The 127356-nt window shown below is 43.3% G+C and overlaps 8 protein-coding genes across 11 annotated transcripts; 5 read left to right on the top strand and 3 right to left on the bottom strand.

The window, feature by feature from the left end:
• Positions 1-6782: 6782 nt before the first annotated feature.
• LOC139215087 (gasdermin-E-like) lies at positions 6783-109819 on the top strand. The gene is made up of 11 exons (XM_070845922.1): positions 6783-6922; positions 8176-8414; positions 8510-8702; positions 9039-9216; positions 9488-9608; positions 9966-10088; positions 11029-11150; positions 11249-11429; positions 11533-11603; positions 11753-11991; positions 109808-109819. The coding sequence occupies exons 2-10, from the start codon at positions 8204-8206 to the stop codon at positions 11981-11983; spliced, it is 1431 nt and encodes a 476-aa protein (XP_070702023.1). The 5' UTR covers positions 6783-6922; positions 8176-8203; the 3' UTR covers positions 11984-11991; positions 109808-109819.
• Positions 13330-16961, top strand: LOC139215853 (uncharacterized). The gene is made up of 7 exons (XM_070846886.1): positions 13330-13431; positions 14830-15382; positions 15700-15859; positions 15987-16092; positions 16202-16440; positions 16549-16707; positions 16835-16961. Exons 1-7 carry the CDS (start codon positions 13330-13332, stop codon positions 16959-16961), a joined length of 1446 nt encoding a protein of 481 aa, XP_070702987.1.
• LOC139215270 (oxysterol-binding protein-related protein 3-like) lies at positions 17295-29508 on the bottom strand. Of its 2 annotated transcripts, XM_070846182.1 has the most exons (21): positions 29280-29507; positions 28689-28805; positions 27821-27874; positions 27614-27727; positions 27361-27513; positions 27126-27216; positions 26832-26935; positions 26489-26578; positions 26207-26366; positions 25946-26070; positions 25739-25870; positions 24482-24575; positions 23375-23610; positions 22735-22872; positions 22113-22176; positions 21528-21606; positions 21213-21357; positions 20510-20654; positions 20266-20392; positions 18746-18868; positions 17295-18097 (listed from the first exon to the last, which is right to left on the bottom strand). In XM_070846182.1, exons 1-21 carry the CDS (start codon positions 29340-29342, stop codon positions 18001-18003), a joined length of 2451 nt encoding a protein of 816 aa, XP_070702283.1. In that variant the 5' UTR covers positions 29343-29507; the 3' UTR covers positions 17295-18000. The 2 variants fall into 2 exon arrangements, with proteins under 2 accessions (XP_070702283.1, XP_070702282.1); XM_070846181.1 differs by having other exon boundaries at positions 25739-26070; positions 29280-29508.
• tril (TLR4 interactor with leucine-rich repeats) lies at positions 45064-47999 on the top strand. Its single transcript, XM_070846968.1, has one exon. It carries the CDS (start codon positions 45064-45066, stop codon positions 47560-47562), a length of 2499 nt encoding a protein of 832 aa, XP_070703069.1. The 3' UTR covers positions 47563-47999.
• On the bottom strand, positions 50530-65678 carry LOC139215086 (cyclic AMP-responsive element-binding protein 5-like). Of its 2 annotated transcripts, none has more exons than XM_070845920.1 (11): positions 65603-65678; positions 63085-63151; positions 62419-62512; positions 60476-60585; positions 59825-60063; positions 56287-56413; positions 55900-55971; positions 52202-52573; positions 51816-52082; positions 51624-51732; positions 50530-50768 (listed from the first exon to the last, which is right to left on the bottom strand). In XM_070845920.1, the coding sequence occupies exons 2-11, from the start codon at positions 63136-63138 to the stop codon at positions 50632-50634; spliced, it is 1581 nt and encodes a 526-aa protein (XP_070702021.1). In that variant the 5' UTR covers positions 63139-63151; positions 65603-65678; the 3' UTR covers positions 50530-50631. The 2 variants fall into 2 exon arrangements, with proteins under 2 accessions (XP_070702021.1, XP_070702022.1); XM_070845921.1 differs by having other exon boundaries at positions 65607-65668.
• Positions 70358-82248, top strand: jazf1a (JAZF zinc finger 1a). The gene is made up of 5 exons (XM_070847002.1): positions 70358-70608; positions 77424-77496; positions 78756-78952; positions 80245-80414; positions 81944-82248. The coding sequence occupies exons 1-5, from the start codon at positions 70494-70496 to the stop codon at positions 82118-82120; spliced, it is 732 nt and encodes a 243-aa protein (XP_070703103.1). The 5' UTR covers positions 70358-70493; the 3' UTR covers positions 82121-82248.
• On the bottom strand, positions 84910-104997 carry tax1bp1a (Tax1 (human T-cell leukemia virus type I) binding protein 1a). Of its 2 annotated transcripts, none has more exons than XM_070845917.1 (17): positions 104905-104997; positions 102882-103096; positions 99567-99669; positions 98677-98867; positions 98132-98290; positions 95137-95285; positions 94521-94611; positions 94241-94426; positions 93873-94124; positions 93556-93747; positions 93387-93459; positions 92262-92785; positions 90018-90104; positions 88872-89058; positions 88546-88754; positions 87168-87250; positions 84910-86545 (listed from the first exon to the last, which is right to left on the bottom strand). In XM_070845917.1, the coding sequence occupies exons 2-17, from the start codon at positions 103068-103070 to the stop codon at positions 86335-86337; spliced, it is 2886 nt and encodes a 961-aa protein (XP_070702018.1). In that variant the 5' UTR covers positions 103071-103096; positions 104905-104997; the 3' UTR covers positions 84910-86334. The 2 variants fall into 2 exon arrangements, with proteins under 2 accessions (XP_070702018.1, XP_070702020.1); XM_070845919.1 differs by having other exon boundaries at positions 98132-98287.
• hibadha (3-hydroxyisobutyrate dehydrogenase a) lies at positions 105525-125779 on the top strand. The gene is made up of 8 exons (XM_070845930.1): positions 105525-105610; positions 107956-108116; positions 108404-108513; positions 108644-108765; positions 118337-118470; positions 119167-119243; positions 123504-123660; positions 124271-125779. Exons 1-8 carry the CDS (start codon positions 105541-105543, stop codon positions 124427-124429), a joined length of 990 nt encoding a protein of 329 aa, XP_070702031.1. The 5' UTR covers positions 105525-105540; the 3' UTR covers positions 124430-125779.
• The last annotated feature ends 1577 nt before the right edge of the window (positions 125780-127356 follow it).

Raw genomic sequence — 127356 nt, 5'->3', positions numbered from 1 at the left:
ACTCCTGTCCACACTGTAATTCTACCACGATCACTCCTGTCCACACTGTAATTCTACCACGATCACTCCTGTCCACACTGTAATTCTACCACGATCACTCCTGTCCACACTGTAATTCTACCACGATCACTCCTGTCCACACTGAATGTACAACACCCTTAACATGAACGTAATAAGTTTGTATATGTGAGTGTCACGTGTTTCCTTTGAGGGTTAAAGATGGAGAATTCCTGTCTTCACGACAGTTGTCCTGTTTGTTTTTATTCAAAGTGTTTTACTTGTTGTTTACGGTGCTGCTGAGCTGTACGGACTCACACTGAGAGGTGTTTCTACTGCCATAAGTCTGTCTAAGTACTTACTGTCTAAGTCTAACATCCAGTCTTATCTTACTGATATAACTTTAGCCGAGTTTAAGTTCAAATAAAATGCCTGGCGTTGGTAAGATGGCGGTAAGATGAAACGCCACAATGGCTCGTAACCGAAACGTAACACCCCGGTGTAATGTTAATTAATATGAACCAAAGTTAGGGTTGCTAAATTTAAGCTAAGCTATATTAGTCTGTACTTGTCGTTACCTCCTTTAGGCTGCTGCTGAGCAGAAGAGCGGTTGTAGTTGTTGTTATATCCTCCTCCTCCTCCTCCTCCTCCACCACCACCACCTCCTCCTCCACCTCCTCCTCTGCTGCTTCCTCCTCTCGGGTGCTCATTCCAACACTTATCGCCGTATCGACACCGGCCCTGGAGAAAGAAACTGCACACTGTCATGTCCACACCGTCTCGGTTGTGTTGCTCCGCCGCGCTCCTGGATATCACTGTTTTCGTGCGACGATGAGAGATGAACTACTGTCGCAGGAGATCTACGTCATCGCTCACTAACAGCGACCCCTCGTGGTAGCAGCTGGTCTGCTTCAGAAAACACACAACGAGCGTTCAATTTCCTCAATCAGTCAGTCAAAAAGTTTTACTGTTAATCCATAATCTGTTTGAAACGTTCATAAAGCAAACATAAAGCATAATTAATCACCAGGTGATGTCTTTTAACCAACTTCATTCCTACTCATCGCCACATACTCCATACTTATTTTTGGCACTTATCTCATTATAAAAAACTAAGAACACACACCAGGGGGGTCATTCTCCACTACAAGTCCATACTGCATGTATTACCTTGGTTCATTCTTAAAAATAGCTGGGTGTACATATTTACTGTACTGTATTTACATGACCTGTATTCAGAATACAAACGGCTCCCATAAGGTTGAAGCTACTGTGTTCCAATTAAATATGGAAAAAGATATCTGAATAGGTGTAAAAACAGGATGATGATGGGAAATGAGGGCCTGTGTCGCATGTATTTGAACGCACGTTTGAGCTATGCACTTTATGTCCTTTACTACACTATAATTTTATGTTTTTCTTTTTTTATGTGGCAGTCAAATTTCCCTCAGAAAAAATACAGTGATCTTCAACCTCGAGATGGAATTCACTGCTTGAAAAATATAAAACTCAAAACTGATATAACATTGAAATCATTGATCTATAGCTATAACTACGATACTGCAAGATGATGCATGTTTTTTTGACAAGCAGTTTAAATTTAGTTCTTGTGTGACATATAAGAAATTGTAATGGTGGTAATGCCATAATTTTAAGCACAAGAGAAGAAAAACTAGGGAGGAGATTTTCATGATGCTGCAATTCATGCTTACGATGATGGTGGAGGTGATGTACATTATACTAGCACTTATGTTTTGATGGATTTGCTATATAATCCAAAATAAGTCTAATACCACTCCTTTTTCAGTAAGGAATTTGCCTACAGCAAATGTTTGACGTCAGCTGCACAAGAAAAATATGACAAAAATACGCTTAGAATTGAGGTCCGCTGCTCACAACTCAACCAAAACACAAGAGATGTCAAACAGTCAAAGAATTTTATTCAGGATGGGCCAAAATCAGATTTGTCTCAAACAGCCTCTTCTCCTGGAACACGAGGGTTGTGGACAGGTAGTAATCTAGTGTTTTGCCACAAACAAACATGTTGTATCTGGTGTGCGTGATTGAATATTGCAGGTCCAGTGCTCTGCCATCTTAAAACACAGTTTAGTGTTATTTTTGTCCTTTATAAATGCTTACTAAAAAAAAAAAAAGTACATTATCTTACTTTGGAGACAACACTCCCCAGGATGTAGAATCCTGATGCCAGGGATATAAAACTGTGTTGCAGACCCATCTGGACACATTTAGGTTTTCTTTTTCTCGCACGAAGGCCCTAAAAAACAAACAAAAAAAAGCCCAACATTATTTCTTTATGTATGTTATTTGCACATCAGAAACTATTTAACATACTTCACAGATGAAACACAAGAATAAATCCTGAATTTGCTTACCTTGTCGAATCCCTACAGTGCGTCAGTTGTTTGGATGTGGCTCCAAATGGATCTGCAAATATAGCCCGTCCTTCCTTTGGATATATGGCCTTTTATATTTATATATACTTTAATGTACAAGATTCTCAGGGTTGTAAATATAGTTGCATATATTGCATTGATGCAAAATGTACTTGCTACTAGGGTCCAATGCTGGTCCTTGCAGACAGCCCCAATTAAACCATCCCACTCCATTACGTCAAGCTACAAGTGATGACTTTAGTTTAAAGATGGCATAATTGGCAACTATTATCCGTACCTACCTTGCACATGTTTGCCACTGCCCATTTTGTGAAATAATCAACCGTTGTATACACAAATGTATTGATTACCACCCTCAGTCACAGTGAGCTTCGTCAAGTCCATTCCCACAAGTTCATACCTGAAAAAGTTGAACAGAAAGTAGCTGGTATGCGAGCACATGTAGCTGCAGAGACATTTGGTTGCACAATAAACTCACCTCTATTGGGTTGTACTGGCTCTTTTCTTTTGCCTAGCAATCTGGACATTGAGCAACCTGAAACCAAATAATATTCAAATTAATGTCTATCATAGACCTTGTAACAAAGGTAATGAAACATGTAACCAATCAAAATGAGAATGAAACAATGTAACCAGATATCACATTTTATACTCTGTTTTAAATATATAATTTTGTTTTTTAAAAATGTACTGAGGAGGAATTGGAGCTTAATGGTGTCAACAGGAGGTGCTATAGGATAAATAAAAATAATAACTGCCCAGTGGATTCCCCGGGTATGTCAAAGTGATCAGGTCAAATTAAGGCCAGAGGGGTGAACTCCTCCTTGTAAACTGTGGTATACTCTAATTGGCTGGGTGCAGATGCAACAGGCAGATGAGCTCATTCTGCTGATTTTGGGTTATCAAAAAAGGGACCCTTGCATTGTGTGTCAGAACTGTTCAGGATTTGCTCTTGTTCAGGTCTCGGGCTTTGTTGTCGACAATAAACCTCTACTGTGCTGAACTCTGAAGTCTCCCGGTGCCTATTTTTTGAAGACTGACTCTTTGGTTTTTGACACTTTGAAAAACTTTGAACCTGGAAATCTCTGGCCCACGTTTGGGGTTTCCCTCCCACAACACACGTTCACTCGGTTTTAGTGCAGAGCTTGTTGTGGAACAACACACACATGGCGTGACTAATGACTAACAACAAGAAGTAATGACGAGGTGAGAGAGCTTAAAGGTGGTGACTACATTATATGAAGACTTGTTACCAGTGTTCATTAAAATCACCAGCATTCATGATATTAGTCAGCAAAACATGATTTACTGTCATATTGCTGGCCCTTTCTTCCATTTTAAACCACTACCTGCTTTTTTCATCTCAGTAATGACTTTACAGCCTGAGGAATCGTCCCATGGGGATAAATAAAGTTTTTTTAACTGAACTGAATTATACAGTTCAGTTATATACAGCGGATAGCAGCAGCCTGTGGTATACAGGCTGGTAGGATCAGAGGTAGCAGGGAACCTGCCGCAGATGGCAATTCAAAATAGTGAACATCTGCTGAGTTACATTGCTGAGTGACTGTCGGAAAGCACCTTAACTCCGCTCAGTATCAGCCTGTTAAACCTCTATTCTCTCTCCTCCTGCCTCAGTGATCACCTGCACTGTACAACAACAGATGTTCTATTTGAGCGAGTGCCGGCCTCTAGTTTATAGGTTATACATACTACAGGTGAGGAATGAAACGATTTGCTGTGTTGTCAGTAATTTTTTTGTAAACCAGTAAGCCCAGAGTAGAAAATCTGTGACGGTATACCACAACCTCAGATGTTTGTGTATTTTGGGGAAGCTCTGTGAGTCATTGAGCTGCTACAGTCTGCTGCAACTAGCAGGACCAGCTGTGGTCTAATAGCAGATAAAACCAACAGTCTTCAGCTGTAAGGACTGTCAGAATAATAATAGGGAGACCTCAGAAGCTGTATGACACTGAAGCAAACTCTGTAGCTGATCAATACTCAGCCATAGTAGCCATTTATGATCCAAACATCTTCATAGCCTTACCCAGTGGTCAACCTCAGCGTGCTGCACACAGACTGCCATCTAAATCTGCTGGACCTGCAGTGACCTGAGTTCAGCAATTAACAAGAAATTGACAACTCGGACGGTGTGGAGAACAAGCATGAGTCTTTCTCTAACTTTACAACACTTCCTAATGAGCTCTAATAAATGAGGGATATGCTGATATATCACGTTTTCTCACGATACAGCCTCCCTGATCAGCTCAAAATCACATTTTAGCCAACACTGTACTACATTTTCAATATTAGCGTTAGGTTAATACAACTACTATGCTAATTTAAACGGCCATGTAATGTTTTCAGCTAATGTAACAGTGAAAAAGTAAAGTATAACCTAACAAAGCATCATTTGAACCATTTACTTTAGCTTTGTCTTTTCCAGAGTCAGCAGAAGGTCAAGTGTCACTGGTGTCCTCTGTCAGCCACCTCATGTTAACAGTAACATTACATCACTTTGTTATGCTGACTGTAGCTCAGTGTCAGAGTTACACTTCGGTTGTTATCTGCAAACTCAGCCGGTGAAAAGAGCAGAAAATACGGTTTAAGTAAGGTTAATGTTAGTTAAGGCTAACTAGCTGTTAACACTACATCACCAGTTTCTCTGTCTGCTGTCTGTCTGTTTAGCTACTGTTAGTTTAAGGTAATCTGTACAGTCAGATGTTACTTACCAGCTGATGTTGATGTTACTGTCAGCTCCATGACCAGCCGTCCATCTGTCTGCCAACCTAACGCTGCCTCTGTCAATAGAAGTGACTACATTTGAAAATGCTTTAATGAAAATAATGATAGAAATAATATACTTAGGTGTTTGTTTGTTGTCGGTTATTCAGCGTCACTTCTTTTCTTTAACCTTCACTTCCACCAAAACTGTTTAATTTAATTTAAAAACATCTGCCTTCACATTGGTCAGGTTTATTACTGTTAATGGATTTACAGTAGAGATGAATTACAGTAGTCACCCAATGTTTAGCTAGAAACTTTTGCTGTGTTCAGTAGCATACTGTAAATATGTCTCACAGTATCTAACCGTACATATTACAGTAAAATCCTGTTCAAATTGAAGAAATCATTTACGGTGTGGATGAGGAACAGCCAAACTCTGCTACCAAGGTGAGGCTGTGGAAGACGGTTGCATGTCAAAGGTCAGACACCATGACAAGACTGAGCACAGCAACAAGACACAGGGTAGTTATACTGCATCAGCAAGGTCTCTCCCAGGCCATGCACTAAGACAGAGGAAGTGGGGTGTAGAAAAATCAGGAACTATATTCTGCGTTAAGAAGAACAAGGAGTCCTGGAAGTGATGGTGTTGCCCACACAGAGCCCTGATCTCAACATCATCCAGTCTGTCAGGGATCACATGAAGAGACAGGAGGATCTGAAGCAGCTGACATCCACAGAAGATCTGTGTAACCTCGTTGCATCAGTGAAGCCATAACGAGCGTTGAAATGAAATGCACAGTTTGCGGATATATTTTGACTTATGTATTGCGACATTGTGACTTTTGCAGAAGTAAAACCCCCTGAACGCTTCTCCCACCACTGATGCCAGTGGCCACAGGGCCCTGACCAGCCTGTCAGTCTTGAACGAGCCACTAAAACCACATAGTGTTTGTGCATCTTGGTGCATCCGTACTTCAGGGGACAGTGGACCATTATCTCTACATCTGAGTGACTACTCCCTCTTAGCGTGTACAAAGTTACTACTTATCACTACTGGCAAGCATGTCACAAACCAAAATACAGTAGCCCACCCCCACCCACCCCACTCCCCCACCCACACACACACACTCCTTTCATCTCTTAACATGAAATCTGAAACCCCATCAACTACATTTCCACTCCACTCTGACACCCATTACAAACTCACTTTTCCCTGTACGGTTTCACAAAGCTGCATAGGTGGCCTGAGATAGGATGTGGTGCAGCTGGAGCTAAGATGTCATAGCAACCACGCCTGCTTGCCTACTTATGAACCACAGATCACAGAGATCAGCAGCAAAAAAGGGGTATAAATGAGTCAATATGGCATGAGCTGTAAGCACCCTTAATTTACCATCACAGGCCAAATCAATCAGGCAAGTCTGCTCATGTCCTGAAACACACACACACACACACACACACACACACAGAAACACAGAGAAACACAGGAATACCAGAGTTCATGTGATTATAATTAACTCCTCAGTGAAAGGAGGAGGAGCTGCGACCAGCTGCACAGTCGACCCTTTTCTCAGCATTGAGCCACAGATCCCTCATCTCTTTCTCTCACTCTCTCTCCCTCACACAGCCTCATCGTTACATCCGCGGGACTAGTTTAGTGCGCGTTTGGACAACTTGTTTTCCACCACGCATGGAAACACCTTTGACTCTCCAGGATCGACAGCCAGACGAGCCGGAGCACAACACGCCCTGAATTTACAACTTATTATAAAAACTGATTGGAGGTAAGCAACAACTTTATTTATAAGTGAGTAAAAAAAAAGAGCCGGTGAACTCTCCGGTCAGTCTGGTCTCCATTAGAAAACCGTCGTGGTCGGTTTGTCTTGTTTTTTTCCCCGATCAGGACTTTATCTCTTTGATCAAATTATTAAACGGATTTAATAATCCGAGTCATGCCTCCTTAAGCCTGACCTCACTAAACTAGCACGCGCAGCAGCCACTTGAGTCCGGTTACATTCCTGCAGTGGGCTGCCGGGAAATACACACGCACGTGCGAGTGTGTGTTTGTATTGGCAGATGTCTTCATGGAAAATTGTTGTCTCTTATACTTTTATTTTATTTTATGTGTGTCTACTTTATACTACAGTTCAAGTGGGTAACATTTTTCTAAAAAAAAAATGGAATTTGTGGATAATGCGTGTTGTTTGATTTATGGTTTACTGAAGATATTTACCTTTACATCACAGCTCTACATGTGCTCACACTGAGCCCCATGTCACTACTAACCACATGAACTACATGTTAAGTCAGAAGTGTCCCCACATGTTCAAGGGTGCCTTGTTTCTCTGGTTCTGGTCACACGAAACATGAAATATTTAGGAGCAGCACATTCAAGCTTTTGGGACTTAGAGACAGGTCCACACTGACGTTAGGACAACTCTTACATAATTCAGACCAAATGACTCAACACACTGAAATCATGTCACGGTGAGTTTGTGGCGTTCGTGGGTAGGAGGTGGCGCTTACGATTTCATTCAGTCTGAGCTCTCTCCCTCTTTATGTTTATTTCCCCTGACCAGCTTCTTTCTGTCCCCCGGCCAACGTTGCATTCTTTTGTTTTAATGTTCCTCAAAACCACAGAGACACAGCTCCAACTTTCTTCTGCTCTCTCTCTCTCTGCACAAATCCCCCTCACGCCTGATTACTTAAAATATTTAAGCTATGAAAGCTGAGCCAGTGGAATTAACAGGCCGAGGTGTGGTGTGTTTGGAGCCACATTAATTTGTTAACGTGCAGGGGACTTCCCTCCTGGCTTGTGAGAGAGTCCCACACACCCACATAAGGTCTGCTCGGCTGTAATGGGGCTTCTCAAACTTGTGTATACTTTAACTGGAGGGGAAAACTGGGGGGAGCACAAACTGGAAATCACCCCTGGTAGTTTAGTAGTAAAGTAAAGTAAGAGCACATCTTTGCTCTCAGTGCCTTCAAGTGGGCAAAATGAGGCCAGGCTGAACCCTTAAAAGTCTCTCTGTTTCAGCTGTCTGCAGTCCTCTTCTGCTGAGACCATGTTTTCCAAAGCCACTGCCAACTTCGTCCGCCAGATTGACCCCGAAGGAAGCCTCATCCATGTGTCCAGAGTCAATGACTCACAAAAACTGGTTCCCATGGCGCTGGTTGTCAAACGCATTCGCAGCTGGTTCTGGCAGAAGACCAAGTACCAACCGACAGATTTCACCCTCGGCGACTTGTTGCAGGACGGCAAGGTGCTCAGCCCTGGTATGTAGGCGTGCACACACAGGCTGTTTGTCCACCCAAGTAGAATTCCCACACACGTCCATATTTGTGTATGCTAACACCACACGTTCTCTCAGGAGTGTCCGAGACAGAATTCCTCACCTACGAGGGAACGTTTGGAGATGAACTCTCTGGGGCGCTGGACACAGAGGCTGGCCCTATCAAAGTCAGTCTGCAGGGGCACGGCTCTTCCAAGCTCCAGTCGTGTTTTGGGAAACTGAAGAAAGAGGAACTGGATGTGAAGAAGCTGCTACGTGACTCCAGCAACAGGTGTTAAATAATTACTTTTTTATACTGTTTGCACGCTGCAACTAGTCAGCAGATCATTAGTGATGAGGTGAACAGTGCAGTTAGAGATCAGACATTTGACACCTCAGAGCAAAGACTCAACCACTGCCACAGAGATCAGTAGTGTCATCTTACTTAAATATACTGCACTCGATCTATTGCCGTGTCTTGTGATTCAGTATCTAGTTCTAACACCATCCTTTTCACGTGGCTGGTGATGACAACCTGAATGCTACACACACACACACACACACACACACACACACACACGCACTACATTGCCATTGTAGATTAAAAACCAGTTTCTCTCTGTATCAGGCCGGTGGACATGCAGCACGTGCTGGTGCAGCAGCTGGAGAAGCGAGCGGAGGTGCTGGCAGTCGTGAAGGAGAGGATCCTCACCACCAACTCCTGTTCCATCACCCAGACGAAGAAGGAGCAGTGCAGCTTTCACGGGGTGCTCAAGCTAGCGGGCATGCTGAGGAGCTCTGTTCAGGTGGGCCTCAGAGTGTGTGTTCCTGTCGCATATTAGTTTGCTACATTGGGATATTTGCCAGTGATCCATTTACGTGTGATGGGCATTTCTGGTAAAATCAATCAACAATTAACTGGTTTGCTATGGGAATTTCTAAGGTTAACATTTTAACCAGATGTGGTTATTATTATTATCAATAATGTTATTAGTGTCACATTCTGGGGGAAATGTTTGTTTACCTTCAGGTGAAATTGTTGCTTTAACCAGATTTTACATTTTTGCGTATTCTCAGGTGTGTGTGAAAGACAGTACCGACATTGAAGTGGACAGTGACGTCTCCTTGGAGATCCCCTCTGGTACAGTCATCGCGTACAGCATCTTGGAGCTGGAGATAAAAAAAAACGGACATTATGGTGAGTGAGTGTGTGTGTGTGTGTGTATGTGTGATTACAGACAATGGAGGTTGATGCATGGTGAAAACAAATGTCTTGAGAGGAATGAAGTATGAATCACAACTCCATTTCAGTTATTGTCACTGACAACAAATGCAACAAAAACAGTGTCATGTTCAAGTTTTGCATTTTGATTATTGTGCAACGAAAAACTTAGTAGTAAGCAAATGGTCTGATGAAATAGGCTGATGTTCAGTGATGTGCTTTGATTGTGTTTTTACTAATATACTTGTGCACCTGTGGGTGTGTGAATGTTGCTGTACCCACATTCCCCCCTGTGTGTGTTTATGTACTATATGTCATTGTGTCTATTTTCAGATATATGCCTACAACCAGGCACAGTAGGAGGAATTGAGTCAGACATGCCCGTACTGCCCAGGCCATCCCATGAATCTTTGAATGTGGTGGATGGCAAGTGCAATTTGAGTTCACTGCAAAACGGTTTGTGTCCATTTATTCATACATTTGCTCATTAATGGGAAGAACGTGCATGTACACTCCCCATTTTTGTTGTTGTTTTTTGTGAGGAAGTTAAATACAATTGTGAAATGATGTAACTGAAGTAGGTTCCCACTTTCTTTCACATGCAGATGGCATTGTAGATTCAGTTAGGCGTCGCATCCACTGTTATTTGTTCTGAAATCAGTTGAAAAAACTGGAACTAAAACCAACAACGTAACACGTAAAACATGGAATAGTTGCAACTGTGACGAGACTAAGGCATACGGCTTAGTAGGACATATTAATCTGTTATTAACAGTAATAGAATATATCACATTATGATGAATTTTCAGCTGTATAACATATCAGTCGTTCCCAACTGGAAGTACAAAGAAGAACAAAGTAGATCTAAATGTATTTCTAAGGTATTTTAAAATTAGTTTGTCGATCTAGATTTAGATCTGTGTCAAAAACAAGGTGAAAAAAAATCATACTGACTTTTGGAGAATAACTAAATCCTGGGAAAAGTAGATACAGGAATAGAATTGTGCAAACTATCAAGTCAGGTTGGTCCATTTAAAGTTATTATTTTACTGTAGCACCAACTACACCTGTTTACCTAATGCATAGGTCATTCGTAGCCATCAGATTTTGCAAGAATTGACAGGGTTGATGTATGTGTGTCATTAAAATGTGGTTTTAACTGCATGATGTGGTCAAGAATTACAGCAGAAGGTTGAGTTTACAAGAATCTGGTGACTATTTGTAAAAAAAACAGTCTGGAATATCAAAAACCAAATGGTTATACAAAGAATCATTTGTCAGAATTGGACAGATATGTGTTGATGTATTACAGTTTGTCTCACAGTTGAGGAAAGTAGCTGTGTGTCGACGTAGTTTCAGTTTAAAATCTGACACAGGATCTGCTGGTCTTTTACAGGATCCCAGGAGATGGACCTGTCTCCTTTAGCGCAGCTCCCCCAGCCAACTCGATGTGACTTGTTCAAGAGACTCCAAGAGACCCTGAGGGACAGACCTGCTCTGTCATGTCTACAGTATGTGGTGAGTGACACAGCGATAAGATAAACATACCTAAAACCACCGGTTTTGTCACATATGGCAGTCATTTTCTATTTCCTCCATCCCCCCCTCTCTGTTAGCTGGAGGAGTTGTGTAGCGGTGAAACGCCCACCATGCATGAGGAGCTGTCGGAGAGTCAGACACAGTCAGTGTCAGCCATACTGGACCGACTTGTGACTGCAGACGGTCACAATGAGAGCAGCCAGTGTGGTATGACTGCTAACCTGAATGCAGCCCACCTGCTGGTCAGTGCCCTGGAAGGTGAGAGTGAACTCCAGACTGAAGAGGGCCGCGAACCTTTTCTGCTAAACAAGGTAGAAGTCAAGAAATATTTTGCCACAGTTTAATCTTGTTGTTTTTCTAGAGTTGCCTGATGAAACTCTGAGCCTCTTGAGTGACAGCCGTCCTGATTCTCTGGAGGCCTTTGACACACTGGTGAGTTGACTCGTTTCATTTACTACACATCTTTATGCTAAGCTACTGTAAGATACTGTAGTCTGTCCTTTAAGAAAAGTAATCACTAAAGAGCTATTTATCAATCCATCCGTCCGTCTGTTTATCCTTCTATTGATCCGTCTCACCAGATGTGCATGTTAAAGGAGAGCGGGGCCCCTGTCTCCATCCAGTGTTCTCCGCTCCTGCAGGACAACCAGGTCTTCCAACTGGCAGAGCAGCTGCTCAGATCCATCAGTGTGACGCTGAGGAGAGACGCCGACAGGCTGTGGATGGAGGCAGGAAATACAGCAGGAGTTGTCCTGTTGGTCCTCTGTCTCAGCACACATGGATTGTCCCTGCTGTGCAAAGGGCTGAAGTAGTAGTAGTAGTAGTAGTACTGGTGTCTGCATGTGTGGCTTTTTCACCCTTTTTTTTTTTTTATTGGTCCATTTCTTTCTTTATTGTAAAATGTATTGGAACTAAGCTTATGATAGTTTATAGCATAAAGTCTTTATATTGTTGGATTATTATTGATTGTTTACTATTCGTTACAGTATATAACATATTTTACTGATATTGTATTGTTTTTGCTACATATATTTTATTACTTAGCAAACACTTCGTATTTTTATATAAAAAGGAAATATATATATATATATTATATATTATAATATGTGATGAATTCTTATATGTTGGTGCGGCTTTGACATGGTTCATAGATGTGTCTCACTCTTTAATGGGTTGTAAACCTTCAAGAAGTTTGGTATTTGATCAGGCACCTTACATAAATCTGTGAAGTTATTATTGTTTTGTAGAAATCCAATTCCGTTTTTATTTCTTTTCATTAATTTACATACTTCATACAAGGGGAACGACTGGACTAGCTAAAGAAGTATGTACCTGTACTGTGGAACAGGGGATTCCTCGTTTTTCAGTGAACAGCAAAATTTGATGCATGTTAATGATACACAAATCTACATTTATACACTTTATATGTATGCTATTAGTTAGAGTTATTTTTCCAATAAGACCACATTTTATTGCTGCTGTTGCTAGTAATCAAAAGATTTGCTACCAAACTATTTTATTTTTTATTTATCAAGACTTTATATTTAACATTCACTTAAATATTGGCATTGATTACCAAAAAGCTGTATTGTGTTAAATGCAGTATTGATTTTTGAGCTATAAAGTTTTATGAAGCTGTTTTTACAATGGCCTTACCGCCACTTTCCATTTATTGTCAGTTAAAATTGTAATTTATTGTTGTTTGGCAAATATATATTATGTAAATGTAAATCTTTATACTATTTGAATACATCCTGAAAAACATTTGTATTCCATTCTCTGTCTGTGTCTTTGCTCTATCATAGTGCATTTTATCTTACAGAAATTACAAATAAAGATTTGTATGTTGCATGAGAAATTGTATTCATCTTGGAAATATTTAAGTCGAAAGGTTTATTTTTCAGTGTTTAGAAGCGGACCACTGCAACTTCTATTTTTCATTGAAGATGAATTTTAAGATTTATATCTGACTATTACTGACTGAGATACCTGACTGGGTTTATTGGACCAGCATGTAGTTTGGGTGGGATATTGCAGTGCCTTCTGTTAAAACTATGATTTCCGTAGACGATATGTTACATTTACAAAATGCCTATGATTACAAAATATGAATAAAAGCTAATGTTGTAAACCTTCTGTCAGAGTGGCCTAATCTTACATGAGGCTGCCTGGAGAGCTGTGGGAGACAGAGCCAGGCTGCCTAGAGGACACCAAGAGCGCACAGAGCAGGTCCACAGCCCCACCTGGGACTCTGCTGGAGGTTGCCTAAGGGGCTGTGGGAGAGAGCCAGGCCGCCCAGGGGTCACCCAAAGCCCTCACCTTTGTCTTTTGGAGCCTCAGATCGTGACCTCCTCAGGATCATGACTCTATGGAAAAAGGAAGTTCAAACTGAATTTAGTGGTGATTTGATGTGTTCAATTATTTGTCCTAATATAGTAAAGTACCTCCTTTTCAAAACTAGGAAGTAAGACAGAATTTTCTGCCTTTCAGTAAAAAGTAATTGCTGCCATTTGGCAATACCGTGCAATAGAGTTTAAATCATGACAACGTCCATTTCTCCCTCACAGGCGTTCACTGATGACTGATTAGACCTTTTCTTAGTGCAGTGTGCGTGTGTTCACTGGCCATGACAGGCACATGGCCGAATTGGCTCAACCTACATCAATGACTATTATTATTAGCGTATGCACTCAGGTAACTGTATTTGGTGCGCTTTGGCATTATTACACCTTATCGTGTAGCCATGTCTTGTAGTTTATAGATTTAAATATCTTTTATCATAATTTTGTGTTTAATCAACTCAACTCAATTCAACTTACAGGAAACCTGAGGGTCAGGCAGAATATTTCCACCATAGAGGTTATGGTCTCTTGGCCCAGTCAGACACTGTTATGTACTGTACAGTCTGTTGGGTACTCTGAACTTATTGGGAACTTTGACATAATGTTGTATAAATGTTTAAAAAAGCTTTCTCTCTGGGGCCTTAACAGGTTAGTCAGGACGTGTCAGCCAGGAGGTAGATTAAAAAATGAAATAAAATAAAAAACCAAATGACTATATTTGAATATATGTTTAGTCATTAGAATGTTGCATGGTTGCACTGTGACATCACGCTCTCGTATGACATCAGAGCATGTTCTTATGTAACGGGCAGAACCCAGTGAGACAAACCCTGATCCAAAAACACTACCACAGTTTTGTTCCTATGATTTTCAGCGTTGATCATTCGGAGTAGTTGAATCTTGAGTCTCATGGCTACTCGCAAAGCATTTAACACCATCATGCAGCAGTGGAAGCAGTGGAACTGTACTGATGAAAGTACTGTAAGTAACCAACTACATCAGCTGAACATTTTCAAAGCATGTAACACAAAGAAAGAAAGAAAGTACCAATAATAATCAGATTTTCAAACCCTCATGCTTAAAACAAAGTTTATATATCAGGATTTATGTGTGTGTGTATTTTACTCAGTTAGTTAGTTTTAACCAATAGTGCAGTCCCTGCATTACAATGCAAAGTGCTGTAGTAGAGTATAATAGAGTATGGTAAAGTAATACAGTATATACTATAATATAATATAATATAATATAATGTAATGTAATGTACTGTAATTATTCCCAACACATATATACATACATACTACATATTTTTTCTGCAGTCACGAGGGAGCCACAGCAAAGACAGCTGTCAGGCCAGGATCCTGGAGATTGAGGAGGCTGAAAGGGCTGAGAGAGCTGCACTGATTCAGCGTACAGAGAGGCTGTGCTCTTCACAGAATGACCGCAGCAACGCTGTTCTGGAGAGACTTGGCTTCTCCGTCCAGCACGATGCCCTTGCCTCACCTCAACCCCCAGCTTCTAAAAGGGGCCCTGAATCTTCTCTGTGCAGAGCAAGAATCGGGCCTCATTTACCTCCTATGAAAGTGGAGGACAACAACAGTGGCCAAACTGAGCTCTTCCATGACAAGAAGCTGTATCTGGGCAGTCAGATGGCAGTGTTTGCCTGTAAAGTGGCGAAGCTGACAGCCAAAAACAGGAGCCCAAGTCCCACTGTCTCCATGGTCTCCGTGGACAGCCTCAGCTCTGTGGACACACACACTCCCAATGAGCTACGGACCATTCCACAAATCAACAGTTTCAGCCCTACACCTCCTCCAATGGCAGCAACCAGGAGACCATCTCGCCTCCCGGTGATGTATGGTGGTGGAAAATGTAAGTTAATACTTTTAAGTGATTATGACTTTCTTTAAGAGAACTTGAGTGTAATTGAAAGTAAATTTGAGTAATCACGGCTATGTTGCTGTTCTGAACAGACAAGGTTGTAGCTGATGGAATCAGGCTCCAGTCATTTCATAATAAGGTTGACCGAGGCATGGAAAGATTGGAGGCTGTTCAATATCCTTCACCTCAAGCTCCAGCAGCACCCAGGTGGACCTCAGGAGCGACACCCATAGTCCCAAAACCTCCATCAACAGTTGCCAAGCCCAACAAAACAGCACCTCATCATGGGACAACCCTCCGTCCTCCAGCCGGTCGCCCACCAGCCGGTCGCCCACCAGCCGGCCGTGCACCAGCCGTCCACCCTTCAAAGGCAAAGGACAGTGGAGGAAGTCGGGAGGTCCTCAAACCTTTGGGCAACACTTTGGAGAGCCTGTCCCTCTGCTTCAGGCAGTTAAGCTCTGATGACTGGTAAGACACCAACACTGCACAACTGTGCAGAAAGGTTTTAAACAGTATAGCCAGCAGGGAAGCAACAGTGTGTTGCTCCTAAATAAATGATTAACATACTTCAATCATGTTTGTCATCTAATAATAGGGAGAAGAAAATGGATGGATTAAAATCTGTTCGAGCTCTGGCACAGCAGCATCAAGAAGTACTGCTGAGCAAACTGCATGAGGTCTGCCTGGTCCTCACAGAGCAGGTATTGTAGTCATTTTGCTCTATGTAATTCTGTTGTGCTCATATCTTACTTGCATGTACCTGTACTGTGTATGCAGAGGTGCAGACAGATGTTCTTTGTTACTATGCAGGTGGCAAATCCGCGCTCTGTTGTGGCCTGTGAAGCAATGGACACCGTCGGAGAGCTCCACACTCACTTTGGGAGGACTATGGACCCTGAGGTGGAGAGGACAGGCCGCGCCCTGCTGCTGAAGATGGCGCAGACCACCAGCCCCTTCATTCACCAGCAGGCCAACCTTGCCCTGGATGCCCTGGTGGAAGGCTGCAGCCCTGGTAGAGTTATGAGCGCTCTATTCAACGCAGGTCTGAGGTAAGAAAAGAGAATTAGATCAGAACTTTGCAGGAAGTGTAACAGCAGCACCATTTGAAGTAAATGAAGCATTTGTCTACCATTTCTGCTGTCTTTGTCTTTCCTCAGCCACCGTTGTGCTGTAGTGAGGGGAAGCACAGCACAGCACCTCCACCAGCTGGCAGCCATCATTGGAGAGGATCGGATCTTGTCGGCAGGGAAAATCTTTGCAGAGCGATTCCTTATTGCCGCAAGCAAGATGTCTCTAGATGCTGCACCAGAAGTCAGGTGGGTTACAGGGTTTTGTAGTTCATGTGAAAAATACTGTTTGTTCAGTCATAGTCAGAGCTGTATAACCTTCTGGGCATTACGCTTATACACTAACATGCTAAATGAGAAATGCATTTCTGCGCAGGCGCTATGGACAGGAGATGCTCCGGGGACTTTCGCGCCAGAGCGAATTCATGGACCTGTGGAATAAGATCATTCCAGTGAAGGACCGACACCCCTTGGACAAGATCTTGAGGAAGATGCGGCAGTAGGAGCAGTGGTGTTGAACATGAGTAAAAAAAAAAAAAAGAAATATGGAAAGAAAAAAAAGAAAAAATATTCAGTTGATGCTTGTGTTCTTATTTAATTGTGTATGAGTAATATCTCCTCCTGTTGCTTTGCTGGTTTTCTGTGTTGCTTTTACTTAAATCACATTCCTGATGCCATTAATATTAGAGCAACTTTCACTTGTAATTACCTCCAACGAGGGACACTTTTTGATGATCATTACCTTAGGCAAGATTTACTGATTTCTGGCAGAGCATGAGATCACCCATATCCCTCACACATACAAAAATAAGGTATGACACGACATAACTTGTCCATCCATTGTACAGTTTATTATCTTCGTTGAACAGGGAGTGTTATTGCTGTTTTCCTCATTGATGAACATTAGTCACAGTCCTATGACTGATTAGAACAAGGCAGTGGAAAAGGCTGAAGTCTGTCTTTTATAATTAGAACCTCTGGTCAGCCAGTGGATGAAGTAATGAAACAATCCTTGGGTCACGATGCCGATTGGATGGAGGAATACTTGAGCAGGTTTTGACCTTTTGAATAAGTTCAGCTCCTGACCTGATCCTTTTCTCTCCAGTGAAGTCCACATATCATACTGACACCATCCAAACAGGTTCTGTCAATAATCATCTTTTTGCATAACTGCTACAGCAGTTGATTGAGTGAGGCACTGCAATAAAAGGCACTTTGGTAAACGCTGAGACACAACAGAGCATAATGATATGAATCTTTAGTCCACACTGACAATGTGTAAATTACAGTTATGACAATGAGAGGAGAAAAGTACCCTTCAAAGAGAAATGTAATAAACAACAGAAAAAAAACATCTTTTAGTTCTACAGGCTCTGTTCAGTCCTGAAAGAGGAAGCAGGAAGTCCATATAGGTTTGGGTTACTGTGACATGAAGCCATTCATGCTAACAAGGGCAGGACACTTGGAGGCTCGTTTCAGTTCAGTTTTATACTTCTCTCTTCGTGATAACTTGTAGTGGAGAGCTTTGGTTAAATCCAGAGGTCACCACAACACGGGGAAGTCCATTTTGCTGAAGCCAGGCTCTCTTCGTAGCTCCCAGTAAGTGTTGTTGCTCACCCATGTGTCATTGTTAGACTTCCTGCCAACACAACACAAGAAATCCATTTTTATGACAGACACATCTTGAATGATTCATCATAGGTTAAGTTATATGATTTATTAAAGGGATACTTTATAAAGATGTTTAACTTTGCTGGCTCTATGGCTGTTGTTCGATTAAATAACAGACTTAACAATACAATCATTACTGTTATTTTACTGTTAAGAAAGTTATCCAATGGAACAACATCCACCGAGCTTGTAATTGTCCGCTGGGTGATGCGAAACATCATTGTTCATTTGCATATAAAACCACACTGTAATGGGTAAAAGTTTCCTTTTAACTTTAATCTTCCAAAAATCAATAAGTTTTTGTGCCTTTTTCATATTGAGACAGTGCATGTGAGAGAAGCTCAGAACTTTGTGCTTAACAATGACACACCAAACAGGAATTACTTTTTTTGTCACGATGAGCCCAACAACCCCAGTTTGTTCATCACAAGTCTACAGACTGTGACGGTCACAGACATTTTGCACCACATGAGACACATGGGCTGTCATGGAGGTGATCTCTTAATTATGTGTGACAGGCCAATTACATGGAAAAATGCATGCAAACATGTCTTTCACGTCTGATTGCTAACAAAGACACACACACGGGCACATAAACAAGAAAAGAGCAGCATACTTGAAAAAACGTGGCTGGTGTGTCATGTTGTTGTCCTGCAGCACTTTCCTCCTCTCCCTCTGGAGCTGCTCTATCCTCTGCTTCTGCTCCTCAGCTCCTTCTGTGTTCCCCTCCTCCAACAGCCTGGACAAAGGAGGCCAAGAGAGTGAGTCAGGATGGGAAACAGCAGAAAATTGGCCGTACTGGAACTCCACCACCATTTGTCTGACGGTTTCCCAGCAAAAACAAGGAAACTTTGGCTTTCCCCCTCTCTGGGTACAAGTAAGCTGTCATTATCCAAACATAGCTACTAAACGTTCCTACATAACACTTGAGTATATCTGAGCACCAGAGATAACACATCACCTAATAACCTACCACTTTACAAATTATTCCAACACAGCTCTAGTTGCTGCAGATAGGCCTTTTTCACTTGTCATAGTGGGAAAAACACTGGTGTTACTGGTTAGCTCCTTTTTCTAAGAAATATGGAACCAGAGGACTTAATCACAGGAATTAAACCAGGAACTGAAAGTCCCTTTTTAGCATTCCTGCTGGTATTTCCACCACATCTGAAGAACCATGAAGAATATGCAAATTAGCCGTATGGTTGATAAGAAAAAAAAAAAAGGACAACAGCATTTTGAATGCACTTTTCACACATGGGGAAACAACAGAGTGATCCTTTTGTTGTTTGTAATAACTGTTGTGTGACAGTCTGAATTAGATGTAATGAATCAGCCAAGAATTAAATTTAGCTCCTGTTTCTGTCAAACTGCAGATTTAGTTCCTTAGTCCACTGGCAAAGTTACTGAGGTGGAAACGCCCTGAATGTCTCTGTGTTATTCATGTGTCCCAGTGAGCCATGGCAGTGTGACAGTGAGCCAGCGTGCACATTACAAGGTCCCTCAAACCAAAGCAGATGAATGGAATTCAGCCATCGTTCAGATTATTATTCACAGTTGTGGTTCTCCTACTGTGGCAGTCAAAATGCCTCATGTGAAAAAGGCATAGAGCTTTCACATTGTTAAAACATTTTTTAGTGACATTACACCAAGAGTAATGCTGCTGAAGACTTCTCTATGACACTTTTTCTTTCTAAACAGAGAACTGTCACTTAATTTGGGCATGCTGCCGTCGCATAACCTTTTCTCATTGTACTTCTATCTAATACAGAAAACAACTTATTTGTAGAACAAAGGGGTTTCAAATTTTACTGAAATAAAATGAGTGGACAAAGATTCCTCTGAATCGAAATGCCCATAGTCTGTTGCCATGGTTACATTCATATTTCAGACGTTTACTGTTTCACACCACATGGGCTCGACCAGACTTGGCTCACTAAATCAAAATTTGGGCCAAATGGTCGGATTTGGCAGCTTTAAACCCATTTAGACTGTGAACGGATCTGCCATTAGAGCAGAATGTATGGTTAAACACAGAAGGAGGTAATAAAGTGTGAAGCCTGAAACATGGATAGAGATTACATCTGAGGACAGATTCATAGAAATCGGTATTACAGACAGACAGAGAGTGCCAACCTCTGGTCCGGCCTGAAGCGTGTATCTGTGGGGGGCAGCAGAGGTCTCAGGGTGGAGTCCAGCTCATTCAGCTCTACCGCAAACTGGGTGAAGCCATAGTACTGCTCTTGGTCCTCTGGCATGGGGGCTATACACAAGCACACACGGACGAACAGCTGTTATGTGAGGCTCCGTTTGGTTGTTTGATTGATGCGCAGTTGTGTAAAATCATTATAACTGATGTTTCCAGGGACAAATAACTCACTTGCTCTCCAGATACACGTGGCAGAGGGTGGGTCACCTTGGAAAATGGACTCGTGCCATTTTCCAAATATGGAGTGCACAACCTTTCCATTTGAATCTGTAATCACGCCCTCTATCTCGTTCACTGTGGAGCTCCATGATTTTGCCTAGAAAAAAAAGATTGTGTTAGATGGAAAAAAAAAAAGCAGACATCTTATTTATTTATTACTCAGATTATACATATTGTATGATTAACATTATACAGGTCTGAATTCATGATGCCTGAATTTTTTATGGCAATGTTTTCAAAATTCAGTTCCTATTTTTATCCAGAAGGTGATGCTGTTTGCCTTGATAGTAATGATTGTGCAGCATAATCATAGTGAGCATGTCTGTGTGAGTAGGCAGGACTGGATTAAAGAAAACTGTTAAGATGAGGTGCTAAATGCCAGCAAGCCGTACTGATAACAGATTGCTGACAGAGGTTCATGTGAATGTGACAGCCCATTATATACAAACGGGTATTTCAGAACAATTAGGTACAGTTTATCTCCACAGTGGAACTACACAAGAAAGGAGCAGAAGGTGCAAATCACATCCCACAGAGACTAAAGGATTTTATCTGCATGTTTGAGCCATGAAAAACACGTTTAACCAAACCAAAAACAGTCGGAGCTTAGACACTCGCAACAAAGACAGTGATTTAAACATCTGTGTTTGCCAACCTTGACAAATGTAATTTTACACTGGCAGGCATCGCTGTTGATGTTTTTGATGGCCATCTCCCCGTAGTGTTCGATCCAGCGCTGGCCGCTCAGGATGTTATGGATGCAGGACGTCACTTTGTTCCACTCGTAGTGGTCCCCAAACCTGGAGAAATCACGCACAAACTGTACTTAATATGTCAAAAAATGCATGTCGTTCCATCCCTTGTACTTACACTTGGAGCCTATACTGTGCACAATGATGTGGACACTCATATCAAACGTAGTACAAACACACCCACCCACACACAATAAGTAAAGGAGTAAGGGACTTACGCAGGTAGTGTGACATGTGTCGTTCCCATGGGAACAATTTCCATGGATTTGCCCCAGAATTTATTTTTCCATCGGACATCTAAAAGAAGATTACAAAAAAAAAAATAGATGAGCGCCTGTGATAACTGCCATATTATCTTAATTTTAGACGTCATCTGGTCTCCTCAGTGAACAGCAGTGTCTTTTTACAATCAGCTGCTCTATTCATGAGCACAGAGGGACATTAACTGTCTGACTATTAATGGATGTTCAGTTGTTTGTGAACAACATACCAGAGTTTAAAGTATTTGACTTCACAAATGAGGTCCCATTATTAGAATCTGCACAATAATTTGTTCCAGTAAGTAGCTTAATCATCCTGTCATGGAAAGTTAGATTGATCACCAAGGCCACTTGAGGTTAAATCAGGTGATGTAATCCTCTACACAACACCAGTTTTCACCTTAAATATAACCTACATGTAATGTAACAAGCACAGGGAAACAAAGGTGAGGCACCGCTGATGCAATCTGCAAATAAGCGCAGACAAACAGAGGGGAAATGGGATGTTTATTCCAAACATGCTCTCTCCTGCTCCGTGCTCACCTTGCCAAAAGGTGAAGTTCCTTGAATCAGTGTGACATGCTGACACAGGCGGGTGGTGACTCACCTGGGAGAAGGAGAGACGTAGAGGAGAGAGGGAGAGAAGAGAGACGCAAGAAGAGATAAGAGCACTTTATCAAACGCTTTACCACAGTTGATGCACTTGCTCAGGAAGGTGTATGACGAATCAGTCAAAACGTGATGGGAAAGGAGATAACTGTTTGCCACCTGTAAACCATTACGACATTTATCTTGAAAGATCAGTATGATCACTGTAAACAAAGAAAAACACAGCAGAGAAGACTGGCAGGCCAGTGCACGACTTCAGCACTCTACATTGTTTGCTACTGGGTTTGATTTTGTAAAGAGTCTCGTGTATTGGTTTAAAGCGCTGCTCTTCCAGTACACCTTCATCGACACCTATAGACTGACACATGATATGTACGAAATATTTAAACAATTAAAACATTTAACTTAATTACATTGAGTACAATACACCTTTCAATAGCAAGAATTTTTTTGTGTTTTAAGTTCTTCTTAAGTAAAATGAAAAGTAGCGTATCCTGTGAAGGAAATGTATAAACATGCTATGAATCATGTGCGTTTTAAAGCATGTGACCCATACCTGTTCAGCTATAAACCTGAAGTTTTTATCCGGTCTGTCGCACTCGTACGTCTCTCCCAGGACAGGGTTGAAGGGTTTACTTCCTGCTCGGTGGTAGCTGGAAGCGTATGCGGTTATTGCAAACGTAGCGACATACACCTGTAGGATGAATTACATTTGTCACATCAAGTGTGTATTCGCCGTGTTTGTTTAAATGAGGCGATGAACAGGACTGTGTGTACTTGTATGCATGTGTGATACCCCTCTGGGTTTCAGATTGTTTATAGGTTTAGTAGTACTGAGTAGTACTGTGTGTTGCATATTGTACATTTTTTACTATGTAAATACTCTGGTGACAGAAGGCTTCCAAACAGGCTCAGGAAGAAAAAAAGAAAAGAAAAAAGCAGATGAAAGCTCCTTCATTCTTCTATAAAAATGAAATATTTATTGAAGCCTCTAACAGAAGCTCTCACAGACCAAAAGGAAAAGTGCCGAGCTCAAAGCACATTTTGTATCTATATTTTGCTACATCTTTTCATCTGTTTGTGCTCTTTAGTGAAGCATGTAACTTCCACTTGTCTTTTTCTTATTATACAGTAAATGCATGTGCCAGTGTTTGGCACATCAAGTATTATATCAAGTGTGTTTTCTTTCCACTCACCATGCGCTGGTAAGGGTCATGGGTCTGGCTAGCGGTGTCCAGCAGCTCGCTGTACTCCAGCTCCTCACAGAGCCTCTGCAGGGTGTTGAGAGGCTCATTGAGCTGTACTGGCATGGCCACCTTGGACAGGTCCTTGCCGATGTTGTTCCTCAGGATGTTCCACAGGCTCACGCTGCTGGTGGGGCTGGGGGAGGGCAGAGTGGAGCGCCGACGAGCAAGGGTCACCACGCTGCTGACTAGAAGGGTGAGACAGGGGGATATCTTGAAGAACAGCGATGATGAAACTTGTTTCACCCAACGTGAACAAGCTGTAGTGAGTAGTAGTAATGAGTATTAGAGTATTAATGTGTCCCATCATGATCTAAATGCTGTTTGAGAGGCTTTTCCTAGCAGCAAATAAGACAATTCTACAAGAAACTGTGAAACAGTTTGACTGAGTGCTGTGTTTGTTTGGAACGGCAATGGTTGAAATAAAATATACAAGGCTAAAAAAACGGACACAAATGTTGGCTTTTTATCAGCTTCCAAAGATATTCAGACTGGCATAAGCCTTCAAAAACTAATTGAAGACATTGTCAAGACAAACACTAAACAACAAATATCATTTTTCAGATTAAACAAATATCATGCTATTAAAACCAAATGAATGCAGAAAAAAAACACAATATTCCTATTTGCAACTGAACAAATTAAATCCCTATTTTCCTTCCTTGGTCTGTTAAAAGGCAAATGTTTATGCAGTGAAAATATAAAACTAACACCATCTGCAGCAGTGAATTAATGATGCCAGCACACAGATGCTTTGTCAAATACTGAATGATAACACTGAGTTTATAAACGTGTCTGGAAGTTGAAAGTGGTCATGTCCAACACATTTTGTAAGCAAATGAGTCATTCCTATGATTCCAGACATTTATTTGATGCCAACACTCTCTGTTAAATACACAGAGGCACACAGAGGCTTAGTCAAACTCAGGAGCACTAAGATAGACAAGCTTTTTGACAGAATAAGGTCTCTGTGCACCGTCTGTTTTTCTCTCAGTTGGAGAGAGTTTATAAGTCCTCACACATACATACAGATGCACGACTTGTTACTGTATCATGTACCAGAGTTGTGTCTCTCACTGCCTCCCTCATTGCTGTAGGTATCCATGGAGACGCTGTCACTGACATCACTGATGTACGAGTCATCGTCAGACACCTGGAGACAGAAAAATCAATGTTGAAAGGTCAGCGAGCGACCGGAACGCTGAATCAAAGGACCATTTTATTGCTAAATTTTAAGGCCCTAAATGGGCCCTGTTCCTAAGTATCTGTCTGAGCTACTCGCTCCATATGTGCCCTCTCGTACACTTAGATCAGAAGACGGAGCCCTGCTAGTTATTCCAAGGTCACAGTTGGTGAAAAAAGGGGATCGTGCTTTTGTTATCACAGCCTCCACACTGTGGAACTCTCTACCCACTGAGCTCGGACACATCAAACACATCTGGCTTATTTTAAAACTCATCTTAAAACTTCTCTTTTGTGAAAGCTTTTGGTAATGTTTGATATGTTTATTGTCCCTATTTATCTCATTCTTATTCTATTCTATGTGTTTTCATCCTTTGTTTTATTTTAACTTTAACCGTCTTGTCTGGTTTTACTTGTTCTATAAAGCACTTTGTGCTGCTGTTAAGAAAAGTGTTATATGAATAAAGTTTATTATTGTTTTCATCATCATCATTATTATCATTATTATTATTAAAAACTCATCATCAGATGAGGAAAATGTGCCAAGCATAAAGTATTTTATAAACAAAACAAATGTTTTCTGTGTCTTCTTTAACTTAGCATTATGAAGTAAATGTTGACTGCACAGTGTAATGACCACAGAATAATGACACTATCTGCGGTGAGATTGGTTCCCTCATTTTCACTGTGCAATTCTGTCTGTCACTGGACGCGATCTCCCGGGAAAATAAAGGCTCAATTAACAGCACAAAGGAAGTGCGTCAGCCAATGCACAGCCGGATGGCATTCTTAAATAAGTAAATAAATAACACAAGCTGCCTACTTATTAACACACCCCGATGTTTTACTGTCTTTATCATAGCACTGAAATCAGGGTTTGATGATTTTCTTGCTCGGTCCTTCTTAAAATTAGCAGTAGTCAGAGTTACTATATTCCGGTATGACCAAGGTGTTGATAAGCAGACAGATGGCTAAATATTTGAAGATGCCAATCCGGTTGTCTTTGCAACAGTGACGCAATAATACCATTTAAAACTGAAACTTCCACATTAATAGATGAATGCATTTAGTATTAAACGTGGAGATGAGGAGAGGGAGAAGGTGGAGAGGAAAAGGTGGTAGATAGTGTCTCACCTCATTCTCAGAGGAGGAAGAGGAGAGGAGGTACTCCTGAGCATCAAAAAACTCTGATATCGACTCCGGGATAGACGCTTTGCTCTCATTGGACACCTGGTGGACCAAGGAGTGGGAGCCACCTGGACATTCCTGAGGATAAGGAGGAGTCAGTTGAGTGAAACTGGACTTGTGGTGACAGGTGGTGGACATTTTTGAGGCACTCACTGAGCCATAGGCGCTCTTCAATCCAATGACCTGTGCTGGCTGTGGGGCCTGCATGTCGATGGTGTGCCTCAGTCTGTCTCTTTCTGCTACTAACGAACTAAAGGCTGATTTCAGCGTGGTGTGGACTGGAGAGAAGCAAATGCCGGAGACAGAAAAAAAAGAGAGAAACAACAGGTGCAGAGTTGTCATGGAAACTATCTTACCATATAGAAGCAAACAGTCGCGAAAAATCATCTTTTTCTATCTAACCAGCAGACTCACTGTTGTTGGCCAGCCTACAGAAGTCCTCCTGTAGACGGGACACATCTGTAGGTGAGTCTGGGGATTCAGGACAGACCTCCTGCGTGTTTGACTCAGTGGTGGAGAGATTGGGGTTGGAAGCGTGGAGACGAGGGGACTGGGAAGAGATACAACTTGGGACCTGGTGGACAAAAACAGACAATGGTCAAAAACTGTAAGTGGTTACTTTCTGTGCATTCTCCAACCTGAATTAACAATTTTCCCATAATTATCAGCAGCAAAAAAGAAAAACTGTGCGTGTACCTGTAGTGTAGCTTTGGTTTCTTTGCCATTGTTTTTGGATCGCCATCTCCTGGGCCTCTTCTCTTTTTTGGGGATGTCATAAGTAGATGCCTGTGGTACCACAAAAAACACAGACATATTAAGGGAGTAGTGAACGAAATTACTCCCAGCTCTGACCTCATCAACTCAAAGAGAGGACAGTTAAGTTAATATCATTATTTTACTTCTTACTCACAGGGAACATCAGCCCTTTTTTGTTTGTAAGGGCATTTCCATTGGATATTCTTGCAAACAGCTTTACAAAAAGACAAAAGAACACCTCTATATTTTTCATGGCTGAGTTCATCAGCGTGCCTGTCCTTACTTGTAGTGCACTAATGGCTGGGGCTGAGTATGTGCGATGGAGGACCTCCATGCTCTTCAGCAGCAGGTTGAGTTCGAGCAGGTACGATTCACATTCCTCCAGGTCTGAGTGACGGAAAGATTGTTGTTAGATTAAAATGTTGGTGCATGCAGGCACAGTGATGAGATAAAACACAACATGAAAGATTTACTGAAGTGAGACACGCTTGAGGACTATGTTGACAAGGCAGGGCGACACAGAGGGCAGGAGACAATTGGTAAGCAGAAAAAAAAAATAGACAAAACAACCGCCAACCTTTGCAGCACTTGTCCATGTCCCCTGAAGACTGGAGCCAGGAACTGACCTTAGCCTGGTGGACCGATGCCTGTTTGGTAAGAGTAGCCCTCTGTTTAAGAGGGAGAGAAAGATAAGGAGATGGTGAAGTATATGCAGCCTCACGTAACTACATCCCTACTGCATCAAAATTAAGGGAAACAACAAAGGGGATTTTTCAAAATGTTTCCTACAAACGAGCACTGGATCAACTCACTTTTCTTAAGGAGTCATTGAGTGATGGGGAGGATGAAGCGCGGGGGTAGAAGAGGTGCCTCTCATGGGGATACATGGCTATCTCATTCTGCCGAAACACACGGTGATGACGCATCTTTGACACCCACTCCTCAAACAGCTCCGGAGACTTCACCTGGGTGGCACAGAGTCAAATTAGGAGCTGCTGTGAATGCGGTGAATGAGAGTGAAAGTGTTTGGCCTGGATGCATATACATCCGAGTGTCAGGATTTACCTTTAGGTGATAGATGTTATCTTCAGTGTCCAGGTCGATGCACATGGCTTTCTTCTTGATTGACATGACAGAGAGGCCAACGTCGATGCAGCCATGAAGCTTCCCCTTCTTCAGCTGTGAAACAAGACACTTCGTTAACATGTGTCCGTGTGTGCACAAGAATGCGCAAGAATGACAGACAGATGGCGCCGTTGAGGCAATACCTACATCTGTTCCACGCTTTGCATACTTCAGGATGCCTTTCTCCAACACAAAGTATCTCTAAGTGGGAAGAAATCACACTCAGTCAATATGTACACAAAAGAACAAATCTGTTTTCAGTTCACCCTCGAATCATAGGTTTATTGCACTCTTTGGCTATACATTAGTTAAACACACCACTAAAAAGGGTATGCAGATGTTATGTGGTTTTGCACCAGTAAATCCACTTTTCCTTGACCCTTCCATTCAAATTTCACAACAGCAGCAGTGAAATAAGTGATCAGCAGTATGGATATGCTCACTTTAGTTTTACAATAAGAGAATAATACACTGCTGAAGCACATTTGCGTCACTCAGGACTTTCCTGTCGGTTAAAACGTTGCCTTTTAAAGGTGAATTTCAATCATGTTGCAAGGCAGAACTTTCCAGGTATGCTTGAGCACACTCGTGGAGAGAAGAGGGGGAGGAAGATGAGTCAGGGTTACAGTATAATCAGCTGGGAATAAAAAGAATGGAAAGAAGGAAATACTATAATGGCGAGGAGGAGGAAATGTGGAAATAGCTTGAGGTATTAAAAGATAGCAGGTCAGGACTCGGAATTTAGGGAGGACAAAAAGCATGGGTTCAATCCCGCCATCATCAGGAAAGAAGGTCTGCTTTCCCCCAGGGTTTAAAACCACCACAAATGCAAACAAAGACTTTACAACCTCAAAATATGAATAAACTGCTGTGGCTCCTTATGACACGGCTTGTATCAAAGGCAGTCTCGTTCGAGTGAAAATACGTCTTTGGTTCAATTAAAGACAGCAGCAGTGTTCTATAGTAAGTAGAGTTACAATGTGTGCTGCTGTGTGGGGCTTAAAAAAGGGCTCACCTTATGCCATCCCTTCATGGGCCACTTCCTCCGCTTGAGCAGGAAGCCCTCCTGTCTGTCAGGCTCCTGCATGCTGGCAGGAACCCCCCTGAGGCCCTCCACAATCTCCCAGCTGTCCTGGAGGGAGACACAGAAGCAATACTGTATGAGTTAGACAGATGAGAGAATTTCTTCCCCTTGAATTAACAGAGGTCTTAACATGTAAACAGCATACATATCATCACCATCATCTTTGTGCAAGATTGCTGTGACTGCATTACCATTTATTGTAAAATATAAATAATACTTAAAATATTTGTTACAGGTCAGTTAACAACCCTTATTAGCTGAATCAATTTCAACAGTTTGATCTAGACACAGATGCACACACACAATAATAATAATATTTGACCTGCTTCACAGCCATGGGGATACCATGGTGCATTTAAATTCAGCAAGTCTGATGTCGGCTGATATTAACTGAGGAGAAAAACAAATACTGAAATGCAAACAGTGGCTGCAAGCACTTTCTGTTCACATAGCAAAAGCTCACACTAATCCACTACTGTAGGCTAAAATACTACACACAAACACACACATACACCCACGTACCTGGTTACTGTCATGCTTAGAGGAGCCGCTGCTGTCACTGTGAGTAGGCGACGGCGACGTCATCTTTTTGCGACTTGACTTTTTTCTGCCACACCGTCGTGTCGTTTCTGTGGAAACCGCAGCGGCAGAGATCACAACAGAGCTGCCAGGAGCATCACTCTGACCTTTGAAGGCCACGCCACAACAGTCAGCACTGCGAGAAAGGTTAAAGCGAACTGGAGTCAGAGCAGCAAAGGGGCTGCGCTTATTTTAAACAGAGCAGCAGAGCAACACGCAGGACCAGATGGATAAAAACAGGGAGGAATCACTTACTCACTGCGTGTCTGACTAACAGTCAACGGCCTAATTGAGGATATGAAATCCCCAAAAGTTTTCAGGAAGACAAAAAAATCCAAAATAAAAACGCATGAGAGGCTAATAAGCCTTGAACACAGGTTCTTACACACACACACACACACACACACACACACACACAGTTCAGGGTTCAACTTGCACCATGTCAATTCAGACGTGTCCACTAATAAACAAGCATGTGAGCATCAGGAAAAAACTCCCAGGGGAACGTACAGAGCATCATACAAACAAATCGATCATTGAACAATAACAGCAGTAGTAAAGGTTAAGGCTCCAGAGAATACTTCTGTTTATTCAGCCAGACTCAACAACCACAGAGTGAATGTGAAACTGGCGAAAATACTAAATCGTCCACTGCAGAAGATAAAAAATGAGCCCCAAATGAGGCAATAAATGGAGCTTTTCAGTAGTTCAGGCATGTAGGCAAAACCTGTTTCTAATGCTTAACAGCTCATGTACATTTATAAAAGGTGCTCACACCATCTGCATGCTGCAAAACTGAAAACTAGATCGTTGCTGCTTCACCACTGGCTTTTTTCAGCCCATTTAACCTCCTACGCTTCCCCCTGCCTCCGCCCCCGGTATCAGCATTTAAGACTTGCATGTGGATTTTGAAGGTTTCTTACATGTGTTGATCAAATGTCGTGTATCTGAAGCTACAATTAAAGGTTAAAAAAGTGAGGTCGACGTGATCATTTGTTGACTTTCGTGATCATAATGTGTTTAAGTGTGATTTCAATTTAATTGCGATGAAAACTATCATAATTACTTTTACATTGAACATTTGAAGATGTCTCCACATAATTACAGTGATGTACTGTCCATGTTTTTGTAAGGGGTGCGCAGGGAACACCACATTCTCGCTGTTGCTAATTACATGCCCCAACCCGGCTGTGTATGTTTTACTGCCACTCCCTGCGTGCGCTCTCACTGCCAAAGACTAAACCTCAGGTGTGTTTGCATGGACGTGCACTGCTCATGTCAGCAGGACACATCCCTGTCTGGTGGACTGGCACAGTGAGGGTTTGCCAGAGTGCTGTGTGTGTACTCACATGCAAATTTGTGTAAACTCTTGGACTTTAAGCGCACTGCTAACTACATGTTCTGCAGACGATCTGCTGATCTGAGTGTGTGCTTGTGTATTCTGTAGTTCCCCAAGGCCTCGCTTACAGTCAGTACCATGCCCAGGACATGAGTCATCAACAGGAAAGAATGTGCTCCGTGCTTCGATACCCTCCGACACACCATAACACAGAGCTAGCTACAGTCAACACGCGGCTAAAGGCAGGCTGAAGCACCCAGGCGGCCCACTAACTTCACGGCTCTGGAGCAAAAGGACAGACAGCATATTTGAGTAGGCATTAAATAATAAACTTGGGGTGTTCAAAATTAGCTCGTCAAGCTGTTGTGTTCGCACTTTTCAGGTTGTGGCATGCCTGGCATCTTCAGCTGCATCTGAAGCTTTAGATATGTATCAAGCCATTACAAGTAACTCCTGTATATTTACATCTGTGTAAATACCTCTGTATGTACACGTTAAACAACAAAAAGGTGTGTCCAACCAGTCAACATTATGTATTGGCATGCGGTGCAGGAGCTCAGGGCCTCCCTGGTAAATTTCCAACTCTGACTGAATTCTTGGAAGAATACAGTCATAATACACAATAAGTGGCAAGTAAGGGGAGAATCATCAAGCACTATTTTCACACCCTATTCCTCAGCCGTTTCCCTTTCACACAACTCAGCAGCAAAGTTTTGCAACAAATCATACCCTTTGAGCAAAAACCACAAAAATTTCACTGCATCTGTACACAGATTTTGTTCAAAGTGTCACCACTGCTCGACACTTCCTCACTTTGCTGGCTTAAAAGCTTGTGCGAAAGCTGTGTATTACTCTTAAGTGCAGACTGCCATAGATGAACTGTAAAATCTGTAAATGAAGCTGGGAGATGTCAGTCCCTGCACATCCCACTGAGTGCCCTACTTACCCAGTCTGAGTGATTACTGTAGTATTGTACACCACCGAGCCTCCTGCACTGTAAGACTAGAAGTGCTGGGGTTCTGCCTTCAGTCTTACGCAATGGGAGTCAATCATTAATGGTAAAACAGGTTGTAAATGATCTGTTAAGATGGAAAGGGGTCATTCTCCCGGCAAGAGCCGATGACACAGAGTCACAAGACCCAAATGAGGGAACAAAAGGTTTATAGGTGTGTGTTTCTTTCTTTTTTTTAACATGTGTCAGCATTCATGAGATCAGCTGATGTGAGGACGGAAGAGATAGAGATGCAAATGGTAAATTAATTGCTTTTGACTGCATGTATGACAGTGTGACGACAGCAAGGGCCACCAAAAGGTAACATTTTGCTTAACTTAAGTGCTGTGTGATCTAACAACCAACTCATGAATAGTAAATTAATGCAACTTGGGTATGATCTTCTTTCTTTCTTTCTTTCCCTCGAGCATGTTTTCTTTTTCACTGCATTGAAGGAAAGGATATATTTAACATTAAAATGAGAGCATGTATCTCTTCTAAACTTTACTCTGGGACTTTAAACCAGTTTCTAGGGTGAGCACAGACCTCCTTAATGCCAGAGGACAAAAGCAGAGGTGCAAATACGCACAAGAGCCAGAATTACACTTCTTCTCCTGGTGTCCCAGTCCCAGCTTAGCCTCCTAAAATGGCCCCCACATTAATCACTTGTGTTCCCTCAAAGCTTTCACTTGGAAAACTTTGAGAACAGAAAGAAACTTTGCATCGTTCAGGTATGCTACTTATACAGGTGTCGTTACACTAAAACTCCAACAACTAAGCCCATGATTACATCCTTTTTGAGAAGAGTTGTGGATAAATCAAAGCCTCATCTGTTGTTCACCAGTGTCCATGACAGGATGTTAAGACAACAAGCCTGAGGAATTGTCAGGCTGGAGTTTCCAGTCCTGGCATGACAAACATCCAGACATTCACTGAGCAACCAATCCATCTGCTTTCAGCCTATGTACATTCATGCAACAGCAGGACTGCCATCAACCTGACAGTCCGCATAGTTTTATATCCTCCCCATTACTGGCTCACTGGGACTGCAATAAGGTCTTCACAGATGGCCCATCTGTGACTCTACCTCCAATAAAGCGCCAGAATCGACCAGTAAAGCTTCTGCACAGAATTATCAAGTTAAGGCTGTGCATCATCCACTGATTATCAAACTGATTTCTGGCATTAGATGCTTTAAATAGACTCACATCTGGCAATATTATCTGGCTACTTCATACATCAACGCCCAACTGTTATAAAAAAAAAAAAACAGATGTATGACGACATATGGTTTTATATTGGTTGGTAGCAGTAGCACTTAGCTTATCTGACCTCTGACCTCATGTCTGACTGAGTGTTTTTAACTTTTCATCTGGAAGTAATACAGTGCCTCTGTTTCCTGTATGCAGGAAGAGCCAAACTAATGTGGGCATCAGCAAGATGATCAAAGAGATACAAACAGCCCCAATGTGCCATTCAGGAGTCAGTTACTTTCATGTGCACTCACAGAGAGACAGAAGGAGAACGAGCATGCCTTGACCAGACTCTTGACCGATGCATTTTTGAAACGGCGCATCACAAAAGATGTCATTCTGTCTCTTTCCTGCTGAGACGAGGGACACTTTGTGTTAGTGCTCAATCACAGGTTGCCATGGATACAAAAAAACCCAGAAAGAAAGGCAAGAATATATTTGTTTGTTTGTTCCTTATGGAAAATCTGAGGGCATAAAACATGGGGCTATATATAGAACCTGTGCCGTTACCAGCAGAAACGTGATTTCACATGAGTGTCGGGGGCTGGAAGTAGGGCACAATATCCCTCCACCTTATAAAACCGACTGAGATCACAGGCGGGCTATTCTCAGAGTGGCCACTTGGTGTATTAGTCAAGACAGGAGTGCTCTGTATTTACCAGCTTTTAAGTGGGTGTTGCGTAGAGGAGAGAGTGACACAGAGATAATTCAGTGAGTCAAGTCGGCCACGTTGGATGTTTACGCCCAGAAATATTGCAGCAGGAATAAACATTTTGGCTGGGCTGTAATCAGCTGACTGATAGACTCTATTGATTCCTGTGACGCCATCCTCCGCTGGCTTGGTATCACAAGAGTGGAGGGCTAGGAGCTCGAGGGCACTTCAGCAGGGCAGATACGTGCCAACTTGTGGGTTTGAACACGGGCTGTTTGGTTGCGGAGCAGCCTCTTATTACTCTGCCTTGTGCTAAAAAAATGACAGACACATCAGAAATTTCAAGAGCCCTCTGTGACGTCTTCCTGTGTCCTATTTTGTCCGACACAGTCCAAAGTTATTCCGTTTTGAATGAGAAAAGCAGCAAATCCTCCCACTGAAGGAGTTGGACCTGAAGAATTTTTGCTTAAAAAAAAAAAAAAAAGACGCCTAATAAATCAGTTGCTGACTAATTTTCCAACGTATTGCTTAATCAACGAGCTCTAAATCCGGATTAGACAGAAAACAACTGTCAGTAGTTTATATAAAGGCTTTTTTGGTGAGTACTGAACCCATTTTGCATGCCTCTCCTTTATTATTTTCTGTAATGTAAGAATCTGCACATATTCAGTAACATCAATACTGCTAATTATCATCCTTGGTTTAGTTTACAAAAAAACTTTAGGGCTACAGTTTTGTTTACTCCAGCTTGAGCGCTGGACTCACAATCTGTGCCCACGGGCATTCTGTGAACGGCACAGTGATAGCGATAGCATTACCACTCATGCATAAAATGATCTTGTCTGGACTGGTGCTATGGCCAAATATTGATTTACAGAACAATAAAAACAAAGTCCCTCAAGCATCACGAACGGCTCATGACCATCACATGTATTAATGGTGTGTGGGGATACAACTAAAGAGTGAACAATGTCCATCACAACTTCCCAGAATCCAAAGTGGCATTTTATGGCATCTTATTCTATTTAACCAATAGTCTATTAACATAGGATATTCAATGTGCTATTATCAAAGTTAAAAAAAAGAGAGCAAATTTTCATATTTGAGAAGCTGGAGCCACTGAATGGCATTTTTGCTGAAGAAAAGACTACTCACTTATTATCAGAATTGTTGCCTAGTAAGTTCCTGTTAATCAAGTAATGAATTAATCATCTCAGCTCTAATGGTGTGTGCAGCATCCAGGAAAACACACTGTCCTCTGTACAGCACAGGTTGTATCTTATACACAAACCACTGTTGCTAACCACACAGCAACTTTGAATGACTGTCTCCCATCAGACCAGACTCCTCAGAAAAATGTCACAATTTAATACAAACAGACTGAATAAAAGGGCAGAATAATGGTTTGCTTATGCTGGGGGATTATGACAGCACAGCTGCTAATTCGGATTGGTTAAACTAAATAATCATTAGTGGGGACAAACTCCACGGGGAGAAACCACAGGTGTCCCGTTTGGATTCAGAGCCCTGCTCAGTTCGTGTTTCCAGCACAGCAATTCAAACTTGTCAGCGCACACAAAATGCCCCATATATCCCATGTAGTCGTAAACCCAGCGCCCGGGGGGAAAAAACAGCAAACACACACACCAACACAAACTCTTAACATGGAGGTTTTTCTCACAGTAATTCGGCACCAAATGTCACGACTAAAGTCCATTAATAATTCTATCGAAAGCGATATTTCACTTCACTGCTCAGCTGGAGAAGCCGAGACAGCAGCGCTGTCTGTCAGCCAGCCGCTCAATTCACACGGAAGCTGGACAGCAGCGGCGAAAACACACACATAATTACACATAATTACACATAACACGAGTTATGAGCAGTAACGACGGGGGAAATACTCACGGTCCTGCGGTGGAAGCTACAGCATCCTAAAACGGCACAGAGACACGGTACCTGGTGTGAAGGATCGTCGCTTCAATGCCTGAGCTCGGTGGGGGAGGAGGAGCGGCGGGGGTGACAGACGCTGCGCTCAGCCAATCACACACGAGGACGACGTGGAGGGGGCGGGGCAGGCGCGTTGGGCGGAAACGTTTTTGAACGGGCCACGGAGTGACGTAGGCAAAAAAAATGTCAAAGAGGGAAAAATACAATCAAGGTAAGAGTTTGTCACCTCATCAGGTGAGCTCCACGTGTCAGAGTGACGTGAAATCTTGTTAATATATGATGTAGTGTGCTGCTATGTGCTAATGTATCCTTGTATGTGTCTGATTGCTGACAACCAATATGTGTTTCCTAGTAAATCAACATTAACTTTCATGTTGATTGCGCCTTGAAGTCAAAGTTAACTTCAGGCTCCTTGATTCTTATAATTAAAATTACAGCTATCAACAACAAGGCCACTTTTAATCAACATCTCTGACAGCAGCACTTAACTGTGTACCATCGTAGCCCATAAAAAACCTTTAAAGCAGAGTTTAGGTCAGAGGTCACATAGTCAAGCCCCATCATGTAACAAGTTCCCAAACCTAGAAGTAGGTCTACAACAAAGTAGAAATGCAACTAATGATTATTTTCACTACGGAGCAAATATTTTACCTGCTATACGTTAAAGAATGAGGTGAAAATGGTCATTATGATTTCCTAAAAGGGATTATTAAATTGATTGTTTCATCTACAGAAGCTGAATATATTCAATTTATTACCATTAAAGACAAAGAGAAGCAGTTCATTCTCTGGTACAAGAGAATGTTTTATGTAGTTGCTTGAAAAATGACTCAAACAATTATCAATATGAGCCCCTTTTCCAACGCAGGAACTTTTCTCATTTACCTGGGATTTTGAAAAACCTTGGCGCCTTTCCATCGAAATTACCCGGGGAAAAAACGTTCCCTCAACCCCAAACTTTCCCCGAAAAAGTACCTAGTAGGGGGGAAGAACTTTTCAGATTAACCAGAATTCTTGAGGGGCAGGGCTGTGTGCTGAAGAACGCTCACTTCGTTTGTGTTTTGATCATTTGGAAAATGGAGCAGAAGAAGAGAAGCTACGAAAAGTGGATGGACGACGAGGTCCAGGCTCTTTTGAGCGTATTTGCCGAGGAAGAAATTCAGCAGGACTTCGAGTCGGCAACTTGAAACGACCAAGTCTATATTCTGGCACTCCCCCATACGTCATCAGCCTGATTTGAATAAATGTTTGAGGTGTGGTGGAAATGCAAACCACAGATTACCAGGAATTCTTTTCCTCAGGTAAATAAATTCCTGGTAATAAAAAGTTCCTGGAAGTGTTGGTGAAAAAGGGGCTATTGTTGCTGATTATCTTTCTGTCAACCAGCTGATTGTTTCACCTCTACAATACATTACCTCAACATTATTAGCTGTTTTGGATTACAGGAAACAGTCATAAATAAGAGCCACAAGGTGTGGAGATACAGTGTGGGCTAATAACCTGTCTGATCCACTGACAGATTGTTTGGTGCTTTTCCACAGACATTCTGGTTGCAAAAGATGGCTTTACACACAAGTGCTGACTGTTTGCTCAAACGATGAGTAAGCGAGAGAAGTTGTGTGATTGCACCCAGACGGAACGAGTGAGTGGGTGAACGAATGAGCATGTGTTTGTGTGTTTCTACTTAAAGTCCGTCTTTCTCTGGTAATGCTCCTCCTTGGAGAAAGGGCTGTTCCGTCAAATCACCTTTGTTGTCCTTGTTGCTCCCCGAACCACCTTCATGCCTGGGATTTGTTTACTCAACAAAACAAATTTCCTCCTTTGCATGGGCACGGGGCCGTCACTTCCTGCCTTGGCTCATTTCTATGGCAACAGAGGGAAGGGAAAACATAAAATAGGGAAAAAAAAACGTCCTTGAAAGGGAGAGTTAGAATTGGGTGTGACCAGAAACTTAGAATGGACACAGCTAATGGCAGTGTATGGAGTTTAAAGGAATGTCGGCCTATTATGTCGGGGCCGACTGTGGGAAAATGGACATTGATTGCTGACATGCTGCGGTGTGATGCTGATAACACGCAGGAAGCGATTGTTATCCGTGTTTGCATCACAGATCTCTTCATTGTTAAACCCAGGTGGATTCCCTTGTACTTACCTAAGCAGCACACAATCGTAGCCCGAAGGGAACACACCCCGGCATACCTGACGAGAAACAGACTCTGAAACACGCCTGTCTGCACACACACACACACACACACACACACAGTGAGACAGCAAACCTGAAAAAATGCACCAGACATACACTGACGATGACTTCTGAGCATTTTCTACAATTTAAACAACACAATTTAAACTTTTTGCTATTCAAAAAAAGGAATCATGAAAAAGAGACAATGACACTCATGAGATAATATAATGGAAGCTGATACATAACAAGTATCTGTAGTGAGAGTGTGTGTGCCAACATTGCTATTTATATCCCCTATCACTTCTCTGTCACCTATAGCAGACACACACACACACACACACACACACACACACACACACACACACACACAGTCCAAGCAGATTATGTACGGCAGTGTCATCTATAGGTCAGATATGGTTACTGCACACTGAGCAGCTTCTACTCATGCAGGTATCTGTATTGCATGTTAACCCACCAGAGGGCCTGAGGCATGGGCTGTACAAGCCCTCCATTCTTCCCACTGTGTGTGTGTGTGTATTGTGGAAGCATTAGTTAGTGATCAGTAGTTTATTTAATTTGATGAGGCACAATTTTATTTAGTGAAATGCACCATGTAAGGACAATAGTTGTTTTTTTTTTTATCATTCTCATGACTGTACAGTAAATATGAAGCTACAGACAGCAGCAGGTTAGCTTAGTTTATCCTAAAAGACAGGAAACAGCTATTTAATACAAAGGTAGAAGAAGAATTGTGTATTAATCCTCTTGTGGAAATACAATTTTGTCAAAAACTCTGAAGACATACATATCATCACATCATCTTTGTCTGATCCCTATAAGAACAAGTGTTAAAGTGACCCGTTATGGCCAGGTGTCAGTTTTTGTGTGGATTAAACAAACTAAATATAGCATGTGAATTAGTGAGCTATTAGAAATGCTGGTAGGCGGATTTGGTACCTTTGGACAGAGCAGAATAGCTGTTCCCACACCTTTCTCCTCCTGTTTGTCGAATGCCGGACTATTCCTTTAACACTAGATTTTAACTCCTCCAAGATTAGGTAACAATGTAGATACTGTCTCATCATGTTACAATGCAGTTGTGCATGTGCATTAAAAAACAAAACTGCAGTTCATTCCACTGTCACACCCTCACTGAACTGTTGCCTCCTCGTGCTGTAATGTTCCAGGTCCACAGAGGGCGATGTTGCACAGAAGCAACACAATGTGGGGACTTGGGCTCGACAGCTGCAGCTCAGATGTCTCAGCTCTTTAAATTACTGACTGGGGACTTTGTTTTAATGACTCATAAAGCCAACATTTTTGTGCGCTCTTGTTTGTGACTTGTTTTGCATTGTGTTAGCATTAGTGATGCGTGTGCATGCGAGTGGTTTTGTACTTGCTTTCATGTCCTGGTGCGCTCGTGCAGCCCTGCACAGCCTACCACAGTTCTCAGGGTGTCTGAGTGCCTCAGTATGAGTGTTATCTTCTGTGCAGCTCACTGATCTTAAGAACTCAAGGCATTACGTCCTCTTGGTGTCATTATGTGATTGAGGCTGATTATGTGCATGTGGACAGTTTCTATCAAAGTTGCTAGATCAAAGGGTTGTCCTTCCAGTACACACACACACACACACACACACACACACTCTATTCTTTACACTACCCTCCTTATTCCTCCCCCTTATCTCCCCCTCCACTCTCTCCACCCTTTCAACAGGGCAACAGCATGCTCTCTAATATTTTCCAGATGTCAAGTACCTCCCTTCCTTCTTTTTCCTGCTCCATTCCCTCCATTCTTCACTCTCACAGGGTCTCTCCCCCCCTCTCTCTCTCTTCTCCTCCTCCCCAGGCTCGTTCGACATATTGGTCTCAACGACAAAACATGACCCTCGGGAGGTCAGGCAGGAGAGGCTGGGGCTCTCCCAAAGCAGAAAGGAATGCCGGAGCAAATGCATTTTACACATTGCATGATGTACGAGTGTTGTTGCAATCAGCTGCTTGATCCACGCTGCCAGCTGTTTGTGCCATGCTCCTTTTCCTAGATTTTGATGAGATTTTTTGGCACAGAGTGATGATTAGTAGAGACGTATCTTTCAGTCGCAGCAAAGGTACTCTGTCTCTTCCAACTCTTTCCCTCCATCTTGCCCTCATTTTCTCCTTCCTGCAATGGGAACCAACTGTGGGAGTTGAGCAGGGGAGCAGCGGGAATGTGGAGGGCCACAAGCATGGGGCCCAGGTGTTTCCTCCACTCTTCTTCTAGCGTTTATATTCATTTAAGTACAGCCTAAAATGTGGCTGCATCTTCTGTGTAACACACACACTGAACAGATCTCTGGTCACAGCGACATTTCAGCAGAGCCGCAGACACATGTTAAACAGAGTTAAACAGAGTCTCTTTCACAGTCTCCTTCTAAGTGCATAAACACACTCACTCATCCACTCACAAACATACAATCACACACACACTGTGTGTGAGTATGGACTAGATGTATGATTCCCAGCTCGAGCTAAAGCACTTAATGATCCCAGCAGCTGTTGCTCATGTAAACTCTCCTCACACACACACACAAACACAGACACACACACACACACTATCCCGACTATCCCGACTCCTTCCCTTCTTTATCCTTGCACATTGAACTAAAGAATACTTCAAAAAGTGGACTTCACACATAGAAACGCATGCATGCTCCTAAATAATCAAGTGCACACACACACACACGCATGCACAAATGGACCCACGCACGCTTTCCGACGCCGCCACACACAGGGGACAATCTGTTATTTGTTTGAACAAATATCAGATTAGAGCCCAGTTGGAGGGCTAATCTGAGGAACAAAGCCGCCGTTCATCTTCACTGTGGCTCACGCTTTACACTGATTACTGTGATAAGCCCCAGATATGTGCTAGTTTCATGCAGTGTCATGTTACCAGGATGTGTCCCATACGGACTGTCTCTCCGATGCACGTTAGGCCCACGGGGAGAAGTGAGCCGCAGAGATCCCTGCATTTTGAGATACAATGGGATGCACATGTTTCCACAAGCCTGCCTTCCTGTAAGTTTGTGACTCTGTGTGAGGCTCATTAGTCGCTCACACTGTCAGTCCCGCTGAGCGTGTATATGTGTGTCTGCACGTGTGGTACAGTCTACATGATAAATGAACACTTCAAATAGTATCACCTACTGAGTTTAATGTGATTTTGTAATCCTGTGTGTATACATGTACTAGTATATGATACTTTATCTGTCACAGCTTGGTAAGATGCAGCATTTGACCTCTTTTTTACATAAATAGACTTTCTGGAGCAACAATTCAGCTGAAGTTGGTGAGTTCAGAGTGTGGCACTTTGAAATGTATTTATTTCACTGAAGATCTGGATTAAACAATGTTTGACTGAATACCAGCTGTGGAAAAATACACATCCTTCGTTTGACTATTTGAGAAATACGCTTTTTTGCTTTCTTTCAGTTGGATGAGAGGATTGATAGCGCTCTCATTTCTGTAAGGTAAATATGAAACTACAGCCAAGAGATGATTAGCTTAGCTTAGCATAAAGACTGGAAATAATGGGAAACTGCTAGTCTGGCATGTAGCCTGGAATTTATGTGCTGGTAGGCAGATTTTGGTAACTTCAGACAGACTAGCCGTTTCCCCGATTCCAGTGTTTGTGCTAAGCTAAACTAGCAGGCTGCTGACAGTAACTTCATCTTTACCATTAAGCAATGGGAGTCTATCAGTCTTGAATGTGTTTGAAATGTGTTATCGCCCAAACAATCTCCCCAATCTACTCTAACTGTTTGGCCATATCACACTGTTGTCACCAGCAGATGAAATGTGTCAGTCAGTTCTGGGCACCTCTAGGACTTCCTGAACTTTGAAGCCATCGAGGTTAAGCTACTTTTTTCATTCAAGCTTTTGAGGACACTAAAGTGGATACATTTACACACTCAAGTAAAATGGCAAACAGTAATTGTGGTGCACTATTTAGTGAACAGGGAGTGATTTGGGACTCCTGGAGTGTTCTGAGCAATAATGAAACATAATGGAGCCCTTGTTAATGTTGTGAATTGCACCTGTACTTTTCTGATGGTGACAAGGGGAGATCCCTGCTATGAAAATACTATTAGGGAGAATAAAAAGCGCAATAAAAACGCTTGGGAACTGTAGTGGGGTAAAAATAAAAGAAGACATAAAACCTACTAAATGTGTTCAGTTACTTTCCAGCTCGGCTGAGGATACAGATTGTGTTCTATAAACCATGTCTAATGTTTCTCACTGGTGATCATAAAAACTGACTTGGTTCCTCCCTCCACACACACACACACACACACACACACTTGCTCATCCCCTCTGTCTCTCCTCCTCACTCATAGAAAAGCTGTTTGAGCACCTGAAGACTGTGCAGGAGAAATGTAACACTCTTGGGCGACCTACATACGCTGCAGCATCAGCTCAGTTACAAGCACACACAGACTCACCTGCACTGACCTGGATATTCTTTTTTTTTTTTTCATGCAGACACACTTTCGCATACACACACACTCACACACAAAATTTGTAAGCCCTGTGATACAGGCGCGCTCAGGTGCAGGCGGGTATACAAGTCCCTCTCTCTCTCTCTCTCTCCCACTTTTGGAATTAGGTTTCTCTCCCACATACACTCTCTCTCTCTCTCTCTCTCTCCACTGAGAGACTGAAATGTCATATGGCTGCTTGATTGGCCAGTAAGAGGCCCGCTGGGAAGAGAGAGAGGTGATGACAGGATGGTCTGGTGAAACCAGTATGCAGCTTTTATTGTGTGCAGGCACAGTGGCAGACAGCTCCATACGGGGTCCTCAATGCTGCCTATTGTGGCAGCTTCTTTGTGAATCTGGGTCAACTCCAGAACACTTTTCCCCTCTCAACAGTCTCTGTCTACATCAGTCGAACACTGTGCTCTCTCCCTCCCTCCTCCTACCCCTCCCCTCCTAGCTCTCACTTTCCTCAGATTCTTTTATCTTCTCTTACCCTGTTTCCATCTTTCATTCTATCTGTCCATCTCATTTACACTCTGAGCTGCTCTGGCGATGAATCCTTCTGAAGCCAGTCAACACCGATGAAATCTTTTGTGTATTCCTTTCGACTCTGACACAGACCAGGCGACTGCCATAAAACAATCGGCCTGGTCCCGCTGTGTCTGAGGCCAAATCTCTGAGTGTTCTCTCAATGTGTGTGTTCCTCTGAGAGAGGGGAAGAGAGACTAGAACGGGACAGGGGGTGGGTGAGCAGGGATGCACACTATGGCGAAAAAGGCCAGACAGGAAATGACCTCCCAGAGAGAGGGGGCTTCCCCAAGGGTTGTATTTCTCTCTGTCTCTCATACACAGACGCTCACTCGCACACACAGAGCTGTAACATCCGACTATGATGTCTGCCAACAGATATGCATGAGAATGAGGCCGGTCTGGGAGGGTTTGAGGCTTTTGCTCTTTGCTCAAATGCAAGGGACTACAACAGTCATCAATTAACTTGGCTCTGGAAACCATTGCATCACTTACTTCTCAAGGGAAGTTGCATATGTGTGTGTGTGTGTGTGTGTGTGTGTGTGTGTGTGTGTGCGCCTGAATGTGTGCGTGTGACTTTGTGTGCATGAGTGAATTACGACTCTCATTCTACCAGTGGTTGACAAATCTTTATATGTGGACTTTAAAATTGCGTGTTGCAGTTGAGAGTGCGTGAAAACTAGTCTGCCAGTAGCTAAAACTAATGGATAAGCACTTTATATATTTGCTAAAAATATGAATTAATGCTTGAAATGTGCCACTCTAAGCAGTATGGATACAAACTTGGCAATCTAAACAGTGGCTTTGCCTGAAAACACGCACTAATCACATCCACGTTTTATATCATTTGTGTCATGCAGCTAAATGTGATGGCAAACATGAGGAGTGGTGTCCATAAAGGGGTACTTGAGTTCATCTGTGGAGGTACATCAGACAAAAAAAAAAAACCATTGGTAACCAGTGATCTAGCCTGTGTGCATGGCAGTGGGTAAGCGCTCTACCTCATGTGCCATAAATGTGCAGATGTCTTGGCAGTAACAATGCATGCTTTTCAGGCGGGACTGGAACATGGACCTCACTGCAGAAAATCATCCCTCATTCTGCAAAATTCTGCACAAAGTGGACACACGCTCCACCCCTCCCCTGCATTTATTTCCCCACTTTCAAGTCTGAGATCTTTAACTCAAGAGTTGGCACCTCTCTCCGTCAGTATTAACACACACTTCACAACCCGAATTCCTCATCTGAAAATGTGAACCATCTGTGCTCCTCATGGCCTCATAATGAGAGAATGGTAAATTACAGTTAAGCTGCATGATGATGGTGTTCCTACTGTACAGCACGCAGACGAGGGGGCTGCTGATGTGTTGATTGTAGTTTATACTTAGTCACTTTGTGTCTGCAGTGTTCGGCTTGAATGTCCTCCGGCTAGCAGAGCACATGGCTGTTTAACTAGACTGCAGCTGTTTTGCGAACGATCATTTTTCATAGTTTATCCAAAGCAATGCATTTACGGGTTTTGTTAAACTTGTTTTATGAGTGAATCTGGTCTGCTCTGTCTGCCGCCTGCTGCGACGGAATCCAAGATTTCTGGGTTCTCTTGGGATTCCGTGGGAAGGAGATCTTCCTGTCTGCTTTGTCCATACCAGGGATCCGATCCAGATCTCAGACCCCCGGTGGCTGCGGGGGCGCGCAGCAAACTCGGTCAAAGAGTTTCTCAATCTCCCTCTCCCTCCCTCTTCACGGCACAGACTCGCAGACTCGTGTGTGTGTGTGTGTGTGTGTGTGTGTGTGTGTGTTTGATTACCTGCGTGGACGCGCAGAGCTCTGGATCTCGTGCGTCAAGACTTGTGCACATCTGTTTTTGGCAGGGTCACAGAGTTACGGGGGAGGGACTACTTCAGTATATGTGTGTTTGTGTGTGTGTGTGTGTGTGTGTGTGTGTGTGTGTGTGTGTGTGTGTGTGTGTGAGCACGCTCTGCGCCTGAACTCTGCACTTTTTTTTTCTTTTTGCGGAACTCTGTAATTCGCAGCAGATGACCACTTGGGGGGATGGAGGCTTTACTGGGGAGGTGAGCGTCTCTTCAGACCGCATCAGAGCGCACTGCACAAATTAATTTGCTCTATAGATGATGCTGCTAAGTAATGGAGCTGTGTGCTTGATGTATACAGCACTTTTCTCTGCACCTTTCAGAGCAACAAGTGGATTATGGACGAGTGGATCTCCAGCGTGAGAGAGGAGAGGGGCGACTGCACCTGAACTACTCAAAGCGAATGCCGCATCAGCCCCTGGCTGTGCCAGCCGCGCTGTGGGAATGGATACCGCCAATTTCCTCGTGGGCATGTGCTTTTTCTTGCTGTCGCTCAATGGCTTCATCTCTTCCTCACCGGCGACAAGCTTTTGTCCAGACCGCTGTGACTGTCAGCACCCGCAGCACCTCATGTGCACCAACCGCGGGTTGCGCAGCGTGCCAAAGCCCGCCGCGCGGGTGTCCGAAGAGGTGCTGATCTTCAGCCTCGGGGGCAACTTCATTGGTAACATCTCTGCCTTCGACTTCACACGGTACAGTAACCTCGCGAGGTTGAATTTGCAGTACAATCAAATCCAAACCATTCACCCAAAGGCATTTGAGAAACTCTCCAAGTTAGAAGAGCTGTACTTAGGACATAATCTTTTATCAAATATACCCGCTGGGACTTTACAGCCCCTGAAGAAATTAACTATTCTCTATGGAAACAATAATGACATTAAGAAAATCACACCGGAGCTCTTTGCCAACTTGGACAATCTCGTTAAACTGCGTCTAGACGGCAACTCAATAGAAGCTCTGCAGGACTCTGTTTTTAAGAGTTTGACCAGCCTGCATTATCTCCACCTGGAATCCAACAAACTGCAGCACATTCACAGAAACGCTTTCTCTAAACTCACCAACCTGCGCTTTCTGAACCTGGCCCACAACAAGCAGTCAGCCGTGCGCAATGCCCTCACTTTCTCCCAACTCAGAGCTCTGACAACTTTGCTCCTGTCTGAAAATGAAATTCAGTACGTGGGAAACCACGTCTTCCAAAATCTGAAAAAGCTCTCCAAGCTCTCCCTGAGCAATAACAGGATCTCTCGCCTGGACAGGGGGGCTCTGAGGGGGCTGTCGAGCCTCCGGGAGCTTCTGATTGACGGCAACGAGCTGGAGGAAATCCCCGCCGGTCTCCTCGACTCTCTGGAGCGCATCGAGGAGCTGGACTTCAGCCGCAACCGGATTTCCAACGTGGATTCAATGGCTTTTTCGCAACTTAAACATCTGAGGGTGCTGAAGCTGAAGAACAACATGCTCACCAGCCTGTCCGGAGACAGTTTCGCCCTCAACAGCGTGCTTTACGACCTGGATCTCCAGGGCAACAACTGGACGTGTGACTGTCGCCTGGAGGAGCTGAAAAGATGGATGACTGCTGCGCATTCCCAGGGCAAGTTGTTGACTGTATTTGTGCAGTGTCATCACCCAGCAACTCTGAGGGGGAAATATTTGGACTATGTAAACAGCTCCCAGCTGCAGCCCCTCGGGAACTGGACCCACTTGTGTGAGAGCCGAGCTGGGCCCGAGGAGAGCCGGGGAGGGGGTGTGTTGGTGAAGGTGGAGGGAAAAGAGATGACAGATGCGTTAAGGCAGGAGGAAAGAGGGGAAGGAGGCCAAGTGGACATGACAGAAGTTATGGATTTGAGACAGGGTGGCAGGGATGGATCTGTGATGAGGAAAGAGGGAGAGAAAAGGAAGAGAGAAGGACAGGAAGAGGAGGTGGGAATCCAGGGAGACCAAGGAGGTCTAGAGGCCGCAGAACCCTCTTCCTCATTGGAAAGAAAGAAACCAAAGAAAGAGTCGCTGAGCCCAAGGTCACGATCTGCTGCAGAGGCAACTAGGAAACGTGCCAAAGGAAGGCAAAGGTCAAATGTCACTCCCAGAACTGATCCACCAGCTATTTCCACACCAAGTCATGCTGGAAACCAGGACAGAAACACCACTGATCCAAACACAGAGCTCAGCACCACATCTCCAGTCCAGTCAGAGGAAAAGTTTGACCTGCTGAGGTCAGATGAGGAGGAGCCTCTACCTGTAATCACAGATCCTTGTGTGTTCAACCGTCATTTCATCACCAACGTTTCAGTGGATCAGGTGACATCTAGTACTGTCAGCGTCTACTGGACCACCAGGGAACACCACCGCTACACACCAGGACCTGGGCCAGGCCTCGATGAAGTCCACTACCGGATTCTGTTTGACCGATTTGGCACCACAGACCGTTTCCCCCGCTATGTTTACACTCGTGGCACAGCTCGCTCTGTAACTCTTCGAGAACTCAGCTCAGACGTGACCTACATGGTGTGCGTGGAAGGAGTCGTTGGAGGATCCGTGTGCCAGGTTGCACCCCGGGACCACTGTGCTGGGCTGGTCACTCTCCCTGAGGGGTCCAGTCGAGGGGGCCTGCTGACCTCTGACCTCCAGCTGGTGACTGTGGCCACGCTGGCCGGGAACGCCGTGCTGCTGCTTGTCATTGGCGGCGTCTGGCTGGGGCGGAGCCTGAAGAGGAGGTTGCAGAGGAGGAAGTCGGCCGTGCACGTGCGGCACATGTACTCCACCAGGCGACCGTTTCGTCCCACCATGGCGACCGCCTCCGTATCCACCGACTTCACCAGCTACCAAAGCAGCCGTCCAGCACGACTGGCACCACTAGAGGAAGGGGACCTCATTGAGTTCCCTTGTGAACGCTTTATGGACAGCAGCAGTGTTCGCAGGGACAGTGACATGCAGAGATTCTCTGACTAGAGCCATAAAAATGTTGACATTTTCGACACACATTAAGATATATGAATTGGTTTATGTTGCAATCTTTGGTTTAGCCTGACATTGAAAGCATGGGTGTGTTTGTGGCTGTGAACAAAACCAAGTCAACAATTTCTCCATTTTGTGTTTTGGGTTTTTCATTTGACCACAAGAAGAAAGTGACAAAAAACATCTGAGGTCATCAGTGCCTTTGCAGACACCAGAGGAAGTCCAATCCCTCTGACTTCCTCTTCCCGCTTAGCGCCTTTCCTCTTTCATTTCCTTGCACTGTGAGTATTTCTAAATGTGTGATCTGTTGTGATTGTAAGTGTGCACGCGTGAATGATCGATCACTGATTTCAACTATGGTGCTAATACTGAGTTCATAGACATCATATTGTCTCATATTTGTACAGTGTGTGTTGATGGCTGCTGGTTGGCAGGGAAAAAAAGTGTACATTTGTATTACATCTATCATTTTTTTTTTATACTTTTATATAATTTTGCATTACATGAAGAAGTAAAATCCCCAACAATGTGATTGATTTGTCTTTCGAGTGTTTATGAATGATTTACCTCTATAATAGATGTTACTGTGTCTTTCAAATATGTTTTACACAAGCCACCGATTATGTAAAGCACAAGGGGATTATATTTCTAGTGAGAGCAGGAATACGTGAGGGGTTTTCTATATATCCATGTATCAAAACAAGATATTAAAGGATAACTCTGGTATTTTTAAACCTGGGCCCTATTTTTGACATATTTTGGGCTCTAAATGCCTGATAGGGACGAAAACGTCTTGGAGTTGATCCAGCAGATCAACTCTGCCGAGAACGGGTGGTGAATGAGCTGTAATGGCTGAAATGTAATCTGGGCAATTGCGCCAGATAAAAGTAAATCCACTAAAAGTGCTTTTTTTTTTTGCCACTGACAGATTTGGATTGTTGTTCATAGTGTCAGACAACATTACATACGGGATCCCTACTGACCTGTAAGATCCTGTTTGTTTAACCAGAAACAGCTGTTGTAAAGCGCTATTCAAATCCACCAGACTCCATTGCCAAAAACAGTAATATAACCTCACAGAGCACGGGAGTTGCTGGTCTATCGCGGTCAGTTTTTTGTGTTACTGTAGGTTACACAAGTATTGTGTTCGATCTGCACTTACCCTTTAAAACATTAACATTAATTCATAAACATAACAACATAAATAAACTAGCAAATTGAGACGGTGGTAGACCAGCAACTCCCGTGCAAAATTATTGTTTTTGTCAATAGAGTTTGGTGATTTTGAACCCAGCGACATAACGGCTATTTCTGGTTAAACACAAAGGATTTACAGGCTAATCTCTGTAAGGATCCTTTTCGTTGTGAGGTTTAAAAACACCAGAGTTATCCTTTAATGCACAGTTTACAGTGAAGTCCTCAACCATATATACCTCAGCCAAGTAGGACAGATAGGCCTGTCTGCACACCATCATTCGGCATGTGAATAGTATTATTATTCACGTTTTAGGATACTTTTCATCAAAATGGGTCACTTGCTATTGCCTGGTAACATTAGCTGAAACATAATATATTTCCTGTGCTTTAAAATATGAAGAAATTAATGACATTTTTTCCTCTACAAATGATATTTAGTGCGTCAGAAGGAGACCTGAACAATGTGTGAGGGTTGGGAGGATAAAAGCAATAGGATGTTAGAGCAGTAAATGTGTGTGTGTGTGTGTGTGTGTGCATGTGCATCCATGCTTTTGCATGCGTGTCAAGATGAGGTCTGGCAATAGTTAAGCAGTCCCTTTGTTTGAGTAGACAGGGTGCAGTGCCTCCCACACTTAGACCAAATCAGACACACACACACACTCACACTCACATGTGCTCAGATTCATGCATGCACACAAAGTATTTTCATATCACCAGACAGTCAAGATGTCAGCGGAGAAACCTTTTGATGAAAAAAAAAATCTCAACATTCTGCTTTAAGTGGTCGGTTATTTTCAAGCTGGTGACAAAATGAAGTCCTTAAATTTAGGGCACCTTCCTCTACTGATGGTTAATATAGTCAGACATGTTCAATATCTAAATAGAAGACAAATTACATTTTTAAAGAGAAAACAAAACTAGTCTACTTTGTGGGCAACAGCCACTAACAAACCCAGTCACTAGATGGCAGACTAGACCGTACTGTATGCACAGAAACAAAACGATAACTGTAATCTCATTGCTCACAGCCACTGTCTCACTGTGCCCAATGTAACAGATCATAAGAAAAGATTTTAAAAGGATATTAAAAAACACAAGGAAATACCAGAATAAGTGTTTTTATTAGCTGACAGGGACTGAGACACAAGGTGCAGTTTATAGTTATTTAATGTCTTAGGGCAGTGAAAAAGGAAAAGGAAGTACTGTACAATCATATTTTGAATGGCTTTAGATAGCTTTCTAAGACAGACGTGGATTTGATTTGAAATCTTAAAATAAACATTTTTTTGTCTTAGTATGAATTATTTGTAGAAAAATACATAGTTTTGACAAGCTGTCTCTGCATCAGAGAGAAGACGTAGGGTGTGCACTTGCAGATGCTCGGTTAAAAATATAAAATTAATATATAGGCTTTGTTTTGTTTTTTTTAAATTAGTGCAAGAAATAAGAGCAAAAGATACTGAAAAGATGTGTTACAATTGTGTATGTGCATAGTCAGTGGGTAGCAGGCAATGGTTAGGCTGCTGTGAACAGAAACATTTTCTGAATAATCACAGGATCCAGTTGCCATGTAACCATCACAGTTTTCAGCAAGGCTTTCAGATAAAGGCCGTTTTTGCACCTGTTATGGAAATGTATGAGTATACGGTTCTGATCTCCTCAGCAACCAGAAAAGATTATGATAAACACCTCAGTGTTCACATGGATTTATGAATTTGCCTATCCATTTCAGCATTTCATCTATCATGTAGAGAGACGTGGATCCACAGCTGAGTGAGACTCTAGTGTATTTATGACAGACAGATAATTCAGTCTGGTAGCATTCAGCCATCCTGTACCACCCCCTCCTCCTCTACATGGCGGCAGCTAGTGTCCAGGCTTGGGGTCGTGCCCTGTGTCACCTCCAGCTGTCGAGGAGGTGGAGATGCTGTTGTGCTGGATGGCCTGCAGATGAGACCCAGGACCTACAGGGGTGGGGCTTCCTCCCGGGCTCACCCCTGCAGCTGGACACAGAGACAGCTGTCAATCAGAGTCACTGATGTCCTGTGTGGACTGTCCATTCTGTGTGCGGCGTTTGTGCATGCAAATGAATGAAAACACTACTGCTCAGCTTAAAGGAAAATATCTCTTTTATTTTAACAAATACAGGTAAAAAGACAACAATAGAAATATACGAATATAACACATGCCGTTATTGCATCCATCTTTGTTCTCTGAAGCTCAACACTTAAAACACAATGGCTGCTTCCATTTAAGCCACAAGGTGCAGTATTTTCTCAACGTCGTTCATTTTTAGGCCACATGCAGGTTCAATTATTGATGAATAATTGTTAACTTTAGCTTTGCCTGGAGTGCAAGATGGGCATGGTCTGCATTTTGTTCCAAGCTAGCTTCATGCAAGGCAAAAATGGCCAATGGCAGCATATTGCATTGCAGTCCAGAGTATTTCACATACAGTTTTGGTCTGGTTCATTAAATGAGTATGAAAAATTAAAAAATATATTCCCTTAAATGGAGTTAAGAGTGCAGTGCTTTCCCCTGATTGGCTCTCCATAAGGATAAAAGTGCATGTACCAAATATTTGGAGACTGTGGGGTTAAAAGCAGAGTTTATACTCTTTAAGTGCTGTTGAGTTGCACACTGTAAGACACAGTTAAAGGTCCCTGTGTGTGCAGAGGGGGCGTTTGTTATAACAAATGATGAAATGTAGCCATGGAGTATTCCCTTATGTGCACATACAAGGTAATAAGGTATCTGAATTATACCCTCAGTGATGGATGGAGATGATTGATGTCAGGCGTCTGGAAAAGTTGGTGAGATTTCTAGAGAGGGGAAGCAGGGTAGGGCGTTTTACTCACTGGGGAACCCCTGCGCCTCTCTCTGCCGGGCGGTGACTGGACAGTCCTTGTGGGTGAGCAGGATCTGCTTCAGCTGACCCACCTCCGATCTCAATGACGTCACCTCGTTCTGGAAACACACAGAAAAACCCTAAGTATCCTTACAGCGTAGAGAGTGTGTGCTGTGTGTGCACTTGTCAGAGCGTTTCCCACCTGTAGCTGCAGGTTTGTATGCGTCAGCTCCTCAGCTTTCTTCTCCAGCGACGACACCCACACTTTCCTCTTCTGTCGGCAGCGGGTGGCTGCAGCCCGGTTACGTTCCAGAAACTTCTGCCTGCGCTCGTCGGGGTCCTGCTCTGCAGTCCTCCTGCGACGACTGCCACCTCCCCCGCCTCCCCCGCTGCAGCTGCTACCTGCCTGCACTGCATGCTGGGAGTGGGATGACTGGGAGGGCTGCATCTGCTGTGCAATCGGTGATAACTGCAAACAAAACAACAAAACATTTTAAAAGAAACCTCACTGTGCCTGGATGCAGGAATATGAGGTTGGGTGTGACTTGTAACATCACTGAGCTGACTGGTAAATGTGAAGCATCGTACCTGCGCTGGAACAGACAGGGGAGGTGCAGGGGGCGAGCCCTGGTGCAGGTGGGAAGGCGGTGAGTGGTGAGCCTGAGCGCGCGGTACATTCGCTGACTGGTGAAGCTGGTGGCCGTGGGTGCTTCCCAGGTGCTGCGGAGGGGGAGCATGGCATCGCTGTTGGTAGGTGAGGGGTGGAGCTGGGAGCTGCGGATGATGATGATGATGATGATGAGGAGGAGGAGGAGGATGATGCGGGTGTTGTAGTGGAGGCGCCTGATGACGCTGCGACATCATCTCCATCATGTGACCCATGGATGTCACAGGGTTGTTGACGGTGACCATTCCTGGATGATGCTGCTGGAAATGATGGCCCAGCGTTTGTTTGGATCTCTGAGAGGAGATAAAAAACATCAAAAACAGACACAGTTATTCATGTGATGCGACATATAAACCATTTAAAGTTATATATAACATTGAACACCAAATATGGATCATTTCCTACTTAAACAACTTTTTGCATTATTTCAGCTGTTGTCGTTTCTTTACAAACAAAGTGGAGCCTCAGCAGTTTTCATTATAACTTGTATATGTTCATATCCTTATCAGGGCCCCCAGGAATGTTACAGACAAACAAATTCAGCTCTCAGATATCAACGACTTTGCACAAGGGAATAGTCTGAAGATGAGTGACTGCATACTACTGACAATCATTAAGGACTCTCACACGGCCTTTATGTCACTGGATGCAAAGAAAAGACCTACAAACACATAGAACTGACTTATCTTTGACCTGCGTAGATTGGATTTGCCAATACCTTTGTACCCTGGATCAAGACGCTCTTTCATTCTCCAAAATTCTGCATTCATTTATTCGCCATTACAAATCCCTCCTCCTCAATACCCTTTAGCCTCAACGTTTCACCTGAGCCCTGGCGACTTGATGAAGACCACAACTCTTCTTTATTCCATATCTCTTATAACATATTAAATTATTCACAAAATTTCTGTCTATATTTAGACTAAGAAAAAACAAATGCATGTCTGCTGGAGATAGTCCGTCCTTTTAAGTCCCCTCGGTAAGAGCGGACAGGAATATAATACACGTTGAAGCCAGCTTCAGTATTTTATAAAGGTATAGGCTATAAAAATTTAGAACCATAATATATATATCTCTTTCCAAATTTTCCCCCTATTTATAGGAGAAACTGAGAGAGCACAAACCCTGTTTCCTTAAGTATCTTGATATGAAACAGAAATGACAAAATAGACAAAGTAAACACATATCATATAGTACGCTTTATTTAAATACCGCCTATTACCATCTCTCTGTTACCCTGCGCTTGAGCTGATTAAACCATAACAGTATATGTGAAGAGCTTGTGGTTATACATAAACATTTTCCATCTCTCTCATAGTGGGTGGGGGGTGTTTGACCCCCAACGCCAGCTAAATTAGCAGCAGCAGATAAGCTCACAACCTACGGGACACTTTAAACAAGCCTGAGAAGTAAGCTCCCACAGAATCCAACCTCTGCGCCTCAAAATGTCTCAAAACTAGAGTAACTGCTCTCGGTTTTACAACCCCACACTAATTCCAGCGTCGCCTTTTCTCCTAATCATCCACAACCGTGAAGACAACTGTAGATAAGAGGGGTAACGTGTTCCAATAAACGCTTGCAGTGCAGCTTGATATCTTCACACTTTATCATTCCCATGTATCATCTGACTAAACAGACTGTAAGAGCTAAATTAAACCGCATCTCACCTTTCTCCCACACTCAGCACAGGAGAGGGAGAGAGGGAGAGGTCATGTTTAGAGCATGACATCACCCTCCCCTCCCTGGCAATATTGCTATCTGCTCCCTGTTACACAATATTTCTTTAAGAGAAGAAGCAGATTTTTTTTTTCCTCCCCCCTTCAACCATTCAGCGGCGAAAAAAGGGAGCACATTTAGCGGGTGCCAAGGATGAGGTCACCGAGCTGTATGTGCCAGCTTTACCAGCCAGCCAGGCTGCCAGTCAAACACACACGCACAGCCACACACACACCGAGCAGGCCGGGGTGCGGGTGTTTCAGCTCTGTTTACTACATAGAAACACCCTGACACTGGGGCCTGTGATTACATCATGGATCTCCTTAGCCTGGATGACACACCACGTTGATATTTCTGTCTGAAGGGATCAGTGAATGAAGACACAAAACTGTATGTGAAACACTGATCCACTTGTCAGGCGTTTACTTTTCCACTTCAGCAGAGTGTGGAGTTACTGTACAACGGAGGCATGTTAATACACCTTCTGTGGCCTTACAGAAGCAGAGTCCTGTTTCACACCCTAGAAATTCAAACCACAACACCTGACGGGACTAAATTACTGTAGAATAGAATAAAATTGGTCTGGAGAAGAGGTGTGCCTGTGCGTGTGCGTGAGTTCAGACAAGAGAGGGAGAGAGGTTCAGATTTGACCTGAACAGCTCTGAAATCTGAAACCACTTTTCATTTTCCACTCTGTATACAAGCTCTACACATGAAGTCATAACCTACGCATGTGTGTGTGTGTGTGTGTGTGTGTGTGCGCGCGCGTGTGAGGACGCAGGGCGATTTCACAGTTTTCCCTTTGAAATTGCTTTTGATAGCACACATATATTTAACAATTCATACGACATGTACCTAGAAAGAGGAAATGTAAAATTTACAAGGTGGAGAGATTGAGAGCATGTTGACACAAGAAAAATAAAAAAACAGAGAAAGCCTTGGAAGAGCATGTAGATTTTGACTTCCTGTGGTGTGGATTTGTGTGTGTGTGTGTTTAAGTGTAGAGTTACACTGTTTCCTGATTGAAGAAGAACAAGCCAAAAGGCAGAATGTGAGGCAGAGTGCGTTTTGTGGCTTTAATTTGAGAGTAGAGACGAGAAAAGTGAAATCACATACAGTTAAAGGAAAACTTCAACACTTTCTGGGGGAGAGTTTGATGAGAGGATCGATATCGCTCTCATATCTGTCTGTTAAACACAAATATAAATCTAGAGCATGTAGCTGCTTAGCTTAGTTTATCCTGAAGACTGGAAACATCTTGCATGGCTTTGTCAAATGCTAACAAATTTGGCCTACCAGCATCTCTAAACCTCACTGATTCACGTTGTATCTCATCTGATAATCTGCACAAAAAGTGACTCATTAAAATGAGATTCCAGCAACTTTACTGCTCCCAGATGTTTACCCCAGTAAAACAATGCAAAGTCTCATTTTACACTTAAACAAATTTAAGAAATTCAATCTAACAATTCTTATCATTAGAAGTCTAATCATTATAGATAATTATTATAAATAATTAGAGTTTCCTCTAGTTTCCAGCCTTTATGCTAAGCTAAGCTAACCTAACCACCTGTTGGTGGTAGCTTCATACTTACTGTGCAAATAAGCGATTTATCTAAATCTTCTCATCTACATCATCTACATCAATAGTTTGACATCCAAAATGTCAAACTATTCCTTTAATTAATATTGCACCTGATAAATGACTAATAACTTTAGTCCAAACACAGTGCCAGTGGTATCAGTGATATTCAAAAAGCCACCGTAAAGTGTGTGTGCTCTTAATGATATGTCATAAAGTGAAAACTGTAGTCTTTGACTTTGTCACAGACTTATTACCAGGGGGGAAAGATGTTATCCACAAAAAAAAGGAGAAAATATCTTCATAGTGACTAGTCCATACCTGAGGCGAGGAACAGGCGGGGTTGTGTCCAGGACCTGGTATACCCATTACGCACGACATCTGCTTCTCTATCTGAAGGAGGGAAAAAATTCACACAAAAATAACCTTTCAACTACGACAAGAAAAAGCTTCAACACATACATAACCTCAAGTTTAAAGAGTTCCCCGCAAGGTCACATCCATTTGGGGTTTGACACTTTTGATTAATTCATCCACAAGAGTGAAGTGAATTTTTCTGTCAGCCATTAATATTTCTAACTCGGGCATCTTGACCGCTTTGGACACAAACCTGCATCTATAAATCATAGTGCATGCGTGTCTAAATGCATGAGTACAGTGGTGTGTGTGTGTGTGTGTGTGTGTAAGGAATCAGTCTCCCATACTTACGGGCATGTGCTGAGCAGATGCCCCTTGCATGGCGGGGTCTGGCAGGGTGCCAGGTAAGGAGGCTGGCAGTGGTTGTCTGTGTCTGTTCCGCATGTGGAGGAGGGAGGACAGTGACCCTGGAACCGGCCTGTGGTCAGCCAGAGAGAGAGAGAGAGAGAGAGAGAGAGAGAGAGAGAGAGAGACGGGTCACGTCAGAGAGCTATCCACAGCTACAGTTTCACTAATCCAGGTTCAGAGAGAGTTGCTCGTTGAAATATTTATAGCCGGGTCTAAATGGCAGGCAATGGTAGAGATTGACGTGATTAAAAAAATTAATGTGGAAACTAGGGATGGATAAATGGATGACATAAATCAAATTGGTGATAGAAGAGGGATTTGGGCAAAATCTACAAGAGCTAATTGACTGGGGCAAAAAACACATTTTCTTACTCACCCTAAGAGGTTTTGAGATATCAGTCTCAGAGATTTCCACCTCCACCCCAACACAATGGAGATTATTCTAATATTGTTTGAGATGCTCAAATCATTTTCAGAAACAATGTCCCAGTTAATCTGGATAATCCACAGACCTCGCTGTGAACAGTTTCCATTGCCAATACTTGCTGCTGAAAAAATTGTCTCTATGAAAACTGTTGTTCTGTTAATAATCCCAAATAACAGCAACAACAAATCTATTCACCGGCATCGCGGCCGAGTTGCCAGACTTGGTGGTTTTCCTCCCTAATGGGCTGCTTTTTGTTTGATCGGGGGAGTAAAAGCGGGCGTTTTATGATGCTTAACTTGTATTTTTTGTAGGCAATTTTTTTCCTACAGAAATTATTATTCATTCATACCTCTGTGATAAAAGCCTTGTAAATCTGTTTCATCTGTTCATGTCTGTTACATCTGTTTAATGTTACTGTAGATGTCTTTTAAAAGGATATAGTGGTGTTTAAACGTTTACCTAAATTTATCAATGTCTCAGGACTGAATTCTTGGTTTTTCTTCGACACGACTTCCGCCAAAGAATTTAACAGGGACGATCTGAGGAAAATGTATCATATGATACTCATTTTAACTACATGTCCTCACACCACATTGGAGAAAAAAGAGGAAGCACTAAAAACGGAGAAGAAAGGTGGGTTTCAGATTCTTATTGGACTATTTGGTGTCGGTCATATCTGGCAACACTGGGCGGAGGATGAAGGCAAAGTGGTGGAAACCTTGAAAAATATGGACGCATAAAACAAAATTATCTACATAGCTTCCACTAGACGCATATGTAAACATTTGCTGTTTAGTAATTTGGGTGAACAAACACTTAAAATTTGGAGAAAAGCATCCGCTGAATGAAAAAGAAAGTCAAAATGTTATTGTATGTTAGCAAAAAGGCGTAAACAGACGTCTGAGGGGAAGCAGTGACACTGGAAACTATGAAGAGGTGACAAAAATGAAAGAAAACAGAGATATTGAAGAAAGTGACAGCTTGAGAGGGAGGAGAGAAGCTCGGGGATCACAGCAGGGGATGTAGAGACCCAGGGTGCCATGTGCTGAGCTAACCGCTCTGGCGCGCAGCCAGTCGGACGGCGTGGGCCTCCATGGCCGCGCTGAGGTCATCTGCAATGATGTCATCACTGAATCTGGGGTATGCGGAACGTTTAGCATACAACAAAGTACAGACAAACCAAAACAGCATTTCCTAACGTAACCACAACAGTCCTACCGGGCCAACAGCCAGACACTCAGAGACCAGGTTGCTATGGAAACCGGTGGTAAACATGAGGGGAAACAGTCAGACACCCGATCCATGGTTCATTTAGCAACACTTAGCTGGTTTCACTGACTAACAGGCTGTCTGGGTTCAGCTGGCACTGATTTACTGTACTGTAATGGACTGTCAGCTCTCTCTCCGCTGTCCTGTCGTCTGTCCACTGCTGGACAGATGTTTGGAGCTCATTATGGCACCGACTTACTTCTGGTACCTTGATTCTTCTAACCAAATGCAGAGAGATGACAAAGGCTCTGTTTGTCCACAATACGTGTTGCAAGGAAAAGTCAGTTATAGGTCTGTTGATGGGCTTTTATTTTGGATGTTGGGATAAGACAAGGCTTTAAAATTCTTCTTGGGTATCAAGAACAGTGCTACAAATGTGAGATGTCATTTTGATGCTGGAGGTTGAAGGTACCGACAATTTATTCGCAGTGTGCTCCGGTTTGAGCCCGGCTGGAGACATGTCATTCTTTGTCTCCTTCTTCACTTATTTCCTGTCTGTCTTTAATGTCTATTCTCCAATAAAGGCATTAAATGTGAAAAGCAAACCTCTGACAAAGTGTCACACATGTAATAGTAAAACTGCTCATTTATTATTTCATTTATTAGGTGCTAACTATGACTAGTAGACAAGAAACAATAAAAAAAAAAAAAAAAGGTTCCAATTAGCAGTTGGAACATTTGAAATAGATAAAATACTAAAAGGTGTTGAAGTGGAAATGAAAGTGGTGAAAGTAGCTGAAGTGGAAATATTAAATAAAGTGTTAATTTAAGAAGAAGTGAGAGAAAAAAATAAGTTTGAGATAAATGTAATGAAGCAAAAACTGTTTCACTCTGTTTTGGTTTTATTCTATTTTGTTTGATGTAATATTTACATAAAAATATACAGAATTTACACATGGCAGTAATCACATATATTTATCATAATCAAGTATCATACATGCTGTCATTGGCAGCTTTACTAAAAATGTAGATATTTACCAGTTACAAAATGTGCACATTAGACTAAACTAAAATTATTGCAAATGTAATCTACACTGAATCAGTGGTGTTTTAGTTTTACAGTTAAAAAGCTGCTTGTATTGGAACCTTCAGTGTTGCTATTTTCATTGACTAATTTTAATCAGTGAATCATTAAATAGATTTAAATTTGACATTGCTAAAATATAACAATGACAAGTTCTCATCCATGAAACCCACAGAATATTCCAATGTAATTAGATATTCACATGACATTTATCCTAAATCTGAAGCTGAAATGTCAGAAAGAGAAAGAACAGCTGCGGGTAGCTGCTCAGATGAAAGACAGGAACTGCTCTAATCTGTCTGTTGAACTGGGTGATAACCAGGGAGCCGTGGAAGCTGCACAGGCCCAGAGAGACTCCAGTCTGGTTCTTAGCAGACATAACAGAGGCAGCATTTGGGTGGGTAGTGTCAGTGGGTTTGAGTGGGTGTTATGCAGCGGTTCTCCATCTCTTTTGCTGTTACTTTGTTCTCTCAGTAAATTGATGTTTGAATTTTTTTTCCCCTCCTTTCGCTCAGTTTCGCAGCTCATTAGTGCAGCGATAAATTATGCAGGGGGAAATGCCAGTCTGTGCCAGACAGAACGAGCTATAATGTGTCCAAAAACAGGATGGGCGAGACAGGGCAAAGCAGGGGGAGAACGGGTAAGAAAAGGCAACATTGAGAGGAAATATGCGTGCGTGCGATGAAGAGAATAAGTATTACTGCGTGTGTACATTCGGATGCGTTTAGGTGTGAATGTGTGCCAGCCGTGGCCGTACTCACCCTGTGTGTGTGAGGGTGGAAGGAGCCTGGGTGATGACTGATCCCGACTGGGAGGAGGACAGAGCTTGCTGGGCGGCCAGGCTGCAGCTGGGGCCCATCATGGGGCCATGAGGCTGGGGATGCTGCAGGGGATGGGTCTGGGGGTGGTGCAGCGGTGGCTGGGGGTGCGGGTGCTGGAGCTGAAGTTGGGGTTTGAGCTGCTGCTGGTTCATGCAGGACGGCCCATTATGAGAGAGCGTCTGTGGGGAGACGTGTGAAGATCAGCTGCAAATACTTACGCGGAAGAACCTGCTTTCAGGCAGGGTGCTTTGAGATTTGAGGTAATTTTTGGTGACATGTGTGCGTGTGTATGTGTGTGTATATTTGTTTAGGTGTGTGTGTCTGCATGCGCTTGTGCGTTTGATGTCTAGCTGTTTCATTTACAGGGGAGAATGTGATCGCCTGGTGTGTCTTTCCTTGCAGCCGGTCAGATGTCTGCAGTCGTCTAATTGCGTCCGTCTGCTTTTATCTCCCTCACATTCAAGTGTCACTCAAAACGCTAACCTAACAGACCTCACACGCAAATACCTATCAGCAATAAGACACAAGTCAAAACTGTGTCTTGTTCTCTCTTCCTTTTTAGTTAAGTTTGCATTTGTCTGTGAAGTGTACCTGTTTGCTCTTCTCCACTTCTTGTGCTTGAAGAAACTCTTCCTCTATCTCCTTGAACAGCCCAACCTCTTCACAGTTCTGCAGAAATCGGGTTGGCGTGGGCGTCTGGTCTGGAAGCATCACATGCAAGTAAACACGCAAAAAAGGGGAGACGGGTTAAAGAAAGTGGTACACATTCAGGCATCGCTGTCCCCTCTCCTCTTTTAGCTTATTTGCTCTAAAAATCGACTGTCATCCAAGCCGCAATGTCATGTCTCCTCTCAGCTGTGCTCTCCGTCTCCCCCTGCGATAACATCGGTCTGTCTCACTGAGCAGTCTAAACATGCAGGGGTCAGAGGTCAGCTGGGCTCTTTGTTTTGACATGAGATTTCCTGCAGGAGGCGTGACAGGCTGCAGGACAGAGAGAGAGAGAGGTGCAGAGGGAGAGCCTAGAGAGGTTAGATGTCACGCTGATGTTTACGTCCAGACAGTTGCCTGTTTCTATGGTTACAGACAGTCTCACGTGTCTGGGTCATGGCGGTGCAATAGAAAACAAAATGCTCAGCTGGTGACGCTATTCGTCATGCACCTATCCTGCATCCTGCATTAACCCTGTAAAGGCTTTCACATTTACATTAAAGCTGTGACACACAACTGGATTATTTCACTGAAGCAAAAAGACGTCTAGATACAGAAAGATGGTTTGGTTTGTCTTGAAATAGCTGCAAATCTTATCTAATCTTGTTTTATTTAATGTCTCAGTGGAGCGACCACCAAAGCATTAATAATTTGTTGCTGCATGCAGTGCACATTGGGTTGTGATTATGTTTTTTCCTCCTAATATTTTTGCAATTATAAGAGGATCAAAAGCAGCATTTAGACTATCATGAGACACAACATCTCCCCACTGAGTCCCATGATAATTCAATTTTCTATGGGTTAGCAGCTCTTTAAACTTCATTTTCACTCGTGGGTAATTTCAAACCTTGAAAAGAAGATGGAGAGGATGAAGAATTTACAGAACTGGTTAAAAAAAAGTCAGGAGATATCAGGATTTTTATCTTATTGTGTTACAGAGTTGAAATTGATTATTTTAATAAATGATAATTAACGGTTTCAGTCAAGTTCAAGTTCAAGGAAAATGCAAAACATTCTGTGGTTCCTGCTTGTCAAATGTTAGTATTTGCTGCTCCTCTCTGTATTTCATGATAGTAATCATAAGATCTTTGAGTTTTGCTGCTGGAAGATGTCATCTTGTTTTTCTTTTGTTGTAATTTTCCAACATATTATAGACAAAAACAATTATTCGATTATTAAGAAAACAATCGTCACATTGAGCGGTAATGACGGTAATGGTTAGTTGCAGTAATAAATGACAGTGACTGTCCATCTGATTCTGGTAAGTATTTGTTGTGTCATCTTCCTCCTGTGCCTCCCTAGCCTCCACCTCCCCTCTTTACTTTACAGGTCTGTGCTGACCCCTGCACGCCTCCTCCCTGCGTTTTCAAATCAAAGTGGGCCGTCACCGATGGCGTTATCAGCATGTTTGGCCTAATCTGATGGAGTACACTGTACATGCTGCAACATGAGCAGCTCTGTTTCACAGCACAGACTATCTGAGGGAAGGAGACCTGTATCGAGCTTATCTGATTGCATACTGTATAATGTGGCGTCATAATTTTTTCATCGAGCGCTGATCCTGAAAAGAGGTCACCACACACACATGCAGCCAGACAACAGCTGAACTGAGTGACATATAGCATCTCTAAGTAGTGAAAAAAAGATGAAGATTATTTATGGAGGAAACCGCTAATCAAAAGTAAAATGCCCCCAGAGGATCAGAGAAACCACTAATCAAATAAAAGCTTTTGGTGGCTGTGGGATAGACGAGACAGAGGCAATATGTTTTTTTTTTGTTTTTTTTGCTCTTGATGTGGTTGCTAGTTTCTCTTGTGCTCCCTCACCTGTAAAGGCAGTGTCCGTCTTGATGGAGGAGAACTTGAGGGTCATCTCATGCTTGTGTCTGTGGATGATCAGATGCTCCTCTAACTGGAAACGCTGCAGCACACCGACAGAGTGAGAAAGACATGGATGACATGCCACATGGGATGGGATGTTTGGTTAAATCAGCTGACGCCTCTTTTTGCTGACTAATCATCAGAACGTTCTTTGTCAGATGAACATTTCAGAATATTTATCACTCCTGGTGACAAATGAGTGAAAGATGTATCAGTACGTACTTATTATATATACTTCAAAGTGGTTATATTTGGGTTTTATCCTTTGTAATTCTTACTCTGGTTCTAATTATAAGTCTCTATTGCACACTATCCCAGATATTAAATCCTGAAAATCCTATTATCACCGGCCTTGAAACACATTGCCAGCGTACAAAGACCAAGGCTGTGCAGTTGACCTCATATAACTACATAATGTTCAGTTATACTTTCCATAATCAATAAGACATTTTAAAGAATTTTATTTTACTTACAAAAAAAACCCATTTTATTCAGTCAGGATTCATGATCTAGTTTCATTATGATATAGTATTCTTTCCTGCTGTGAAATTATTTTAATTATATTTGTTTGTGCAGTGCAGGTGTAACACACACATGCTGCATTAAACTGACCTGACAGCAGCCTGGGGCGCCGCACACATAAGGCCTGTCCTGTTTGTCATTCATGTCATACACAAGCCTGCAAAACACAAGGAGCAAGAGCAACATATTAACAACCTCATCATACTGTATGTAGGGAACTGCAGAATCTCTCTAAGCTCGCTGTTCCTGTACGAGGATTTCATCTAGCAGGAAGCCTCTCGTGCTCTCTTTTGTATTTTTTTATTTGCCCTCAGATAAATGACACCCTAAACCTCTTTGATACAGTTATCCTCCTATTATCACGTCTGTATTGAGGAAGCGATGTGTAATGAGGTAGGTGCCTCAGATGATCGATGTTTCATCCTGAAACACAACATTGTCTGGATGAAAATGATCCCTTTGGTGCCGGCGGGAGCGCAACAGCCTTGGGTTCTGACAGCATTGCTTTAAACTGTAGGTAGTTATTTTTATTAGGACAAGTACTGTAATACAAACAATCTGTGCTCTTCCTAACTACTCATTACACATTACTAATAACATGTAAGCACCAGAAGGGCATAAAAGTCTTGCAGCATTGTGATCTTCGCTTTTCATTGTTATTGTGTAGCAAAGTGTTAAGTGTAGTGCAATTGTTTCAGCCTACAATTAGGCTTTCATCGGGGCATCAGGCTATAATACGAGTGTGATGAAAGGTTACACGCTCGCCACGCATAACATAAAAATAAAGTCATCACAGGGTAAAAATATCGTCACCGACACAGAATAGAGCACACTGATAAACCCACATGAAGGCTTGACCCACTCAGCTCTTCAGTGGAGATATTAAGCCAGTGATGGGGGGTAATTGTGACTTATTTGAAGTGCTTCTGCTGCTGGCCCTTCATTTTCCAATAAGAGCAAAGGAATTAGCCTTCAACTATCTGACCTCAGGCATTCCTCTGAGCTGAGTGTCACCAAAACAAGATTCACACACTTGTAGAGGACCTAGGGGTCAATGGGGTGACCCATCCTTGACCTTTCCTCCTCCTACAGCACTGATAATGGCATAGATGAGGAGGAAGTGATCAAGAAACGCTGGAGGTGGAGATAACGGCGAGATGCGTGCGTGGGACATTTATTCAGAAGGTATACACACATGCTCTGAAACTTTGGGTTTGCGTGAGAGGAGAGCGCTGAGAAGAAAGTAAAGTGGGTCCTGATGTTATGGGAAAGAGTGAGAGCTAAAGAGAGGAGCGAGGAGAGAGAGGGCAAAAGTACATGCTTCCATAAGAAATGGAAAGTGTGTGTATGTGTGTGTGTGCAGTAAGGGGGGGGGTGACATCAGGGTGATGGAGAGGGGAATGGAAAGGGCAAGTGGCAGCGAGAAAGAGAGAGAGAGAGAGAGAGAGGGAGGAGGACACAATGGATGGAAGAGAGAAGGAATGAGGGGAGGCGGTGGAGGGAGGGCTGCACTACTCCTGACAGGTTTGAACCTGCCTCAGCCCCCATTTTCCAACCCCCAGCAAGTAGAGGTGACTTCATAGGTGTGTGTGTGTGTGTGTGTGTGTGTGTGTGTGTGTGTGTGTGTTACAAAACTGAATGAGTAAACAAGTGTCCACAACAACACAGTTATAGATAGACAGACAGATGCTTTCATATTCTTGCTCCTGTATAACTGCAGGGTGCCTTTCTTGCAGCAATATCACAGTGAGATACTTTGAAAAGATAAATGGATGGATAAACTGAAGGCCATCCTCATCATCCTCATCAGGTTTTACCTCTCTGTCCTCCCTTTCAGTTGAACACTTGAACAAGAGGAGCAGACTCAGCACATTTCAGTCAAACCGTCTGTCAGGCTGGTTACATCAATGCAGAATGACGTCATCCCTAATACATAAATCCAACAACAGACCAGACAACATGTTGCCAATTCAATACGGATTAATGTCTGCGTTCAGAGGAGGAAAAAAAAAATAGATTAATATCTTCCGGGCTGAACTGAACTGTAAAGACTTTTCTTTCCCGCCTCCTCTGTCATTGCTCTACACTTTGAATGGCATAACACACACATACACACAACTTTTTAGAACCACCTGCGCTTGGGAATCATGAGCAACATCCGCAAAAAGAGCCAACTTACTACTTGTCAAAGTTGCCATGTTTGATGGATGAGCGTCAACAACACCGAGCCGCTTGGAGCTCATTCGGTGAAAATTCGGTTCTGGCCGGTAAATCCTCCGCCAGGCGCCTTAAGGTGTCTCATGAGCAGGAGGTGCCTCCTTTTTTCTCCCTACCTGCTCCGTAAAGCGACCTGTTTGAGCTCAAACACAAGCCGGGCACAGCTGTACCGACAGTGCTGTCACACACACCCCCCTCCTCCCCCAAATAGACGCTCAGCCCGTCCGCCTCACCGGGACAGCCACAGCCAGCAAACTTCCACGGTCAACTTTTCAAGCAGCGTCAGAAGATTTACAACAAAAAACTACGTACGGAGGTAAACTCAGCGGGCGGCGTCAGCGTCGGGAGAGGTTTAAAGTTTTGTGAATGAGAGTAAATGGCGGAGGCTTACCTACAAGTAGAGAGGGGGACAAGCGGCGCTCCGGAGAGGAACCACGTTGGACTGGAGCGGGATTACAATACGATCTATTTACAGAAGCATTACATCACCCCCCGGTGACGTCACGTGGGATTCCTGAACTTCTAAATCATTGCGGGGAGGGGGACGGGAGGGGGGACAGGGGGCGGGGCTACCGCACCGGCCGGCAGGGGGAAGGACCGGACGGCTGCACGCTGGTGCTGCTGGGGCTGGACCGACACACACACACATACACACACACACACACACACACATATACATACACACATACACACCGACGGAAACGTGACGGGACACGGGGCAGACCGGGTGGGCGGAAGAAACCCAGTTCTCTCTCTACTTTCAGTGGCTGAAACGGGACGTCCCGGTTTTTCAAAACTTTCCTGAGGGTCATGATGTAGCTTTGTTTATTTTAGAATAAAGTTATTAATATGAAGCGTCAGTCACTACTACGGACCTGTAGTGAGCAGCCTTGTCCAAACTGATCCCTATAAATGAGAATATGAGAGTAACACCAGCACTGAGCAACTAACATTTGATACCACAAATAATCCTATCATAACATTAATCATTCTTATTCTGAGTGGGTACGGGCCTGTTATTAGTTACAAATCCATGAATTACAAGTTGGTCCTTTGTTTCAATCCCTGATGACTCAAACAGCTGTGTTATCTCTGCACTCCTGAGGCTTTATTGAACTGACAAAATATAAATTGTACATTTACAGTTTTAAATACATATTGTGCGTTAATGCTGTATATACTGACCTGTAAACATACAAATACTGTAAATAAGCAGCCACTTCATGTATATAAAGAAATCTATAACATTACTCATTATTCCTTTGCACTGTGTGTAAAATGTAGGCCCACAGAAACACTTGACTTGTATACAGACATTGCACGCACACATTGCACTGACCAGAGGAGCTCAATCCCAGGAACAGCTAAGATACTCTCAAACTCCCAAGTAGAGGAGCCAAGCTTGAGGACGACACCCCACCATCCCCTGAGGGGTGAGTGGAAAAGGGAATTATACATAAAACTACTTGTATGTAGGCCTGCATAATAGCTTTAAGTTTTTAACTTAACTTTGTTCAGCTTTGTTGCCCTTGTTTTTAGCTGTATGTCTATTTCTGTCTTCCTTTCTCAAGAGACACCTGAGAATGAAAAAAAGCATTTATAATCAGACAACCATGCAACCAGCATACAAGAAATAACATATCTTCAGTGAGACGACCAACAATCAAGCGACAAACAGATGTAATAGACATAATCAATAGACATATTGACCTAAATATTCTATTATAATACTCATTAAATACATCAGAGATTATAAAGCAGTTCAGTCCATTGAAAAGGTGCATATAGGTTAGTGCAACCATGTGGAATATCTTCAGTAAGATCCACTTATGTTGGATCACCCTGTATTTAAACTGTGGGCCGCTACTGAAAAAGTGTTACACATTGTGATCATAGACTGGATGTATTGTTACCATCGATACGTCCACAGTCACTACACACTAGTAGCCATTGTGTATTTACTATGATGTCATAAGTCCTGATCAGGGCAAAGAGTTGCACTGCATCCTGACTAAAGTATGTGAGGAGGACACATGATTTATAAAGGAAATGTCTCACAGTTTACGAAGCTGTTGTTGATTGAGTTTTGCATTTAAAAGATTCCATTCAATCCAGGGTGAATTATATTCAGGCATTTGTGTCTTTTCTAATGGTTTTCATTCAAGTTACACTGAATTCAGTTATTGATTTGATAAGCTAAATAAATGTCCACTGTTAAGTAATTTGATAGATCTATTTATTTGTTGCCATACAAGCTAACAGGTAGTCATTCATATCCCCACTAACTAAGCCATGGAGTGATATCTCTGCCATGTTTGGTCAAGCTTTCCGGTGCTCCAGCCAGGCTGGAGCTCAGCAGAGGGATATGGTTTTGTTGTGGTTGAAGAGCAAAATGGGACCAAACCCTACTGACTCATCATCCACCAATCGCCTAAAGTATGCAAATTCTGGTATCTGTGGCAACAAGACGAAACAGGAAGTTGTGATGATGTCACTCTGTGTTTTGAGCCCTTCCCCCGCGTGGATGTGAATCACTGACTTTTGTTTTCAGCGAAGATAAGGGATGTTTTACAGCACGTGTGTGTGTGTGCGTTCGTGAAGAGTGTGCAGTCACACTAAAAAGTGTATGACGGCAGCCAGGAAGTCTCTGGCTGGAGCCCTGGAGCAGACAATGCCACCAAGATTACAAGCACCTCCATAACTCTGCGGCTGTACCAGCCATTAGCATCTGGCATCTTCACCTCAGCGCGGCTTTTAACAGCCAGACTGGGAGCTTTAGAGAGCTGCCTGCTCAGAGCCTGATGTCACCCTGTCTGTAAAAATATGGCGTTTCAGGTCAAAGGTCAAACAAACTTAGTGACCTCAATCCCCATGAAGCATTATCCGCATCACACATCTGGATCAGTCACCAGACTGTTGGTTTCTGACTATTTCTATCATTAGCAATGTGCTACATAAAAAGCAACTGGAAACAGATACTTCAAACAGTGTCCAAGTATACAAGTTACAGTCATCTGATTATGTAATGCAACGGCTGTAGTTAAATTTACATCCAACCCTCACATGCAGATCCAATCAAGAGCAGACCACTGGTGTGTATGTGTGCGTCTGTTACAGTGGAGTTGTGTGCTAGTCATCACAGTTTTGACTATTTGTCATCAGCAAAAAGGAGCTGATAATCAGGAAGTCTACGCTAGTTTTAAGTCCATCCCAAGCTGTTACACTGCGCGCCACCCACCAACCTCAGATCAGATGATGTCATGGACCATAAACTCTCCCCGTGTATCTCCCTTTTTCTCTTGCATTTCACAACACATGCTACCACTTCTCATTTGCGTAATGGTGTTGGGAACTGCGTCACTGTCACAGCTCTGATACACCATGTGTGTGTAATGAGTGTGTTTATGTTGAGTGTGTGTCTACAGGTTTGTGTGTAAGAGAGAACATCTGTGTTGGGCTGATGAGGTCACTGAATATCTACACTGTACGTGTGTGAGAGAGCGTGCATGGACGCTGGTGATGTCATGTTGTTTGTACGAGTGTGTGTGTTTGTGACGGTAGCAGCGATGAATCTGAGTAACTATTTTAAGTTTTTGTGTGCATTTGTGTGAGTGTGTGTGTTTCATATGGATGGGTAGCTAGAGGGTGGTGAGAAAAAGAGGGAGTGTGGTCTCAGGTCTTGAGGTTGTTTGCTGAAGCCAGTGGCCAGTGGTTTATGACAGGCCATTTTAACGCTCGATTAACAGGTCCAACACAGGCCAGCCGGCCCTGGTTAGCCAGCCCCAGTGATTTAAGGACATTCTCCTCTCTCTGGGAGCCACACACACATCACGTTACAAAGCTCTCTCCTCACCACTGAGCCATTACAGGGTAACATTAATCTGTTAGCTTTATGGATGTGATAGATGCTGTTGTCAATGGGTTATGCAACTGCTATAACTTAAATATCAACACGCGTGCACACACACACACACACATACACACACACTCCAATGATGGAAATAAACAATGATGATTTAAAATACTACAAACAATAATTGATTTTCAGATTTACAAAATTCCATGTAGGTCTGTTTTGAGGCTGTTACATGAGCACTGACATGTTTTGTAAACAGCCCCTTACATGGTAATAATTGAGTCACTTCCATTAAAACAAAAAAGAAAAAAAAAAGAAAGTATTTATATTGCACATCTCATGCACATGAGAAGTTCAAAGTGATTATAATAGTCATGAAAGACATCTGTACAGAAGTGTACAGAAGAGTACATTTATGCTAAATACACTGAATGAATGTTTGGAAAAGCTGTAATCCAGCAACTATTCACCATGATGAATATAAAGAGAAGAATGTAGATTGTCAGCATGTGTCCAGCTCACAGCCACTTGTTATTCTGGGACCAGGACGCTGCCACTCCTGAGCTGAGGTGACTCTGGTCACCAGGACCTCGGTTCCTCCTCCTGATCTCTGTCCACACAGTATCTGGATGACTGCTCAGGCCTGCTCATGTGAAAACTGTAAGATCCTATCGGGACTCTTATTTAGTGCTTTATTATAGGGTGGTTAAGCGTCACCTTTCAGACAAACGTAGAGCATATTACCTGCCACAGGTGGTATGGTTAAATAAAATGCAACGTACTTATCCATTGCATTTGGGCATTTACAATGAATGTTGCACTCTAATAGGCAATATGTCAATATGTGCTTAAAAAGTAGACAAATTAAACATTACACATTTCTGAATTCATTGGTATCTATTTCTTACATATGCATAACTGGGACATTTACAATTAATTTAGATGTGAGATATAGCCAAAACATCTAAAACATAAATACATGTTCATAAACTTTCTTTGCTCTGTAAAATCAAGGAGGCAATATGTGAAAAATCAGATTATGATCACGTGCACAGACCGTCTGTTATATAGCATGCAAATGTGCTCAGATAACTCTGACTTATTGGTGTTTGATGCCGTCAATAATAATATTAATGTCACAGTCAGATCCCAACAGGTGGGCAGGTCGTGACGTATACTGCCACCAGACGGGCCCTACCCCCATCCCCATCCCCATCCCCACCCCCACTCCCACCGTCCCGCCCGCCCGCCTGCCTCCCAGCTGCGTCCGCCGCTGTCCTGTCTGGCCGCCCGGTGTCTGCTCCGCCGCTCGGCGCTCTGCGGCGCTCCCACCCCGAACCCGAAGACTCTTCCTCCTCGCTCACCTCCCCGGCTCCCGGCTCCCCTCCTCTCCCCTTCGCCCGGTGGATGCACCAGCGCCGCAAACATGACGGGCATCGCCGCCGCTTCTTTCTTCTCCAATTCCTGCAGGTTCGGCGGCTGCGGTCTCCAGTTCGAGTCTCTCGCCGAGCTCATCGTCCACATCGAGGACAATCACATCGGTGAGTCGGGCCGGAGGGGCGGACGGAGCGAGGCTGCTAGCTGCTGCTAGCTAGCGTCCTAAGCTAGTTAGCTGAACGCGTACACAGGCTCGGCTTTGCACTCCGCTATTCCCGCTGCTCGCTCTCCGTCGAGGCTGAGTTTCTCACCAACACGGGACTTAAATTCTTTTAATTCCTCTCACCGCTTCTCTGTGAAATACGTGGCCGGCTTGTTTTGCTTTGCGTTAGCCATGGTAGTTACCTTTTGCAGCGGTGAGGGCCCCGTAGGTCTCATAGGTGTAAGTAGCATTCCGGGCAGGCAGCGGTTTCAGGGCTAACACAGCAGAGGGGGTCCGTGTGTTTACCTTTCCAGGCCTGATGCGGAGCAGCCGGAGCTCCTCTCACACCGTTTGTGTATTGTCACCTCAGGTGTCTCAACGCATCTCCTCCTGCAGTGCTGTCCGGTGATGTTGGTGTCATTTAATTACCATTCACGCCGCTATCAGTTGAGCCGAGCTGAGGCAGACATGCAGTGAAATGAATGCATTTTCTTCCACATGCAAAAGCTTCAACTTGTTGCACCGTTTATTAGATTTTCATCTGACAGTAAAGCCTCTGTCTCCTGGGCTCCCATCAGTCTGCCCACCGTCTGGTATTTGACAGACTAATGGTATATCATAAGACTGATGCAGGTTATTTAACTTATTGCTCAGCAATAGAGACATAAATAGTGTTTTATTTAAAAAGAAATGCTGTCTGTATTGTTGGTATTCTCATGCATGTGACAAATATGCCTCTCAAGAAAAATAGAATACAGATTATGTTTTAATTATACTCCTCACTAACTGTACCTGCAGAAAAGCTTCTCATAGGTGCAGGCACAGTCAGTCAAGTCATTAGCATTACCCAGTTTTTTGATGAGGGAGTGTTCATTTGCCCTGATATAACAAGAAATTAATATTCATATGTAGTCTAATTAGTACACTGCAGTGTAATATATTAAATATTTAACACTTTTTGAAACACTTGCTTCTGCCTAAACACAGAATAACACTCTGGTATCTTAACCCATAATCCAAATTACACCGTAGAAGCGTCTACTCACACTTTGTTATAATTTGTATCAAAGTTGACGTGCGCTCATCATTATTTGTGGCGTGTATCTGTCCTCAGGAGGCTGTTTGAAGAGGGTGAGGCGGTGGGGGTGACCGCGGGGGGCAAATGGATGCTTCATTGAGCCAGTCTCCATGGCAACTGGCTGTCTCTAAAGGGGTAGGGGGCAGTATATTGGCTGAGTTATTGCACACCTGCTGTCTCACTAACAAAGAGCGCTCCCGAGCTGCCAGCTGTGGCGAGAGCACCCGATGTGACATCACACGTGAGTCAGGACTGATGTGCTGGTGTTTTAAAAAGCAAAAAAGTGAGGGAGGGGGGTTAAGTTTTGTGTGACTGTATGTGTGGGCGGGTGGTGTTGTGGACCACTCTTCATCCCACCATATGCTCCATGGAAATTAACCAAATCAACACTGTGAATGGCCATTTGGGTTTTACCTCAGAGGCTGTGTAGACCACAACGTTTCCCCAAACCAACCAATAAGCAAATTAATGGATTTAAAGTGACAGAAATCCAAGAATTGCTTTAGTCTTTCCCAGCCACGCAGCCAAAACCCCACAGACACTCATATATGCCCCATCTGGCTCTTAGCTTGACCTTTGACCTGAACCGTCAGCTGAGCAGAATGGCGGTTTACCAGTCAGATCAGTGGGATTAATGAGTTGCCCCCCCACCCCACCCCGCTCGCTTCTGCTGCTCATCAGCGAAGTCAAGATCACACATAGTCTAATCAATACTGCCCTCAGATCAGTTACCACATGGATAAGTGTGACAGATGGAGGAGATTAAGGTGAGAGTGTGGGAGTGTGTGTGTGTGTGTGTGTGTGTGTGTGTGTGTTTTTGAGTTTTGAAATGCAGGGTGAGTGCTATCAACAATCAATCAAAAGATCAAAAGCTATTATGATCCTCCAAACTCTTCCACGTGGGGCGTCAGCCGTGTGAGGCTTTGTAGATAATAGATTGCACTGATTGTGGTCTACTCTATCCTGCACTGAGCAAACAGACTATGAAGAAGCAGGCCAGAACAATGAGGCGGATAATCCAGATGTGACAACAGGCTTGTGCTATCAGACACAAAAGGAGGTAAAAGCGAGTCAGTGGGTCTCAGGTCAGGGTGCACAAATCAATGCAGGCCTGTGTGAGGAACATTAGGTCGTTGCTGTAGACTGTGCTGCCCTCTTGTGGTAGGACACCCCATGTGCTGCATAGGCAAACAAAACTTTTTTTTTTGATTTACCTCTTTGGTTTGCATCTCAATTATTTCATCTAGTATGTACTTTGGACCTCTGCCGCCTCTGACAAAGCGCACAATAGCTGGCTGTTAGCAGACCAGATGAGTGAGAAAATGGGATAATATGTGGGACTTGAAAGCTGACCTCATCCTGGAAGAAAGGATAGCAGCCTTCCAATCACAAACGTGCACACTGTTTAGATTACAGCTGAATACCAGAGGATGTGGGTCAGGTGTGCTGTGTTTAGCGTGGTGTTTGGTTGTTGTCGAAGGCTTTGTGAGGTGACTCTATGTAAGGGCTGAGGAATGTAATGAAGTCAGGCTCGCCTGGCTGCATGCACGGCAGCGTTGTACCGTGTTCTCACCTGCACAAGCACATACCTGCCTCTTACCTCACCACAGAGGAGCTGGGACGGGAAGAGGGGGGGGGTAGAGATTAAAACTGGGGAAGAAAGAGAAAAACTCAAGAAATGAAAAATATGGGGGCGAGAACAGGGAAATCCCAAACATCCCAGCTTTGTTTGGACAGAACTGAATTTTTTTTTGTGGCTTGGTTTGGTCTTTACAGCTGGAGTCAAAGGCTGAGGTGTGGCTTGACGTGAGGAGTCAGCATTGTGCTGTAATAGAGTAGGCTCTGCTGAAGCATGCTGATAATTAACCTACAGTAACTTTTAAAGATGGCATCATTCAGCCCAGAGGCCGAGTTTGGCTGCCTGCCTTGGCTCAAAGAAAAGACAAAAGCAAACACAGTGTGGTGGATCAGTTTTTACCTGTCTGTAATTAACAGGTAGGAAAACCCCTTCCCTTGATTTTTCAGTGTTTTTGGAATAAAGATATAATTGCATAGCTGTGGAGGTATTTAGTGGATTACCAGAATTTGCCTTTGCATTAGATTCTTTGATGTTGCCAGTCAGACTGAGTCGTTATTGAACATTATGTCTTCTGATGTTCAGGAGACCTCATTTAGTGGTGATATGATATTTAAAGCTGAAATAATTAGTCAGCCGATGAGTTGAACAACTCTCATAATTGTTTAAATAGTTTTTCAAGGATAAATCCAAAAGTTCTTCTGTTTCCAGCTTCCTAGTTGCAAAGAGTTTCTGCTTTTCTTTGTCTTAAATGATAGTAAAATGCATATCTCTGAGTTTTGGATGATGGGTCAGACATAAAAGGCACTTTTTGTCATCTTTTGGAAACTGTGATCAGCATTTTCTGCTATTTTTTAGATTTTCCGTACACGAAAAGTTGATTCGATTCATCAAGACATTTACTAGTCAGTCCTGAGAATAAATGATAGCTATCATTTATATTCTTTTGCAATTTTTTCTGTCCAAATTGCATCCAAGACACTTGTAAGTTTTTCCCATCCACATAAGCAGAGTTTGGTCTCATGTAATGCAGTGGATATATAATGTATTATTTATCTAAATCTTTCATACGTTTGCCATATTGTGATATGAACCAACATCAGAAAAAGCCCCTATTAACATCATAACAATGATTTAAACCATGAATCCCAGCCTTAGTTGCCAGATTGTTTCCCATCCCACTTCCAGAGGTGTGACACGGGAAGCGGCATGCGTTCGTGCATGTGAGAGAGTGTGTTCACCAAACTTCCTAAATGACCTGTCAGGGTGTAGCGGAGCAATTACTGGACTGGCATCCCAAACTGGAAACTGCAGGCCCTCTCTTTTCACGCTACACATACATCCACATCCACACAGTCACACAGATTGCCTTTCGGAAGTCACAGGGCCCGAGCGCCCCACCAAGCACTGAGAGGTGTAATTACAGAGAAGTTTGCCTTTTACCCCACCCATATCCCCCCCTGCTCCCTCTCCTCCTCTCCTCTACCTCCATCCGGCTGCCTGCTGCTCTAGAAACACGTTAAAATGCTCTCTGCGGCTTAATTAGCAGTCTGCAAAACAAGCCATGCATTCTTGGCCTGGTTTCAACACATACACATGTAATGACACAGGCAGACCTGTACACATGTGCACATGCATGTGGACCCGTCGGCTCAGCGTGCGTTCAGCAGGGGGCAGCAGAGCACTGCCGCTGAGAGATGGATGCCTGTGTTGAAATGAGTGGAGCAGCTGTTGATTGGTTGCTGTTTTTAATGACAGGAATGCTAATTAGAGAGATATTTATAGACCCCGGAGAGTCTGAAATGTGTCAGACATGCAGCACACATGCACAGACACACTCACACATGCAGATGGAAAACACAGAAACAAGCTGCCGGCAAAGCAGCTAAAACTTCTGAGTTTAATCTTGAATTTCATATTAACGCATTTTACAGGGTATGTAAGTGTGTCTAAATGTGTGTGTGTGCAGGTCCCCCCCCCCCCCCCGCTCCAGCAGCAGGATCAGCCGTGTGTTGGCTTCCTGTCCTGCTAGGTGAGCGGAAGTCGTAAAGCCGGTGAACATTTACTGCAGCTCGCTCTCTCTCTGCACCTGGCTTACTCCATTTCCACCAACACCCCCCCACCCCCCTACACACACATGCACACACTTACCTCATCTTAAAGCAAAACCCCTGAGCTCCTTGTACATCCCAAGTTATTGACTCTGGCATTTTTTTCTTCCCAGTCTTAAAGAACTGGTTGTCAAACATTTGCCTAAATGGCATTCAGCTGACTGCCACTGTTACAGTGTTCATGACTCCTGAGTACGTTATCCTACCACACACAAGCTTGTACAAGAAGCGACAGCTTGGTAATATAATGTTTAAAAAGATGAGCCAATTAGACTCTCTATGGAACATTTATCGACCACAGTTTTGATAACCGATTGTTGAAGTGACTTATCCAGGAAAAATGCCAAACATTCACTGGTTCTAGCATTGTAAATGTGAGGATTTACTGTTGAGGATTGTAAATATCTTTCATTTGCTGGTTCCAGCATCCAGGTTTTTAAGTTGTACCTTGTCATATATGATAGTAAATTGAATATCGTTGGGTTTTGAAGTGTAGGTCGGATGATACAAGCAATGTGAGGATTTCACCCTTCACCTCCTGGTCACTAGAGTCGGACGCATTTCAGCTTATTTTACAGTTTCAGACGAGATCTAAGGAATGCTAATAAGGAACGCTCCTTTCTGTTTGGTGGCGTCACACACATTTATATAATCTAATCTTGTCTTTTAACATCCTCAGGGTGTGGCAGTTGTCATCCCTATAATATCAAAATTGGACACGCTGCAAAAAGATTCAAAGTCAGTGATTTTAAAGACCTCAGACCCATTGTCATATGTCGTGACTCAGCCTTGTCAGTGATGTAGGTCGAGGAGTGTGTGTGTGTGTGGGTGTGCGTGTGTGCTCATGCATGTGAAAGCTCTGGTCTCTACATCAGAGCAGCAGGTAGGATTATTAAGGCGCAGCTATAAAAGACTGTCAAAGACCACCTCTGTGGACCACCTCCGATCTGTGTTTGTGTGTGCTTTTATGGATGCATGCCACTGCTATCTTTTTTCCTCGCCTGGCCTTTTCAGTGTGTTTACATTCACTCACACGTATAGGACTCTGGTCTACACAGCAGCAGCAGTAATGTGCTTTTTTTTCTAGGTTGTTTTCTTGTTTGCTGGTCTCCTCGGTGTTTTCCTGCACTGTGGGAAGCCTGCATTCTTTTTTAATTATGAGGTGTGAAAGCCTGAAAACCAAAGGACTAAGAAAGCCAACACGCAAACTCACACACACACTTGGGATTAGTTGGAGCGTCCAGGAGTGTGTTGTTCATTGTTGCGGAGATGATCCAGTTCTTGGACCTAAATTGCAATACATCTGCTAGCCATTATGTATAAAGCTACAATAACGCCTGCATGAACAAACACTCACACAGACACAGCCAAGCACGCCACGGCTTAAACCTGTAGCGTGTATCTGTCTGAATGTTCCCCCGTTGAACACTTGATGGCACTGGTACTTCACAGATGCACCCACCCGCAGTGTTTTCATGCACACTTGCCCCTGTTTTCCAGGGGGTGGAAGGTGGGGCTTTGAAGTTAACACTGCTTCCCTCAGGCAGTGGAAGTTGCCTACTGTAGTGTGACTGACTTAGCAAGTCAACTGGAAAAAGCGTGTGTGTGTGTGTTTGTGTGTGTGTGTTTCAAGTGCTACACTGTGTACATTCATCACAGCCTCCAAGCTGCTCTGTCACTCTCTGACAAAATTTCTTCTTTGCCACATTCAGACTCTGGCGATGATTAAGCAGCCTTGGGTCACTTTGGGAAAGGCATTGGTAGTAAATTACACAGGGCTTTGGCGCTGGCATAAAAATGCGTGGCTTATTGAAGTATGCCAAATGTATTTGCAAGCTCTCACACATCATGGAGTAACACAGAGAGCGCAGTGTGAGAAACATCCACTAATCTATCAACCAGTCTGGCAAGAAGTACAGATGTATGAGTCAGCTGCTTACTAAGAGTATTCACACAACTCTTCCCTCCACATAGAGCAGTGATTAACCTGAATGTCTGTCTCTCTCTCTCAGACACAGATCCGCGGGTCCTGGAGAAGCAGGAGCAACAGCAGCCCACTTATTTGGCCCTAAGCTACATCAACAGGTCTGCGCACACGCACACACGCACACAACTAAAGGTGTCCATCTATAGAGGGCAGCATTGCTCCACCAGTGAAAGTCTGCGCTGAGTGTGTGAGTGTGTATAGATGTGGCTTGCAGGGAGCAGCTCAAATGACTGATGTCTTCCCATAGACACGGCAGTGACTCATCCACAGACCAGCACAGAAAACCACACAAGACAATCATTCCCGACTCCCCGCGCTACAAGCCGGCGTAGCCAAACCATTTCAGGGACTTTGGCGTGTGTGTGTTTTTGTGTGGTGAACCGATGTGTCACGTCCCACTTAATTTCTCATTAAATCACCCGAAGATGCAGCGTTGAAAAAAGATAACGGAAAAACAGAGAGAGAAAGAGGTTTGTTTTCTGTGGTAATTGTTGAAGTGGCGAGGTTGTAAATGTCATCCGTATTCACTGTACTGTGTTGTGATGACTATATATTTAAAGGGACAGTTTATTCAGTAGCTCAATTATGTCTTGTCAAATCCCTTGTGTACAGAGCAGCCATAATTAGAAGAGATAAAACCTTAACAGCTCCTATCATAGCAACAAATAACACTGAAAGTTGAGTTAGAAAGCCCAAACAAAAGAAGAGTATAAAATACAACCCAAATAGAGGCTATTAAAATATAACTCCAGTTAATCACAACTGCACTGGGGTCATATTTGTGCAGTTTTGACCATCATTCCTTTCAGTAATAACCCCATTGTACTCACCAAGGTAATTGCTGAGATGTAGGAAAGAAGCAACATTGCTAAAAAAGAAGTTAGACGGAGCAGGAAACGCCAGCAGTCAGCCAATCAGACCGGGGTTAAACAAACTTGAACTTTGGGAGGCAAAGCGAAGGCGATCACTAGGATTATTACCCAAACTGTCTGCTGTAAATATCCGTCACAGCTTAAGGACTGACTTCCTGCTTCAGTTTGCTCCTGTCGCACTTGCTGGAGTTGTATGTGCATAGTTTTCCTGTGCAGCATGCCTGTGTGTTTCACCCTGGTCAGGGTAGTTTTATCATAACTGACAGACAATGAAGGCCAATGGAATTAGGATCCAAGTTGTAATAAACCAGAATTATCCTTTAAGTTGTAAATGATAATAAAAGGGAAAGTTTGGCACTTCTCTGGGTCTACTAGCATTGACTCATTTCTACGATGCTTAAGTTGACACTAACATGTTTGCCACACGGGAGGTTTGTTTGTAATTTAATTAAAGTGATGATGCCCCTTTGCCCCCATGGCATCAGGTTCATGACGGATGCAGCGCGCCGGGAGCAGGAGACCATGAAGAAGAAAGCCACGCCCAAACTGTCCCTGTCCATTACTGGCGGAGTGTCCAGGAACAGCACGGCCACGCCTCCTCGCCACACCAGCGGTAACCTGACGCCCCCCGTCACGCCCCCAATCACCCCCTCCTCCTCCTTCCGCAGCAGCACACCTACAGGTACGGCAGGTGTGTGTGTTGAAATGTGTGTGTGTGTGACGAAGACAGACGGATTGCTCGTACTTGTCGAGTGAATGGAGGTGTTGAAACCGACTAATGCAAATGAAGCCTACCGGCAGTAACAGAAAGAAGCTTGCGTTTGTGGTTGCCAACAAATGTAATTCAGATAGTGTGCTGCTGAGCAGTGAAGGTATTTGTAACGTAAATGGAATGCGGCATATTTCATACCGGAGCAGAAAAATTTCAAACATGACTTCAAAGTTTCTGTTGAGAGAGAATGAGCCAGCAAATTTTTTGTTCCGTCATGCAACCTGTAAATAGAAACAGCCTCATTCACTTTTAACCATAAAGAAATATTTTGTAGGATAACTGGACATTTTCATGCCAATATTTCCTCAAATTTTCGTGAGGACAATCTGTTTCCAGAGTGGAAAGAGGTTAAAGGCCCAACTACTGTCTACTGCTAAGTGTGTGTGTGCGTGTGTGTGTGTTGTTTGTGTGTTGGGCTTGGTGGCCCCTGCAGTGAGCAGACCAGTCAACACTCTGCTAATTACATAGCAGCTGTCACGCTGTGTGTTCACATGGGGCCGTGTGTTGCACAGCCCAGAAGCAGATGTCCAATTCCAGCCCAAATGGTTCCAAACGTAGTGTTAGGTCTGGGCTTATACACCAGCACAGCTACACACACACACACACACACACACACACACACACACACACCCTCTTTAGACATGTGCCAGGGTGCCATCCATTTCCTCATGCTGAGGTGCAGCATTTCCTGTGAGATGGTGGGGGGTCAGTGGGCCTTTATGTGTGTGTGTGTGTGTGTGTGTGTCTGAACATTTCAGTAATGTGGTATGTGGATGTGTGTGTTTGTGTGTGTGCATGCATGTGAGTGGAAAATGTTCTGCACTCAGCAAAGCACTTTTTCCAGGCTGAGCAATGGGGATCACTCCCACTTAATGATCTCTTTCTCAGTGCCAACCCCTGCGTTTTGACTCACAGACACACACACACACACACACACACACTCACACACACACACACACACACACACACACACACACACACTCACATGCAAACCACTGCTGTTTTGTCTGAGCAGTGCTTTCAGTGACATGTGGGCTGCTAATTCATCAAAACAGGACCAGAATATAGAGGAAAGCATTAATAGAAAGTCACATATCACTTCAGTCTGGCAAATTCCCGAGGCATGGTGTCCTTTCGGGTATGTTCCCATCCATATCTCATGTGGGATGACTAGTGTTGTATTTGTTCCATTGTGCCTCCAGGCAGCGAGTATGATGAGGAGGAGGTAGACTACGAGGAGTCGGACAGCGACGAATCGTGGACCACAGAAAGCGCCATCAGCTCTGAGTCTATCCTCAGCTCCATGTGCATGAACGGGGGAGAGGAGAAGCCGTTCGCCTGCCCCGTCCCCGGCTGTAAGAAGAGATACAAGGTAAGGCTGTAACAGGGGACTGGGAAGTCAGTCCCAGCTACGCAGCCATAGGACACGAGGTTTATTAGTTTCTGATGTCGACACTGAAGCTTTTGTCTCAGTATCACATGTCTGGGCGTAATGTTTGAAAAAAGCACATTATAAATCCACAATGTCGTGATAGGAAATGGATAAATATATCATGGTGTGTTTGCTTTGGTTGAATTCTATTACAGCTGGTAACAAAAACCTCATTCAGCATGCAGTCCCTGTGCTTTGACCAGCGGACAGTGTGGGAACATTACTTTCCTACGCCCCTCTTGGACCAAAACAGTGACGTGGGCTCAAGCCACATTTGCTGTTGATCTGAGTCCCCTTGTTATTCATCCGGACTTTTCCTGTCAGGGTTTGGCAAAGATCTGACATTGTTCGGCTTTGATATAACATGGTGAAGAGAGACTTCTGTAATAAGGTTACTTTAAAAGTTACTGTAGAATGATCATTCAGTAATGAGTCATTGAATGTGTGGATCCCGGGAGGCAAATGTAACGGCAAAAGGCTAAGGGGGATCCAATAAAACACACAGTGAAAAACAAACAATGCAATGATTATGAAGCTATAAGCAGACTATAATAGATATAATAGGTCAGTGATCTCTAGCCTGTAAACTATAAATTCTGCTACTTTCAAACTCTAATGAGTTTATTTAAAGGTCCCATATTCTGCTCATTCTATAAGTTCATACTTACATTTGGAGGTCCTACTAGAACACATCTATATGGTCTAATGTTCAAAAAGCACATTGTTTGTCTGTTAGCAGACGTGGCTGCTGGAGCTGTTCGCGTCCTCTCGTCTGAACACTGAAACAATCTGCTGCTTTGATGTCGTGTAGACATCTTCATGTAACTTAGAGCTGGCGTTAGTGAGGAAAACACAGCAAGGTGGATTCAGGAGGTTTTCAGTGGACCGAGACAGTCGTCCTGCTAAGGGGCTGGAGGAGGTCACGTGATCAACAGATCCCCTTTTGACATCATAAGTGGAGCCAAATCTGAATTATGTGTTTTCACAAACATTTACTGAAAGATGGAGCAAGACAAAAAGAGAGAGGACAGTCCTTCCTCATAGTTTAACGGTCTGTAGGCACACCGGGGACATATATTTATGTTGAAAAGACACTAAAAAGTGCAATTTGCATAATATGGGACCTTTAATGTGACTTGAATTTATTTATTCATAAGGAGCCCAAAAACACTGCAAAACTTCTGTCACACGGTCAGGGTTTCTAGTGTGACCATTGCAAATTAACAAGGGTGACTCTGTTAAGAAAATATGCAAACTGGGATTTTCCAAACTGAATTGCAGGTTCAGTTTGGGGATCCTAATCTGTGTTGAGGCTACAGCCAGCAGCCGGTTCTCTTATCTTAGCATAAAGACTCGACACAGGGCTAAACAGCTAGCCTGGTTCTAGCTAACAGAGATGAGCTTGTATCACATGGTCAACACTGCATGTCCTAACATGGGGTACTTGCAACCTTTCCTTTTCTCTTCAGAACGTAAACGGTATCAAGTACCATGCCAAGAATGGCCACCGCACGCAGATCCGTGTGAGGAAACCCTTCAAGTGTCGCTGCGGCAAGAGCTACAAGACCTCGCAGGGCCTGAGACACCACACCATCAACTTCCACCCACCTGTCTCCACCGAGATCCTGCGCAAGATTCAAGGCTAGAGCCCGAGGTCTCACCAATCAACTACCCCAAACATAGCCCTATCCTGATGTTCCTCACCCGACCCTTTTATACCCATCCCACACACTAAAGGATTAAGTGCATGCTTTAAGTTGTTTTCATTTTTATTTTTTTTCTCCATCTTTTTGTTTGTTTGTGTTTATATATATTTTTTTTCTATCCAAGTTATATCACTTGTATTTTTGAAAAAAAAAGTATCTTTGTAGTATTTTTAATGTTGTACATTTGCACATTCGTATACGCTATCATCACGTTACTTTTTTTCTATCGTTTGACTTACATAAGGTGCTAACTGTAAAAAACAACAGAAAGAAAAGACAAAAAAACAAACGACATGAAAGAAGAGAGGCTAAAGTAAAAGATGTGAAACAGGAAGTGCAACCAAGCCCTGCCCCTCTTCCCTGCTCGCAGATCTGAGTTCAGTCACTGTTATACTCCCTCTCTGGCAGACGCGGAGAGTTCGCTGAGCTTAGATCTGTGCGTTCACAGTAACTTCTGGGGGTTTAAGTGCGAGAGTTAAGTTATACTTAAATAGATATATGATATATAAACAATAGATATGTATGTGTATATAGAAATATATAAAGTATTCATGAGCATATTACATAAATAGTTACACTTTATTTTCAAGCTTTATTTTACATATTTTTGTCAGTGTTTTAGATTAGTTTTTTTTCTATGTATCATTAAGTGTTCCTTTCATTCCTTATTTGCTTAGAAGGCCGGTTTTGTCACCTCAGAGGTCAAATAGCTGCCTGACTTTAGGTTCAGAGAGGCTTCTTTCACTACAGCCTGGAGATTAGGGGCCAATGCGCCTTTTGGTTTGGCACACTCTGAATCATTGCGTGCGATGTTGTACTGTTGATCAGGAAGGGACGCTCAAGCGCTGAACGCATTAGAACGCGGCCCGGGCCAGTAATCCATATCTTAAACATTTCACCCCCAGCAGAATGCCATCCGTGTATTTCATGTCTCCAGTGTTTCCTCATTCAGAGTGCCAGAGATGTGTTCCAGAGACTTAGCCGTGAAAGCAGGTTAAGCGTCATATACTGTATTCCAGTTGCCAAGATCTTTGTTGTTGTTTTGTTTTTCCATGATTGTTGCCAACAGCTCTCCACTGCCAAACATTGACCATACCATGTGCCTGATGAGGGGCGGGAGGGGGGGAGGGAGGGGGGGAAGAGAATGGGTGTGGGGAGGGTTTACTGGTTTCACCCTGGAGGTTGCCAAACTCGTGGCAATGATTTTCTTCTTCACCGCGCATCAGAAATGCGTGGGTGAGCGGATGTACATCGACGGAATGTTTTCATGCATGCTTTCTGTGTCGTAACGAGAGAAATATCGTGTGAAAGAAGAGGGTGGATTTGGATCCGAAAGAGATTACCATCTACAACTTGTCATTTGTGTGTGTTGTAGACAAGAGCATTCCAGTTCATTGTGCGTATGCGTGTGTGTGTGTGTGTGTGTGTGTGTGCGCGTGTGTGTGCGGGATCCAGGTCATCAGCCTGTAGAGTGTTACTGTATTCTGTGTGTGTCAGTGCTCGGATCTGTCATGTTTTCTGCGCCAGGCTGCAGGTTTGATTCCTGTGGAGCAGGAAGGCCGGCCGGCTTGGCAGCGTTGCGTCATGTAGTGTAGCAGTGGCCAACCTGTTGCCCCTGACTGGGATTTCATCATTCATTGCCTCTGTATAAACGAGCGGCACAGCGCGGCGTGGTGCAGTGTGCCGCGTGCCAAGACTCATTGATTCATGACGTCATTTCCCTCATCGTGCACAAAGTTTTTTGAGGGCTCAAGGCACGAGCTTCTGTTTTGTTCACTTGATGGGTACAGTGACCTCTGACATGCACACACCCTCCTGTCCTCAAGCTGCTGTTGCCATGGAAACCACTAGGTTTGCATGACAAAGACCTTTGTTTCCAATACACTTCACTTTCCATATTGCGTACACAAGGCAGACACCATTTTTTCTCCTCTGGTAGTTTGTTTAGCCCCCTGATTTCTTTTTAATAACCTGTTCTGATTATAGCAATTTCCAACATGCCTGTACTGTGCTAACAATGCCTTTAAGTAGTGTGCCACCTAACAGACAAAGCACAAATGTGGACATCCATGCCTATTCTGAAGCACCAATAAGTGATATCAGTTTCAAAGTACATTTGAGGATTTATTACCCTGAAAGTAACCCTGAGATAACGGTTTGCGTGTGATGGAAGAGATTCATTCCTGCCTTTCAGCGTAAGGGAAAAGTTCCCGTGGCCAGGATCAGAGCAGAGACGGGCCCAGATGGACGGAGACAGAGAGTCTCCCGTCGGGGCTCTGCCAAACACTCGTAAAACCATCCCCGCTTCACGGAAACCGCCGTCACCACGGCAATAGTTTCAGCTTCACACAGGGGCCAATTGCAGTATTACACATATGGGAGAGGAGGAGCGGAGGCTGTGTGCAGGAGGAGGAGATGAGGGGGGGGGGGGGTTCAGTATAATGTGTACAGTGAATGTATTGTAACGTGTGTCTGTTGTCAAGTGCTTTTAAATTATATTTTCGTATGTAACGTGGAGACCAATGTTTCCTTTTTGTATGCAGGAACAACAGGTTCTGAGCAGAGTTAACTTGTAAATGATGTCAAACTGTCTTTCTATATAAAAGAGAAGCTGCTTAAATGTAAAAAGGAAATGATTGAAAAAAAAAACAGAAAAATAAAGTAAAAAGCTCTGTGGCTCAGACTGATGGCGTCGCTTTTCAACCCAAATCAAAGACATTACATTTCAATGCATTTAGACAAGCTTACTTTATTCATAAAGATCTTTGCAGTACACAACCACCATCCGGACATTCTCACATGAAAAGGGCTGCATCGGACACACGACATACACACACACACACACACACACACACACACATTTGCCTTGTGGTTACTGGGCATGTGCAATTTTTTTTAAAGCCTGAACACAACACTGTCAGAGATCACTTTGTAATGACAGAAAATAGACAAGCGGTGGTATGGAGCCCCGTGGAGACGCACAGAAACATGATACTCGCTCATGATGAGGACCTGCTGACAAACCAGTGACTTTTTCTTCACAACTGTGGTTTTAAAATGTGGAGTTACACAACGAGAAAAGTGTCTGTGACTTAGTGTCCTGCAGTCTATTTGCCCAGCTTCTTCACCGACTGACCAGTGATTAAAAATAAAACACCACTGGTGGCTCATCCCTTCATCACTAAAACATGAGGGAAGTAACAATGAGGGGAGGCAGGGTCACGACAGTAACTTACAGGTCTCTCCACAACTTATACTTATTTTCATATATACAGTACATTCAGGATAAAGCCTTATTTAGTGCAGATACATGAAATCGTAGTGCCGTTTCTCTTTAAACCATCTGATGTCTTTGCAAAACACCTTCATATGTACAGCAGTACTGTAGTTTGGGACAAATCAAAGATCACATCCCGCTCAAGTCAAAAAGATCACCACCACACCGTTCTCCAGTGAAATATACACACTCAGATGACTCTCAAAGACATCACATATTCAGACCTCGCTCTGCATTTACACACTTAAATAAAAAAAAAAATCTTTTTCTTTTCTCTTCTGCCTTTCCAAGCTTTGAGCCATGTGGACAATTAGAAGGTGATGCCTTGGCTGCTTTATCACAAGAGAATCCGACTCACTTCAAAGAAATATTCAAGGTAGTTAAAGAAGAACAGGGACATTAACATACTAAAATGGGTTTTCTTCAAAGCCCTGGTTCACACTCCGGCTAAAATTCACTCTTTTAGCTTCAACAGCTGTAATTTTGTAGTCTTGAATTGTTTTGAACACAGAATAAAAGCATGCACTACCAGCGGTGCTTTAGCCCCTTGAAGCAGAAACATGAGATAGATAGAAATGATACAAAAGTAAAGGACCAGGGGACTATTCTGCAGTGTTACTGATCCTTTTAACCATTGTGTATTAAGGTGAAAGCTACTCTACTTAATACCTTGGTGGAGTAGCCGCCTATGCACAAATGCCGCTTCCTTTCAAAAGTGGACTACATTCTCTCTAACCTTAAAGATTGCAAAAAAGTGCTAATGATTGTTATATTAACAAGACAACTTAACCGAACCCCGATCAAAATGAACTAATAGCTGACAACGCACATTTACCCATAAAGCATGTCAGAACTCCAGGTTTGCCCTCTATATCCTTCATTCAATCTGCTCGAAGTTGAGCACGTGGCCGTCAAAGTGCGTGAGGACGTGCCTCTCGAAGTGCTGCTGCTGACAGTTGAGGGGGAACTGCTCAGAGCAGACGGGGCAGACCTTCCAGTGGCTCTCCACGTGCTGCTCGAAGCTGCGCTGCTCAAAGTGGGGCGGGAAGATCACCTCGCACAGCGGGCAGCGCTTGTGAACGTCACTCCTGGAGAAAGAAAAGGGAAGAGTGAGGTGGAGGAGACAAGGCAAGGCAAGTGGTTTGTATTATACAGTGGGAGAGAGTGTACACTCACTTAATCTGATTTTATTCCGTTCAGTTAAAAGGAGATTATGACTTTTAACGGACATCATTTAATAATCAATCGAACGATCGATTCTAATATTTCAACAGGCCTAAACTTTTGCAACAGCTAGCTGGAGCACAGGTACCCCCACCTCCCCAAAAAAAACCATCACCCCCAGGTGGAAATATTTAACCTGTAACAATAACATGTTGTATTTTATGTGTTTTTTCCACACACAAACAGATAGAAATGACAATGTGTTTAATGGGGCTTCATACTTGATGGACAGATATGTGGTAACATTAGACATGACAATGAAAACATTTTTCTCCAAACTATTCCTTTAATGAGCCTTGGGTAAAACATACAAACGCAAAGATGATCTTCAAGTGATCTCCTGGGTTTAGCTAAAAACGGCACAGGGATCGGCTGACCCTGAACCTCTCTTTGCCATCTTCCATCTATGCCGTCTTCTTGTCTTGTTGTGCGTCTTTACTATTTAATCTAAAATCAGTTTTTTATGTGTGTGGGTAGGCACACTACCTGGAGTCAAAGCAGAAGCTGCTCCTGGATTCACTACGTCTACTCGACAGATGATCACAGGATGGCTGAGACCCATCGGCAGCCTATGAGACGCAAACACACACGAAAGGATGGAAAATGATGACCATCTAATTGCTCATAGAAGCTGCACGCACAAGACGATGTTCACTAAAGAAGGAGAAAATAGGGTGAAGGGGCTACCAAATAACTGAACCGCTAGATATGTGAGTGTGTAGGCATATGTTATGTTTCTATTTAAAGAACAACACATAATAAACCTTCCTCACTAAGCTCAATTCACTGTGCTCCCAAACAACCAAAAATGTGATCTGTTAGGCACTGACTGATCTCAGGTCTGTCCCTTTGCAAAAATCTCCCCTAATTACTCTCAAAGCCCTTGTTATCTTCGTCTCTCTTGAGCTCCGAGGGAGTGACGTTAATTAGAGCTTCATGCAAATGAGCACAAAGCTTCATCTTTTAAGGGCAAGCTACTATTCCCTTCGTTCAGCGAGGAGGAGCACTCCAGGGACAGAGAGAGAGAGAGAGGGATTATTGTGACGGCAGTTCTCTGGACGCCGAGAACACAAAGCGCGGGTGGGAAGGCAACGCTTACATTTGTCATGCATTTATGTTTCTTTAAAAAGGTCCCATAATCTGCTCATTTCCACCTTCATACTTGTATTTGGATGTCCATCTAGAAGAAGTTTACATGGTTTAATGTTCAAAAAACACATTATTTCTCTAATACCAGACATGGCTGCTGCTGAGGCTCTCAGCCTCTTTCTGCATGCTCTGTTTAAGAGAACAGAACAGCTTGTGTGCTTCGCTCGTGCCGTTGACATCCACTGTTACCTGGAGGTGGCGTTAATGAGGAAAGAACAATGGCGGACAGTGAGGTGGATTCAGGTTTTCAGTCAGTGGGGACGGCCAGCCTGCTGAAGGCCTGGAGGAGGTCACATGTTCAACAGATCCCCTTATGACATCATAAAGGGAACCAAATCTTAACAGCGTGTTTTCACACACATTTACTGAAAGATGGGGTCTTTTCTCATAGTTTGGTGGTCTGTAGGCACACTTGAGACACATATTTACTAAAAAATACTAAATATTAAAAAGTGCATTTTGCATGATATGCTACCTTTAAAACACGGTTATAGTTCTACCAAAAAATATCCGGACTGTGATCAACTGTGGTAGCACTGTAAATGTTTTCATCATGGTAGTCTCTGAGGACAGCAGGAGAGCAGATGTGAAATTAAGACCAATTTAGTCGTACATGCGTTATCTATGTCTAGTCTCATCCATGTGATACACTCGTCTATGAATGCCAGAGCAGCCTGGGCTCTATTGTGATGGCGGTGCGTTTGTGTGCACTGACATTTCTTGGCTCCTCCGTTGGATGCTCAAGGCTCTCAGGTGGGGTCGTGCTGCGAGAGGGCTGGATGCAAACCACCTCTCTCTCCCAGCCTGGGGCCCCGGGGCCTGGACTCGGGGGTGTGATTGGGGGTGCACAGGGTGGGGCGCACGGCGGGGCCTCGGGTGGAGGACGGGACATGTGCTCAGGAGACAGTGCAACATCCACCCGGTCTGGAAAAGCAGAACAGGACACAACAGTAACGCATGTTGTTATCTTGACCAAGCAGCAGCAAACAGAGTCGAAGAGAACACGAAGGACTGGTTTATAGAAGTTTTAATCCCTCCAACCTCTTGTGGTGTCGGTGGAGTAGGGGTTGCCGTACTGCAGCTCAGCAGGCCTCTGCGGCACCAGGGGCGGAGGGGAGGGGTCCTGGGGGTACGGCAGAGGGTAGCGCAGCATCATCGGCTGCCTCATGTCAGCACCCTGAACACCAGCTTCCTGCTCCCTCTGCCTGGACACGTAGCGCTGCAGCTCCTGGAGTGCATACACAGATATTTTCAAACTGTGCATATTTGTCATTATTTTCTCGGTATGATGTCTAGCTGTGATTGATTTACCCTGCACATGGGCTGCTGTAAATCATGTCTTCATACATTCTCGTTTCACAGTTGCCTTCTGTTTATATCCACCTCTTTTTGTTGTTGTGCTCCTTCTTAAAACCTCCTTTACAGATCTTTGCTGTGCACTCATACTAAATGTTTAAACTCAGCAAGAGACGCCATTATCTGTTTGAAGAGAGGGGGACTGATGGAATAGCTGTGTGACAGAAATTCAGTCAGACGTCTGCATAGCACATTTTCACTGTTGGAACCACACAGGGAGTAAGTCTTTCCAGCTCACAGTTAACTTTCCCTCTACATTGTTTCTGCCCTTTGTGATTATATCTGAAGCAAGAGCATTAGTACCCTACTCATTACTGTAATGGGTGTCAGACTCTGGCTCCCTCTGCTCTGGCTTTGCTGATGGAGGCACTCGCCCTCTCCCTCTTTTACCTCCCTCCGTTGTCTCGCTATTCCTCCCCCCAACCTCCTCTCTTGATGACTTCATTAGTGCGCTGCTATCAGGTTTAACATTTAAACCAGGGTTGGGAAGGTGAAACAGACACGTCGCGTGGCATTTGCTCTGTCTAATGGCACTGTACCAATGGGCGAAAGAAGCAAGTATAGTTGTATTAATTAGTGGGTGGCGGGGAGTATGGGGAAGGGACGGGCCGGCTACAGAAAGAGTCCATACACTGCACTGAAGTGCTTCAACTGAGAGCCTATATTATCTGTATTTACACTGACAGGAGCTACATGTTGAAATGCACATGTATATCGTTTAAAACCAAGTGGGTTTAATAAAACCCTAACTTAAACTCATTATCAAAATCTGCACTGCTTCGACAGTAAAAGAACCAACATATAAGCAGCATGTCCTTGGTGCTGCTTTACCTCCTGTAGCTGCTCCTTGTCTCTGAGGGCCTGGGCGAGGTTGCGTTTCAGTTCTGTCACCTCGCTGGCTCGCTCTGCCATCTGCACCTTCAAATAAAAACAACACACATCAGGGCAGAGTTCTCAACAATGGAATCACTGAATTTGTACCAAGGACGACTGAGATTTCCTGAACAGGTGTCACGTCAGAATTGATGGGAACTTTATGGGGTGAAAGTTGGAAATTTTTTCATTATCGATCAGTTATTTTGGTGACAAGCAGATTAATTGCTTAGTCTGGAAAATTGTGAATTAAATAGTGAAAAATGTCCATCGCAGTTTCCAAGAGCTCAAAGTAGTTTCTTAAAATGTCTTTTTTGTCTGATCAACAATCCGAAAGCAGCAAATCGTCACATTAAAGAACTGGATGATTCCACAGTATTTTAGCTTCATGAATGACTTAAGCAATTAATTACCAAAATAGCTGATGATTCATTTTCTGCCTGCTGATTCGCCAATTATTCAGCTGATTGTGTCAGCACTAAACCACATAAAACTAAACATCTCACCAGTGTTGCATTAAAACTAATACATTGTTAACGGGCTCTGTCGATTGACTAATTGATTAATGAAATGATGAAAAAATATAGATAGATTCACTCTTCCCTTCCTTCCACTTTCCCTGCTTTCCTCTCCATTTGTGTCAACTGACTTAGAGAAATATCACTCGGCACACACGCATGCACGCAAGTGAACATAATATTTGGTCAGTTGAGTTTTATTTAACCTGGAGCTGCGTCAAATGTGTGGTGCTTACTGTAAAACACACGGCTGAAGCCAGAGAAACAGGCTCTGTGTCCAGGGCGGCTTGGAGCAGACCAGGAGATCGTAGTAAATCTCTTGGTTTCTAACAGGACTGACCCTGTGGGATAGTTTACATGGCCAGTTGCCTGCTCTTCTCCCATTTCAACCCATTACAAAGGTTCCAAATCCCCTCCTCTCTCGGTTTCTCTTTCTGCTTCATGTCTGTCTGTCTATCCAACGTCTTTCACTCTTAAATTCTGTTTGCTTCTTTTTCGGCCTCTTTCATCTCCTTCTGTCCTCTCTCACTCTCCCCCTCTTTCATTAATTTACGGCGCAGCGTTAGAGGGTTAAGTTTAGGTGAAGGGATTCTGCAACAGTGTATTTCTGTGCCCCCCGCCCTCCCACTCCTCTCTCCCTGTCTATTCCTCTCCCTTGGTCCATCCTCTGGGTGGCGTATGTAAACAGCTGTAAAGCATGCCGTTCTGCGGCTGCCTCTCTTGTCAGTCTCCGGGGTCATTAAGACCGGCTCGGGGCCCGGGGCACTCACCTCAGACAGGAGACTCTATCAAAGACAGGGGAGAGCCTTATTTACAGCGCCGATAAACACACGCTCACTCACAGAGATTAAAAGCCACTAGGTACTTTGGCAGACATTCGCGCACAAAATACAACGGGCCAACACAGACGCAACAAGCTCGAGTGTGCGTATTGAATCACACAAACGCCACACACATCGGCTCATGCGTGGCACAGATACAGTGGCTATGTGTGCAAGCATGGAGTGACCCTGTTACTCTGGAAAACGCATGCTCAGGTAAATATGGACATTTTTTGCTCTGTGACCAAGTGTAATCATTGCTATTTAGAAACCAATTAACACAATGGTGCACTCTGCTTGAGTCAGAAAGACACCTCATGGCTTTTTCTGCTTCATTAGAATATTTTGTACTGTTAAAATGACCCTATTAATTAAATAGAAAATTATGAAAAAATGAGCAAAAAACATTTACTCAAATGTGAAGATTTGATGCTTTTTATATTATTGGAGATGGTTTTTACACTGTTGTTTGAACATAATATTTGAGGATGGCACCTTGGGCTCTGGGAATTTTGAATTTAGGACATTTTATGGACTAAATTTAACAAATAAAGTAATTACAAGTCCAAGCAGAACACTGTGTTCATAAACAGCTGAGCTGACAGTAATTGTTACCGTTTTTTTTTCTTCATAAAGTGAATCAGAAATATGTTAAAGATTAAGATTAACCTGTGATAGGTAAGAGTAAAACAAACTATTAACATGTCCATTATTGAACCTCATAAGTTAAGTTATTATTATTAAGTTAATTTCTTCTGTATGTACGTTCAGAGCAGCTGCCTTGCTTATACAACCGCTGCCCACTGGAAGGGAAAGCCTTGATCCTCATATTTCCAGCCACTCTGTGTAGGTTTGTGTCTTACTCTGAATCTTTCCTCCTCGTTGGCCAGCCGTTGTTTGAGCGTCTCGTTGATGGCGCACTGCTCCCTCCACTTCTCCTCCATCATCGCCAGCTCCTCCTCCACTGAGCGGCTCTGTTCCTTCTCTGCCTCCCCCATGCTCCTCCCCTCCACCTCCGGCGGCACCCGCTCCTCCACAACATCTCTCTCTTCCTCGACCTTTCTCGCCACCTCCCCCTCGGTGTTCTCTTCGGCACTCTGCCTCTCGTTCTCCACCTCCACCCAGCTCGTCATCCTCAGGCTTTCTTCTGGCAAACTGTCCTTTTTCCCCTCTTTTTCTTTCTCTTTGTCTTCTTCGTGTGTCTCCTCTCCTTGGTTGGCTTCTCTCTCAGCCTTCGCTTCAGCCTTCTCCTTTGGCATTTTCTCCCTCTGCCTTTCTTCCTTCTCTGTGCTGATGTATGCATCAGTGTGTGTGGATTCCCTGTTAATAAGTTCTGGGGTGATTGTCATCTCAGCGGCTTCTTGTAGGACTGCAGTAGCTATATTCCCTGTAAAAATACACAAAGTAAGAGTAATACAAAGAAGATTACACAGTCTGCAGGAATTAATCTCATCTTTGATTCAGGTATTAACACTTAAAATGAAGTGCTGATTTATTTTCTCTATAATATTCGTTACAAATAAACAGGATCCTAATGTTGTAACCTTTTTGGTGTAATCGCTATCCATTACCCAGGCTCATATACTTCTATTTAGTTGCTACATTTCCAAAAAAAGTTTTCATTTTGCATCACTTAGTTGTTTTAAGATGTGCATGTTAGTGTGTCTGGGCAAAGGGAACAACAATGAGGGAAAAAATTTTGAGTCAGTGAAGTAAAAGTGAGTCACACCACTTACTGTTCATTATGTCATGCAAATGCAATGCATTACTGTCCACTGAAGGTACTGTTACTGGAAAGTCTTGTATATGATGTCACTATGTAACTGTGTATCTTAAAGTGTTTCAGCTTTAATTTCTCTTGGGGCCAAGAGAAATTCATGAATGTGGATAATCGATTTTGGAAAAAAATGAACTTATAGTACATTTAAGACTATACATGCATACATGTGTTTGTACTTGAATGTGTGTGGGTATGTGTGTGTGTTTACCTGCCGTTGGTGACTCAGGACTAGGGGTCAGTGGTTCCTGTGTTGTCTCTGTGGATGCATTTCTCTTTGGCTCCTGCGAAAATACACACAATAGGCATATATTGGCCTGTGTGTAATATTTCCATTTCAGCCCTGTGTTATCACATTAGTTTTGCTACACAGCACTCACCCCCTGTGACTCAGATGTGTTCAGTTTGGCCACCTGCCTGCGGAGGCGCTGACACTCCCGGTATTTCTCCTTGTAGTGCTCGGCTGCCATGTGAAGACGCAGCTTCAGCTCCTCCACCTCTCTCTGCAGCTCGGCCTCTGCCTCCGACACCACCATCATGCTGGGTGTCATCTCCCCGCTGGTCCCAACACCCTGGGAGAGAAAGGAATGAAGAGCCACAATTCTCACGGGAGAAACCTTTCCCGTGGTTTGCCACAGCCCTGGCCTATCATCGCATAGAAAGTGAAAGATACAGGATAAGGTTGTCCGACACTGACCACTTCCTTCTGTGTACTGCTCCTCATGCGGTCTAGCTGGCTCTCCATGCGTTGGCACTCAGCCTGAGCATCAGCTAGACTGGCACGGAGCTTGTCAGCTTCCAAGCGGGCACGGTACAGCTCAGTCATCGTGTGGTCACGGGCGCTGGCTGAGTCGCGGAGCTCCGAGGCCAGCAGGGAGGCCTGCTGCCGGGACGCCTGCAGCTGCTCCTCCGTCTGACGGAGCTGCTCACGCAAACGGGCCAGCTCTGCCTGAAGAAATGTTGAGGGAAATTAATGGGTGCAGTATGCGCGAAATGCAAGTGGATGCTCATATACAAAATGATGACCATTTATTACTTTGTTACTTGTCAAAAACCCATCACTACCTTGTCAGACTTGTGTGCCAGCAGCTCCTTCTCCAGGCTGTCCCGCTGTGCAACGCAAGCCCTGAGTCTCTCCAGCTCCTCCTGGAACTGGGCAATGGTCACCTCCCGGTTCAGCTCCACCGCCTTCAGCATCTGCAGCTCTGCACTCAGCTTGGTGTTCTCCAGCTCGGTGCTGCGCAGGTGGTTCTACACATGAGACAACGCAGAGAAAGAGACTTTTTCCATCAAAATGCACCTTTTCCTTTATCCAGCCTTTTAGCTCTGAAGAGCTTTCTCCCACCTTGAAGAGGTCCCTCTCGTCCTTCTCATTCTTCAGCTGGCTCTCCAGGCTGTCTCTCTCTGCAGTCAGCTTCTTCAGACGGTCACGCAGACTACGACGTACAGTGATGAAAATTACTTTTGTACAGCTTTCATCTTCAAACCAATCCACTGAGATCACATTTATTTCAAGCCATTCATGCTGCTGTTTTATAACTAAGTGGCCATCTTCAGTGGATGCTTCTAATGGAACTATGTGTGTGTAAAAGCTCTCAAATTATTGACCACTACCCACTGAACGTCAGCAAAATCTGTTTTTGCCAAAAGGTTAGGTTGCATGGTCACCCCCACCCAACATCTGAGAGGGTTAAAAAAAACAAAAGTAAAGTAAAATGGAATAAATACCACCCTTGATAAGCTTTTGTTTAAATTCTGCTGTGTCAGGGAAGTGTTCGAGGCTGTGGTTTGTGTTTTGCATTATTTTGTCTGCATAGTATTGACAGGTGGAATGATGAAGATGTTGAGGAAGCAGACAGCGGGCAAGAAAGCCTCCTCAAACTTATTCAAAATGTCATGTCCTCACAGAAAATGAATGACTTTGGATTACTGACGGCCCTCTGTTAGCGTTCTCCACTCACCAGTCGAGCTCCGTCTCCTTTTGCAGGCCTCTCTGGGTGACTCCCAGCAGGTCCTCTTCCAGCTGGCGGACCCGGTCTGTGGCCTCTGTCAGCCTCCTCCTCACCTCCTCCCTCTCCTCTGAAAGGCCCTGGGATGAGCGCAGCAGATCCTACGGGACAGAGACGCAGCTGTGGATCTCAGTGACAGGAGCTACAGCCAATCACAGCAGCTGTATCAACAGGCTGAACTTGGCAGAGGAGGAGGAGTGCTTGTCAAAGTCAAAAGCTTATGCAATACTCGTGATTAATAACAGATGGTAATATTTCATGTGATGAACAAAGGTCTTGTTGCATATAAAGTACATATTACTGTAAAAGTGTCACTGCCATATATTTGTTTTTATGGAGAACACATTGATGATAATATATCATAATCAGTTTAGTTGAAATTTGCAAAACTCTGCAAATGTGTCCAAAAATGCATGAATTCATATATATATATTTGTATTTCCTACCTCTACAGATATGTTCTAGTGCAGTTGTGACATGTGAATTTCCCCTCTGGGGATCAGTAAAGACTTATCTGATCAATCACAAATCACTAGTTACAAATTATGACTCATGTGAGCCTTTTGATGGACGCAAAGCACATATTCAGTATGTGAAGTTATTGAAACAGTAGCAGTATGTGGTAAATCCATGCACAAGCAATCAAAACAACAAGGGCCAAAGATCAAACTAATTCCTGGTAGCGCACAACAGATCACAAGCCTGTTTTCTGCATGTGGTGGGCCTTGTTTGAACTTGTTGCTAATCAGCAGTGAAGGCATAAATCATGCATAGCTAATATGGGTTGTGACAGAACAACATACCTCTGCACACACCCTCCTTACTATTTGTAGTGTGCACACAGGCTCCCACACACGCGCATGCACACACACTAGAGAAAAACAAATACACAGCTACACATTCAAGGACATATGCAGACAGACAGACAGCAGAGGACAGCCTTCAATCTGAAAACAGATGCACATGCACACATCAATGCATACTCCGGCCCGTCTCCCTCTGGGCTTGGCTCTGCGTAGATTACTGTATGATTTTTACTGCTGGCGTTTGGGAAGCACTTTAGCAGTGCATAAAGACCTTATAAAAAGTGTAGTCGTAAAATTAGCAGCCACAAAATATGTACTCATGTTTTCATGTTAAACTCGGGATATTTTCATCAGCGAGGCATGAGCTAACTCACCTACTGTAAATGCTCTACAAAAGAGACACACGCCTACTCACACAACTCGCATATCTACAAATGGACATGCCTGTTGAATGAGAAGCAGGACGGTAATAACAGTGTGTGTGTATCACCACGTAATTTATGGCGATTTTGTCCTTCGTAAAAAGAGCAGCGGACTAACTGAAAGCAGCCTGCTCTTGCTCTGAGCCTTGACTGGAGAGCTGCACTAGGGGGCGATAAGAGACTAGAGTCAAACTCACATATCTCTTGGCAAGTTTCAGTGTTTCACCTCTTCCTCCTTCTGCCACCCCTGTATCTGCTTTCATTGAGCTGCCTTGCGTCGACTGTTTTTAGGTGTGTGTGCCAAGTTACTGCCTATCAAACAAGCAACTCATAAAAGACTAAAACATGAAATCTGACTCATCCTGGTGAATAAGTGAATGGGGAGGGAATGAAGTCAGAGTAGATGAAATAAAGGTAGAAGTTTAGCTTTTCCCCAAAATATATGTTTACTTCTGATTAATGCTCTCACACACATTTTGTTCGCAAAATAATTCAGATTTTTTTAAGTGCCAATAAACTAACTCTGAAATGAAAGCAATGCAAATTGAGTGACAAAGATGGGGACAGACAGACGGGAAGAAAATAGACAGTGAGAAAGCAGTGGCCACTGAATCGCGTGACTGAGTGGTGTTTGTCCCTGAGGCTGGGCAGGGCTCTTTTTTCAGGCAGGCGGTTTTGCGGACTACCCTCCTCTCATTCCACACACAGACTAAAAGGGTTTGCAAGCGGGTGGCATAATGAGTGTGTTTGTGTTTGTGTGCGCGTCTGTGCATGTGTGAATGCACATTAGAGGGGCCCTGTGGTGTGGAACCTGAATGTGAGTGTGAGAGTGAAGGGGGGTAGTTTGTGTATGTGTATGAGAGTGTGTGCGCTCGTGTGTTTGACGTCATGTTTGTTCACTCTGTGGTCGCGATGGCATCGTCCCTGACGCCAGATGCCCAAGAAAACTGCATCCCAATTCCGTTCTGGCCCACTGAGTCAGATCGTTAAAGAGGGAGAGAAAGACTGGGGCACGCGCATGCATGCGCACACACACACACACACACACACACACATGGTGCTGCTGCTGGTCGTTGTGTGTCTCACAAACATGGACACAGATTATTCATAAATTTGGACCTTTGAAGTTTTCCGACCTGTGATCACTGGTGAGAAACCGGCTCCACACACACACATGTGTAAATAGAGACTGTCTGTTTATGTGCACACTCACTCCTACAGATATACACACCCCCACACACTTGCGTATAAATACACACATGCAAATACACTGAAACTCACCTTAAGTCTCAGTACTGTTGTTATAGCCTTTTTCTCTGTTAGTTGCAAATTACATTTTCCCGGTTTGAATTATTGAAAGAATATATTCTTGTCTTTTTACTTTACTTACTAAATCATTTTTGGAGCCACAGTTTTATGATTAATCTGATGGTGATGATCACCTGTGGTGTAACATGGAGGCGGCACAGGGTTTAGTTGAGCAAGCATGTAAGAAAGTGTGTAGAACAAGATTTTTTTTTGTTTGTTTGTTAAAAGTGAAAATAAATCAGCTGAAATAAAGGCACCAGTGTCTGCGACAGTATTATAATTTGGAGTATTTAGTAACACTAAACCTTTATTTAAATAGGTAAATTATTTAATGATTAAATAAATACAAACGTCTACACTACTGTGTGCTTTTCTCTCAGTGCATCATTTCCTGCCGTCACGCTCTCTAACCTGGTTGTGCGTTCGCAGTAGGCAGCACGTCTCCCTCTCCTGCTCCCTCTCCCTGGACAGTCGTTTCTGCTCCTCCTGCAGCTGCTGTTTCTCCTCCTGGAGGATACGCATGGCCTTCAGCAGCTCCCTGCGCTCCTGCTGCGCCTCCTCCACATGCTGCTGGGCAGGAGGCAAGTTAAAGGTCAAGAGAAAGAAGGTGAAAATGGCACTTGATTCTTGAAGATTTTAGTCTTCAAGTCATGTTGGACAATTTGAGTCATTCTGAGAACATCTGGAAAAATGTTGTGGGATGCACATTTGTCCAGAGTTTGTATTGTAGGATACTTTGTGTGTTTTATCTATGGCTGTCTAGAAGGACAATAATATAATAATTTATCCTCAATTCCCAATAGGGGATTCTCTCTTTCACCTCACTCAGAGAGGTCAGAGGTTAGAGTCGGGTACAGAAAAGGACCTCAGGATCTGGTAGGAATCTACTACCCTTTAATGGGGGCCCAGAAAGATGGAAAATACAATAACAAATATCTTCATCTGACATGACCTACCTCTAGCAGGCCCGTCTTGGTGGTGACGACCAGTATGTCTGAGTTGCTGTCGTCCTCGGTGACAGTCAGCAGCTCTTCGGTAGGCGTGGCTGACCTGAACTGGAAGGGCGTGCTGGCTCCTCTGATATCACCAGCATGGGTGACATAACAAAACTGGTAGAACTCTCCATCAGATTTGGGAACATAATAACCTACAAATAGATATGAGTGCGTGTTAAATTCTCCTTTTGTTCTTCTCTGTATTTAATTTCAAATGAATGAGTATTATTTGAAACATTTCTACAATATCTACAACTGTTCTGCTTCAAAATGGAGAAAAGATGCATATAAACAAGTGAGATCTGCCCCTTTTACACAGTACAGCAAGGAGTGCGTTTATTAAAAAAAATACATTAAATATTTCCATAGGTGAAACATCATTTATAGCTGCTAATATTTCAGACATCTCATAGAACATCATTCACGTTGGGCCTGGTTCTCTGGGATGGAGGAGTAAGTACAGAGCATCCAGCAGCCGACCGGTTTTACTGACTACTGACACACCACACCATGCTCTCATATTTTCACTATGTAATATCTGACCGTTCCAGGCCCAGTAAAACCAGTTTGCAGGCCCTCAACCTATGTGTGTGTATGTGTGTGGTTTGAGAGGTGCTCAGGTCCCAGGCCGCCGTTTGTGGTTGTGTTTCCTTATTAAATAAAAGTGCTGGTTTTTATACGCGCCGTAAAATGGAGGAGTTACTTTGGAATACCCTGGGTCTGTATAGTGGTTTACATAGTGTGTGTGTGTGTGTGTGTGTGTGTGTGTGTGTGTGTGTGTGTGTGTGTGTGTGTGTGTGTGTGTGTGTGTGTGTGTGTGTGTGTGTGTGTGTGTGTGTGTGTGTGTGTACCTTGAAACACTACAGTCCTGTGCACAGTACTTCCTGGTTCATAGTTTTCAGGCATAGGAGACCAAAGGAAGGTGTAGTAATCTCTGGCTGTGCTCCAACCCACCTGAGGACATGAACCACAACCACAATGTTGATCCACAACAAAGAATAGTGCCCAACTGGACAGTACAAAGCAAGATATTATATTAAGGGGGGAAAAAACTGATTTTACATTGTTATTTAAGTTAGTAGTCACATGACATTTTATAATCTTTTCATCACTAAATCTTCAAAAACACAGGAAAACAGGACGATTACTATGATGTTCAAGGCAAGAATGGAAACATTTAAAACCATGCCCCCTCATTCCTCCTCCTCCTCCTCCTCCTCCTCCTCCTCTCTCCTTCCCCTCAGTTCCTGCTCCTTTTGGGCTCACACAAAAGAGGGGCAGTGAAGGTGTGAGAATGGGGTGGGAGGGCATGGGGTGTATGTTGCTTTACGTGCGTGTGCACACATGAGAACGACCACGTGGAAATAAGAAGAGGGGGAAAAATAAGGACGAGGGAAGAAAAGGTGAAAATTTTACACAAAATGGCAGGGGAGATGTAATTCCCATGGATTTCATGTGTTGTTAGGTGACAGATGATGAAAGGTAGTTGTGAACATCATAACTCAGGTCCTGCGTCGTAAACCTGTCGCACACAGCCACACACTCTCCTTGTCTAGGCCACTCACGCACATACGCACACCTCATTTCAACTAACATGTGCGATACATGTTTGTGACGTTGCATAACTGCACTGCAGCTGTGAATAACCTCAATCACCTGTGGCACTACGGGACTTTTTTTTTTTCACAAATGAAGAAAAGGTGGTGCACGAGAGCCGCCACATAGTAATCATACAATATTACAGTTCAGACAGTTGGTTGGCTATGCTACACTGGAAATTATAGGATGCACAGAAAACTAGGAGGAGATACTTGCTTTTGCTGAATTTCTAAATAAGCCATCATTTTCAAAGACTACATAATAATATGCCTAGCAATTTTTTTACCATGTTAACATAAAACCATTTCTGCAGCCAAATATTTCAATAAACAACAACAGAAAATAACAATTAAATTAATTTAAGTATCAAAAAAATCCAGGAAAAATAAGAATAGGCCAAAGGGAAGCTTTGAGTGGTGACAGTAAATCAACGGAGCTACTCAAACATTTGTCAAAATTTCTGTTTTTATAATGCTGTTGTATGATACCTAATTGTAGTGTTTGACTTATCGACCCATTACACCGAGTATAATGCTACTCCAAACAAATGGTAACTGTCAGCATTGAAACCTCGGCCAAGAACATTCTTTCCCCGTCCTACAGTATCTCAGCGAGAGGCTAGGCCGTGGTGGACTCGCGCCAAGATTGCTTGTGTGCTCACGTGTGTTTGCTTAGGAGAGAACAGACATAAATAATTTTGCTAATTGCAGAGTGAAGTTGACTGACATTTGGTTAGGTACGGTGTAGCATTCTGACACGGGAGTGATGTTATAAAATAATCACAGGCAAAGCAGCCATCAGTCATTCAGCCAAGGAGTGAAGGAACAGCACGATGACACGTTAATTATACACTTACACAACGGGTTTCTCCCTGCCGACCCAACAAACATGCCACAACCAAAAACCTCCACAGGGCTTTTTAGGGACTTGTGTATGTGTGTGCGTGTGTCAAACTCAAAGTCACGTCAAACTCAAATCAAACCGTGCTTTCACTGGACAAAGAATGAAAAAAAATATGTTTAATTTATCAGTGATGTCAGCATGCTGGAAAACAAAAGAAAACTTGCATATCCTGATTAGAGTGTACACTGTTGGTGTTTGCTGTGTATACACTGCATGTGAGAACTGTTTGAGTACACCACCATCTAGGAGCAAGTTTGTTGCCGCAGGATCCTTCTCATTGCACTATGACCACTTTCGGCCACTAGGGGGTATCTGTGCACAGCACAAATGACTGCCTGTGCAGTCTGAGTCATCCTCATAGCAAGTCAGCTTTATTGCTCAGTGTCTCTCCCTCTGAAACAGGTAACGCCTATAGATGTGAGAGGTAAGAGGAGAAAAATGCTCTCTGCCTGAGTCATCTCTGCACAAGCGTTTTGCCTCTGGGAGGCGAAAAAGACTCACCTGACGATGAACATTTTCTTCAATCAGTTGATCGTCGGTGCTTAGCAGGAAAGTCAAATCTAATCAATCATTTATAATAATCAACTAGCCTGCTGATTTTTACCTTGGAGTCCCTAAACACCCTGATCCTGAAACTTCAAGCCAAAACATAAGCATCCAATAGTATTTGTACGGTGGCATGAGCTCATTTCCTGTTATAATCAGAGTGGACGATTATAATTTGTAAAAGCACACGTAAACACTGACCTCTTGATAAAAAAAGAGGAAATTCTCACAAGTTGAAAGGTTTGTTTTAATAATATATACACACATACTGCCAAGATTTTGCCAGAAATAAACAGATAAATATCTTAAAAGGACAGACATGTACGTCAAAGGGATTAAAGACGCGTGATCTGCTTGGTCCCTGACATGAAGCACCAACCATCAAACAGGTTTCATTAGCATAGATTACAACAATTACATTTTCCAATTGACTTTTTTTTCCATATAAACCCAGCGTCTTTATTCCTTTTTAATTGAGCTGGTGGATTTGAAGTCAGTTCTTAAACAACAATAAAATGTTTGTCTTTTGACTTTACGAGACATTAAGTTTCCTAGTTCACATTTCCTGTTAATTACGTGTGAGATTTGATGGCCTTGATAAAAGAGCGGAGCGGAGGTCGGTTAGCAGGAAGCAGAGAAAAGACTGATGGAAAGATGGAGGGGAATGAACAAGTGAAGTGGGGGGAAAAGAAGTCCTAATAAGAATCAGAGTGGTTCATAAAGAGCACCAAATGTTTGCCCCCCAGCGAGACCTACTGCAACCAGCCCACCGTGTACACTCTTCCTCTTTCTGTATGCAGGGCAACCACACTAAAGCTTGTGGTGAGGTTTTAGTCATGTACTGAAGAGCTTAACCATTAGTGTCATGGCGGATGTATGTGTTAATGTGCCAAATGCAAACCTATGGCCAATTAATAAAACTCTAACACATAATCCACGTCACAAACACTTGTGTCATGGGGCTGGGAACAGTTCCAATCTCTATATACTTACTTTTTTAACATAAATGATTCAGATAAAAAAAAGCCTGGTCCCTCTGATTACTCCTGACACTGTCTTTGAAGCACGAATAAACGCAGCTGTGTGTGTGTGTGTGTGTGTGTGTGTGTGTGTCATACCTTGAAGATGCCCACCCAGTCTTTGGGGTGGGGGGTGATGTAAGGGGTCAGGGTGTAGCGACACTCCAGGGGTGCCTGGGGCAGGAAACTCTTCCCCACATTCTGGAAGATGACGTGGGCAAAGTTGGACGTTTCCATGACGCTGACGCTGCTGCCCGGCGACGAGTCCACCACCTGGAACGATGACATTGTATCCTGTTGGTCACTTCATTTGTCTGTAAGACAAAGGAGCAGAGGACAGAGAGTGAAGTACAGGTATACATCTAGCAGGCTTCTACTGGCAAAGCCTTGAGTTTGAGTTCCTAACCCTAACCCTCACCTCAGAAAATATACACAGATATACATTAACAGACCAGGCAGAGGTGTAATGAAGCATATACACAGTGTACACGCACCTTTGGGCAGCGGTGTTTACCATATTCCTATCCAAAAACGAGGGTTTAAAAGTAAACTGTCATGTACTGCTCAGATTGTTAAACCCTTTGAGGCAACTTTGTGATTTTGGGCTGTATAAATAAAACTGACCTGAGTCAGAATAGCCACAGGTCCATCTTGCACAGCCAAACCTACAGCCATTCATGTTGAAATATGATATAAATATAATCCTTAGCGTTAAGTGCACTAATAAAACTTTTGTTTCATAACTTCATAACTATGAACATAGTGCTGCCACCCAAGAAAGCCTAGGAAAAGCACTTTCTCAAGGAGGACCTAAGATCTTTGTGAAGGGGTATAAAACAGATGAGTAAATGTACGATTTTCAATTCAAGATTCTTATTTGTAACGGACGGCAGTTAACTTTAACTGCAGTCCTTCAGTGAGATGTTTTGAAACCTATAAAATTATAACATTTAAAGAATGAAGAAGATGAACAAGATGTCATTGAGACAGCAACAGAATCAAAACAAGAATTTGCATCAGTCACAAGACATGCAGAGCAACGGCAAACACGGAAACATCAGTACTAAATAATTCAGCAATGACAAAGTAGTACATCTAAGCAACTCAAAGCAATAAAACACAGCCAAGCAAAACTGATCCTAGTCATCTTTTGGTACATGCAGAGCAGCAATAAACAGATCATTTAATATATACTAATTTTATATACTTAAATAAAAGTACAACAATAATAATGCTCCTTTTAATAAAATGTTAAAAGGTGCAGCTACACGTTAGTAAACCTAACACAGAGTTGTAAGACACCACAACATGAGAACATATCAGCTTGTTAATAAAATACTATTAGATATATATTTACGATGTGGGATTTAACTTAACTAACTAATCATTGTGTGTGAGAGAGAGAGATAACTACTCAGCCCATGACAGCAGTATTATAAAGTGTCTTCTGTGGCTCTGGAGGATCCTTGTCCTGTCAGATATGGTGATGGTGAGTCAAAGCATTGGGCTTCAACCAACCAGTGAGGGTGGAAGGAAATCTGCATCATAGCACATACAGTTTTCAGTGTTTGGATCCTGACACACACTAGACACTCAATTTTCACCACTATTTTCTAATTCTAAGGAGACTTTCCCCAAACTGAGTGCCTCATAGGAAGGTATTTGACTTTTAACTGCACAAACTGAGCCATCGGTGGTGGTCAAGTGTGCAGCTTTTTGCAAGTCATCCGTTCATCTTTTCCTGAATGAGAGTGACGCCAAAACAACAAAGCCTACTGCCCCACATTTCCATGCATATGACTGTGAAAGTGACTAAGTCATAACTGATGCTCAGTTCAGCTAACCGGCTAACACAGCATCATCTGCACCTTCGGCACAGCGACCGACGCTTCGTAGATGTTTCACTAAACAGCTAACACACAGCTATGCCACACAAAACTACCGCAGTTAGCCAGAGGATAATCTTATTTACGGCTAGCCAGGCAGCTAGCATTAGCTTATGGACAGGCCATGTCGTGTCAAGGCACTGGCTAGCTAAACATTATCCCAGTCGGTCAGCTAGCTCGCTGACACAAGACACCAACACCACATGCGTTCATTTAGCCTTAAATTGAATGAGTACCCTTTTTATGAGAATTCCACTTGCGTTAAAAAATGAATTTCTGCCGGGCAGGCCGATGTTTTTGCCACTGTCCCCGTTGTTGTCAAAGCTCTGACGAAGATGCGTCTCTTCCTGAAAGAGCAAATGATGCTCCACTTCCGGGATGCTGGGCAGTGCCAATGATGCTGAGGAAGCTGAAAGGGTGAGAAATCAGCTGCCTCTACGAATGGAGACAGCTCTTTTATTTACTGAAGTTACTTAAATCACTTGACCAATTATCTTCCTTTGCTTTATTGATTTCTCTTCCTCTCTGACTTGAAATAATACGGCAGGATAACTGCGGAGATAATCTGCAGTGCTTTGACTTTGTCCCAATTCATTGCAAAACAAATTAGCCATAGCACAGTTAATTTTTTTGGTTGTTAAATCCACTGATTTGACGTTTTTGTTAATTTAGAATGATTAATTATACTCACAGAAGCGAGTAAAGAGCATTAAGTGAATGCACAGGATGTCCCGCCTTTGCCTCGTTCCCATTGGCTGCAGGAGCTCACCGAGAGCTGCGATTGGAGGAAATCTCAGTCAATCATAACAGTTCTGTTGTGCTTTCCTGGCTTGACAGCTGTCACTGTGCGCCGAGGTCAAGGGGAAAGAAGCATGGCTGCGTTGTTTAGAGGGTCACGAAATATATTGTTAAGGTGGAATAGACATGTCACCCTTGCCTTTGGTAACGTATTCGCTTATGTTGTCACTTTCCTTGTGTCGTTATTTCCCGTTTATGAGTGTGTGTTCAGAGGAAAATGCAAGCGGAACACTCTCTGCTACAGCCTGTTAGCTAGCTTGTTAGCCCCCTTCTAGAAATGTATGAATACTTACTGTCCGAGCTCATTAAGTGTTGGCGTCTGGACACAATGTCCCTGAGGTGGTCTGCTGCTGTGAGCTGTTCAGTCGTGCCGTTTGTTAGGACAGTGTGTTCAGCGGACACGAGCATAGTGAGCAAAAGTGAAGCAATGAACAGTAATAGCTAATTCTAACTTGCAATGATCACTTTATAATTACACCTTTAGCTGGCTGTGTGACTGATATGTAGCATGCAATATTAGGTGTTGCTATTCTCAACACAACAATGTGTCCTATAATACACATCTTCAAAGATTAGCCTTGGATTACATCACTGCCACAGCGCGTATGCTGCCCACTCCTCCCTGCCCATCTTACAATACCAGACCCAACCATGTTTCTGAGTCAGCAACAGTGAATGTACTCATTGAATCAATGTGACTGTTAACATGAGCTTCAGGGACCACATGATACTAAAGTTAAATACTAAATACTGGCCCTTTCATCACTGCATGCTGCTCTCCAGCGTTGAATTAATCAGATGTGCTAAACTGTTATTATATATTTTTGATAATTTTCTTGGCATTACATGGCAGTAGTTCTATTTTGCTACAGGCCCAATTCATTTCACCCCCTTTTCCCCTGCTAATGCCTTTACAAAATAGACATGGTCTTGCAGCAGTCCTCTGTATCTGGTTTCAAAGTCCATTGTGCCAACAACCACTTCAAAAGGGTCGACATATTTGTGTAAACATATTAAGATTCTGTAGATTTATATCATACAAAAAGATATAGATATTTTATAGGTAGTTAAATGGATAACCCCCTAGTTGCCAAGTATACAATAACAGAAGCAGACAAATTCAAGACTATTTAATGCCTCTATTACATGCTGAGATTAAAATTAGTGGTGAAATGCTAAAATTTACCTATAAGCTGAAAATGAATAAATGAAAATTGATGAGCCATTTAAGACAAAATTGTCTCTGAGGCTTGAAACTGAGGCTTTTCTCTGCTTTGTATCATTGTAAATTAATTACAATTTTGATTGACTTCGGCCTGTTTCTCGAGCAAAACACAGGATTTGAAGATGTCACTTTTAGCTGGAAATTGTAGAAATGATAGACCGAACGATGAATTGGAAAAAATTAAAATCTGTATTTTGATTGGTAATGTAAATAAGTTCTAGTTACAGCTTGATAAATTTACAACTGGAAGAAGCAGTGTAACATGTAGAGAATTCATAGTTTGCTGAGTTCTTGAGAATGTGCCTTTGTTATACAGGTCACATCTATAATATATGTGAGTGGAAAATGCAATTTGTTTTAATTTGTTGGTTTCATTCACCATGTAAAATTGAGATACACCATATTGTCTCTGAGAACTATACAGTACTGTGGGAACAATATTCCCAAACCAACCAAACAATCTGCTCTTTGTCTCTCTGTATGAAACCCTTTATCAGTTGTAGTGTAATTATGAAAGCCCCCATTTGGAAAAACTATGGACTGAAATCTATTTTTATTTGATAGATCATAGCACTATAGTAGATACTCTTCTTACTACATGTTGGTGCTGGTGTTATAACTGAAGTAAGAGAAATGTGTTATCTACAGTATATAGTGAAGGGTTGGTTCAATTTTAACTAAGGCTTTGTCTTTAAGCTTCACTCTCCAGGCCTAATCCTGTGGTTGTAGTCTGGTTGCTCCTCTCTGTTTAGTATCTGCTAACCTGGCAGGACCTTGACTGAGCCAGCAGTGTTTAATAGTCTGGCCAGACTGCCCCAAAGCAGGCAGTAAGTTACAGCACTAAGATTTGCTGCATTGTTATTGATTATGGCAGTTTTTTACAGTCATTAGTCATATGGACATAAGTTTTCCATTGCCTCTATTTTATGTAGATTTAATTTCCTGTGCTATTCAGATAAACTTTTTTTTTTTTGCCTTTATTGGGATCCAGAATCAAACTAATAAGCTGCACTGTCACTAGTAAAAATGATGTCATTATGAATAGCTACTGTATGTGATGTGCACAAATTTTGCCATTAGCCTCTCTGAACTTGTGGTCAAGATATTATTGACTGACCACACTGTGACTGGACTTCCTCTGGACTTCAGCTAAACAATATTGACTGACCACACTGTGACTGGACTTCCTCTGGACTTCAGCTAAACAATAAGCCTCACGGTTTTTTCCTCACACCTCTAATGGCGTCTTGTTATCCTCCCTCAGTGTCGTCACGATCAATGGCCTCAAAAACACCAGTGGGGTTTATAGGTCTGGGAAACATGGGCACTCCCATGGCCACAAACCTGTTAAAAAACGGTTATCCCGTTATTGCCACTGATGTCTTCCCTGAGTCTTGCAAGGAGCTGCAGGACCTCGGTGCCCAGGTAACAGTCAGCCAGCAACACAGCTCATGTGGAACACTTGATAGAATATAACATATAAAATTTGTCATTTGACAGTTCAAGTCGGCTTATAATACACTCCATATAGACAAGCATTTGCACCCATTAATTGAAACTCACTGCAGTTTCTTTAGAACAATTTGTGACTATGTGCCTCTGAGCCAACAGGTTGTCATAAATATAAGCTATGATATATTCCATTTTTTCATTAAAGTGTTTTTTTTTTTTGTTGATGACATGATGATATTGTACAATGATGGCTCCAATAGGTAGTAGACTCTCCAGCAGAGGTGGCGGAGAAAGCCGACCGCATCCTCACAATGCTGCCCTCCAGTCCCAACGTCATAGAGGTCTACACAGGCCCAAATGGCATCCTCAAGTAAGCAAGCTTTCTTATCACAGGCTCTGTTTGTGACCTTCGTACAACCCCACCCTACCTCTTTTGAAAGAAACAGCACGGCTGCACAGCTGACCTGTACATGAAATGTTTTTTGTCGTGCACTATCTAGGAAGGTGAAGAAGGGAACTCTGCTGATTGACTCCTCCACCATTGACCCGGCCGTCTCAAAAGAAATGGCAGTCGCTGCAGAGAAGATGGGGGCCGTGTTCATGGATGCTCCAGTGTCTGGAGGTAATGTGTCACTCCAACCACTCGCTGTCTTTGTCTCCAAGAGCTTCACATCTGCAAAGTCCATCTCTGCATGTATGATTTTGTGACTCCATGCAGCTCGACTATCACAATTTGCTCTTTTTGCTTTTTCATAATGGCAAATATTCAAAATATCCCATCTCACCGTCAGTGGTAGCTTTTCATAATGTTTAATACTGAAGACCAACAAAAGAAAGCACATTTCATATTTGTGATTAGTATCACAGGCTTTATTGTTCTCGTTAAGACCATTTCTACTTGTCAGACATTATATAAAGGGATTGAGAGAAGGTGTCAGTATCAAAAGCAGGATCAGACTGCCAGTTTGTTCATTTGAGAATACCAGTCATAGTGTTAGGCCTATGACCCCTCAGCCTCACTTCTGAACTGTCTTACACTCTTTTGTATATCTAAACTGTGGGACCTTTTGGGTTAGTGCTAGGACACGGGTTGTAATTACTGAGCTGGCCAGCCAGTAGGTGCCCTCTTGAGGTTTTATTGCTGCTTTTGACCAGGGGTCTTAAAGGCAAGGTTAAGGTTTTAAGTCCTCATTATGTTGGTGCTGTCTGCTTGTGACGGCTTCTTGACAGAGCACAGGATCACCAGTCGCCCTTAATGGGCTGAGCCGCAGCAGAGAATCCCGTGTCAGAGTTTCTCATGTTGATGGAGCCGTAATGGCGGGTATCCCATGTTAGTGCCTTTCATGTCAGATAAAGAGTCATAAAGAGGAGAGAAACTGCCCTCACGTGGAGTGCAGGAGAGGAGAAGAGGGAGATAAGACATGAAGGAGACACTTCGCAGTAAAACTGTCCATCTCTCTGTCTTTCTCTCTTTCTCACCCGCACACCTTCAGGTATGCAGGTACGGTGTGCTACAACCTGACACTCCTGCATCTCTCACAACTAATTCTGATCATATTTTCTTTGCTTTTTATTGCACTCTTTAAGTCATGTACAACATACACTGTAGCTCCCGCCCTCTCCCATACAAACACAGACTTGGCCCACTCTGTCGTGTTTACCAGCTGGCGTCTGCAGAACAGGCCGACTGCGAGATCAGAGCCTTAAGCCTGTTACTCTCTCTTAACACACACACTGTTTACATACTATAGACAGTATGTAGACAGTTTGTGTGTGCAGTCCTCTGTGAAGGTTCTTCCTCTCCTGTCTCTTAACTAAACCTCTTTTACTAGCCTGAGATGACCAATGATTTACCTGCTACCTCTGGCCTCTGCAACCAGCTCTGCACACACTCTTCTTTCATGCACACATGCTGCACGCACCAGTGTCGCCTCGAGACATGATCATCAATTGAAGATATTCATGAATCAAAATTTCTGTTATTTATTATTGTAAAAGGAAAATCTTGTTTGTCAGAGAAAATAAACAGTTAGTTACAGCCCAAAAATGCACACAGTGAGGCATTAGGCCCCACTCTGAGCTAAGGAAAGGAAGTTGGTGCTGATGGTGTGACCTTGCTAATCCAGGCTAAACCTGTGGCGACAGACGGGTCATGAAATAGAGTTTTAGCATGCGGCAACTTCATGGGAAATGGCAGAGACTTGTGTCACCCCCACCCCTCTCGCCCCACTTTCCAAATCCGTAGATGGGATATGAATGTTATGTGCTCTGTTCCAACCAGGAGATGGCACCCTACCCAAATAGGGTATTGTCATACTCATGAGGTTTGTGTGTATGTGTGCAAGAAACGTAGGGGTGACATCAGCTCAGCTCTATGACCAACAGTACTCTTAATAATTCTCTTAATAATACCGTATGTCTGCGAGTGAAACATAACATCAAGGTAAAATAGAAAGTACTTTTCATTTTAAAAAGAACAGCTGTGATTGTTTCAGACGAACTCCAAACACACAATAATATGACATTATATTTAAATGATATTTCATTAATATAATTTAGTATGTCTTTTGGAAACTCTTGACTGCATTGACCTAAATAAGAACATTGTCCAATCAAAGTCTATTCTGCCAACTGAGGATAACAATACACTCTGCTCAGACATGCTGTGATCTCCCACACTCTTAAACTCTTTCAAACACAGACTGTTTTTTTTGTGGTTTCTGTATTTGTTTTTATTTTTAATTTAGATTTTTGTTTTGATATAAACTGAATCGTTTGGTTATGTGTGGTGTGTGAGGTGGCGTATTTTACACAGAAATGAGTGTGTGTACGTTCTGTGCGTCACTAGAGGTTTGGCAGGCGACCGTGGGATTGAGTAGGGGAGTCATAACCCTTTTTTTAAAAAAAGCTTTCACTTTCTTCTCATGGGCATCCTGCTGGCTTTCATTTTTGAACATTGACCAGTGTCTTGGCTTTAGCCCTGCATGACCCAGCTGCATCCTGGTACACACATGTACACGCAAACACACATCACTTTCCTGCATAGACACCGTTATATTCACTTAGACACTGGTTCTTTTCAGCATGCTAACATTTGCTTGCACACACACACACACACACACACACACACACTTGTACCACTGTCTGGTGTCATTAAAAACGTCCGCATGCAAAGTTGACCCACAACAAAACAAGCTCTGATGTCACAGGCCCAGGGTGTTGGCAGAGCGATGGCAAAAATAGGAGGTCTGGCTAACAAGCGGCGGGGTCGTTAGCAGTAATTACCCAGAATGCCTGTGTTTGTGTCTGTGTGCCCATGGTGGGCTGCCACATTGCTAACGGACGATGGCTTTAAAAAGGCCCTAAAAAACCTTTCATTGTGTTTTTCCCAGCGCTGGGAAAGTCAGCTTTCGGTGCAAATGAAAGCTAGAAGGAGCCTAGCTGCTGTGAGACCATGGGTACTCGAGCTAATGTTGTTTGTTTGCGAGATCTTATAATCCTCAGCTAACTACCTATTTAGGCTGAGTCTCACACCACTCTAATCATATCCATACCACATAAACTGAAGCCCGAGTGTTGCAGTATGTCATTTGCCGACAGTTTGAACGTCATCCCCCAGCCTGTAGGAGCTTGTTCAAGCCGAGGCTGGCACCAGTTGGTTCATCAGTCAACGAGTCACTCCTTTGCTGACTGATATAGGCTCTATTTCTCCCTCCAGGCCCACAGGACCTGGGCCTTCCTCCACGAAGACCTGCTCAGACTGTGGCTTACACTTAGCATATAGTCAGAACTGAGACAAATTCAGAAAGTCTAGCATTTAGTTTACTGCTTTCCCAAAGCTGTTTAGTTTTACTTTTCAACATTTAAATGTTAATTATTGCCCTTAGAAATGATAGTTTGACATAACAATACTTTTTCTGGAGCTTTCAATCATATCACATAGTCCTCCCACTACTATATAAAGCATGAACTAAAGTTCCCCTCTACTCAAATATGTGTTTTTCTTATTGTTACCTCAGTTGGATATTTGACCTTCACTGTACAGATTAATGTATATGTTTTATACTAAAAGACTGTTTTCACATTGTTTTAGTGGAGGATAAAAGTTTTTCTGTGCTCACCTTAAACGTGGACATATGAGCAGGATACTCAGATATAACAACTTGTTTGGAAGCTAATCGTAATCCAATATGTGACTTATCCAAGTGTGATATGGGGACTTGAGGCCTTCAGCACACATAGAGGTAGAGAGTTAGGAGACTTGTTACTAGTAGTGAGATTTTGAAATGAAAAAGATTTTCATATTTATAAATTCCGTTTTTTCTTTTCAGTGAGAAGGATTGCATGGCTCGAGTAGAGGTAATTAAACTTTTTGTGGAAAAACCATGTCAGGCATTCATTATCATTCCAAGCAGAATATTTTTATGTCTGGAACATCATGTCTGGAAGAAATCTTTAAAGTTTTTCCAAGGGATTATTGTGATCCCCCCCAAAAAAGTCTCATCGTTTTTAAAATAGTGTAAAACGTCCATCACAATTTCCAGTTCTGAGGTGATGTTTGTTTTGTCCAAAGATATTCAGTTATTTACTGAGGACAAAGAATTGGACTAAACTCAGCTGGAACCAGGTGATGTTTGGCATGTGTACTTGAAAAAAATGCTTTTCATAGCAATAGGGGATGATTTTGGATACCTAAGATCAGGCTATCTTGTCCCGTAAAATCTGCCAGAAGAGCACTCAGGCCAACTTAATCCAAACTGAGAACAGGATTAGTTGAGAAGATGAGTCTGGGAGCCTGAAGGCCATTTAGTGAAGGTTAGTGATGATTCTCTGACACTGAGTTAAGGAATCAGATTGGATGGGCCGGGGGGTGGTGCTGTCGCAGTCCGTCATGTTGATGGCTTACCAGTACTAGAGAGCGTCAGTGGTCCAAAGACTCGATTAGCATAACAAGCCTCTCATTGACGGGTTCTGGTGACATAGAGGGGGGAATGGCGGGCAGTGGGAGGGAGGGTGTGGGGCGGTAAAGTGACCACTGATGGTGATGATGGAGGGGTGGTGACGGGGGGGCTCTAGCCTATGCTCCAGATGGAGGTGGACTCATAGCAGCTGGGGACTGGTTCTCACATCCCTGCCCCTATGTCATCTGCTGTGTGTGTGTGTGTGTGCGTGCGTGCGAAGACAAATAGTCAGCTGGTGTACGAGTCCTACAGAAGTCTCTGTCCATCAAATGTAGCCCAGATGTCATACTGCATGTCACTCAGCTAAAAGCGAATTAGCGGTATGTCTGTATGAAGGACAGTTACCGCACCTCGGCCACGTGAGAATGTGTGTGTGTGTGTGTTGTCCCTGCCTGCTAACAGCCTAATTGGGGATCATTATTAACTTGCTCTATCCTTGATAAGTCTCATTGGGCCAGGGATAGGATTGATTGTGGATTGCTCCTGCTCCCTCCAGCCTCTGTCACCTACCATTGACCAGCCTCTCCTCCATAGAATAGAGGAGTTACTGATGATGATGATGATGATGATGATAATGATAATGATGATGATGGCCTGGTGGTCAATGGACAGGCATTGCAAGCCAAGCCCTTAAGGCCGCAGTAGCATTTATATACAAAAGATTATGTTGACACTAAATTGAATTAACTCTTCCCTTGTTTTTCTCAGCCCAAACTTTCTCTACTCGTCTACTCGCTAGAGGTTCTCATGGAGTTTTTGTGTGCAGGAGTTAGTTCTCATGGCTCTGTGCTCGTTAACTGGAGTCGATAAAGAGTCTGTTTTTAACATAACAGAGGAGCATTAGCAAAGTTGGCAGATAAACTGTTGAAAGTGCTGATTTTCAACGCATACCCATGTACCGTTTCACTTATTTACTCGATATCCGTTATGCTTTTTACAGCGCCTGTTTGGGTTTTTAATTTGTTGGAGAAAAAGATCTGCCCATGGGTGTAATTATAATGGTGGACCACATGAGGCTGCGTTGTTGGCCTGTAAACATCCTACCCCCACTGGCTTACACTCCATGCAGTCAACTCCCATTGACTCAAGACTGTAACACTATTAAGTGTGAAAGCTCCTTTCACTCTGAATTATAGATGACTGCAGCAAGCCAAAACTTTAACTTTACATGTGCATATAGTTAAAAACATAGTAGCAAACAGTGTAGTATAATGCCAACGACAGAGGCTGTTTACACCAGCTACATTTTGAGTTGAAGGTGTGACATGAAATCTGGCGTATCCCAATATCTCTCCCGGAGTTCTCGAAGCAAGAGCAGTTACATTATCATTTTAGGAAATGAGGTGTTTGGAGGAGATCTAATGATATTATAGGTGTTGTTTTGCTCGAAGTGTTTTTCCGTATACTCTCTGGAGGGGAAAAAAACAGGGTTGTGGCACGTTGTCAAATGCGTCATTCATTACCAAGCTCTGGGAACATCCCTTTTCGTGTGTGTGTATGCGTGTCTGAGACTGTGTGTTGTTTGTGTAGCCTTATATTCACAAATGTAGTTTAATTTAAACCCACCACCAATAAAAAGTGCCTACTGGTTTACATGCGGCTCGTAACTCCAAGACACGGCCTCAGAAGCTCTAACTGACGTCTTATTGGCGGCAGGCTCTGGGATCTGCACCTGTCCCTGGTACACACGCACACATATACACAGGAAGACGTGCACACAGATACTACAAGCACATGTACGCAGACTTTGTACAGACACACACCACTTCAAAAGGAGCCCAAGTTAAAAGGGTTATAAGGCTGTCATGAATTGCTTTGGTTGATTCTTTTGTGTGTAATGAAAGAAGTGCTAATGAATGTAGTGTTCACTACAAACAGGCCAAACCAAAGTTGTTTCTCTGATCTTCCTTTGCCTTCACACAACCAGCTTCACCCTCTTATGTTCATGGTTAATGGCTGTCGTCAAAGCCTGCTGCTAAGCATCTGTCCTAATAGTGTTTGATTGCCTGCTTATTAACTTGAACCTTGTTAATAGAGGAGATCGGATAAAGATGTCTATTTGTAATTGAATGAAGGCTAACTTGCTGGGGCCACACACAGCTACACACACACTAGATTTACACACTTTGCGGTGCCTCTCCACCCGACATACTGTTGGAGCCACTTCCATTCTCCTCTCCTTCTCCTAACCCTTGCACTCTACCCAGTAAAAGCCACAGTAGTAGCTCATTAACAGTCCAGCCAGCTTCAGCATGCTCTGAGAATATTTGCGTTGGGTGATTTGGGGGTGAGGAGAGGGCACCCACTACTCAGCCACCCAAAACTTGCCCCCTGGAGCTGGATGAGAGAACGTGACTGAGGAGAAAGGGACTTCTTTCCCAAGAGAATTATTTCCCAAGAAAGTCCTGTGTTCTAGACATTAGAGTGACACTTTTGTCTTTATTCTTAATCTACCTTTTTCCCCTGAAAGAAGCAGCATTTCTAAAATGATATAATTATATATTTTTCAATTTATGAGTATTTTTTTGTGTGGCAATACATACATAACTTGTAGATGTCTTCTCAGTATTTCCATCCCTCTCGTACTCTCTCATCTCCATCTTTCAACCCTGTATCATGGGTGCCCCCCAGCCCTCACACACACACACACACACACACACACACACACACACACACACACACACACACACACACACACACTTTGTCTCCCCCCCTAGGGGGCGTTGTGTAGTTGTGCAGTGCTAACGATCCAGGACTGTCACTCCCGCTGGGATGGATGAGCCAGCAGACCCGGTGCTCAGGAAGCCTCATTAGGATTCCTCTTTAATCCGTCTCTGACAGGACCAGTCCGAGAACGGGATGTCCCCTCACACACACACCCACACACGCACACGCGTGCGTGCAGTAAAATCATGCAAACAGCATAGGCACTATCGCAGAGTTGCACGTCACTCACACAAACACAAATGCACTTTTGGCCGTGCACAATGAACAGACTCAGGCGCATATTGTTATGCTAATGATGTGTTATTCTTCCACCAACAAGGATCTTCCATCATCCCGGTGTCACTGCCTATAGAAATCCACTACAGATCATAAGAGCTTATTATGGGTGATTAGTTAATTTGAGGGAGGGAGAGTCGGGAGGGATGCTGGGAGGTAGGAAAAGAACGATCGTTTTCTTTCCCTGCTGTCGTCTCTATGTCTCTCTCTCACTTTTGCTCTCCTTTGTATCGCTCTCTTTCTTTCTCTCCTCAGTGTGATATATTGATCAGCATGCTGACTTGTGTTATCAATAATCTCCTCTTTAGTCGTCCGCTAACAGTGATCTCCACTAATGAACCAGCACAGTTGTCACGCTTCTCTCTCTATGTGTGTGTGTGTGTGTGCACATTTGAGTCTGAGAGATACAAACTAGTAAATGAAATGTAAAGAATAAGAAGTGATGGTATAAGTAGAACTTTTAGTAGAACTTTAAGTAGAACTCTACCTACAAAACTGCTCTTGATTTTTTTATTATCTATTTATTTTTTCTCAAAATTACAAAGATAGCATTGGAAGCAAAAGTTCGATGACTAATTTAGCACTTTATATTATACAGTGCACGTGTGTGTGTGAGATACCTAACTAAAGCTATTTGGTCAAAGAGACGATGCAATATCAACAATCTTTTGGCCATTCTGCCACTGAACAGAAACTGAATTATATTAAACTAAACTAGAGTCAAATAGATCGAGTCAGACAAGTACTGTAACTGAGATGAAAAAGACAGCGTAAAGTAACAAGAAAGGAACTAAATCTATCATGTCCTTGGTCTGTGGACCATATGTGTGTATGATTGGTGTGTGTGGCGGCCTTATGTTGAGCGTGTGTTTGCCGTGATCCATAGGCAGCTGCCGCAGCGTGGGCCTTGGGCTTCATTATGTGGCCCTAATGACTTGCTGACAGCTCAACACTGACACACACACACACACACACACACACACACACACACACACACACAGTGTAGTGGCATCATCATACACTTGACAACAGTACAGCCAACTAAAGAAGGGGGATGGGAAAAAGAAATGTCTATTTATGTTTATGCACGTGTCATAGAAAAATACGGTAAGCCTCCTCTCCTCTTTTCTCCTCTCCTCTGCAGTGAAGTCTGATAATGCGATTTCAGCTGTTTTGTCCTTGGCAATTCCCTTTTAATTATTAACACTGACATTATTAGGCTTTTACTATTAAGAGGCCTTTCATTAGACATAGACGGCACCCTAAAGAGAAATTTAAACTCACTCTCTCTCTCTCTTCCTCCCTTCCCTACTTTCTTTCTTTCTTTAGGAAAACAGAAAAGTCTGGTACTTGGCATGCATGATCACAGCCTTCTGTGGTAGTTTAAGTATTGTCTGTGAGATCAGCCTTATATGTTGTTCTCTCCTGTGTGAATGTATATACACTTGTGTACACCAGACTTTATTGTGTTAATGTTTGGGACAATTCGATGAAGCAGTTAAATGATGCTTCCATTGCAGAGCAGACTTTGGCTGAATGGGTCCATCCCACTCTGAAAAGGGTTTATTTCTGCATTAAGGACCCCATGGAGTGGCTTGGTAGGGGGGGTGAGGTTACCTCCTACAACATGGCACGCTCCTTAAGCCATCAGGCATGGGGAGGGACGCCTAATTGAACATGATAAAGTGTAAAGTTAATTACCCCTCACGCCTGTCACTGATACACCCATGAGGGGGGCTGGCCTCAGGCACAGCTGTTAGTGTGAGGATGTGTGTGTGTGCGTGAGACAGAGAGAGGAAGGGTGACAGGACAAAAGGCAAGGGCTCCCACGAGGGTTGTGCAGTGGATGATGGCAACAATCGGCTTTTAAAGATACCTCTGTCCCTCTGGTGCAGCGCTACTTAACACGCCTGTCCCACTATGAGTCTTAACAAACACACACACAGAAAAGAACACAGCTGACCTTTTAAACACAGTTGGTAGTGTGGAAACAGCCAAGTAGTTGATATATAATGTTCTTTTGTCTGGCAAATCCATATATTTAGTTGGATGCAGCTGTTTTCTGGTGCTCAGTTACAGTATGATTTGTTTGCACCTTTGCGGTGTGTTCCACAGGTCAAGATTGGACTCTTTTGGAGACTGGAGATTGAGATGTCAAATGTGTGCGCGCTATCGAGCACAGTATATGTTCACCTCCACAGTGTGTTTGAACATGTGTTATGTGTTTAGGTGTCGGGGCTGCCAGTATGGCCAAACTGACTTTCATGGTGGGTGGAGTGGAGGAGGAATACAATGCTGCGCAAGAGCTGCTCACCTGTATGGGAGCCAATGTTGTCTACTGTGGACAAGTTGGCACTGGACAGGTAAAGACCCACACACACAAATACACACACAAAGAGTACATTCTTCCTTCTTTTTAAGTGGCATCTTTTCTCGCACAAAATAAGTTACAAAATAGTAACTTAAATGCATACCGTATCTATCCACACATAAATACACATACTCATGTCCATATGCAGTTTTTTCATCATCGTCCATCCAGAGAAACTCATCAGAAATGTAGTAAATTTTCACTAAAAAGTCTAAGACATGAAATTGATTTTGACACATACAAACTTTAAAATAAAGACTTTTAAAGTTCTATAGCTAATGGTAATGTAACATAGAGAGACCTTTGACTTTGGGTTAAACTTTGCTTCACATAACACTTGAGGCTGTAGTAGTTTTTCATGAGACAGACCTGAGTATGTTCATAATTTGTGTTTATACCACAGATCAAAACCTCTCCATCTTTCCTTAAACCTAAGGAAGAATTTGTACTGAGCATCCCGAATATTAAACTTTAACTTGTTTTGAAGAATATATAAATAAAAAAATTATATATATCAAATAAAGATTTCACTCAACTAATCCAGGAAAAGTGTTTCAGTTAAAGTCTCTTCCAAAGTTAGATTATCTTATCAATGTGATGTCTGATGTACGTAAAACGTACTTACATTCTGTATCACATCCTACAAACCTGTGAGTGCCTTTTCCGCTTTCTGGTCAATCCTCTCTAGGCTGCTAAGATCTGCAACAACATGCTCCTGGCCATCGGGATGATTGGGACCGCAGAGACCATGAACCTTGGCATCAGGTACTGTTACTAAGCTGCTTTCCACCTGTTATTCTAAAGGGAAAAGCAAGGATGAAACACTAGATTTACATGAGGAGGGTTAATGCAGCTCCAACAGTTAGTGGTACAGGACGGCTTGAAATTCTGACACAGGGGAACTTACTGTTGTTCACTGTGAGGTGTAACTACACGTGAAAACCAGAAGTTCAGTAGACACGCATGAATTCGGCCTCGACCCAGGCCTTAGATATAGCCGTCACTGTAAAAGCAATTACTATACCGGTGATATGGCTGTAACTGTGTCAGTAATTTACGACTTCAATCCAGGTTTGAAAATGTGTGGGTTTCTGTGTGTGTTTATGGAAGTGTGAAGGGGTCAGCCCAGCCCCGAGTCAGAGAGATGGATGAGGGGGTGGAGCCACAGACTCTGATTTACATCTGCTGATTGAGCTCTCAGCAGAATCCTGTCACAACCCTGTCACTGAACGCCGCCATTCATCAGGCCTCATTCAGGCACAAAGCCTCTTTGCCCAGGAGGCTGAGAATGATGGGATATGAAGTCCTCTGAGTTGAACCAAAACATTTTGATAGGACCTGAAATATCTGGCTCAGAAATACAAAAATGCTGTACAGCTGTGAAAAGATGTAAATCTCATAATGTAGATTCCCTTCGAAACACCTCAGAACTTACTTGAACCGTCTGATTTTTTTCTTATTATGGACTCTATTTATGCATATCTGCCCTCAAAAATAGGCTGTTTCCTCTATTCATGGTGTTACTATCAAGTGTTTTTATGGGTTCTGCAGCTTAAATGGCATGTGCACCCAATTTTGTGTGTGTGTTAAATGTGTGTACGTACACGAATTGCTCTTCTCACCATGCAGCTGTGTTAGTGCAGCTGATTTATCTGTGCCGAGACAGAGGAGGAAAATTGGCATGAGCAGCCGCACATAAATCCCCCCACTAGGCCTCTGAAATATGGAAGCATTAAGGGAGCAACACAGATTTACACATTGCCACACTGTCTCTGATGCGCACACAGATTTACATCCACAGACACTGAAGACAGCAGTTTTCAGCCAAACTACGACAACATCTACTCACCGCACACATCATTACAACATATGCCTTTGGAAAATAAAGGATAAGAATACTAACTGCAGCATCCCTTCACTCTGAAGGTGAATTATCTTTTACATCTTTTTAAAACTGACCTATAGTCAGTCTTCATTGTGTGTCCATACATGCATAGTGTGTGTGTGTGTGTTTCCCCCCTTCTTACTAGCCAATCTCTAGGGCTTTATTATGGGGTTTGACAAAGACTGTCATCGTTTAGAGAGAGCCCACACCCGTAAATCTCCCATGCTGCATTGCGGTCCAGTCTCTTATGCAGAGAGGACGCTCTCTTAAGCGTATGTGTACAGAAACACACACACACACACACACGACGCAGTCCAACACAAAGGAGACTGAGCACTCACAGCCAATTTACAGGAAAACGGCAATAACATTTTATCATGCTGGACTTGGGCCTGATAGAGCTGCCCTTTCCTCAAGTGTGTGTGTATTTCTCCTTACCTGTACAGACACACAAAGGCACCCACCCACACACACAGTTCTGTTCGTGGAGCTAATTTGTTGATCTCAGATGGAAGCTCGGGCCGTCTCCAACAGAGCGTGACGTTCTCTTAGTGCAAGGAATGGCCACGCATGACAATTATGAGCACACATGCACACACCCCGTCTTTCTGCTGTCCTTTCTATGCCACTCATTCGGCTTCTCTTCCCCATCCCTATTTGTTTTACTCAGTTTTGTTCTTTTCTTTTAATCCCTTCAATCTCTCGTCTGGCTCTTTTCTGTCTGCCGTAATATGCAGCCAGCCAGCCAGAGAAAGGGGGGGGATGAGAAGCTGCAGAGTGTAGCGTAGAGCAGCAGATTGAGGCAGCAGTGATTTTAATGATGCACATGAAGATGAAAGGAGACAAAGAAAAGGAGAGAGGCGACTGGCCCAGAAAGGGATATGAGGCTTTTACAGCTCACAGTTCACCTTACACGCCTGTGTACCTGCACGCATTCATGCATGCAAGGCATGCTGTCACTGCCATTGAAGCACAAGCAGGAACACACATATTTGCTCCTTCATTCATTTTATGGAGAGAACAACAGGCGAATCAAAGGGTATAACAAGACACAGCCCTTTGTGTTGAGAGACAGAAATAGGTTTGCCACAACACACATGAACACACGGGCACACACATCTCTCCTTAAATGAATTGTGAGCATATGTTCCGATGAAGATTAAAGTTGGGTGATAAACGCGCTTGTTGCCTATATAAATGGGATAGTAAATGCTTGTGTGTGTCTATGTGCTCGTTAGCTCTTTAATGTAATAATAAATGGGGAACGGGTTGGGCTTCCTCTCCTGTCGCATCAGACGGGGACGAGAAGCTAATCGCAATGAAACAGACAGTTAATATCAGCGCTGCAAATGAACTCCACCTGCTAGAGCTCCGCGGCACGTAAACACCCTCCCCTCTTATTTTCACCTCCATCCCTCTCACTCTCACATTTCTTTAATCTGCTGCGGCATCGCAAAGCAACACGTTCGTTTCACTGTTCGTGTCTCTGTGTGTTTATCCATGTCAATCTTGTTAAACCGTGACATGTCCCCTTCTCCACGCAAATTACCGCAGGCGAGGAACAACACCACTGCATCAGCTAATAACCACAGCCGTGTGTGTGTGTGTGTGTGTGTGTGTGCCTGTGTGTGATGGGAGCAGGAGGGGAACTTCATTGATTTATCGTTAACAGAGGACAACAGCTCCCCGTCAGCGTCTCTGGTCGCTATAACAAACGATCTGCGCGCTCGGACGCGCTTTATTGTAGCTCAGCCAGTAACCTTTTCAGCTGCTGACCCAGAACGCAGGGAGGGGCTGCCTGCCTGTGTGTGTGTGTGTGTGTGTGTGTGTGTGTGTGTGTGAGAGTGTGTGTGTGTCTGTGTTGTGGGGGGGGTGCGATGTCAAACATATGTCCCCCAGAGTCCTCAGACAGGGAGGTGTCAGCAGGGAAGACAAGGGGGAGGAAGAGGAGAGGAGAATGAGCGGAGGCGGAGGAGAGAAGAAGCAGGATGGCGAGAGATGCTTACAGACATAAACTAAAAAAGCCATCATCAGAGAGACTGCCATTAAAAACGGCAAGCTAAAACACATGTTTGCACACACGCACGCAGCGTCGCTTATGCCACATTTCCAAAACAGTTTGTTAGAAAACACAAGAGAGGCTGAGCGGACACAAAAGAGACGAAGGGTAAGGGAGGAGGGAGAGACACGGAGAGAGTGTAAATGCAATTCCCATTCTTAATTAGTTAGTAGACAGCTAATAAAAACTGTGGTAGTAATGACAGAATGAGAGCCAGGTGGAGGGAGAGAGGGAGGGAGGCTGCTGGCCTTAAGGACCTATGATGGTTTAATAGTCATATTGAGAGCAGAATAGAGTTACAGGCCTGTAAGTAACAGTGAACTGAGGCAGCCAGGGCTTGATGTGGTCAGCTTTACACTGGCCTTTAAACCGTTAATATACAAAAGCTGCGCTACACAGGCAGATTGAACGACCGACACAGACACCATAGTTACACCCTCTCTACTGTAATGGTTGGCACTGTGTTTCACTCCCTGCTCATGTCTGTGCTGTCTCTCTCTCTCTCTCTGTCTCGTTTGCGTTTTGCTTCTTCCTAGCATTGCCTGGAGATTTCGTCCCCTTGCATATGAAAGTGGGTTGCTGCGAAATGGGGCAACAGAAATAAGAGCATACTTCGATACGTGACAGCGAGGTTTATGGCTCCCCTGTGCGGCTTAACTACTTCTCCTCCTCCTCCACTTTCCTTTTTCATGAAAGAGGGATGATGAAGGATAGATGTGCTGGTAAACATCAATACTGCATTAGCCAGCATTACAAAGCCTTCAGCCATTAACACTGAGGAATGGTCGCAACCTAGCGTAAGGTTCAATGGAGGTCACCACAATCACCAGCCGCCCCACACCCATCTTTTTCTGTGTTCCTCTTTGCTCCGTTTTGAAAATTAATTCTGTAAGCAGCATCTTTCCCATCCGTCTGCCCCATTTCCTTACTACTGCACACACACAGTAAACATTCAGAGTGAAACAGACTCAGGTTTCAACCGCAGAAGGTTGCAGCATTTATGCACCAAAGTTGACCATTTCACATTAATGTCCGACCAGTGAAGGAGATGCTGACCTCTGTCTTTGCCTCCTTTTCCCAGACTGGGTCTGGACCCCAAGCTGCTGGCAAAGATCCTCAACATGTCCTCAGGTCGTTGCTGGTCCAGCGACACATACAATCCTGCCCCCGGCGTCATGGAGGGAGTCCCCTCTGCCAACAACTACCAGGGCGGCTTTGGAACCACACTGATGGCCAAGGTACAACCTGTCATATATTTTGGGCCATATTTTAAAAATATCACACAAAGACAACATGTCATCATGTCGTATTAAAAAGTAATAAGTATTGATTAATCTCACAATTTGGTTTTTGCTAAATGATTGTCCAGTTGTTTTTTTCTGATCAGTCAATAAAATGTCAGAAAATAGTGAAAAATGCCCATACCATCTCTGACAACTTATTGCATCCAAAAATCCAAAGTCTTCATTCACAATTCACAATGAAAGAAAATGGAGAAAAGCAGCAAATGTTTGTCATTTTTCCCAGGATAAATGACTTTAATGATTTTGTCTTCTTTGTCAGTCTCAACCCAGTAATTTGCTTTGTCTTTCTCTTAACTGTTCTTTTGTCTCTGTGTGATGCCTCTGCTCTCCTCTCTACCATCCCATCTGTGACTTATCGTTTGCCACTTTATTTTACTGTCACCACATTAGCTCTTCTCTACGAGTCAGTCTGTGCCCTGTGTCTATTAATACACTTGCAAGGTGCGCTCTGCATACATTAGCTTGGGCAGTTATAGAGAAGAAATCCAAAAGGAGATTATCATGCTAGTCCACCTATCTGACCAGCCTTCCTCTCTGTTTCCAGGATCTTGGTTTGGCTCAAAACACTGCCACCAACACTAAGACGCCCATCCCTCTGGGTTCCCTCGCCCACCAGATCTTTCGAGTCATGTGCTCCCGCGGCTACGCTAACAAGGACTTCTCATCCGTCTTCCAATTTCTACGCGAGGAGGAAGGACAGTGAATGGAGGGGGATGTTAAAACACACACACACACACACACGCACACACACACACACACACACACACACTTCACATTTCCACGCTACAACCACACACCCCAGCGCCCCTTATCCCACTATGCTCAGGAGAGAAGGCCTTGCCCTCAGGCTCAGATCTGCGGTCCAATTAACATACTGTATGTCGACACATGTCCCCTCATTGCATTAGCTGAATCATATTTTCAATCCACGGCTCTCCCCCTACATGGGGGAAATGCTAAAACTGACCTTAGATCAGTATCTAGAGACACAGCAACTCTGTTCCCAGTCTGAGCTGGGAGGCCAGAGTGGAAAAAGGAAGGATGAGGCGCTGCAGGTTTACATGTAACAATGCAAGTGATACTTAGTTTTTCATGATGATTGATAAGTAATAACTGCATGATTGTAACGGTTTAAGTATGTTTTTGTTGGGTTTGTGCTTTTCGCCTGTTACCCAAATGACATGGATGTCTCCCTGTTAAATGAAAGAGGACAAAAAAAACCACACACTACAGTAAGGATTCACTTAGTGATGTAAATGTCATTGAAGAGGCAGTGCGAGAGAGGTGAGTTTAGGTTACCCCTTTTCTACTGAAACAAAAATTCCATATTCACAGCACTACATATAAGGTAACCAAAAGTGGCCACACTGTGGGCTCAAAGTTTACTGGTTTTGTTACATATTTCTATTCTTGGCATGAAGGTGGTGTTATTCAGTCATCCTGCCAGCATACAGCATTTCATTTGTTGAATACACTACTGTTACTTTAGTTTCTGTTCTTTGGTACATTTGACAACCTTCAAGTCACCACTCAATGGACTGACCAATTCTGATCGTTTAAATACTGTGATTTATATATCTGGTTATTTTTGCACTGTGTGCATCGCAGTGCGATGTGCTGGGCCACTTTGATATGGTTTTACAGAATATCTTTGAATTTACCTATATTCTCTACTGTCTACATCTGCCTATTGAGCCACTGGAGTATTATTTTGTGACCAACACTGTTTAAATTTTATACTGTTGGCTACAAAATGTTGTTCTCACTGTCTAGCACCTTCTCTTGCCTGTTTTTACTTAAAAGTCTATCCTCACATACCTTTCCTCTCTCATTCTGTCTCAACTTGTATGACATCTGTCTAAAGTGTGTAAGAGGAACAGTTCCTCCCTGCTCTGAGCAAATGTACATAATGTATATTTCATTTTGTCGTGTAGTACTGAAGAGAAATCTACTGTCTCCTTTTTTTTTTTTAGTAAAATTCATTAATAGTGTCTACAGTTTGTCTTTGCTCTGTGAAACAGATCCTTAGTCTCACTGTGGCCTACAATAAAAGATGTTCTGTGTAGTTGGTGTTTGTCTGCCTTTGTAAGATAACTACAGTGTGTTGCTGAAGATTGAGCACTTCAAAGCGGTGTAATTCATTGTAGTTCAAGTTATTGACATACTGTAGGTGTACACGGCTGTGTATATTCCTCATGATCCCCGGCTCCCAGAACCAGAAAAGCTATCCCCTTGACAAACATGCCACATCTTCTAAGTCTTTTTACCTGATCTACAGTTCGGCAAAACTCCTGAACTTAATGTGCGGGATTCTGGTGGTTTGATCACTCAGGGATCACGTTCAGCGTGTGAATGTGAATAACACGCTGATATATATAGATAATAATGAAAAGAATCCTGTTTTTTCACATTACAAATTTCTCCAAGCATTATAAACTGTAAACAGTGGCACATTTACACACAGAGTGAGTGAATCTTTGCATGTTCACCCACAACTGATTGAGACTTCAACTGAACTGAGAAATTAATCTTCTTTTCAGGAAGTGATTCCGGTCAGTTTGTTCACTCAAATGATTTGTTCTTTTAAACGCATCATTTGCAAATGACACAATGTTAGAGATGAGTTTTAATCAATTATTTAATAATGGGTCAGTTAAGTCTCATTTTTACAGCAGCATGGAAATGTTAAGTACTACAGTCGAACCAGTTTGAGTCTTTTGACAGTGTGGCACTATAAGAAAAGGTGAGGATGTGTAATGATGTATTCTCTGGGAACCATGAATATCTGAAACAAATTTCAAGACAATCCATCCCGTAGTTGATGGACCTCTCACTAAAAACCAAGAAATGTCAACCTGTTAGTCGCTAAAGGGAGAGTCTGGAGATCACTAGAGTCAGTAGGATTTGTCCTCTGGCAACATTTCATCCAGTCGTTGAGATAATTCAGGGTCTAGGGATAGATGATGGTATATACTGAACAGATTGTGAAGCCCCTCATGACGAAACTTGTGTTTTGGCCTACAAATGAGCTTGAGTTGATTATGTAACAGGTAAGGTGACCAACTGGACAATAACAGAAAATACTGTGTAATCCGTTGGTTTTTCAGCCGTATCTGTCTCCCCATGTGTCCAATGTTTCAGAAAGCTGTTACACCAGTCTCCAGACTCCAACCATCCTGCTCTTCAGCAGGGTGTTGTTCCATTGTTTCCCCAAAGCTCTTCAGCAGGCGCTCATATAACACTGAACGTCAGTCGGGGAGAAATAGCAGCACTAATCTCAGAATGATGCCCTTATTTCCATCATTACAATGAATTGAGAGGAAAAAAACAAATGCGGTTTTGCTTTATTTTACTCCTTTTTTTTCTGAGGGCTGGTGTTTCTTCGCGACATTTTATGGAGCTGCTGTCGTCTAAGTGGCAGCCACAGTTGTAGCAGACTGCGGCGAGCCGTTGGTGGCAGGAGTTGTGTCGTGGGCCTGTGACTCACTCTGTTATTCTTTGGGAAGTATGCACTTGCCCCGGCTGTGTGCTTTGAAGATTATCTGCATCAGATAATAAAAGAGAAGTACTTCCAGGGTTAGGTTAAGGAGCCACTGATATCACGTCTTCTCATGAAAAAGCTGGGTTCAC

This window comes from Pempheris klunzingeri, chromosome 16, assembly GCF_042242105.1.
Source record: "Pempheris klunzingeri isolate RE-2024b chromosome 16, fPemKlu1.hap1, whole genome shotgun sequence".
NCBI classification, from domain to species: Eukaryota; Metazoa; Chordata; class Actinopteri; order Acropomatiformes; family Pempheridae; genus Pempheris; species Pempheris klunzingeri.
The sequence above is the reverse complement of the archived record's forward strand: the minus strand, read 5'-3'. Positions and strand labels throughout refer to the sequence as shown.

Coding starts and splice junctions, on each gene's coding strand:
- hibadha (XM_070845930.1), top strand. CDS start 105,541: ATGGCTGCGTTGTTTAGAGGGTCACGAAATATATTGTTAAGGTGGAAT. Junction 108,766..118,336: donor GGATGCTCCAGTGTCTGGAG/GTAATGTGTCAC, acceptor TTATGTGTTTAG/GTGTCGGGGCTGCCAGTATG. Junction 118,471..119,166: donor GACAAGTTGGCACTGGACAG/GTAAAGACCCAC, acceptor AATCCTCTCTAG/GCTGCTAAGATCTGCAACAA.
- LOC139215087 (XM_070845922.1), top strand. CDS start 8,204: ATGTTTTCCAAAGCCACTGCCAACTTCGTCCGCCAGATTGACCCCGAA. Junction 11,151..11,248: donor TGTCATGTCTACAGTATGTG/GTGAGTGACACA, acceptor CCTCTCTGTTAG/CTGGAGGAGTTGTGTAGCGG. Junction 11,430..11,532: donor GCTGGTCAGTGCCCTGGAAG/GTGAGAGTGAAC, acceptor TTGTTTTTCTAG/AGTTGCCTGATGAAACTCTG.
- LOC139215853 (XM_070846886.1), top strand. CDS start 13,330: ATGAGGCTGCCTGGAGAGCTGTGGGAGACAGAGCCAGGCTGCCTAGAG. Junction 15,860..15,986: donor CAGTTAAGCTCTGATGACTG/GTAAGACACCAA, acceptor ATCTAATAATAG/GGAGAAGAAAATGGATGGAT. Junction 16,093..16,201: donor GCCTGGTCCTCACAGAGCAG/GTATTGTAGTCA, acceptor GTTACTATGCAG/GTGGCAAATCCGCGCTCTGT.
- jazf1a (XM_070847002.1), top strand. CDS start 70,494: ATGACGGGCATCGCCGCCGCTTCTTTCTTCTCCAATTCCTGCAGGTTC. Junction 70,609..77,423: donor CATCGAGGACAATCACATCG/GTGAGTCGGGCC, acceptor TCTCTCTCTCAG/ACACAGATCCGCGGGTCCTG. Junction 80,415..81,943: donor GCTGTAAGAAGAGATACAAG/GTAAGGCTGTAA, acceptor TTTTCTCTTCAG/AACGTAAACGGTATCAAGTA.
- LOC139215086 (XM_070845920.1), bottom strand. CDS start 63,138: ATGAATGACAAACAGGACAGGCCTTATGTGTGCGGCGCCCCAGGCTGC. Junction 52,574..55,899: donor CCGCCTGTTCCTCGCCTCAG/GTATGGACTAGT, acceptor ATCTCCTCTCAG/AGATCCAAACAAACGCTGGG. Junction 51,733..51,815: donor ATACAAACCTGCAGCTACAG/GTGGGAAACGCT, acceptor GTGTGTTTCCAG/AACGAGGTGACGTCATTGAG.
- tril (XM_070846968.1), top strand. CDS start 45,064: ATGGATACCGCCAATTTCCTCGTGGGCATGTGCTTTTTCTTGCTGTCG.
- tax1bp1a (XM_070845917.1), bottom strand. CDS start 103,070: ATGTCATCGTTCCAGGTGGTGGACTCGTCGCCGGGCAGCAGCGTCAGC. Junction 89,059..90,017: donor ACAAGGAGCAGCTACAGGAG/GTAAAGCAGCAC, acceptor TATGCACTCCAG/GAGCTGCAGCGCTACGTGTC. Junction 87,251..88,545: donor CAACGGAGGAGCCAAGAAAT/GTCAGTGCACAC, acceptor TGCGTCTCATAG/GCTGCCGATGGGTCTCAGCC.
- LOC139215270 (XM_070846181.1), bottom strand. CDS start 29,342: ATGACGTCGCCGTCGCCTACTCACAGTGACAGCAGCGGCTCCTCTAAG. Junction 21,607..22,112: donor GAACTTCACCTTTTGGCAAG/GTGAGCACGGAG, acceptor ATCTTCTTTTAG/ATGTCCGATGGAAAAATAAA. Junction 21,358..21,527: donor ACACATGTCACACTACCTGC/GTAAGTCCCTTA, acceptor TGATTTCTCCAG/GTTTGGGGACCACTACGAGT.